This window comes from the organism of the source record quoted next, unplaced genomic scaffold (assembly GCF_019419815.1).
Source record: "Pyrus x bretschneideri cultivar Hongxiangsu unplaced genomic scaffold, Pyrus_bretschneideri_v1 Contig23, whole genome shotgun sequence".
Classification (NCBI taxonomy): Eukaryota; Viridiplantae; Streptophyta; class Magnoliopsida; order Rosales; family Rosaceae; genus Pyrus; species Pyrus x bretschneideri.
Genome location: NW_025999535.1, coordinates 4,980,453 through 5,085,466, shown reverse-complemented (window position 1 = coordinate 5,085,466; position 105,014 = coordinate 4,980,453). Strand labels below are relative to the sequence as shown.

The 105,014-nt window shown below is 37.0% G+C and overlaps 10 protein-coding genes, 2 long non-coding RNA genes and 1 pseudogene across 17 annotated transcripts; 3 read left to right on the top strand and 10 right to left on the bottom strand.

The window, feature by feature from the left end:
* The first annotated feature begins 3,769 nt into the window (after positions 1 to 3,769).
* On the top strand, positions 3,770 to 5,824 carry LOC103947673 (F-box/LRR-repeat protein At1g55660-like). Of its 2 annotated transcripts, XM_048585844.1 has the most exons (3): positions 3,770 to 4,998; positions 5,191 to 5,265; positions 5,349 to 5,824. In XM_048585844.1, exons 1-3 carry the CDS (start codon positions 4,246 to 4,248, stop codon positions 5,355 to 5,357), a joined length of 837 nt encoding a protein of 278 aa, XP_048441801.1. In that variant the 5' UTR covers positions 3,770 to 4,245; the 3' UTR covers positions 5,358 to 5,824. The 2 variants fall into 2 exon arrangements, with proteins under 2 accessions (XP_048441801.1, XP_048441800.1); XM_048585843.1 differs by having other exon boundaries at positions 5,191 to 5,824.
* Positions 5,825 to 5,953: 129 nt separating this feature from the next.
* Positions 5,954 to 9,435, bottom strand: LOC103935546 (annotated as a pseudogene).
* Positions 9,436 to 20,394: 10,959 nt separating this feature from the next.
* Positions 20,395 to 21,653, bottom strand: LOC125478087. Its single transcript, XR_007258901.1, has 2 exons — positions 21,421 to 21,653; positions 20,395 to 20,683 (listed from the first exon to the last, which is right to left on the bottom strand). It is a non-coding gene; the product is annotated as an uncharacterized LOC125478087 (long non-coding RNA).
* Positions 21,654 to 27,110: 5,457 nt separating this feature from the next.
* Positions 27,111 to 29,054, bottom strand: LOC103947672 (expansin-A12). The gene is made up of 3 exons (XM_009358599.2): positions 28,919 to 29,054; positions 27,904 to 28,213; positions 27,111 to 27,426 (listed from the first exon to the last, which is right to left on the bottom strand). The coding sequence occupies exons 1-3, from the start codon at positions 29,052 to 29,054 to the stop codon at positions 27,111 to 27,113; spliced, it is 762 nt and encodes a 253-aa protein (XP_009356874.1).
* A 12,695-nt stretch (positions 29,055 to 41,749) lies between these two features.
* LOC125467882 (E3 ubiquitin-protein ligase RMA1H1-like) lies at positions 41,750 to 44,318 on the bottom strand. The gene is made up of 2 exons (XM_048585466.1): positions 44,157 to 44,318; positions 41,750 to 42,682 (listed from the first exon to the last, which is right to left on the bottom strand). The coding sequence occupies exon 2, from the start codon at positions 42,669 to 42,671 to the stop codon at positions 41,901 to 41,903; it is 771 nt and encodes a 256-aa protein (XP_048441423.1). The 5' UTR covers positions 42,672 to 42,682; positions 44,157 to 44,318; the 3' UTR covers positions 41,750 to 41,900.
* Positions 44,319 to 52,435: 8,117 nt separating this feature from the next.
* On the bottom strand, positions 52,436 to 54,514 carry LOC125468151 (thioredoxin 1-like). Its single transcript, XM_048585467.1, has 2 exons — positions 54,171 to 54,514; positions 52,436 to 52,999 (listed from the first exon to the last, which is right to left on the bottom strand). Exons 1-2 carry the CDS (start codon positions 54,427 to 54,429, stop codon positions 52,686 to 52,688), a joined length of 573 nt encoding a protein of 190 aa, XP_048441424.1. The 5' UTR covers positions 54,430 to 54,514; the 3' UTR covers positions 52,436 to 52,685.
* Positions 54,515 to 59,622: 5,108 nt separating this feature from the next.
* Positions 59,623 to 60,611, top strand: LOC103947624 (dynein light chain, cytoplasmic). Its single transcript, XM_009358548.3, has 2 exons — positions 59,623 to 59,993; positions 60,234 to 60,611. Exons 1-2 carry the CDS (start codon positions 59,736 to 59,738, stop codon positions 60,435 to 60,437), a joined length of 462 nt encoding a protein of 153 aa, XP_009356823.1. The 5' UTR covers positions 59,623 to 59,735; the 3' UTR covers positions 60,438 to 60,611.
* A 1,581-nt stretch (positions 60,612 to 62,192) lies between these two features.
* On the bottom strand, positions 62,193 to 65,498 carry LOC103947625 (3-deoxy-manno-octulosonate cytidylyltransferase, mitochondrial). 3 transcript variants are annotated; one of them, XM_048585465.1, is made up of 9 exons: positions 65,023 to 65,498; positions 64,711 to 64,756; positions 64,017 to 64,103; positions 63,810 to 63,934; positions 63,591 to 63,730; positions 63,379 to 63,430; positions 63,138 to 63,248; positions 62,533 to 62,667; positions 62,193 to 62,387 (listed from the first exon to the last, which is right to left on the bottom strand). In XM_048585465.1, the coding sequence occupies exons 1-8, from the start codon at positions 65,257 to 65,259 to the stop codon at positions 62,575 to 62,577; spliced, it is 891 nt and encodes a 296-aa protein (XP_048441422.1). In that variant the 5' UTR covers positions 65,260 to 65,498; the 3' UTR covers positions 62,193 to 62,387; positions 62,533 to 62,574. The 3 variants fall into 3 exon arrangements, with proteins under 3 accessions (XP_048441422.1, XP_048441421.1, XP_009356824.2); XM_048585464.1 differs by having other exon boundaries at positions 62,193 to 62,383; XM_009358549.3 differs by having other exon boundaries at positions 62,193 to 62,667.
* A 595-nt stretch (positions 65,499 to 66,093) lies between these two features.
* LOC103947626 (terminal nucleotidyltransferase 4A) lies at positions 66,094 to 71,098 on the bottom strand. The gene is made up of 13 exons (XM_048585718.1): positions 70,613 to 71,098; positions 70,292 to 70,404; positions 70,135 to 70,191; positions 69,900 to 69,995; positions 69,752 to 69,822; positions 69,573 to 69,615; positions 69,045 to 69,125; positions 68,893 to 68,952; positions 68,510 to 68,557; positions 68,163 to 68,260; positions 67,961 to 68,009; positions 67,510 to 67,554; positions 66,094 to 67,051 (listed from the first exon to the last, which is right to left on the bottom strand). The coding sequence occupies exons 1-13, from the start codon at positions 70,980 to 70,982 to the stop codon at positions 66,527 to 66,529; spliced, it is 1,656 nt and encodes a 551-aa protein (XP_048441675.1). The 5' UTR covers positions 70,983 to 71,098; the 3' UTR covers positions 66,094 to 66,526.
* A 4,646-nt stretch (positions 71,099 to 75,744) lies between these two features.
* LOC125478003 (putative RING-H2 finger protein ATL19) lies at positions 75,745 to 76,341 on the top strand. The gene has a single exon (XM_048585624.1). It carries the CDS (start codon positions 75,745 to 75,747, stop codon positions 76,339 to 76,341), a length of 597 nt encoding a protein of 198 aa, XP_048441581.1.
* Positions 76,342 to 77,920: 1,579 nt separating this feature from the next.
* Positions 77,921 to 80,482, bottom strand: LOC108867259. Of its 3 annotated transcripts, none has more exons than XR_007258906.1 (8): positions 80,138 to 80,482; positions 79,890 to 79,952; positions 79,706 to 79,764; positions 79,242 to 79,328; positions 79,005 to 79,110; positions 78,735 to 78,800; positions 78,524 to 78,647; positions 77,921 to 78,434 (listed from the first exon to the last, which is right to left on the bottom strand). It is a non-coding gene; the product is annotated as an uncharacterized LOC108867259 (long non-coding RNA). The 3 variants fall into 3 exon arrangements; XR_007258905.1 differs by having other exon boundaries at positions 78,580 to 78,647; XR_007258907.1 differs by lacking the exon at positions 79,890 to 79,952 and having other exon boundaries at positions 78,580 to 78,647.
* A 15,415-nt stretch (positions 80,483 to 95,897) lies between these two features.
* LOC103947620 (translation initiation factor IF-1, chloroplastic) lies at positions 95,898 to 96,716 on the bottom strand. Its single transcript, XM_009358543.3, has one exon. It carries the CDS (start codon positions 96,600 to 96,602, stop codon positions 96,057 to 96,059), a length of 546 nt encoding a protein of 181 aa, XP_009356818.2. The 5' UTR covers positions 96,603 to 96,716; the 3' UTR covers positions 95,898 to 96,056.
* A 2,716-nt stretch (positions 96,717 to 99,432) lies between these two features.
* LOC125478002 (receptor-like protein 3) lies at positions 99,433 to 100,365 on the bottom strand. The gene has a single exon (XM_048585622.1). The coding sequence runs from the start codon at positions 100,363 to 100,365 to the stop codon at positions 99,433 to 99,435; it is 933 nt and encodes a 310-aa protein (XP_048441579.1).
* Between the last annotated feature and the right edge of the window lie 4,649 nt (positions 100,366 to 105,014).

Below are 105,014 nucleotides of genomic sequence, written 5' to 3'. Positions count from 1 at the left end.
TCTTGACACTTTGCGAAGTGTTTCTCTTTTTCACTCTGCGGGTGTGGCACTGTTTTGACAAATGTTGACCACCTTGGGTAAATACCATCTGCAAGGTAGTATGGTCCCTCGTATTTAGTACCATTAACCCAATATGTGCATCTCGGCCCACGCCCTTGTAGCAGTTCGTCAAACACTGGAGATTGGGCAAGGACATTTAGGTCATTCTGAGCTCCTGGAACACCAAAAAAAGCATGCCAAATCCATGTATCAAAAGAAGCCACCGCTTCCAGAATGATGCTTTTGGCTCCTTTTCTGTCGCCATAAGCTCCTTGCCACGCACTTGGACAGTTTTTCCATGTCCAGTGCATGCAGTCGATGCTTCCAATCATGCCAGGGAAGCCTTGCATCTCAGCCTTCCTAAGAAGCCTTTGCATGTCCCTTGGCGTGGGTTGCCGAAGGTACTCATTGGTGTAGAGGGCTTCAATTGCAGAGCAAAACCGCATCAGGGACTCCAAAACTGTTGTTTTTCCCATCCTTGCGATCTCATCCACTTGATCTGCGGATGCTCCATATGCAAGCATTCGCAAGGCAGCCGTAATTTTTTGCTCAGGAAGAAGACCTAGAACATGAAAAGCATCCTCTTTTTGCACAAAATATGGATCATGGTTGCAAACATCACTCATGATTTTAGCGAACAAACTTCGTTGCATTCTAAAATGACGTCTAAAAACATGATCAGGGTAAACGCTGTTGGGAATAAAATAATCTTCCAAGAGATCTTTACCTCGTCTTTCCCTTCTTCTATCGATGTTTGCCGCACGTCCGGGTTTGGCTATCTGACCCATAGCTTGCATGATACGGCGGGAATGTGAGGCCCTCCGCCTTCTATGGTGATCATCGTCATCCTCCTCCATTGCGAAGGCCTCATCTCCACCTCCACCTTGGTCAAGATTGACCAATTCTTCCTGTTGTGCCAACAACCTTTTCTGCTGCTCTTGCAACTGTTTATACCTTCTCCTTGAAGAAGACATTGTAAGAACTCAAGATTTGAAAATGATAAAGAAGAATTCTGAGCTAAAAAAATGGATTGAGTTTAGTGTGAGGATGGATGTAGGGATGTAGGGTTTATATGGACAAAAAAAAAAGAAGATGAGGTTCTGGACAATGCCACGTGGCACTACGTGATTGGTTGAAAATCTTAGCGGAAATCTATTCAAAAAATAGTACGTTCGGATAATGACACGTGGCGTGACGAGATTGGTTAAAAATCTTATCGAAATCTTGCCTAAATTATTGTAAACAGGAAGTGACACGTGGGTTGTCGGGATTGGTTGAAAATCTTAGCGGAAATCTATTAAAAAAATAGTACGTTCGGATAATGACACGTGGCGTGACGAGATTGGTTAAAAATCATATCCGAAATTAAAACTATTTTTTTTATTATTTTATAAAAAAATTATTTAATATTTTAAATGGACTGGGCGCCAGCGCATTTTGTAGGGGTGGAGATCGTTTGTGCCAGCGCATTTTTAGACTAGGTGCCAGCACATTTTTTTTTGGGGTGGAGATGCTTTGGCCTATTACTGTTCATTGAGTCTGTTACTGTTCAATTAAGTGGATAAATGGGCTGGGTGCTGACGCAAAGTGGATAGGGGTGGAGTTGCTCTTATACTATGGCTCATTGGCTACTAAATTACTGTTGTCTTTTTCTTTTCTTCTATTTAGACATGTCAAATGAGAGGCAATGAAATTTAGAATTTCGGTGCAGATGTGAATGCTGTATATAAATAAGTTTGTACTGTGATAATAATAAGTTTTTATTCTATTATATATGGTTGTATTGTAGTAAAATATAATTTGGGAAAATAATTTTCACACATCTTTTTTCTCTTGCACACCTATATTTATTTAGTTTTGCTGATTCTCTTTTGATTAATTTAATCTAACGATTACAAATAAATTAGGGTGTGTACATGAAAATAAAAATGTGTGTGTAAATTACTTCCTTAATTTTCTTATATTTTGTGTATATTACAAAAAGAATTTAATGAAGACAATATTCTCTGACTGTTCATATGCGACATTAGACTAATCGGGTTAGGTTATTGTTTTTTTTTTTTTTTTTTTTTGTAATATGTCAATTGTCTTCTATATAAGGAAAACTTCATTGATCCAGAAAACAAAAAAGCAAAACAAGAAAAGGAATTGTTATTAGCATTTCAAAAATTTCATTCTACACTCCTCATAAGTGTATTTTTCTTTCTAATTATATAAAGTTTAGAATGTTAAATGAGATTTTTTGAGTACTAATAATAATTATCATAAGAAAAAATTGCATAATAAATTAGTGTGTGAAAGGACCAAATGAGCCATTAAAAGTAAAGCAACTCAGAGTCCTAGCCGCTGCACAAAACAAGCCAGCATGGGTGTCTACATTAATATATTATTAATTAAGTACTAACATTTGCTTATACTGTATATCTATGAACACATTTTTTTAGAAAATAAGAAAGAGAGAGAGAAAGAGAGAGAGAGAGGTTTTTGTTTTTTTTTTTTTTTTAAATTTTAAATATTAAAGATATTTTAACATCACCTATAGGTGAGACTTCAATAAAAAATAGTAAAATTTAGACCTATGAAATTACGTTATTGTCCATTATTTTTTGTGTGTGATAGAAGACTAAGTTATCATTTTACCTTCTTTTAATTGATAAAGAATGTTTCATTAATTAACAGAGGTTAATAAAGAATCTAATTAGAATTTTGATTATATTTAAATCCAGTAATTCTGCCGCTTAGCGGATAATAAAGACACACTCTGTGACAGAGACACTGACAAGGACATGTTAGTGTGCGATTGCAGTGCTCAGCTATGTTCTTGTTCTCACTCTGCCAGCCGTTGGATTTGGTCCCTGTCTCATATCCATATCCAAATGAGCATGGAGCCTTTACTTTAACCCTATCTTCTCTTTCCAGCTTTCAACATTCCCCAATACGATTTTTTTTTTGTTTTAACAAATAATATTATCTACACTAAAGGTGAGGAGGTGACATTACTCTCACAATAGACGTACTGAGTGGTAATTAAATTATTTTATTTGAAATGAAATACTTTTATGTTTGTGAGTCTCTATTTATCAATAATGAGTCATTATTTATCAATAAGATAGTAATCGTAACGAGCTTGTAATTTAAATGATTAAGAGAATTTAATTTTGGCATCAGTAAATTTGTTTACCTTTCTCAATATCATTTAGATAAAAAGAAAATAAAAATTTGAAGAGGTGAAACTTTTTCCGTTCTTCAATAAACGACGTCAATTTCTTTCAATTGATAAATTATTCATTCGCACGATAACATGCAAATGTTATGTATACGAATCTCACATTACAATCTATAACCTATGCCATAATATTGTCAGCCCTCGAACACCCTTTTCCTATTAAGTAAGACGCCATAATATTAACTTGGATGGAGAGAAGTCACGAAACTGGATATTCGTGAATATGAGAGAGATAATAAGTACGAGACGAGCTACCCTTGACTTAATCAAATCTTAATTTTTATTTTTAATGTAATGGGTTACAGATTGTAATGTAAGTCTCTTAAAATAATGTGGAATATTCTGAGTTCCTTGATACGCAAGAAACGAATTGCACCAGAAAGTCTCTTAAAAGGTAATTACTTGCTATTTAAGTTTCAACTCCGCGGTTCCTACTGGGAAAGGAACTCCCCCCTCCACTATAAATAGGCCGGAATTTAGTTTCCATAGGCACGCCGCCCGCAAGCCTCTGGTTTTCTTTTCTCCATCTGTTTTGTAGGGTTTTGGCGCGGCGGCGGCGCTGTAAAGAGCACTGATCAGTTTCAAGCCTAGGGGGATTCTCCAGAAATTCTGGCATAAAAAAACGTCGAAGATAAGTTATCAGCTTGCTTCGAATTTCCGTTGATTTTCGAGTTTTAGTTGGATTTGTTCCCCAATATCCTCAAACTTCCAATTCTCGACCAAACCCTATAACTATTTTCCATGATTCGTCGGAGAACAACCCCAAGAACTCAAATTTCTGAGCCACTGAAAAAGAAAGCGAGACGAGAAGAAAAAGGAGGAGAAGAAGACATGATCACCAGATTACCGGAGGATATTTGCTGCCATATTCTCACATTCTTGCCAATTACACATGCCGGAAAAACCTATGGACTTCTGCTTCCTTCACAAACCTAGAGCTTGATGACCGGTTACTGCTTCTCCGCGAAAGCTCCAAAACCATGTCCGACTACGCTTCCCTATTCGCCACCTTCGTTATCAACGTGCTCCGCCTCATCAATTTGCCATGCTTACGAAAACTCGCATTCTTTTGCTCCGACCATAAGAATTTGAATTGTATAAATTCTTGGTTGCTTCGTGCATGCACATCCAATACAGTTGAGGTCGAGATCAGGATTTCTTACACGGAAAACCCGATTGAACTGCCTCAAATTTTGTCTGTCAGCACTTCACTTCTCGTACTAAAACTAAATGGGAACATACGGCTGGATTTTCCTCCGGATTGCGTGTGTTTTCCGAGCCTCAAGGTTCTCTGGATAAGGTTTTATAGCGAAGATGGTATTAGTTTTACGGAGAAGCTTCTCCACATCTGCCGTGTGCTTGAAGATTTGTTCATAGAGGGTGACATACTGAACAAGAAAAGGGAATTGGTTTTAAAGGTGAAATCGAATACCCTCAAGTGGTTGAAGATTGAATGTCTGGTGCATAATTTCAATGCTGATATCGACTATAGCTTTGCGGTTGATTGCCCGAACCTCAAGAACCTTGAGCTCTGCGATGACTTCTTGGCCAAGTATAGAATCACTGTGGGTTTGAAGGTTCTCGATTATGCGAAGATTTGTGTAGGAGACCCTTCAGCAGATTACGGTAAACTTGAGCTTTATTTCGAGGTCAACCACTCAAATCGTGCATTCGAGCTTCTTGAAGCACTCTCAAACGTCAAGTCCTTATCGTTGTCCGGAGGTACTACAGGGGTAAGTTTCTATGGTTTCCGTTAACTTTATATTATTCACATTCAATTAGATTGATTCTTGGCTGAATATGAGGTCCAAATTACCAGAACTAAGTCATAACTACGTTTCATTCACCATTTGAGTTAAAGTACTACATATGCAGCGTATAGAAACTAACCATGTTTTTTGCCTGTGAATGTTTTGCATGTCAAGGCCGTCGGCTATTCCTACGAGACTCGGGACAACGTAGAAGAAATTGCACTGCAGATCCGGTTGAGAAATTTCGCGGTAAGGTTTCCTTTCCTTGCGTGTTTGGAACTCGTTTTCTGTACTTGTGAGAGCTGGAACTTATTGGCGTTGCTTCTACATAGCTCTCCTAAACTGCAGTACCTTATCTTGAGAATCGACTGGAGATTAAAGAGAGACTTTGCCTTCAGAAGATTGTTGTACAAAATGCCAGAAGGATCCACGCCGGAATGCTTGGGGCTCTGCCTTCAAGAAATTGAGATTTTAGGGTTCGAAGGGGCGTTGTACGAGTTGACAGTGGTAGAGTTCCTTTTAGCTCATGCCGAAGTTTTGCAAAAAATGAGAATCCATGTCCAAGAAGTAACACCAGATGCCGAGATGAGGTTCAGAAATCAAGTGTTGGAATATCCGAGAGCTTCAGAAGCATGTCAGGTGGAGATGATCTCAACTACAAAAACGGAAAATTGAAAGATTAAATTATCTTTCAAATTCATGCTCATCTGTCGACTCTGCAATTTCCGAGTATGTTTCCTCTCATTTTAGCCTTACATGTAGGGTGTAAATCGGTCCGAAACAGCTCGAGCTTGCACCGAGTTTGGCTCTAAGTCTTTTACAGCCTAATATTTTGAGGCATCTGAAATTTAACATTTGTTCCTTTCTGAGAGAGTCGTTATTATTCATTCAGTAATGCTACCTAGACACACGAAACCACCTCTCACATACACATGGATCCCGCATACAAGGTCTCTTAATAATATCTGTGTTTCTCAAAAGCACAAAGGAGATGGGTGACTTTCATGATGATCAATGTGCTAAGAAAAACAGTAAACAACATACATCCTTTACTATGCATCTTCAAAAATGGCTAAACCGCTGAGGAGAACGACGGTCACCAAATATTACATCCTAGAATGTATGACAACCAGGCTAAAGTGGGCACCAGATACAGAGGGTACCTTAACAGTTCAGTCTAGCTATGAATCTATGCATGTAAGTTTCTTTTTTATGGTAGAAACCTGACGGAATTAAACTCTTGAAATCACAGTGAACCTTTTTCACACAGCAGCATCAGGGTCCAACCTTCTCTGAATAGCAGCGGCAGCCTGAAAATAAGAGGTAATACCATAAACAAAAAGCGAGAAATGACTTTAAGAATTACATCAAGACCGCTCAGTTACTTATCCTCACCTCCATGTTTCCAATCTTGTACTGGTAAGCCATCTCTTCCCTTAGTTGAGCTTGCTCTTTCATTGCTTGTGCCTGAAAATTGAAATACTTGAAGAGTGACAAAGTGTCCTTCGACTTGGGATGGATTTTAGGTACAATAAACAAGTTGAACGTTATAAGAGTGATGAAACAGAAACATACCAGTCCACTCTGCATTGAGCGCTTCAGAGCCTCTACTTCTTCTTCCTTTTGCTTTTCACGCACTCGCATCATTTCTTGCCTGAATAGCAATGAATAATATAATATTATTAACCAAACCCAAGAATGTAAATTTGGTCCTACAGATCCAAAACGGTATATTATGTTTCTCCCATCCTGTATCGATAAACAGTTGCCTGAACATTTTTTTCTTTGCATGCAAATCCCAAAATAAACTTTCTAACACAAATTTACTTACAAGTACCTTTTGCTATCCCTTTACATTGTCTATAATAAAGGCTGTAAAGTTCCTTTTGTTTTTGCTTTTTTTGCCAAAATATTATTATGGTGGTGCTATTCACACACCTCTTTTTACCTTCCGCACACCCCTTGTTAATTTACGTCCTTTGATCATCTTTAATTCATTCAATTTGACGGCCGGAAATTAAGAGGGTGTGTGGATAGCACCACCCTATTATTAAGTACAGCTACGTGAATTATTAATTGTCCTATAGTACAAAATAAAGTTACTAGACAAAATGTGAAAGCCACAGTATAAGTGAGTGATTGAAACCTTTGCTATTCTAACGAAAACTATATGAATGTATTGAAATTGAAGGTTGCTAAAACTAGTCTTACAATGAAATAGCAATAAAACATACCGTTTCTGTTCTTCGTCATTGAATACAATACGTTCTGTTGGCGTAGCCTTCTTAAAACCTCTTTTAATTTCCTTCTCCATTTTATGCCTGTAGTAATTATCGAGGCTGTAGTACCTGCAACCACAAAGGTTAAAGTAATTACTTTTCATTCTGTGGTATTACATTGTACACAATTTTGTATACGGGCATGCACCTTCACAGAATTTCTAGCAAAGATGACTAACAAGTAAAGGAAAAAGAAAGGTGAGCACATACATCCAATCTCCTCCTTACAAAACCATTCCCACCACCACCACCAACAATGCCTTATCCCACTAAGTTAGACAAGTAAAATTAAAAGCACACAACCCATTTTAATTCAAATCTTATCTCTCCATTTTTTCATCTCGATTTAACTGAAGTCTGGAACATTCTGTTGTCAAATTGTGAACCAAAATCATACATTGAGACACGAGGTCAACTAATCACTGATTCCAATCTGGCACCACAACATGTTAGATTGTTTGGTTTGGTTATCGACAATGAGGGGTCACACATAGTTATGATAACAACAATTGAAAGAATAAAGCAAATCAAGAAGTATATTTCACTAAATAGACCAAACACAGATTTCATTCACCTCTAAATCCTCAATACCTAAAGGAAAAGTGTGAACACCACAACCTCAGGTTCAAAAATAGATCGCGACCAATCGACATAAAGTAGTGTCTCATTTTATTAGGCCCAGCCTAATTTAGGTGCTTATGTATATTAAGATACAAAATCTACAAAAAGAAAAATGCAAATCTAACTTTCCCCCTAAAAGGTGAGCACCGCAACCTCTTACATTACAATGACAAGGACAAAGGTTTATAACTTTTTCTTTTCGGACAAGTAAATTGAAGTGCACCAAGATAATAGAGTAGAAGCTTACTTTTTCGAAGGGAAGGTAGCTGTATTGTGATCTTCCATGAACCTATTACAGGAAAACAAATTTCTACTGAGATTGTACAATTCGAAAATTAAAAGAAAAATGCTAACAAGTTCTTGTGATCTTCATCATATAGATGGTGTCAGTGAAAATAAACCAAACGTGATGCCAAAATAAGATAGAAAATAAATGCAAACTCAAAACACACACACACACACACTTACTGTTTGAACATCTGCTTCTCTTCCCAATTTGCCAGATGTTCCAGGTTCACCTAATGAAAGATAAAACAATTACCATTAAAACTATACTATCAACGAAGGCAACTCGGAAATGGATCAACACATGGCTTCGAAACACATACAAATCAAAAGGAAAACTCTACAATCTTTGAAACTTTACGAATGAAATAAAACATCCTGCAAACGAATGGTTTCATGGGGTGGTAAAATAGTTGGAAACAATGAATTACCTGTTTTACTTCCTGTAACCATGCTGTGAACTCTGGTCGTTTGCTCCTACACACAACAGTAATCATCAAATTCGAAAGGGAAAAGTAAATTTCTTTTTCCTACATTTTCTCAGCAGCCAAACAGAAAGTTAAGACCCTATAACCGTAGAATATTCAGCAAACATACCACATATCAGTTTCTCTGATGATCCCATACTTTCCCCACGAATTCGTCACCGCTCCTACCTTTCCTTCTCCTTCTTCTCCTTCCTCTTCTTCTTTCTCTTCTCCTTCTTCTTCTTCTCTTCCTCCCTCTCTCTCCTCCTCCTCTTCCTTCCCTTCTCTCTCTTCCTCCTCTTCCTTTCTCTGTCCTCGTCTTTCTCTCTCCTCTTCCTCCTTTTCCTCCTCCCGTCACTCTCGCTCTCACTCTCCGACTCCGAATCCGACCCGCTCTCCTCCGATTCCGACTCGGACTCCGAATCCGTATCCTCCTCGCTACGGTACCGCCTTCGGGATCTCCTCCGTCGTCTATCCCTTTTCACGTGCTTTTCATCGCCGGAATCGGAGATTTCCCGCTCTTTTCTTCTAGATTTACTGCATTTCCTGTCTTCTTCTTCGGACTCAGAATCCAAAATTTCGCTCGTTTTCTCGGATTTTCTCTTGTTTTCTTCCTCTTTCTCGGAACTTCTGCTTCGTCTATCCTCTTTCTCCGCGCTTCTGCTTCGTCTATCTGAAACGTTGCCGTTTCGATCTTTACCCATTTTTCTGTTCGGAGAGGGAGGGAGGGAGGGAAAGAGAGTCGAATTTACAGACGACGGAGGTGGTGAGCTAATAGAGTACTTTTTGTTTCTGTGTTTTCTTCTGATGAAGCGATGAGGTTAATATGGGCTTACAGGCCCAATATTGATACTGATCTGCAGCCCACTCTAAGTGAAAATCCAATGGGTTAAGGTGAAATGGGCTAAAACGGAGGCCCTATATCGCATAAAAGAAAATAGAAATTACTAACAAACAAAAGTTGCCGCTGTTCAAACTGAATTCTTATTATAAAAGAATGAGGGTTTGATGCAAGGGTGTGATTGAATCCGAATTGGATTGCTTACATATCTCAAGAAAATGAGACAACACGTTTTTATATTGGGGTTCATCTTTGACGAAGATGCCACAGGCAGGTTTTTGAGATATTTCTCCTAGTCTACGCGTAGCAAACAACGTTGACATTAATTGTGGTTGGATCCGTGATGGACGACCTATATATCTTCTCATTGTCGAGGAAGAATCAAACCACTTGTAGTTCGTTAGAGGGCCTTCAGTGATATTGGTTATGCTTGAGGATGTTCCACCTCATAGTGATTGGAGTTTCCTTCCTATCCTTTTTGTGTTCATGCGCCTCATGTCCTCCTTAGATGCAATTTATGCTAAGGATGGGCTTCTTTGCCGTCGATCTTCCTCATCATCTGTGAGCTCATACTGATCAAACTTACCTTGATTCTTCTTCTCAACGGGCTCCTCTTTCTTGGATTTGCTCTTGACAAACTCCCAGTAATGCCTCTGATCGAATAGATCCTCGATATGATCCCTGAGCGTATGACAGTTCCAAGTGGTGTGACTAATGCACTAGTGGAAGTAGCAGTACTCGTTTGGCTTTTTCTTGGCTAGATGGTCAGGAAGAGGGTTTAGGCCTTTTAAGGAGAGGTTTGTCCTTGATGCTATGAAGGACATTGTTGATTGTATTGTTCAAGGTCGTGTTCCGAGTTCTATAATCCCAATCAGTGATTTCATCAGCGATATCAAACACCAAAGTGGCATAGTCGTACTTATTTTTATTCAATTTATGGACGAAAGGTAAATAAACATAGAGTCCTTGTTTGAATGCCATTGTGGCGAGCTTAGTATTTGGCTTTTCAATCTTTGCCAATTTTACATGGAATCTCTACAAGTAAGCTCTAAAGACTCTCGTTCTTAGTTTGAGCAGTCATGCAAAAAATAGCTTCGCGACGTTTGCGAACATCACGAAACACATAGTGGGTGCTGTAAAAATGTCAGCAAGGTATTCAAAATTGTTAAATGGAATGGGCTGGCAATTCAGAGGACCATCTCATAGCAAGTCCTTCGAAGGTAGGGGAGAATATCTTGCACATCCACACGTCGTTTCTGCTATATAAGGCCATTACATTTTGATAATGCAAGATGTGATATTATGGATCAGAATCTCTGCAGAAGTACTTAAACCTGGGTTGAGAGAACTTCTTTGGAGGTGGTGCAAATTGGATTATTGAGGAAAGATGATCCCTAACTTTAGCAACAACCTTGCTGGAAAGGCAATTTCCAAGTGTCTCTCAGAGTGTCCCTCTAGTCATTGTAGTTCAGTGGTCTGTGTCATTCTTGTTCTTCATACTATTTTGGAACATTAAAGTCCAGGTGTTGGGTTTCCATGCAGAGCGCTAGTGTAGTATCCAAGGGATAAGAGTCTGACTCGGAGTCTGCAAAGGCATGGTTGACAATATGGCCTTCGTGTTTCCGTGTGCATGCATTCAGATTAGCAACCTCATCTGAAGTCGAAAAGTATGTAGACACGATTGGTTGTCCTACTGGAATTATTATACTTAAGTTCCTATAACCAAAGACAGGAACTTGGGTTTACGGGGTAGCCTTGTTGGAGTTTTCCAAGGCCTTTATTTGACTTTTGATATCCACAAAATTATGTGGTGGAAAGCCATGTAGGTTTTCTACAATTCGCCGACATAAGTGTTGATATTTTGTAAGGTCTTCCATATGTGATCCATGGTAGGAGGGGTTCTAGTCCTAGGTACATCATTGTTCCATAGGAAGGTTGAAGCATCGAGGACCTGATTGCTTGCGCCTGGGATGTTTAGGCATTAGGAAGTGGATTGTTTCTCATTGAGGCGTTAACGTTGGTATTAACTGAACTTTCTTTGATAGACATGATTGAGGTAGAGTGATTTTTGGTGGGGGGAATATGAATTGTCTTTTAATAAAAGCAACAATTGTTGAAACCAAATTCATGCACCATTGTGTGTGAATGAGATGCACATACTCGACTACCTGTAAAATAGCAAATAATTGTAAGATCACCTTGGCACTGGTGGGATATCGATCCAAGACTCTCCAATGGTCAAGCTAGTAAGCAATTTTATACTTAAGCAATAGGCAAGAGATTAAGTATGCGATAATTGCATTACTCGAGATGAACCTAGAAGGGTGTATTTATACTAGTCGAGAGAGAGTCTTTTCAGGATATAGAATCTGTATTAAACCGAAAGAATCCAAGAAGATATCTAGGAGTAGATATTGCATCTTCTTAGAAGTGTGATTACTTGCGACACACGACAATCACTAGATTGTAGAAATCTCTAAGAATATAGGAAACTTATTTGATTCCTAATCGAATTAGGTTTCCATATCTTGCGGAATAAGAATGGTCAATCAAGGCATATATCATTTGATTTGGTGAATGGAGGACCTTTTTCTTCTCTTCTCCATCAGTTGGATATGGATCCGGCGACAAAAAACTACATTCCTTGCTTTTGATTGCTGTTTATGGCATTTTCGTGTTGCTTATCTTTTTTCATGGGTGAGATAAGTTTCCTGGTATAGGCTTGCTTCTTCTCTTGCAACCAAAAAAAAAAATTCATGCATCATGTGTTTATTAATAGAAGACTAATCAAAGTTTAACTTTGGACCTCAATTGCTAACGGGCTTACCACGAGAGTTTAATTAATAACCTTTTCACCATGAGGGTCACATAGAGAGTACAGTATCACAACAGGGACTACAAAAAGGTTTAGCCTATTTTTAATTCCCAATCACATACCTTGGGTTAGTTTTTATTTTTATTTTTTTAATTTATTTTGTTGAACTAATGATATTATCTATACTAAGAGGGAGAGAGTGTCCTTACCCTCACAATGAGCTAGCAATAATGTGGTTCAAATTCACCTTTGATAAGAATTGAACCTAAGACCTCTCACGTACAAGTGAAAAGGAATACCATTAGACCATAGTACCAAGTGGCTACCTAGGTTAGTTTTAGTTGCAATGCCAACACTTTCGCTTTTCTTGGGGTGTCATTCAAGCGCATGACGTGGCCCAACGTGGGCCCAAACGGATGAGTTTCTCACCATAACTTGAGAGAAATGGTCCTTGCCATATCCTCTTTGTGAGTTTTCCGGGGATCCTCCAATCACATTCATTCATTGTACATCGTGTGACTAGTTTTCGTCAGGTACTGTTTATATTCAATTTTAAATAAAAAAATTCACAATGATTTGTGACTGCTTGATTTATGATGAACATATGTGATTTGAGAATCCTCGGGATCCTCACAAAGATGATCTGGTGAGGATTCTCTCGCATAACTTGACACATTAATTTGGATTTCTACCAAAATTTGATACTTCGACGCCATATGTATTATAAAATAATTAGAAAAAAATAATAATAATAAGGGGGTTGTCTTGGCTAACGCTACTTAAACAAGGGGGTAATGATAAGGAGACCAAGTGATGTGGTGGTTGATGATTGGATTATTACTTAAGTGCTAATTGATGTGCTTATTTCCTACTAGTGATATATCATTTGATTTGCAAATTTGGTTTAAAATTTAGCCTTCCTAGCATTATCCTAAATGAAAACTAGCTATAATGTGAAATTCCAAAATATAACATAACAAATATTCGATCCCCAAATATTTTTTTAACAAACGATATTATCTGCACTAAAGAGATGGCGAATTGAGGGCTAAGCTTCATAATGGGCTAGCAATAATGTGGTTTAAATTCACCTTTGGTGAGAATCGAACTTAAGACTGTTCACTTACAAATGAAGAGGAATACCACTAAACTGTAGTACCAAAACGCCAAATCAAAAACAACCATTTAGCGAACAAATAGATCCATAATCCACAAAAACCTTAACTAGAAGTCAAGTGAGTAGCATGTTGGATTGAACTTTCAAGTGTGGAGTCGTCAAGGCTGGAATTATGCGACGACCAATGAATTGTATGCAATTTCTACCATAATTTGATGGTGGTGAACTAATTTGGTACTTCTTTTCCAAGCCTTAATTGCAGACAACTCCACTGCGTTATCCCTACAATAATACATTGTACATGTAAAAGAAATTTGATATTCAATAATTTAGGGTTTTTCTCTTACCTTATATACTTAAGAGAGTTTTAAAACGTGCGTGCCCTAATCAGCATATTTGGCAATATATACCAAAAATGAATTTATTTCTTCTTTCCATAAAAAAGAATGTGAAATTCTCGTACATGCATTTGGGCTGTGCCACCCAAAGCTATTTCCTTTGGGATAAAAATTACCTTAAGCCATTAAGATGTATCATAGTTTCCTTTCATGCATTTTTGTTCTTAGACTATATAAGTCTTACAAAGCATATGGAATTTCCCACAACACTCTCATACTCACATAGAGCTAGTGGCTAGTACTCTTCACCTTGTTTTCTATACTTTCTATTATACTTTCCAAATCCTATTCCTCGGAGACTCATGGCTTTCCCTAGGAACAACAATGGTAGCAGCAACGTCACTACTAGTTCCCAAAACCCTAATCTCATCCCCACTCTTCAGAGGTCAAACGTTTATACCAATCTCCAATTGCCTATTTCCAACCGATACTCATATGTCAATAGCCCTCTCGTTCATACTCAGAGGGCTCAATACCAACAACCACTAGCTGGTGTGGCTAACTGGCCTGGAGTGAGACCATTTCAGCAAAACATGCATGTATTGCAAACCTCATCATCAATCAATGCAAATGCATATCGGGGTGTATCGGTGCTCTGCACGGTAACATTTCAACCACATCAATTAACTCACTTTCAAACAATATTATAGTGAATAACACTTTCATTTTTCCTGGAATATTCAATGCTCGGAGGCTGCCTCAACAGTTGGCAAGGGGAACTCAAGTTCCATTTAATCCATTTCATCAAGTACCATCAACCCGCCCATCCCTAATAACCAATCTTCTGAATATTAGTCCTAACCCCATCATGTCTAGGGCTAGTACTGGACCTAGACTTCCATCATTCTCTTCCAATATTAATATTGGAAGACCAACCTTTATGAGCATCCAAGCTCAAGTCCAACTCACTACTACTCGGGCTACTAGCCCTACAACACCTAATTTTGTCCCAACCCCAGTCTTTCCAAGGATTCCCCCGAATCCACAGGCGCCGTCTGTCTCAAGCAATAATTCTGGCCCTAGTCATGTTGTTAGGGAGGAGAATACTATTACTGTTGCTACTGCTGCTGTACCTACAACAACGACAACGACGATAGCATCTCAGCCTCAGCCTCGACCCCAGACCCAAGCCCAACCTCAGAGGGAGCATAAGTGCTCTCAGTGTGACAAATGTTTTTTGACTGGAAGTGCCTTGGGAGGGCATATGAGTTTCCACTCAAGAAAAAGGAAACTGGAAGAAGAAAAAAGAAGTCGTGGGAAAAGATTCCAGCCTTTAGGCTACAGTTCTTTCTTTCATTTGGTTAATGACCTAGCCTTTGAAAGCGGCTCATCTTCTTGCTTTAGAGCCAATCCCACCACCGTGAGTGCTAGTGGTCCAAGTGATCCAAGTACCTCAATTCGGAGTGAGAATGCTGGTGCCGAAGGAACCGAAGCACCTTCAATAAAACGAGAAGAGGATGAAGATGAAAAGGGGCCTAGCTAGTGGAGATCATTGTTGTAGAAGCCTAGAAGGCATTCTTTCTGAAGGGTTTTGATATTTGTATCACCTTTGTTTCTTATCTCTCTCATTATGTATTTTTCCCTTTTAATTAATAATTAAGTCTGAAATTTCAAGTTCTCAATATACATGTTTCATAAGATTTTTTTGATGATTGAGAGTGAAAAGTAAATCTGATAGGCTCAGTGTCTGTGTATGACATGAATTCTGAAGGAAACTGTTTAATCTTCTTCAGAACATCATATTACAATTTTATTTGTAGAAATGTTAATTTTAGTCAGTTTTTTTTTTTTTTTTTTTTGGAGGATCGGGTAAAACATAGAAGTGTAATATGGGTAAATATGGAAGACTAATTTATTGTCACCTTTCAAGAATTCGTCGAGACGTGATGTATATAATAAATGCGATTCAGTGCACTTTCTCTTGAAGGGCTATGCAATTTATATATCCAGCGTAGATCATTAATCATTTTTTGTATAGATTATTTGAAACAAATGATGGTCAATTTGCTAATACATATTTATTAGTCTAATATAGTTTTAAGATGGACTATAAATCCAAAGCACATAAGTAGCCCTTAATCCCCTAAATAATGACGTTGCATGTTTTCATATAATCACAAGACCAACACCAAAAAGGTTATATTGTCACCTGCTTGTTGGAATGATAAAACAAATCTCTTCCCTTGTTTCTTTAATGTTTTTCTGACAATTTGACAAAGAAAATGGTTTAAAAAAAATTAATTAGCAACATCTGCATGCGCAAACTATACGTATACTATATATTCATAATCCATGCAGTATGATGCTAATCAAATAGACAGTTAATTGGTATTACTTCGTTGAGTAGCACTATTTTTAAAACTTTTTGTTGCGCCCCTATCTCTAGAGGGCGAGGGTGACGGCCTTGATTTGGTGCCCTCCAAGATCCTCCCGGTAAACTCGGGCTTTAACTAGAGTAGCCCTAGCCTTAATCCGTCTTTAGGGAGTGAAGTGAATCGGGTGTGATATAATAAATTGTGAAGAATCAGTTTAGAACGTATATGCTATTTTAGCCATATTCATAGCGCTCGTTCTTTCTGCTTTGAATATCTATGTACCACTGATTGCCTTTATTGCCCATGGTCATATCATCAATAGATAAAAATAGGAGATTTCCCCTATATGGAGTGCGTGTGGGCCTCGAGAGGGATGAGATGTTGAGGCGGACAAACATTTAAAGTGCTTTCTGGAAGAACATATTTAATTCAATTTTTGTTAATAACAATTTTGCATATGCATCTGGGCTTTTTAGTAAAAATGGTTCCTGACTCGGTATTACTCCTCACTTTGATCATTGAGATTGAAAATCGATAGAAGTGGTCCCTATGTTTGTCTACCGTCAATCATTTGGTTATTTCATAAAAAATCTCTGTGAAATTGAGGGTACTTTTTTCCAATCAACCCGTACCCTTGCTTTTCCATTTAACTGAGATTTTTCAAGAAATGACCAAAGTGAGGAGTTATGCGAATTTCAGGGACCACTTCTATCGATTTTCAATGTTAGGAACCAAAGTGAGGAGTTATGTCAATCTCAATGACCATTTTGGCTAAAAAGCCTATATGGTGAGTTTTTATTTTTATTTTTAATTTAGAAAAACATGGCCAAAGTGAGGAGTTATCACTGTTCTAAAAATTCTCGTCTGCTGGCCACCGTTTCAATTAATCCTTAGGCGTTTGAAGATTAAGAAATTGTGTCTAAAGGAAATTGTTTAATCTTCTTCATAACATCATATTACATTTTTATTTGTAGAAATGTTAATTTTAGTCATTAGTTTTTTCGTTTTTGTTTTTTTTTTTTTTTCGGAGGATGGGGCAAAACATAGAAGTGTAATATTGGTAAGGGGCGTTTTGATATAGACCCCTCACTTTTAGGCTTTTTAGATTAAACATCTATTCAATTTAACAATTTGATTAAACATTCTCCTACAATTTTGGTGCGATGTGTACTTTAATTAACCCATTGTAATATACCTGAATTACATATTTTTCCATAGCCTTTAACATATCTCTTTGTCGTATCCAGTTTCTTCACCCCAAAATGCACACAAGTGTCCTAGATTCTTGCTAACTAATGTCTCAGAGTTTTAATCCGAGAAGAATACTTGTTGAATATTAGAAGGATTTGAATTTAAGGATATTAATAATGTTATTTTTCTAGTGAATTTTATTTTCCAGCGTTACTTCCTTCCTATGAACGTACCATAAGTTTCAGAAGCCTTCTTTTTGTACCGAGGCCAACGTTGGTATTCAGGTTCCAGTTACTGATTTTTATTCAATTATCAGTTGGGTGCGTTGATTTTGATTGTCTTTTGAAGTCAAAGGTTTTGATTAAACGAAAAAAAATAAAAGATGAAAACTTGATTAATCTAGGTATAGCTGAAGCTGTTATCGAGTTAAAAAAATAATTCACGCATTAGGGTCGATGCATGTTGTGTATTGGCCAAATTCTTAACTAGGGTTTTAGTATTAATTGAATTAAGAATCCCATATGGAGCTTCGGTTGGATCTCAGATCCATCCAACTTGCTAGGAGTCACACCGCAATGTACGTAGCTAGTACAAGAAGTTAAGGGTCCTGAGCAAGGCTATGATTGGTACATTCGTTAGCGTACTGCTACATCTCTTCTTGTAGTGTGCTTGAACATGAATATTATATGCTATTTGGTTTTGATAGTCTTTTGGCTTCTAAGATTTTGATCGCAATTTTTAATTGGCAAACATGTTCGTAGTTTGACACCTAGCTTTTGGTACATTTGTAGCCTAGAATTTATGATTCGTGTAGTGTGCTATATATATGATTCGTGTGGACATCTTGCAGCCTAGAATATATATATATATATATATATATGTGTATGTATATACATATATATATATTGGTACAAATTATTTGACTAAAAGTGTTTCAGGTACATTATGACGCTACCAATGGCTAAGAATAGTAAACATCATGGAGAGCATGGCTTCTGGCATACCCGTTTTTGAACATTTTGAAGACGATGACATGAAGGAAATGAGAGCTACAATAGTAAGTAGTCTTTTAAATGATGAATTTAATTGGAGCCAACAGTAGGCAAAATGCTACTATATTAGTACTAGTCGAATAAGGCATCATTGCGGTGACTGCTATCTTTTCAATTGCGTTCTAAGATTGCACTTTGCTGGACCTTCATTAGGATAATATTTTGTATTTATTTTGGTTTAGTAGAAACGTACTTGCAAGTAATTTTCATTGCTCTGTTGAGAATATAAATTGACTTTGTGCCATATTATTCATGTTTGTACGTTGGCTTAAATGTACCAGTTAACATTTTTAATTTGGTACATTATTGGACTGCAACTTTGTAATGTACCAAGAGTTTGGTATGTCATTTAATGTTATGCTGACTCATATTGATCGTTTGGTACATAAAGTTTTTATCTTTGCAACATATCCGTCTGGAAAAACGTTATACAATGTGTGTTTGTAATGTACCAGGAGTTTGGTACGTTACTTAATGTTACACTGACTCATATTGATTATTTGGTTCATGAAATAATATTAAATTAGATCATTCACGGAGTTTGGTACGTAAAGTTTTTTTTATTTTTGAAACGTATTTGTTTAGAAAAACGTTATACAATGTGTTTGTAATGTAATAGGAGTTTGGTACATTACTTAATGTTACACTGAATCATAATGATCATTTGGTTCATGATATAATATTAAATTAGATCATTCCAGACGTGTGGTACGTAAAGTTTTATTATTTTTTAAATGTATTTCTCTGCAAAAACGTTATACAATGTGTTTGTAATGTACTAGGAGTTTGGTACGTTACTTAATGTTGCATTGACTCATAATGGTCGTTTGGTTCATGATATAATATTAAATTAGATCATTCAAGGCATTTGGTATGTAAAGTTTTTTTATTTTTGAAACATAAGGGTTTGGCGAAGTGTTGGTGTGTTAATCCAAATGTATCAATTATTTGGTTTGTCTTTTGTCATTAGTTTGACGATTCATGATTAATTGGTATTAAACTATCAACTAATAGGTACGTTAATTAGCGATATATTGACACAATAATGCGATAGGTTTGAACTATTGTAAATTACCGTGTAAATTAATGTGCGCTATTTATACTATTTGATTATCTAATGGTTCTCCGATAGGTTGGTTTTTGAGGTATTGAGAATATTTTGAAGATGAGCCATGTCTTTCAAAAGTATATGATAACTTAGCGTATACAACATTGAGTGTAAAAGAGAAGCGTTTATAATGGTAAGATAAAAAAACATAATGATTTATTACCAAAAACATAATATTGAGCAAAATCAAAAGGGTGCTAGCAAATTTAAAAAAAAATGATCGATATGACTAATAATCAAAGGGGTTCTGAGCAAGTGTTCTTATTGTGGTGTCCAAGCTTCTTGCACCTCCCACTTCATTGGTCTTGATTCTTCCCCATTAGACTTAATCCTCTTAACCCTTGGTCTGCCATCTTTTTTCCGTACCATGCATTGTAATAGGAATTATCCAAACCATAATTCTTTTTTAAATCATCAACTATCTGAATTAGTTTAATGTAAAGATTGGACCGAATTTGCTCAACCATTATGGAACACACAATGTTTGAGGTTATTATCCCACTTTAACGTTCTCGAATGCGACCGGTGCATGTGTGCTAATTATTTGATGTCCGGATACCAAAATGGCCATTAGCACTGCATATAGACGCATGAACACGCCACAAACAACCCTAGATATATTTCTTAATGCAAGAAGCTGTTATCCTTTTATGCTCATTTGCGACATACTCAAATTCAAAACCCATCTCAACAGCATGCTTGCATAGTTTAAGCCTGAACTCATCCACTCCACCCTCATAATCCTGACCAACATGACTAATATAGCTTTTCCAAGGATGCGATAAATACATCTTAGCATTAGGTGTTTTAAATTTCCCTAAAAACTCATTCCCATCAGTGTGCATTATACCTTCAGCCAAAAATGGTTCTGTAATACAAATATCTTGACTAGCATTGCCAATTTCATTTTATTCTTTTAAGCTCACCAATATAACAACAAAATATGTGTTCTCCTTTGTTACAGATGTGCAATACATACACATCCATGTCACATTCCAAAAGACAACATGCACATTCATTCATAGCATATGTAAGGTTAAATGAATCAACTACCAAACCATTGAACCTTGAGCTAACCTGGTTGCACAATTCGGAAAATGAAGTGTGCTAAAAAATGGGAATAGAAGCAGTAATATCATTATGGATGCATCTCCAACAATAGCTCCTTCCATGAAGTCCTACATAAAAACATAAATTGGAAAACTGAGCTATACATGAGATTACCAATGCAAAATGTAAAATTATATCAATCAATACTGAAAAACTAAATGGACCAGGGAATTCTTATTTAGCAAAGTAGCAGAGAAGAAAGCAAAAAACAACATATTCTACAACAACTTATTTATACCAAAGAAGATATATTAGTTTATTAGTTGCTTAATTTTTCTCTCATTTATTTTTTAAAAAATTGGTGTAAAACATGACTTTCATGAGCTTTACACACCCAAGCAAAATGCACGTAGCACCAATGCTTATTGGGGCATTTCATCGAATATGTGTAGGGCAACTTTCAAATCTTCAAAAACTCAATCCAACTTTTTCAGTGTGCATCTTTCAGTGTTATATCTTATCAATATAAATGAGCATTAATAAGAGAAGGAATAAAAATGAGGAAAATGAATTAGTCGTAGGACGGCAAGTCTTAAACCAAATCATGTACACAAGCACCGCTCCATTAAAACCCAACATAACAATTGTACATGGCACCTAAAAAGAATGCATCTGAATGGTTATCTGAAACCCACAACAAAATAACCAATTCTAATCCTTTTTCGAACCCAGATTAAAATCGACAAAACTACAAAAAGCATTAACTTTATGATAATGATCTGAAACCCCATTAAGCACATCTATGTCTAAACAACAATATATCACAATCACTATAAATGAGGTATAAGTATTTATCCAAACGTACCACAGATAGCAAGGTAGATGTTGTAGAGAATCTCGATAAAACCTTCTGAACGTACCAGCCTCAAGCCTTCGAAAATAAGGAATACATCTAATTATCTCACATGATATCAATATCAAATAGTGAAAATAACCACTAACTGAAATGGATAAGTCCATTCAGAATTCAAAATTGAGGATCACAGAATTCAAACGTGGGAGAAGAACCATACGGCTCAAACGTGGAGAAGAAACCATACGACTTCCTACAAAATAGGCCACGTACAAAAATATATCAACCTAAAAGGATATATACGGAATTTAATAATTAACATTTTAAATTAAAAAAAAACACAATAATGACATGTAATCTAAATAAATATAAAAATGCTGACATGGCTATTGTTTAGGCGTCCTAATCAAATTTCAAAATAGAACCAATGTTTGATCTAGAGACTATTAGAAAAGTGCATGGGATTCTAATTTTCCCTATTGGTAAGGTAAATATGGAAGACTAATTTATTGTCACCTTTCAAGAATTCAGTGAGACATGATGTATATAATTAATGTGATCCAGTGCACTTTCTCTTGGAAGGCTATGGAATATATGTCACACCTCGACCCGAGCTCCACCACATCCCAGGCTCGATTCTGCCGTAGCTCGATATTGTCTGCTTTGGGCCCCGACCACGCCCTCACAGTTTTGTTTCTGGGAACTCATGAGCAACTTCCCAATGGTCACCCATCCTGGGATTGCTCAAGCTCAATCTCGCTTAACTTCGGAGTTCCTATGGAATCCGAAGCCAGTGAGCTTCCAAAATGTCTCGTGCTATATGGTAGCTAAGGTTATGCTTTCCAATCCAGTTATCTCATACTCTAGATTTGATGGATTTGATTTGATCCTCAAATTCTTGAGTATTTTTCTAGCCTTCTCAGCGTAGTTACTTTTCACTAAGTTCGAGAGAACTTCACCATGAATTTGCTTGCTAAGGGATTGCGGACTACGTTAACTCAATTACATGGCAAGTGTGCCACTATTGTATCTTTGCGTGATGCGAGTGTTACTACTAAGTTTTGGAGAAGTCTTCTTGAGGACCACATGTAGTAAGTTTTATCACCGGCTACATTTCACCCTCAGACTAACGGCTAGTTTGAACGATTTACCCGGACCTAGATAGCTAATTTCTTCGTGGCACTCAAGGAACCTTTGGCAGTTATGACATTATCTTCAGTTTAGATGTATTAACTTATCACTGTTGTTTAATAAGTGTACTTTAGCTGCTTTGACTACTTTTTGGTGGTCGTACTATCTTTTATGCTCTGAATAATTGTAGTGGGTTACTCCCACGATTGTGTACTCTTTCATTGTTTAGTATAATTAGTTTTGATTAGTTTTAAATTTATTCACTTTTTCACATCACTTACTCTTATGGTTACGTCACCTTACAGTGATGGCTAGCACGCTTTGACCTTCCTAGGTCTGGGTCTGTCAATATATCCAGCGCATTTGTTAATAATTTTTTGATAGATTATTTGAAACAAATAATGGTCAACTTGCTATACATATTTAACAGTCTAATACAGTTTAAGATAGGCTATAACTCCAAAGCACTTAAGTAGTCCTTAATCCCCTAAATGACGTTGCATTTTGTTGGGGTCCAAAAATGTGACATATCAATCCAACCATGTCTCAATGCCCAATTGTCATGCAAAGCCTACATTCAAGCCCAAACACATGCCAATGCGCGGGATTTATGAGGAATATATTTACAAACATGTCATGCCACGGTGATTAAGCCAAATATTCACGCCATGCTTCCTTGGTCACTATTCATGCTAAGTCCAAGGCACATATTCGAGGCTTATCAAGTGGGTTGTGGTGTGGATAGGTTACGGAAGGTTATTGGGCTTACGTGGAATTGGGGTCATGGAAGACTTTAGGCTGCTTGGGGACTCAAAGATCTAAGCACATACCTTTTGTATTTCACCCAGGCAATATTGAAAGAGAACTAGCATAGTTTACCCCTTTCCCTAGCAAGCCAACCCTCTTAGTTAAAACTAAACTAGATTCATGCATTAAATGCATGCTAAGCCGAGTAAGTCAGGCATTTAATGCTGACTTTCCCTTCCCAATTTGCACAGACAACCAACGCTCGAAAGTCGTGAGGCACGCTACCAAAAGTAGTGCTTGCGGAAAACAGCCATGGGAAAGCCGCATCTCGGGAAAAAGAAAACTGCAGGTCTTAACAGTGTATCTATCTTACACCAAAAAATGAATAATAGAAGGCCTAAGAAGAAATGAGGGGAAGACTAAGCCACAAATGAAGATTCTCTTAAAACCTAAAAAAGAACCATTCACTTACATAAGGAGGGAGAAACCATTACAGAAGGGGGAGAAGAACACGCAGAGTAATAGATAGAGAGGGATAAGAAACACAAGAAGAGAGAACCACCTAGGAAATAAGCCTAGAAAGTTCCAGTTAGCCCATAAGTATACTCCAAGCCTTAAACATTATCATCCATGCAACCTTAGTAATTCCCACAGCCTTCCATTAAACATCTCAACCATTAGAAGCCTTGCTATCACCCTAGGAAAGCCCAAATTATGCAGCTAAGAATGCTATGCAACCATGCAAACCCTTTCTCTCTCATATTAAACCGAATCTTCTAGTTTCCACACGACGCTTCACTTGAGCAAGTCATTATCTTGATCAATCATGCTATCTTTGAGTTGTTAATGTTACCGGGGTATTTCTTAAGACAATCTAACTCTTTCGAGATATCCTGAGACTTGTTACGAATCCGGACCAAATGAGACAAGATGATGTTCTTAAAGCCCAAGTCCATCTCGACCTAAAAGTCCCCTAACATAAATTGGCGACTTTACTGGGGACAGGTTGCAATCTTCATTCAATGGCTCCAAGATCCGAGAGAAACACTACCAGGAGTGGCAACGCCTCAGACATAGGCAAGGCTGCTTCTCAACTTGATGAGTCTCAATGCGAAAGCCAGCATTAGGAAAGCCAGGGAAACCTGGACAAATATGACATGCCGGACATCATCGCAGTCATCTATGCCTTGGGTGAGGCCCAAAAAGAAATTGATGCGTTTGTGAAAAAGTTGAAGAACTCAATCCTGAAACCAAGCGAGAAAGCCAGTGACAAGGACTACGCGCCTAAAGAAAAGGTTTCTCATGAGGAATCAACTGGTGCTGCTGGTAAGGGTCCTAAGAAAGCATCATTCTTTGTCACTCATAAAGACATCATAGCAATGCTCGAAAAGGAAATAAATTCGGAGGATTGGAAATATGTTCTTGAGCCACCATATCCAACCAGCGTTCTCCACATGCCATATCCCAAGGAATACAAGATTCCCAATCTTGTTATCTTTGACGTAAAATATGGTAGCCTTAAGGAACATATAAGTCATTTCATTGATGATTTGGTCCTCATGCCAACGACTGTAACCTCCGTCTCAATGAGTTTTCATAAAGACTAACGGATCGTGCCTATACTTGGTACACCACCCTCGCACCAGGTTCTATCTGGACCTAGGAAGAGCTAGCAGGCAAGTTCTGTAAAAAGTACTTCCAGCATGAGGAAAGGGTCACGACAACTCAGCTCAACAATACGTGTCAAAAGCACAGGGAAGATCCGGTGACTTTTGTCAAACATTTCCGAGACCTCGCCCTTGACTGCTATGACAAAAAGAATGAGAAAGCCCTTGTAGAGATCTGTATTAGTAACATTATCGCTGACTATAAGGTGTACTTGGAGAACATCAGTATCAGCTAATTCTTGAGGCTCCTAGAAGTAGTGAGGAATACTAGCTTGTCAGTAAAGCCTTCCACAAGGAAACCCTGGAAAACTGACAAGAAGAAAGCTCATCATGCCCTAGCCGTGGATGATAGATCTGACTCCAACCCACGGAAAATGAAGGAAAGAGATAGCGATAGGGAAACTTATTTTCCACTAGCGTGCAACGACGAGGAATTCCAAACCATCCTCGACACCATGCTCGCATATGAAGCCATCAAGCTGCCCCAACCGTAGAAAACCCATTCTAGTGAAGATAGAAGGGATCCCAGGTACTGTTGCTACCATCAGTATGTGGGGCATCCTTCTATTGTATGCCAAACTTTGCAAAAAATTCTCCATGCAAAAATCTGCAAAGGGACGCTAGAGCTACCATGCAAGACGCAAGCCATAAACATTGACCCTCTGCCGAAACGCCGAGAGAAAGAGGTAGTATCTATCATCACATGCTCCAGATACGACGATGCCTATCACCCATGGATCATCGACCCCAAGCCACCGGGAACCATCTGGGAACCTTCTGGAAGCATGGATGAGACTTTCTGGTGCAAATACTCAAAGCCACAAAGATGTGATACGCCATGGTCCCAAGCTGAAGGATGGGGAGAGAAGAGTGAAGACATCATGGATTTTTGCCCAAGCTATGATGACGAGGTCTTCACCTTCGAGATGTCGGAAGAATACAGCTCGGGAACACCAGAAAGACAACAAAACAACCAGGAAATGACGGCTGTGACTTCGCACAACCTTTCTAACATGGAAACTAATGTAGTAGAGTACTACCTTTCCTAAGGGCAATGACCTATTGCAACACAGACCCTCCAGGGAAATACAAAATTCAAATCTCCCTTCGATCAACTTGGATGTAGGTTTCAAAACCTCATCTTAGGCCTTGGTTAAGCCTTGTACCTTTGAGAGGAAATGATCTCTCTTCGAAGTAGGCCTTACTATAAGAAAAAAAATTCCATTGTGCAAAAAGGTATTTAGAAAACTTTTTAATTAATTATTAAACCCACTTCTGCACATAACAAAAAATTTTACAAAATTGTGGCAGAATGATTATATTGATTTGCGACACTTATTTTCAAGGACTACATTCATCAACTTTCAATTTTAGGGACCATCTTGATGGTGTGGGTCAATTTTAGGGACCATCTTGATGGTGTGTGTTAATTTTAGGAACCATTTGTGATTAAAAAAAAAGACCCGTAAATCTTGTGGGGTCTATTTATGTGCCACCACATCAGCACTTAATGGAATTTTTTTAACATAATTGTGACGAAAGGACTACATTGATTTGCGACACCTATTTTTAGAGACTATATTGATTGATTTTCAATTTTATGGATTATCTTGATGATAAGGGTCAACTTCAAGAACTATTTGTGATAAAAACCCTTCTTTTTATCTCTGATCAATGAACTACTGCCGTTGCTTTCAATAAATAAAAAAATATAAAAAATAATAAAAAAAGAAAGAAATTGACTCTGAAGAAACTTTGACCATTATATTTCATACTAAAGATTGATGGATAATCTAAATAAGTAACTGGATCTTACGTTCTATAGTTTATGTGTTGAATGATTTTGGAGTAATGTCTTAGCTGGGGAATAATGCTTACAAATTATTGGCAGATAATAATTATACATGCAGATGTTAAATTGTTCATTTCCTTGTTCCCTTTATAAATTTAGATGGGCAAGGAGGAGGACTATGAAAATAAGTATAAACATTGCTGCTGCAACTTTATACATAAACTAAGAAATAAAAATTCAAAAGATGAAATGTCGTAATTGTATAATATATTTATTAATTTCTATATATAGTTGAATAAACATACATACAATAATGATTCCCAACTTGTTTTGATGAATTAGTTAAGAATGAATGGTACGTAAGATCAGAACTGGTTGCGGGATGAAAATGTTTGCCCAAACCCCCAAGTGGAAGGAACAACATTAGAAAATAAAAGTGCTCTTCCATCAATCAATGTGAGCTTAAACGAGAGTCTCTGGTTTCGAAGGTCGATGCTGCTTTGCCAATTTGCACCCCAGTTCCTGTGCATGGGCAGCCACGTTCCTCTTCTCATCCTCGACCCTCTAATCCATGCAGCCTTCACGTCACCGCTTCCGCCAACGTTGGAGATCATCACCATGTTGAAACTTGACTGTCCCTTCAAGGTGAATCGGACTCCGCCTCTTCTTTTACACGACACCCTTTAGTTCATACACACATTGCAAAGTGGATGCTCGAGGTTATTAATTGCAATATTCGACAATTAAAAGTGTTGTTAGTTATAATATGGAGTTGCTATTGACAGTCTAAATATGTAATCATGTATTAATTCATTATTTTTTTTTATAAATAAAAAGTGCCGGATGACATTTTTGAAGTGTTCATTAACATTTCTCATAATATATCAAATCAACACCACGATCAATTAATAATGTATATTTGAATTATAATGCAACAATCAATATAAGGTCCAGACTATACTCAAGTTCGAATCTTCTTTAAAGGGGTGGGTTTAGCCTCATAATGGGCTAGCAATAATGTGGTTCAAATTCGCCTTTGGCGAGAATCGAACCTAAAACCTCTCACTTACAAGTGAAGAGGAATACCACTAGACTGTAGTACTAAGTGACCTTGTGAATTATTATGTAATAAATATATATTGACCACATTGTTGGTACCTTCTATAAACGACAGGAACTATGCCTTCATTGCCTTGTCGGGCAATGCGAAGAAAAGCAGGCGTGGACATGTCAAAGTGTTGGTGGGGAAAATTGCACCACCCTCCGTTGTTGTTTGGGGGGCAGAAATTGGTGGCGGAAACTGTCACAGAACGACCTCTAAGGCACCACTTTGGATCTGTGTTGTAGTTGCACATTAATTGGTAACAAGCCCCACACGCCTCGCCTCCTCTGAAAAGTGTGCTACTCACGGCCGCCGTGTTCACTCCAAAACCCGCGTGGATGGTATTGTCATAACCACAAGCACCACCTGCGTACACATATGATCAACAATATTGTCATTAAGATTTTGTTTCGTTAAAACCAAGAACTATTGCATGAGATTTGATCCAAAATTTTCTATAACAAAGTAAAGACTGCATGCCATTAAACCAGCCGATCATTGGCAATAATGTTATTAAGTTTCAATTTTTATTGACATTATTAAATGATGGCCGCCGAGTACTGCACAAACTCATTTATATATAATCCAATTCGAGCATGTTACGTCCGCACAAGTTAATAAAAAAATTAGTATGATTAAAACAATTTTTAAAACATAAAATACGTTGTTATTGACACTTCTGAAATATATTTGATATATTAAAAAAATGTGAGGCAGCGGGAGGACATTTTTTTTAAAAACATAATAAAAAATTAATAAGAAAACATATTATCAGCACTCTAGAAAACAACTCTAAAATAATAATAAGAAATTAACTAGTAAAGTTACACAAATGAAACAATATATTTTCTCATCTAGTAAGCTAGGTAGACCAACTTTTAGACCAAATTTGCAAATTGAGTGATGTGTTCGCCAATAACAAATAAACATGTTAATCAACATTTAAGTAATAATCCAATCATCAATAACCATGTTACATAGTTTACAAATTAAATTTGGTCTAAATAGTTGGTCTCTCTAACAATAAGATTTTTTTTTATCAACCTAACATTAAGAATTCAAGTGACTTACCAAGGGTAGCTGGGTCCTGGTTGGTCCCATAGAAAGTTGCATGACCACTAAGCCATCCATTGGCTTCAACATTGGTGATAGCAAACAAGAAAATATTCCAGAAAAGAGCACAAGAAACTGCAAGACTACGCCCCATTTTAACACTCTCTCTATACACACACAAATGTAATTTGCCAAATTTGTTCTCAGACAAACTCTCAAGTACTTTAAATATATCTTGAAGAAGCAGCTTCCATTTAGTATTTATAGACTAGTGAAAAAAGGATTGTCGGTGACTAAAATAAAATAAAATGCAAATTATCATTAATGCATGCATGATATCGTATTTTACAAAAATCAGTATTTGCAAAGGATAGGCGTTTTCCTACGTCTTATGAAGTACGGAAAGACATGTACGGTAGAGGGACTGACATTTTTTAAACATGAGAGAGCAAGTGCATGTGATGGCAGCTAAGTACTTTGCGATCTGCTGTTTCTTCAGAGTAACATGTCGGTGATTTTGTTGGGCATTGGAAAATCAATGAACTGATACGATGATGACCAAATTCAAGTGCTCTGAACATGCACGAAGCTACCAATCTGAGTTTCCGATTACTTAGTACAAACTCAAATATGGACACGATCGAAATACTGCTAAACCGAACAATGAACATATTTTGGTGGTGACTTCAAATGAGTTGGATTAATTTAAACTAGTCTCTATGCACGAGCGATTTAGAGTTTGAATTAATTTAAACTAGCCTTCATACACGTGCGTGAGCGAGTGCAGAAGGCATTTTCTGAATTGCAATATGTTACGTGTGACTTACAGGTTGTAAATGTATTTATAAGCGTGAATTGCTTCAATAAATCTTTTTTTATGACAAAAAGAAAGTCAAATTTTTTTTTTTGGATAACATCTTTTGTTAAAAAAAAAAAAAAAAACCGACCATTTGAGAACTAATTGAATCACATTATTGTGCGCGTGCGAAATGCTTTTTTTATCACCGGCAGTACGCGTCTCTTAAGATGTTTGAACGTGTTTAAAAATAGAGAAAATAATATTTAATAAATAACTTATTGAATCATATTATTGCTAACTTATTGTGAGGCTAAGCCCACCCCCATTCTCTCTTAGTATAGATAATATTGTTTGTTAGGAAAAAAAGAAAAAAGAAAAGGAAACAATCATTTGACAACTAATTGAATCACATTATGCGTGTGCGAAAGACTTTTTTATAACCGGCACTACGTACCTCTTAAGATGTTTTGAAGGTGTTTAAAAATAGAGAAAATAATATTTAATAAACAATTGATTGAATCTCATTATTGTTAGCCCACTGTGAGGCTAATCCCACACCCTCCCCCTTAGAGCACTTCCAACGTGCTTTTTAGCCTCGTGGACAAGCTCCATTTGCAATCCAATCCCTTCCCAAAGTGGCGCCAACCCATGTGGGCAATTGGGCTAAGGGGGAGCTCGTTGGAGAGCTCAGGCACAAGTCCAAGGCCAGAGCGCCTGAAGGGGAGTGATGCAAGGTTGACGTCAGCATGAAGTAAGCCACGTTATAAAAACTTATGCGCTAGGCACGTGCATAACATGCATGACGGTGGGGCACATTACAGACAAGATTTTAGGTGGTGGGACCCATGCTTTATAGGCTGTCTTAGCCGTTACTAGGTGTAACGTGGCACCCTCTCGGCCGTTAGATTTCAATGACCTTTTTTTTTTGGACTATTCGATTTCCAACAGTAAAAAAAAATTTCAAAACTCCCCGAACGGCTAGATGACGAGGCACAATCTGAGCCGTTCGATTCCAAATCAATGGTCCACATTTTTCAACTTTAAAATTTTTTTTAAAAAAATCTGATATGTTACCGTTATGCCACATGTCACAATTTGGAGGGTTGGATTTCAAATTTTATGTAATCCAACAATAGAAATTAATTAAGTTAATAAAAATTTTAAAAATGTTAAAAATTAATTAAAAAATCCAATTTTTTTTAAATTAAAAAAAAATTTATTTTTCTATAAATACCTTATCATTATCTTCCACCTTACACCACACTTTCATATTTTCTCAAATACTTTCAATCACTTTCCAATCTTTCTCTCAATGTTTCTATATACTTTTGTTTCCAAAAAATATGGCTAATGATGCAGGTATGAATTAGACGCTTATTGAAGATGTTACGTTGTGTTCTATTTAGGTTGAAGTTACTTATGATCCGATTTACAGGTAATGAGATGCAGTTGCAAGAAATGTGGAGCAATATTCATTCCCTTTTTTTTTTGAGAAAATTGGTGGTAAAAGAACAGAACAATCGCTCTCAAGTCGTTGGAGAATACTCAGCCAATATCGTTTATTCATTGGAGAAACGTCTTGGCACAAGCTAGTACTAATATTCGAAGTGGGGAAAATTACGCAGATCAGATAACAATATATTATTTATTTGTTTGTACTATACCCAAATTTACATTAGTTACTTTGATTATAATTTTTTCTTCTCCTACATTTTGTAGACACTTCAAGCACAAGCTTCGTATAATGCCAAAAACAAAAACAAATCATTCAACCGGTGAGAATGTTGGAATATTGTCAAAGATTGTCCCAAATTCAAAGTTGTGCATGTCGGTCCAGAAGTTGTCATGAACAACACCCTTCTACACTCTACGCTAGATCACAACTCACATGTTCATGAAAGTGACACAGAAGAAGTGCCAGAAACGACCCTTGAACAAGTGTCGGGGTCAATCCGTTATCCATTTAGGCCTTAAGGTAAGAAGGCTTCAAAGAGAAAAAGGGAGTTCTTCCAAGAATGATTATGCAAAATATATGGTAGAACTTGCTCGCCAAGGTGAATTGATTTTGGTGCGGGAAATGGCTAAATTTGAGGCTGAAAAGGCTAGAGATGAGGCAAAAGCTACAACTACTGAGAGACTATTTCAAGCTAATGAGAGAGAAGAGCTACTTAGGCAAGAAAGGGAAGTGCTTAAAAAAGAAAGAATGGCTCAATAAGATCATGACATTATGAACATGCCTGTAGATGGGATGTCTCCGAATTCTAAATATTTTTGGAATTCGGAGAAAGTAGACGTGGTGCGAAGGAAGTGTGAAGGAGACGAGCGAGCAAGTGGAGATGGTCCCAGCACCACAAATTGGTTAGGTGATGATTTTCCATTCACGAGGGACTAGGGAATTTGTTGTATAATCGGAGCCCATAATTTTCCAATCACTTTGGGTTGTAATTTCGTATGTATTTAATTTGGTGCTCTATGGGTTGTAATTTCGTATTTATTTAATTTGGTACTCTATGTAATTTCGTATTTATTGAATTGAGTACTTTATTTAAACTAAGAGTACGTTTATTTAATTTGGAACTTTATCTAAACTAAGAGTATCTTTATTTAATTTGGTATTTTATTTAAACTAAGAGAATCTTTATTCAAAGAACATAAACACACCAAATAATAAAAAAAAAACCACACTAAATGAACTTAAAAAACATACCAAATAAAAAAGCCACACTAAATGAACTTAAAAAACACACCAAACAAACTAAGAGCATTCTTCTTCCACCACAAGCTTGTTTTTAAGTTTTTTGAGCTTGTTTCAATCCCCACAAGTGCTCTATCAAGTCACTTTGCCGGGCTTTGTCATAGTATGAGGATTGTAGTGAAGTATATCGTTGAATGAGCCTTTCTTTGTAACGTTCATCCCTTTCTAATGGCTCATATTGAACGGGTTCTTTGGTGGCGTCATATGCATAATATATTTGTGTTTTGGAATTGTTCATTGTGCCTGGCTCAAATTCATCAATGGCATCATAATCATACTCATCTTCCACAATCATGTTGTGAAGAATGATACACGTCATCATGATGGATTGAAGTAATTCTAAATCAAACAATCTGGCAGCACCCTTGACAATCGCCTAACAAGCTTGGAGGATACCAAAACAATACTCCACATCCTTCCTACACCCCTCTTGACAACTTGCGAAGTGTTTTTCCTTTTCACTTTGCGGACGTGGCACTATTTTGACAAATGATGTCCACCTTGGGTAAATGTCATCTGCTAGATAGTGTGCTTCGTCATACTTATGTCCATTTACCCAATATGTGACTTTCGGTGCTTTTCCTTGTAGCACCTCGTCGAACACTGAGATTGGGCAAGGACATTGAAGTCATTTTGAGCTCCTGGAACACCAAAAAAAACATGTCAAATCCATGTATCAAATGATGCCACGACCTCCAAAATGATACTTTTTGCTCCTTTTTTGTCCCCATAAGCTCCTTGTCATGCACTTGGATAGTTTTTCCAGGTTCAGTGCATCCAGTCGATGGTTCCAATCATGCCAGGAAAACCTCGAATCTCACATTTCTTCATAAGCCTTTACAAGTCCATTGTTGTAGGTCTCTGGAGATACTCTTTGGTGTATATAGATTCGATTGCAAAGCAAAACCTCATTAGGGACTCAAGAATGGTTGATTTCCCCGTCCTCGTTATCTCATCCACTTGGTCTGCAGATGCTCCATATGCAAGCATTCGCAAGGCAACAGTAATTTTTTACTCAGGAAGAAGACTTTTGACACCAAAAGCATCATTCTTTTGCACAAAGTAAGAATCATGGTTGCAAATAGCAATCATGATTTTGTTGAACAAATGTCGTTGTATTCTAAAATGATGCCTAAAGTACGTATCAAGGAATACACTGTTATGGACAAAATAATCGTCCAAGAGATCCTTACCTCGTCGTTGCCTACTTCTATCAATGTTTGCTGAACGCCTAGGCCTAGAGGTCTCAGCCACAGCTTAGATGACTCGACGGGAATGTGATGCCCTTTGGCTTCTTGTTTTGTCATCTCTCCTTCTACTTTCCTCATCCTCATCCTCTTCCATCTCATTTTTTCCTTCCTGGAGATTGAACATTTCTTCCCCTTACTTAAACAATTCTTTCTCTTGCCCATCGATTTCCCACAACATCCTTGAAGAAGACATTGTAAGAAGGAAGGAGAAACTATGAATAAGGATAGAGATTTTGAGAGATTTTGATTTTGATGTGTGAATTCTTAGGATGGATGGTGGGATATATGGAGAAAAAAGAAAGGATTATGTTGTAGATAATGCCACGTGGCACGCCTTGATTTGTTAAAAATCTTATCAAAATTTATCCTCAAAGATTCTAAACAGATTATGACATGTGGCGCGACGAGATTGATTAAAAATTGTATCGGAAATCTATCCTTAACAATTCTAAAAAGGTAACGACATGTGGTGCGGCGGAATTGGATACAAATCTTATCGAAATCTATCATAAAAAATTGTACTTTTGGATAATGACACGTGATGTCACGAGACTGGTTAAAAATCATATCCGAAATTACAAATAAAATTATTTTTTATTATTTTATAAAATAAAAAATACTAATATTTTATTGCCTATTGTCATGGCTATTCAGTTTAGGGGTGAAGATGCAAAAGGTAATTATTGTTCATTAAAGGCAGTTACTATTCAATGAAGGGGATTCAATTGCCAATTGCCATCGGGGGCCTTCCTACACTAGAAGTGCTTTTAGTGTAGATAATACCGTTTGTTCAAAAAAAAAATTTGATAATTAATTGAATCACATTATTATGCGTGTGCGAAAGACTTTTTTTATAACCGGCACTACACACCTCATAAGATGTTTTGAATGTGTTTTAAAAAAATATATATATTTAATAAACACTGATTGAATCATATTATTGCTAGCCTATTGTTATGTACTAATTATAAAATAAAATAAAATAAAATAAAAAAAATGTACAAAAAGAATTAATTATTGAAAAAACCGTTTACATGATGAAAATACCCCTGTATTATTTTGGGTTGCTTTTGAATTTTTTTGTTTGGGGGGTATTTTTGTTCAAAAACTTTTTGTGAAACTCGTGACCCCTAAAAAGACTGTTGGCTTTACATATAGAGATGTGTTTAATATTTTGCTTATTTTTTCTTCGTGATACGTGTTATTTGATATGTAATTGCCGGAACTCTCTTTCTAATAACCATGTGGCAGAATCTTAAATAACTATAAGAATGAAAGCATAATTAATAAGAAAAACTCATAAAATTACAAATAAATAATATTTCATAAAGCAATATAATATCGTTACAATTATTCTCGACAAGTTTTCATAGTCAATTCTTTTACAATTCAAAGAAGAATTTCAAAGATGGAGTCTTGATGTCATGGAGGCACCAACGGCATTTGCGAAATGGGGGCCGGAATAGTCTGAATAGGAGAGGGCTTAAAAGCTAATTTACTAATTGAACTATTTAGCTTTTAGGTTTGATAATAATATTAAATATTGTAATAGTGTTTACGGATGTTATTACAAATAGTCCTTTATGTTTTGACAACTCAATAATTTGAATTTTTATGTTTCAAACTCATCAATTGTATCTCTAATTTCTTACTTTAGTCATCAATGTTGTCATTGTCGTCTAATTCCATTAGAAAATTCATTCGTGTGTTGATGTAGCACCCATTTGAGTCCCACAAAGCCAATTAGTGATGCCATGTGTATATGTGTGTGTGTTAGAGATATTTGATAGATATCTTTTAATACCAATATGTCAATATAAAGTTGATATTAAGTACCAATACCATCCTTGGAGTCATTCTGAGTACTCTCATGGGTCATTTCGACCCACTTGTAACACAACAGGAACCTTAATCATACGATAAAGTTGGATGACTCTTAAAACGGCTTGCACATAAGTCCCTTATTACCAACCACTTAGGTCTCGTCTGGCAGCTCACATTTTACTAACTATTTCAATCGGATAAGATAATATGTGCATCGAATAGTACTGATTTAATCAGTCAGGCATTTGGTGCAGTAGTAGTTACAAAGTCAAAATACAAGGCATTTAGTGCAGTAGTAGTTACAAAGTCAAAATGCATTAGTAGTAGTTACTAATTCAGCAACGGCCCAGATGCAATTGGGTGTGTAAGTCGGCGGGAATAAAGGGTATGGGCTGGATTTGGGTTAGAGAGAGAAAATGGAGGGAGAAAGAGCAGTTGCTTGGAAGAAGATGAAAATCAGAAAACGCACAAGCCTCTCCATCTTTCTAATTCAGCGTGTTGAAGATCCGACTAATTATCCTTAGCTTTTGGATGGTATTAGTTAGCGGGCGTGAGCCGTATTAAACTAGTAGGGCGGGGTTACCTAAGCAAGTGATTATTTAATACATAAGTAAACCAAACACCCGGCTTTGTATTATTAATCCTATTTAGTGTTATATACGGTTTCCCAAATGAGACCTTAGTATAGAAGCTTAACCGACTGTTAACCCTAAAAATTACAAAGCCTACGTGGTGCGCAGGCCGAGTAACTAATAAGCTAACTACGTCCTTCGGTTGAATACAGGGCGTGCCAACTCGTCGGCTGAGCTCGGTCGAGGAGTAAAATTTGTTGATGTTGCATTGAGCGCGTTACTGACTTCTTTATCTTGCGACTACGACCGAGGAAGGAACAAATCTCGGCCTTTGGATTCTTGAGCCTGAAGACAAGGCTGCTAGTTCTGTGAAGTTCACAAATCGTCGGCACTGGATTCGGTCATACTGAGTAAATTCGTGAGAGTAAAAGCACGTCGAATCAACACCAGATTGTACAAACAAAAGTATACAAAGGTGATGTATATCTTGATGGTAAATGTGGTTCGGCCGTCAAAATGCCGAACTCTGAAACTCACTTGTGAGTATCCAATCATAAAATCACTCGGCGTTCAATATGTCGAATGTCGTGACTCATAACACCTTACTTCGCCGAGACAGCTAATAAGATGACCTCTGCCAATAAGGATTCGAAAACCCTTCTCGACCAAGACTTGGATAGGTAACCAGTCGGCCCCGTCGCAGTGCTGTTTATCCAAACTGAAGGTGCTCATCGGTCGGCTGATTCTACGGCAACAGTGCTATTTATCCAAATTAAAGGTGTTCGCCGGTTGCCTTCACAATGCTGTTTATCCAAACTGAAGATGTGTCGGCGGGAAAAAGAAAATAAAAAATCTCAAGCTGTTTGAGAGGTTTTGCGCATAGCAATTGTGTGTTGAATTGGCGGTCGCTCAATTGTTGAATGATGTCTTGTATTTATAGGGACAAGTACGCGCTGGTTGATAAGTTGATAAAGACTCCCGAGCTATTAAAACTCTTCCACTGACTTGATCCTCGGATAAGCCTTACTACACCTAGGACTCTAAACTTAGTCAAAAATGCAACCAAATTCGATCCTTGTGTTTAGTCTTATCACATCGAATCCCAAAATAATATGCAGGCTTGGATTTGAACAAATAACGTTCATCTAAACAACCACCAATTATATATATATATACACACACACACACATATATATACATATACATATATATATATATATAATTGATAGCCTTTCACACGGCATGCAGGCCAAGTCCATCATCAATCCAATTCATCTGACAACATCCATAAACAACCAGCCTACGTAGGTCTCCTATCTCACCATTATCCAAGCCTTGCAAATCCCATGCTATGTCACGTGATTAGAATCCAAGCCGAGTTGCTCTAATCCACACGGTACACTGCTAACAAATCCAAATTAAATTGGATTGTTCTGCCTGCTTCATTATCTGACGCCGTGCATATCCCAATAGTCCACCATCATTCAAATTAATTGGGATTTGGACAAATATGAGGTTTAAATAATTTCATATATTACTAAGAGATAATATCATGATTAAAATCACAATATTATTTCTCAATAATAATTAAAAATTATTTCAACCATTTTGTCTTTCAATGGTCTAAAATTCTGCTCATTCAACGGCATCAATTGCTCGAGCCGATAGTGTAAAATCGGGTCCAAACATTGCCACCCAGTTTCCTTGAGCTTCGGCTTGTAAGCCAAATGGTTAAGGAAATTAGTCATCAAATATCCTTCATCGGCAAGGCTTAAAAATAAACAGGCCTCATGCGTAGCTCGGCAATTTGCTGAGTATCCGCCATTAACCAACCACCTTGGCTAGCATGTGTACGAACACAACTAATAAAAGTGGCTGAGGAACAACATCGTGGCCGAGGACATCAGGGGGTCTTATAGTGGCCGAGGAACATGTAGTCAGCTATATATGTTTGATGGGCATATATATTACTTGGAAAGTATACCTCGACGAGTTGGCCAAGCTCGGCCTTTAATAAAAACTTTTGTCTCTTCCCCAATGGCATTCTGACATAACTTGGAAGCAAATCATGATTCCCCTCCTGCAACCGTATGGCCATAGGGTGAAGCCTACTGCCATTCTTGTCCAGAAATCACATCACACTCTGAAGCAAGCTATATATAAAACCCCATGGAAATATTGGAACCACATGAAGGCCTACCGTCTAATAAAGGTGGCCCTTCCCAAATGGCTTTGTTAAAACCAAGACTTATATATATATGGGTCATGATAGTACCATATTTGAGTCACATCAAATCTTTTTGCTTCACCAAACCAATGCCTACCTTTCAACTATTATAAAATAAAGAGAAAGTGAAACCATGTCAGGGAAAATGGAATCATGACATCCACTTTTTAAAAATTTCTCAGCCTTCTCGACCTACCCTTGACTTCGGCCTAATGGTTTATCTTGGCCAAATCCTTATGCATAATCACATGCATCGGCCTGCGACCGACTGCACACTGCATCAAGGTTTTTTTTTTTTTTTTTTTTTTTTTCTTGCCAAAAGCTTCTATCTTCCATTCCTTTGGCAATGATATTTTTGTACGAGGTACGAAATATGGATTGATCGTTGCCCCCTATTTTCTTATGCACCATTGGCTCAAATAGCCAGATGGTTAAAAAAATAATTTATTCATTATATATATATATATATTTTAGCAAATGAAAATAAAAGTGGCCGAGCCATAAAGTGGAGGAGGGCAATGATGTTTTATTCCGAGCCGAGATCTTTTTACATCAAAATTCTCAAATTGTTTTCGCTCTAGGCCGAGAAAAGAATTTTCTCCAAATATTTTTGACTCGGCGGAATATTTTTCATTTTTGGCCGCCAAACGTGTTGGACAATTATTATGCCCCCCAGGCATAATAATTTCGCCAATTTCGGCTTTTAACCCGAACAACTGAGCCAAACGGGATTGCTCCATATCTGCTTTATCACCAATAATCATATCGATTGGCGTGGTTTGTTCAATTGAAACCATGAATTGGTCTTGTTCGTCATTGGAACACTTTTCTGACGAATTATTTTCTGATTTAATTTTTGGCTTAGAAACTTGAACATTTTCTTCTAAACCTACCACACTTTCAGCCTTGACCGAAAAAATAGGTGGCCTAGGTTTTTCTTCTTGGCCGACCATATTTTCAGTCTCGACCGAAAAAATTAGGTGGCCTTTGTTCTTTGGCCAAAGTAACAATTTTCTTAGGCCGATATCTGATTACGGCCGGAGCGGAAAATTGCCCCCCGGTCTTTTCAACCAACCATTCCTCAAATGGAATCGATTTGTAGTCGAAAACAAGGAAAATATTTTCCATCTAGCCAGGTATTAAATCGAGCGCTATCTTCATTTACCCATTGCTCTTGCAGGGTAACAAGAGCTTTTATTCTCAACATGTAAGCGAATGACTTTTGCATCTCTGTATGGCCAAGAAGAATTTTTTCCACTTCCAAAGATCTTTTTCGTTCCCATTGTCTTTTTCAATTCCTCTAAGAGCTCGTACGATCGGCTACGTGCAGCCGGATTGGAATCTTGATATATCATATGAACTTCGTAGTTTTAGCACTGAGTCTTACTGGACGTGCCAAAATGTTGACCCTAAAAATTACAAAGCCTACGTGGCACGCAGGCCGAGTAACTAATAAGCTAACTACATCCTTCGGTTGAATGCGGGGCGTGCCAACTCGTCGGCCGAGCTCGGTCGAGGAGTAAAATTTGTTGATGTTGCGTTGTGCGCGTTACTGACTTCTTTATCTTGCGACTATGGCTAAGGAAGGAACAAATCTCGGCCTTTGGATTCTTGAGCCTGAAGACAAGGCTGCTAGTTCTGCGAAGTTCACAAATCATTAGGGCCAGATTCGGTCACAGTGATTATATTCGTGAGAGTATAAGCACGTCAAATCGACACCAGACTGTACGGACTCAAGTATTCAAAGGTGATGTATGTCTTGATGGTAAATGTGGTTCGGCCGTCAGAATGCCGAACTCTGAAACTTACTTATGAGTATCCAATCATAAAATCACTCGGCGTTCAATACGCCGAATGTCATGACTCGTAACACTTTACTTCGCCGAAACGGCTAATAAAATGACCTCTGCCAATAAGGATTTGGAAACCCTTCTCGACCAAGACTTGGATAGGTAACCAGTCGGCCTCGACGCAGTGCTGTTTATCCAAACTGAAGGTGCTCATCGGTCAGCTGATTCTACGGCGACAGTGTTGTTTATCTAAACTGAAGGTGTTCGCCAGTTGCCTTCACAGTGCTGTTTATCCAAACTGAAGATGTGTCGGCGGGAAAAAGAAAATAAAAAATCTCAAGATGTTTGAGAGGTTTTGCGCAGAGCAATTGTGTGTTGAATTGGCGGTCGCTCAATTATTGCATGATGTCTCGTATTTATAGGGACGAGTACACGCTGGTTGATAAACTGATAAAGACTCCCAAGCTATTAAAACTCTTCCACTGACTTGATCCTCGGATAAGCCTTACTACACCCAGGACTCTGAACTTAGTCAAAAATGCAACCAAATTCGATCCTTGTGTTTAGTCTTATCACATCGAATCCCAAAATAATCTACAAGCTTGGATTTGAACAAATAACGTTCATCTAAACAACCACCAATTATATATATATATGTGTGTGTGTGTGTGTGTGTGTGTGAATCCCAAAATAATATGCAGGCTTGGATTTGAACAAATAACTGTTCATCTAAACAACCACCAATTATATATATATATATAGTTTGCCTTTCATTATTTCTCATGGCATGCAGACTTATACGGCAACCACCAATTATCTATATATATATATATATATATTTGATAGCCTTTCACACGACATGCAGGCCAAGTCCATCATCAATCCAATTCATCTGACAACATCCATAAACAACCTAGCCTACTTAGGTCTCCTATCTCACCATTATCCAAGCCTTGCAAATCCCATGCTATGCCACGTGATCAAAATCCAAGCCGAGTTGCTCTAATCCACACGTTATACTGCTAACAAATCCAAATTAAATTGGACTGTTCTGCCTGCTTCATTATCTGACGCCGTGCATATCCTAATAGTCCACCATCATTCAAATTAATTGGAATTTAGACAAATATGAGGTTTAAATAATTTAATATATTACTAAGAGATAATATCATGATTAAAATCACAATATTATTTCTCAATAATAATTAAAAATTATTTCAACCATTTTGTCCTTCAATGGTCTAAAATTCTGTTCATTCAACGACCTCGATTGCTCGGGCCGATTGTGTAAAATCGGGTTCAAACACCGACTCATCATGTTCTTTTGATTTCTTGGCCCGGTTTGTTTTAGCTAAGAAGTTTGTCTGAAAAGGGCTTTTAGAATAATACACTTTTAACTATTTTTAGCAAAAAGAGTTAAAAGTGCTTATAAATTCGAAAATAACACTTCCAGCGCTTAGAAGACATGCTATGTGCTTCCAACAAAAACACACTTATTGAAAGGGCTTTTGAGCAAAAAGCATTTTAAGGGCTTCCCAAATGCCCATAGTATTGCTTCTCCCCTTGTTGGCTTACCCCTAAATGCGCCCAAAGAAAGAAGTAATATCCTGCATAATACTAGTAAAACACCAATTTTAACATAAAATAAAATTATATGAACAGATAAATATACATGTCACAAGAGTTGTTTCTGCAAAATCTCTACCAGCATATTGTGTATATATTCTGTATGACGGTCATTTCTTACAACTGTACAAAGAGTGAAGCTATATAAAGAATGTGTTCAGAACAAGAGAAGGCACAACATAAAACAGCAGAAAAGAAAGAATGTTACTCTATTGAGAGATTTGTCAAGCTCTACTTCCTGCCTTCTCATCCTAGGACTGCTTGGGGTGTACGAATTCAGATACGGGTAAGTAAACAAACTGGTGTTTGAGCTCCCAAACATCCTTGCAAACACAAACTCTCCAACCATTCCAATCGTTGGATTGGATAAATTTGTCATCGTTGTACCCCCGAGATAAGCTGATTCTGAGTTTGTGGCATAACCTCCATAAGCAGGGTAGTACTGATCGTGAACGGACTGTGAATGCCTTTGCAAAAAATCTGGATGAAGTTGCTGTCTTGGCGTTGATGTGGCAGTAGTAGCAGTTATCGAAGTGTTGGACATAGGTGGGGGTCTACGTGGTACAACCATATCCAACTGAGGTTTCTTTCCGTCAGAATCTGAAGAGGAAATGCCTCGGCCATAGAGGGGAACAACTGAAGAAGGGGAGATGTTAGCCTTGCAGACAGGACAAGTTTGCGGCAGGTTGGATTGTTCATCAGAGGTGGATGGGACCTGAAGCCACTTGTAAATGCACGGCCAGCAGTACAGGTGACCACAGAGAGTCACCACAGGTTCATGTGCTGAATCTAAGCATATATTGCAGTCAAAGGAACCAGTGTCATTGTCCGAGACTGTAGTTGGGGATGATATTGAATTCCACTTCTTGACCGAAACATCTCCAACTGAAACAAAGTGTGTCTCAGGCTCATAGAAGTTCTGTTCCATAGCGAGGTGTTCTGTTACAAAGAAAGGTCGCATTCATTAGTAAGCACAAATTCTCATTATAAACAAGAAGACGAAACAATTCAAGTGTGTGTGATTGTGTTTTTGCGCATGTCTGACAAAGAAGAAGAGATTTCATTAACTAATACTACAAGAAAGGAATTTAAATACTGCAAAAGAAGTTGTCCCTAAATATTATGACCTCTACAAAAAGCTTTTATAATCAACCTCAACAACGCCACAGACGGCCAGCTCAACCAGAGTTCTATCTCTAAACAGACACTAAGCATCTAGAAAAAACACAAATGAATAAAACAAAAAATAGTGTTTCATTCCAGTCTCCCAACCAGAGTTCTATCTACGGCTGTAACACAGGTGATAGGAATATATTATAAAAAAATTGGAGAAGAGAAGCAAGAACTTGTTTACTAGTCTAAAAGATAAATAAAACAACTCTCAAGACGGGATCTCAAGATCCCAGAGGATATCAAGATCTCAGTAATCCAGGTTTCAAAATCTATGGATCCTGATTGAAGACTTCAAATCAAGCCACAAGTATCCACGAAAAATGTTTTGGAAGAAGAAATTGATAAAACAAGCTTCATATCCAAGATCAAAGCAAAACAGCAAAACCCTTTTTTTATTACAAACGATATTGGTGAATGACCGTAACAAACAAAGTTACAATCCCTTGCAAGGATTGCAAAAGTCAAAAGCTTACTCTCCAAAAAAAAAAGTTCACAGATATTCGAATGGAATTCCGGAGGAAAATCTAAGTTCAAGTGAACTACTTAGTAACACGAAGATGATCATGTAGGATGATTAATGCCCTTGACATAAACTATAGCTTAAGATACTCAATTTTTCAGAATCTGAGTAGCTAAAGTAAGCCTAACAAAACATTTGCTTATTCCTCAAGGAAAATTTCCAGTTCATTGATATATATGAGTCAAACAACCTGCTAGCAGCTAAAATTTAGCAGTTAAGACATGTTAATTTAAAGTATGTATATAACAGTTGAAACTGAAAAATCACAATTGGGAGAAGTATAAAAACAAGGTTTTTGTTAGATGTACAGAAACAATGGCAGAAATTATCAACATAAGAATTCCACTATGAAAAATCTTGATACCAAAATCCATGTTAACAGAAATCACATTAAAAGATACACACTTTCCGTTCCAAACACAAATTTTCCCAAGCCAATTAAACGCAGAAGAAGGATTAAGGAAATACAGGAAACGGTTCTATTTTATAGGAATCAGAAATTGCAGATAAATAAGATAAAATTAAAACATGGCAACTGAAAACCCAACAAAAAGAAAAAAAAGAAAAAGGAAACCAACCCATCATTGTTCTAAACGTGAAATCAAAATGCAAGAGAAACCCATCACAACCAATAAATTCGAGAACTTTCCCACACAAATTCCAGAAATAAATTAAACGAAAAAGGACATTAAGAGAGAGAGAGGGAGGAATAGTGCATACCAAGGAAGATAAAATGCTGGAACGGATCGAGGTGGCAATCAAAAGCGAGTTGCGAATCTTACAGGTTACGAGAGAAAGAGGAAGGAGATACAGAGAGAGAGAGAGAGAGAGAGGTGGTGGGTTTGATTGTTGGCGACAGAGAGGAGAGGTGGAATGGTTGAGAGCGAAAGTAGGAGGGTGAAGGTGTTATAAATACAAAAAGAAGAAAAAGATCTTATCTTTCGAGATCGAGTTTTGTATTTTTGGTATTCTTGTCTTTGGTCTCGAGTATGTCTAAGATATATATAAAACTAATTTTCTTTCCCATCCCTCTACAACAATTCAACGTCTAGGACACCCTTCGTTATTTTTTCCCTTTGTTTTTTTTTTTTTTTTTAACAAATAACATTATCTAAATTAAAAGAGTAGAAGAGTAAACTAAGTCTCACAATGAACTAGCAATAATATGATTTAAATTCGTCTTTGGCGAAAATTGAACTTAAAACCTCTCACTTACAAGTGTAGAGAAATATCATTAAACCGTAATACTAAATAGTTGTTCCTTTTCCCTCTTTAAATTTCTTTGTTTGCTTCGCCACTTAATACTACGGTCTAGTGACATTCATCTTCACTTGTAAGTGTTCGATTATCACAAAATGCGGATTTGAACCGCATTATTGCTAAATCATTGTGAGACTTAGCTTACTCTCCCACATTTAACGTATATAATATCGTTTGATCAAAAAAAAATATCTTGATTTGCTTCGAAATCTTTTTATGTGTACCGTCACACTTTTTAATATAAATGGATTATACAATTGAGATGTATTATTTTAAGAGTATATTCTTTGGGAATATTTTTGCTTTGTCATCTTATTATTACCGTTAAATGAGTTTATATTTCGAGATAGATTTAAATCTCAAAATTTAAATGCATCAAACGATAATAAATAGGGTGGTGAGTATTACCACAACTTGAGAATGGTAAACAAAAATGCACTCATATTCTTTATTGTTCATCCACTTATCTTATGCATGTAATGTGTCACTTTGTGTTCTGCATATACGGAAAATCTATTGGTGTAAAGAGAAAACTACTTATATTTTGGTAAGCCTTATAAAATCAGTTTCTTAGCTCAATTTTATTGTTTGGTAGATATATTAGCTCAGTTTTAATTGGTCTTGTGACCTCTAATTTTTGTGTATTTGATTAAGGTTACGTACTTAATGGTCTTTTTGTTGTGGATTATATGATTTGTCATGAATATAGTCTATATAAATACCTAACATTAATTTTAAGGTTGAAAAATCCTCCTTCGACACTAACAAGACAATATTTTACTACTCTAATTTACGAGAAAAAAAGTTTTGAATTTGAGTGTAAAGGAGACCGCTTTTTCTTAAACTGATTCCACGGTTATGGATCGGATCATTATATTGGTTCGGCTCCCAATTTGAATTCTCACAAGGCCGACATAATCAAACTCATAGTTTTTTTTTTTTTTTTTAATTATTATTATTATAAAGAGCGGTCCGTGCTTAACGGAAAATCACAATTTAACACATACAATCTTAATACAGAATAAAGTATAAAAAGAAAAATAATATATATCCATAAATTTTCTTTTTATGAACATAGTATGAATTATTTGCAGAACTAAGCTGGAGTAGGCCCCTAATAAAATAATATATCTATAAATTTTCTTTTTTTTTATGAATATAGTGTGAATTATTTGCAGAACTGAGCTGGAGGGCACATGAGTCACAAAGTCTTGTCTATCAAGTAACCTCATCATTTTTCTTAAGAAGAAAAGAGTGCCTCTTTGATTAGAGCAAAATATGATCCACGTCCTTGCACAAGGTTATAAAATACGATAGCCGCTAGTCGGGCGGCGAACTAGGACCTGGCGGTTAGGTGGGGTTTAGGCGGGCGCCCCGCAGACTAGGCGAATTTAATTAAATCTATTATATTTCGTGTAAATAAGTATCTACTTATACTTAAAATATATATATATAATTTCATCATAAACTACAAAATAGAATGACATATATATTATGAGCTATTGAAACATAATGAAAACATGGGAAACAAGCATATAATGTGTATTCATCTAAGTATTCAACAAGACTCTTACAATTTATTGAAAAATAAAATAAAATACAAAATGAAAGTTATCTATTTTCTGTCTAAGTGAGTCACAACCTAGGTAGATCTTGGCCGGCTAGGCGGGTGCCTAGACGGTCTAGAAGGGTGCCTCAGTAGCTTTAGGTGCCCTTTCTTAATTTTCAAACGTCTAGGCATTAATCGGGACAGTGACCAATAGCCTAGGGCCTAGGCGGTGCTAGGCGGGGATTTTTAGAATTACATCACATGCACCAAAACGTCACCGTTTGGGTCACAAATCTGTGCAGCCTAGCTATATGGTGTTTGGCAAAGGGCCGGCAACAACAGAGGAATCTTCCTACCCATGAATTAGAAGAGAAGAAGCAACTAGAAACTACGACTAAATCAGTAAAAATGACATCTCATTCTCTTCACCAAGGTGTGAAGAAAAAAAAAAATATATATATATATATATATTGTCAAATCAAGAAAAATATTTGGCTGGTAAGTAAGCAAAGCTGATTAGGGTTTTCATTGGTTTAAATTTTTAAAGTGCGGAAAATTGTAACTTAATTAAGCAAGTAAAAAACTAAAGTTAATGAAGATTAAGGACCAGTTTGGTATTGTTTTTTTTTTCCCCACCAAAAACTACTTCACTTTAAAGTTAAGCAGTAGAAAAATATTTGGTAAAATTAAAATATACTACTTTTTAAAAAGTAATAACCTCCCGACAGTAGCTTTTAAAAACAGTCTATAGTAAGCTCATTAATTCTAAACAATGATATTATTTATCCTTCTAAACACTACTTTTACGCTGTTTTTCATACTCACAATACTTTTAAAAATACAGTTTATTAAACACTCAATTACTTTATTTTACAACTAATTATTCTTAAAATATAGCAGAAATAATTTATTAAAAAAGCATAGCAATCCTAAATTGGCTAGTAGATGGAGATTTTATTTTCGCGAAACATTGACCATCCAGAAGAATGTAACTAGCTAATCAATTATATTTTAATAAAAAAATATAGGGTTGGATGTTGGGGCATATGCTGACTAGGCCATTATCTACAAACCGTATTTATATCTAATTAGTGATTTTAATAATTAAAATAACCTAATTAGTCTTAGTTCTATACGTACCAGGTGGATTTAGCTGCTAATTAATTATAATCAGCAGCCTGATTACCTTGAGAAGCAAGAAATGAGAAGTTGCTCTAGCAGACTATCAGTAGCAAGAGAAATTTTTAAAAGAAAACTAATAAAAATAGCTTGAAAACTTTGAGTTTTAATAATAATAACAAAATAAAGGGTAAAGTGAATAGTACCAGGATTGACTTTTTAGTGTAAAAATGTGGTTTTTTGTTAAAGTGAACGGGTTTTTTGTTAAAACTCCCAATTTTTAATTGTGACGGGAATACAAGTGGTACACCACGTGTTTTAATATAAGTAATGAAAAATTTTATTTTTTAAGTTATTAAATTTTTAGTACATATATTTCACCATTTGTATAATAACACGTGATGTACCATCTCGTATACCGGTTATCTTGAAAAATCTCTTCCGAAGCAGATCAGTGTGTATTGAATCGATAAGCTAACTGCTTGTGTCCGGCGCATATTAAATGTTCATGTACTATTCCCATGCACGTGGATTGCTTTTCGGACACCGTTTTCTTGGCCAAACCCTAAATCTTTGGCTGTGGGTCGTATTATTTTCTAGTAGTTTCTTGTGGTTGTGAGACGAAAGATTTGTTCATATTTCAAGGCTTTGCCTAACGGTGCGATTAGGTTAATGTTTTTTTTGTCTAAACGTGTTATTCAGTCTAACAATGTAAACATCTTATATATTGTCAAACTATTTGATTATACAACAACGTTCTTCTATTTATTTACTTGTTTGTGACAATGCAACCGCCATCTTTTTTTAATATATGCCGGTACAGTAGTAAAATAAAGATCCTATATAATATAAGAAGAAAGATAGCATCACGCACTATCCCACATGCAAATGTAGTGGGACACTGATTGAATGTAGAGTTGACAATTACAGATCAACTAAATAACTTACGACAAGTAAATAATTGATATATAATAATTAGTATGCAAGTTCTAAGCGTAAATCACGTGACATTGGTCTTGCGTGGAGTTGTGCACGAAATTTGGGATATATTTTGTCATGCCCATGTGATGTGGAGTTATCGCATTTTATATTGATGACAGATTAATCTTCTTTTTTATATAGTTTTGGTATCATATGAGACGGCATCCGAATCAAATGGTACGTTAAAGCTAGTAATCCCAAAAAATGCATCATTACAGTTCAAATTTGGATTAGAAGTTTGAAACCTTTACTCGTTTTTCACTAAACCAACCATTGGGATTAGCTCAAATATTGATCCAGCATTTCAACGAAGATGCTAGTTTATCCGTTTGGTCACTTGCGAATTCATGCATATCTAAACTCATATGGAGCTTTCATGCACGTAACTGTGAGCATTCGTACTATGCCAAATCCGAAATAATTAAGGACTCTTCCCATATAATGGACATGACAGATCTTTTTCTTTGCAATCTTCTTGACTATCTGAGATGGATTTAATCAAACGCAAATCAGTCGAAGTTGGAAGTTTCTAATCATGTTGACTAGACTCATTCCCTACGTTGTAAGAAATTATAAATCAAACGATAGGCGGGTTGATTACGTATCTTATAATTTTTATTTGATTATCTAATAAAATATTGAATATAGTCATTTACTTTTCAGCAAGAGTCCTATTTGCAATATGTTGATACAATACAATATTGACAAAGTAATAGTAATACAGGTAATATAAATACACGTTAATGATGTGGTCTGATATGTCTGGTCCTTCTAATCCCTGTAAAGATAGTCATGTGGACTTCTACTTTTACAAAATAAAAAAGAATAGGATTAGTGGGTGCCAATAATCGAAATTGGCACGTATCGTTTGAAATAAGGGTTTAGAATTTGTCTCCAATTCTTGGATCACCTCATAGTAGAGGTAGATTGTTTGCCCTCCTATTTGGGTGTACTTTTTATCATTTTCTATTTATGTGATCACGGTTAAACCATGTCAATATTTTATATTTCTATTATTTTTTATCTTATTATTTCTATAAAAAAAATTAATATAAAATGTTAACATGATTTAACTATAACCGTACAAAATAGAAAAGGATGAGAAAAGCATTCAAACATGAAGGCAGAAAATCTGCATTCCCCTATAGATGTTACTCATGTACGGTTCAATGAAAATATAATAAACCAAAGGAGTTTTACACAGAGCCACGTATTACTTTCATCACAATCAACAGTAATGTGACACTTGGTGACACCGTGGGAGGCCTATGGTCAGTCGGATATTTGTAAAGCGGTGGTCCATTGTCTGCTCTCATATATTTTCATACTTTTCGTACTTTTTTGTGATGTATGGTCACGGTTAAATATATCAATATTTTATATTAATTTTTTATAGAAATATTAAAACAAAAAGTAATAGAAAAATAAAATATTGACATGGTTTAACCGTGACCACATAAACAAAAAGGCATAAAGAGAGTATGGAAATGGAAAGGCAGACAATCCATCTCCTTGTAAAGGAATTATTTGTGCTTCTGAAGTCTGAGATAATCGGGAGCTAATTTCAATAGACAAAATCTAGACATGGAAGAAATTTCTACGGTTGAATATGAATAGTCTAATAAGACTTCCTTTACCCTATAGACTCCTTTTTCCTGTATTATCTTTCAATTGGGAAGAGTGCAGAGTGTCAATTGCAACTCTTATAATGCGTATCAAATTTGTTTATTTTTATGCACAGACTTAGTATCTTGCAAACCAATAAAGAAGTTGAGAATGTGACTCAAACTCGGAATCTCTTACAAAGAAATATTTGATATTATGTTTTTGAGGTCCACTAAACATAAAAGCTTAACCTATTGATGAGCTGACAATGTATGTTAAACTTACGATTATACATCATTATAACGTGTCGGGAGATATACCGTTAGATCAAACTAAGAAATAAGATGCTGATTTATTCGTATACATATTGTGCAATATGAATCCAACTAATATACCAGGACCATGTGAAGTATTTGACGCTACTTCTTCTTATGCTAGCCTTTTCGAAATCATCACTCTATGTCTTTTGAATTTTATCTGGCTATATTTTAGCAATATAATTCATAATCTGATGGAGGATGAGGAAAACTATCCATCCTGTAAATTTAGGAGACTAACTTTTATAGTACGAGACGTTACAGTGACGATATTTCTGTGGCATACAAGTCATTCTCGAAGTTTAAGGTAATGTTAATAAAGACAGTAAATCGAGACAAAATTAAAAAGGATAAGATTCAACACGTTCGTATGAGGATCATCATCCAAATCGGAGTCCATTTGGACTTTTGGGAGATTGTAGTTGAAATTAAACATAAAGCTCCCCATATCTGTCAGAGCCTCAAAGCTAGCTCTTGCGGCATTATACATGTTCACATAGGATAGGACTTGAACAAAGAGGTTTGTTTTGTTCGATAAGGACGACTTTTGCGTTTAATCCCCACCCTCATCCCTTTGGGGCACTTCAGAACGCTCACTTGGACTCGTCCTAATCTTTCATTTGCAGTTGACTTCGTGCGCCAGTTTATGCATTCTCATAGAGAATCACACTTGCAGGCGGTTAAACGTATCTTTCGATATCTTAAAAGCACTCTTGGACATGGCTTATAGTTTCCCAAAACTGCTTCACCTCTCATACTTAAAGTCTTCACGGTATCAGAACATGTTGTTCCACGTGTAAAGTCAAACGGTCACATGAGCTCCACCTCATCCTGTTGTGTTGTTCACTTGTTAGGCTCGAAAATTCGCCACACGTGAGGGTGCATGTTGAGAATGAGTCCCACATTGATAGAAGAAGAGACCTTGTATGAGTTTATAAGAAGTTGGGCTACACCCCATATTGCCAATTAATGTTATAGTGGAATCTCAACCCCTTCAAGGACTACATTGCAGATATGCTGAATTCCTTCAGCGGCTGCTAAAAAATGACACGAAATACACGGATTTGAGTTGGCCATAACCGCATGACAAGGTTTATATAGAGTTAGGTTTATTATAGAGTTCATGTTTCTGGTCAACCTGTTTAACGCAAAAATGACACATTTTAACACATTTATATGATTGTGTAATCCTTGACTTGTATACGACCCAACACGAGATAAACTATTCAATTGTGTTGGATATTTTGTGGGCTATGGTTTAGAAGAACATGAAAGATAATGTTGCTTCAAGGTACGTTTTGAGGTTATTTTTTCATACAATATCTTGCTCCCCCTTAGTTCAATGGGGAACTACAAATATGCCTTGTGCATGTACATGAAGTCCGAATTCAATCCACGTTGAACATTGTTACGCACTACAACTTGAACCAAACACCAAAAGATGAACGTCTATATAAACTAAAGCTGCGTAAGTCATCTCTATACATAGAGGAACAAAGTTTCCTCTCTAAATTGGCATTCAAACCATTCAAACAACGAGCATCTTCAGCTGGTTAAGGCCTCAAAACATTTTTCCTTGCACTCGAGGTCCCGAGATCAAATCCTCCATTCCACAATATCAAAATCTAGCTAGTCCTATTTTTCCCCAAGCCATTGCTACATCCAACGCAGGAGAGTTTTATGGTGTAGGGCATTTCCTTTTTTCGGTTTTGTTGTTGTAGCCTATGGTAGAGAATGATATTGAATTGGCGACGTCTAACGTGCGGATAATAGACAAAATGAACTCAAAAGTATAAGTACATGAACTGTGAGCCAATTTTTCCTACTTAATGCAGCCTCAAACGGCCAAACGGCCCCCTGGCCATTTGAAAGAAGAATGCACACATCTAGATCGACGAGGAGTTCGGCATTAGAAAACTTTTAAACCTAAGGACAACCCCACAAGGTAATTTGAAAGAAAATTACCTAAAATGCAAAGGTAAACCCAAGGAGTTGACACGAATTTCAGGACTGTTTCCTTCCGAAAGAATGCTTTTATCCATTGCACCAGCTCTGAAAGAACCTCCTAACGTATATTTCTAGGCAATTCTACATGCATAGGTACTTACTGGGATCTTCAATCACAAGATAAGAAAACATAATTGTAGTATGTAACAAGGAAAAGTATGTCAAAGATAATCCACACGTACGATTAACATTATAAAAGAGGCACTAAGTTAATAATTTACTGAGTAACTAACATTCTCGTAAAGGAAAGAAATAGTTACAGCGTCATCCAGATAACTAACTATACAGGAGCAGACATGAGTTTATTTTGGGAGAGATGTATCTCAACCCCGAGACATAAGAACCTCGAAAGAGAAGAAACAGATACAAGTTGCAGCTTAGACCCAGCAAGGCAACTATTACTTACCACCTCTACAAGAACTTCTCTATGCTGGTGGATAATGTAGATTTGGGAACAGCACCAATAACGGCATCCTTTTTCTCACCACCTTTGAATATGATGACAGTTGGGATACTTCGAATCCCATACCGGGTTGCAATTGAAGCGCTCTCATCAGTGTTAACTTTGTAGCATTTGAGCTTCCCAACATATTGCTTTGCCAGTTCATTAATTATAGGGTGGATCATACGGCAAGGCCCGCACCACGGAGCCCAGAATTCAACCAAAACAGGGGTTTCAGAATCAAGGACAAGTGACTGCCATGTTGCATCACTAACAGCCGGCACTGCATTTTTTCACAAAACATACTGTCAAAAATAAAACTTCTTAACAACCAAAAGTAATAGACAAATATGTGAAAGCAGAACGGCAACAATCAGTCCAATGCTTTGGACATTGATTGTAAAGCAAGCAACAATCAGTCCAAAAACACCGCGTTGTACATCAAAACTCAATTTCGCTCATAAAATTTTTGATATTTTCAGTCACAAAAATTTCAACCGCTTTTATACTTCATCTATTGCCTAATAAACAGGTTTCTTCTTTGTATACTCTCACAAGTAGAACACTGAAAAGTAAGCATGTATGCATACATAAATTTGCTCCATATCTACACGTTGGTTTAGTTCCAAATCTGAATTACTAAGATTCATGCCCGAGTCCCTAGATTGATTATTCACTTCTGTGTTTATGATCAGTCATCATGCATTCCATCAACATTCCACCTGAAATCAAACATTTAATTTTGGAAGATTTTGGTCAGTCACCATGAACTATGTCCCTTGACAGTCTCACCTGTGGCTTGTCTTTAGCTACCCGGTGGTCATTTCAGCCCAACCAGCCTAACCAAACAATCACAAGTACCCACAACTTGAAATCACCAGATTAAGCTTGCCTACGAATCCAAACTTCATCTTCAGAACCATTTGATTACGCTTCTAAGGCGAGCTCATCCTTGGTTCCTACTAGCTTCCTTTTACGAGTCCATCCCAAGTTTTCAAATGTTTCAAAAACCAATACATTTCTTCAGTATCATATCATCCATTTCCCATTTCTTTGCGATCGGTAACTTTCATTTTTTAACTTTCTAAAAACAATACCACTAATCACATCAACTTACGCAATACTCGGAAATTGAGTATAAAACTTAAACCCTATCTTCTCAGCTAATGCAGAAATTAGAGAGTAAAGGTCATTTCTTGGCTGCAAGTTCTAAAATTCCACCTTTACCAAATAAACAATCTCAATCTATCACCTTTCAACAATATCTACACAAAAATTAAATCGACTATGAAACTTAAATCATCTGCTGATTACTAAGAAACTGAAGGAGAATTAAACAGAAAATTTTCCAGACAACCAAACACGTATGAAACTTGAAATAAAATTAAAAAACTTTGAAATAAACAAAAGATAATTGAAATCATGACTGAAGATGGCGAAATTACAAGACTAACCTTCCACGGCGGTGTCCTGAGCCTCACAGACGACGAGTCCACCACGGCGGCTCGCTCGTCCGGAAGCAGGACCGTAACTCAGCGATCCGCCGGAGCGAGTTCGGAGAGCCGATCCCACCTTGAGGCCTCTGTAGCGAGGCAACCGAGCGCCGGCGGACAAGGACGAGGGCGAGGAGGGAGCCGCGATCGGAGAGAGCGCGGCTGAAGAAGGGAGAGCGGAGGATCGGGGAGCGACGACGGAGTCGAGGACTGTAGCCATGACCGCAGAGGGTCGGAGCTCTATAGAGAGAGATGATGGAGACGGAGCAGTTGATGGGGACGGAAAAAGCAGCAGCGAGTGGACTGGGGAGAGGAGGAGAGTGTGGGCAGCAAAGGTCAATGGATGAGAGTCTGAGACGATAACTGAGGACGAGTGCGGAGATATCCTGCTTTGATTCTTTGCAATTTGCGTTGTGTTAAAGTCACCAATCATACTATGACACCTCAGTACTAACGACATTTTTTATTTTTTATACTCTATAATATGGTTATTTATTTTTTACATTTGCCAATGTAAAGTAAGAATATGTTAGGAAAATTAAAATTTTAAATTAAATTTGTAAGTGCTATTAATAAAAAATAAGAACGTTAATCGATATTTAATTATTATTAATTTAATTATCTACAATCACATCATTTGGTTTGTAAATTTAATTTAAAATTTTAATCTTCCTAGCATTTCTCGTAAAGTAATACTCTTTATTAATTTACGAGGGAGAAATATTTGAATCATGTGGTGAATTGAAGATGAATGGTCTAATCATCAAGGTTATCCATGTGTTTATTTGGAAACAATAACACTTGGTGAGCAGTGCGTCACATGAACAAGAAATATATTTTTTTTTAAAACAACAATTAATTTAATACTTTGACAAAAATAATAAAAGTGTAACAATTTAAAATTTTACATGTTATTTTTCCTAAATCTAAAAAGGAAAAAAAAAGAAGAACATGAACCAAAATACCCCCACCCAAAAGTTACGAAGGTGCAAAATGTGACATAAACAAATGTAAGGCGTTTTGGCAAAATGGTCTTAAGATTGACATAACTCTTCATTTTGATCATTGAGATTTGAAATCAATAGAACTGGTTCTTAAGTTTGTCCGCCGTCAATCACATTGGTCATTCTTGAAAAATCTCTATTAAATAAATATCAAAATGACAAAAATACCCTCAATGATGGAAAGTTTTGATTTTTATTTTTTTCTTATTTGACGGAAATTTTTTATAGAATGACTAAAGTAATTAACGGTGGACAAACTCAGGGACAAATTATATCAATTTTAAATCTCAGAAATCAAAGTGAAGAGTTATGTTAATCTTAAAGACCATTTTGACAAAAAAAAATCTAAATGTAAGGATAACTATCTTTTGCAAGTTTGTTTTTGTTGGAAGAGGATCCGGTTTGGATCTCTCCCATCAAAGGCCTAGGATCAAGTAATTCGGACCGTTGAAATTTGATCTAATAGTTACAAACAAGAGATCTCTCTAAAAGTTATAATAATTGTAGACGTTGGATCAAATTTCAACGGCTCGGATCACTTGATCCTGGGCCTTTGTTGGGAAAGATTTGGACCGGATCCTCTTCTATTTCTTAGGGATCCTAAGGATCCAGCAATCATTTCATCGTACATCGTACGATCAGTTTTCGTTAAGTACTATTTATATACGATGAACGAGTACGATTGCATAATCTCTAGAATCTCTAATATTTTCCTATTTGTGGAAAGCAGGCTGAGGAAACTGTGGCAGCAATTTATTACTTGAAAAAGACGTCGGAAATTGCTCCTTGTCTCTGCTTGATGCCTTTCACATCATTCTTGTGTTGTTACCTTCAAACATATTTATTGTTAATTCTCATATTTCAAAAACTTAGATTTCTTAAAAAAATGTGTCATTTCCAATGTCTATTAATTTTTCTTGGTGTTCTATATACAACGGCATGTCTTTTTCTTGACCTATGTCATCTACTGTTGCACGTTTAAGATTTAAGAGGTATGCAATAGGAGAAGAGCAACTTACATGAAATAAATTTATTACAATTATAACTTTCGAATCATCATACATTGTCATATAGAATAAAAGTTAAATCTTACAATAAATTATTAAATTAAAAGGCTACGTGATGGTGAACTCTTTTCTCCTCCTAATCTCCATCTCATCGGATCATGCATCACGAAGTTTATAAAAGACTGCTAAAAGTAATGGTAACTCCCGGTGTGCATGCGAACATATCACGAAGATGGGAAATAGTGGTGCTGTCCTTCTTGACCTAATAAAAGTAGTAGCTGCCCTTTTTTTAATGATGGTTATTCTTGCTATAAACAAAAGTTTTTTTATTAATTTATAATATTGGGAAAAGCTTTTAACTTCAATTTCCATGAAAAAAAGAAAGAAAGAGAAGAATGGATTATAGAAGAGGACAATCGGGTCAACAAGAAAAATGCAGACCCTTATAAATTATTTCCATGCTCTTATCGTGTTATATTTTGCACACGGACTCTCAGATTGCAGATAGATACACCATCACCAATAGTCCATGACTTGTCAAAATAAACACAATTAATAATTTAACCAATTAAAAAAAGTTCAAATTACTCATGCATTTGTGTGTTTGACATCGATGTGGATTGCCTCATGAAATAGCAATAGAGCTTTTCCAAATATTTCTAACTAGTGGTTTAATTAGACAACAATTTACTTTGAATATAAGAGTTGCTAAGAGTAAAATTTGAAGAAAAAAAAAAAAGCCAATTGTATGGAAAATATTTCTTGAAGGCATATTTGTCAATCTTATTTAGTGGTTTAGTAGGTGTGGGAGAAATTTTTCGCCTCGGCTTGAATTGACAAAAATCTACGCACAAAGAAGAGACAAACGGAGTAGACTAACATCAATGTGGTGTTAGCCAGAGTGCCTATGATGCAGCCTAAGTAGTGTAAGAAGTAATAAGAGTGTGTTGAGAGTTTTTTATTACCATAATAAGCGGTTGACCTTGGCTATTTATAGAGAACTGATCAGTTAACTCTAGCACCCATTTCATTGAACCTGATAGCAGATTGTTACCTAGTCTACACATTGATGGGAGAATATTCCTCTGAGATTCCTGGATTATGCTTTCAGAGAATCTTGACATGCTAGGAGATTAACAGGCAAACCCATTACACACTCTTATTGGACCTTTTGGGATGATTGGGCTCGGAGGACTATTGATTGTAGGTTTTTAGGACCTTTGTAGAGAACTGTGGCCCGTTAGCCCGTTGGGATTTAACTAATGGTTTGCATATTTTGTCAAGGGCAGAATAGTTATATTTGATAAGTTCTACACGTGGCGTGTTCCTATTGGTCAGATATTTTAGGTTCTCATGGTAAGTACGAATGATCAAGATCAACCTCCGAGACTTATTCTAAAGTTTCTTTCTTATTCCGCAATTCGAACCAAATAAATTTATTGTTTTTTTTTTCCGCACTCCATTTGCATTAGAAATACAAGAAGACTTTATGAGCAAAAAATGGGTCTTCTTCATTCACAAAAACTTGGTTTAAGGTTTATCAATGTTGAGCGTGATTCGAAGCTCTTATTAATTGCATTCTGCATCGCAGTCTAATTTCTTGAGTCTATTAGTTTTAGTCATGTTTGGTGGAAGACTAATTTTATCGCACTCTATCCCTTCTGGTGTAAATTGGACATCCCCTCCGGCTAGACATGTGTTGTTGTATGATGCTTTATGTACAGGAAGCCCTCATGGCTATCGTGTTTAGTTTAAGAAAAGGACTGTACACACCTGTTTTTTACCTCAAACGCTTAATAATTTTTGTTCATTCATCTTCTTCAATTATTTAAAAAAAATGACACTTTGTATCCGGTCCTTAGTTAGTATAATTATTTGAGTGAAATTCAGTTTTTAATCAAGATCCCTAGGCTTTGTACACATCAGCATTTTATTATTCACATATTTCCATGTCAGCTTTTTGTTTTATTTATTAATTTTTTTAATTTATAAATTATACTTCATATCACTCATTATCACAGCAAAATAATGGGAGAGCATTGTAGCAGAAATTCCCAAATTTCAGTCCCCCAATTCAAGCTATTATGTTTTCGATTATGGTTTGTATCCAAGACAGACTTCATGAAGTCTGTCATTGAAAAGCTGATGTGAAGTCTCCATGTATGCTAACAGAAAAGGTACCCAATGCATTAAGATTGTACCCACGCCTGGCCTCTTAAGGCTCATAAAGTTAAAAAAAAAACTTATTCAAACATTTTTACAAACACTTGTTGTGCATACCAGAAATTTGCAGTAAACAAAAATACAAGCTAAAACGAAATGCTCGCATATTCAAATACAAGTCGTTAATTGAAGATACAAAAACACCTTGTTAAAAAAGAAAGTAAAAAAATAACCCCCTTGAACTGGTCGGAGGATCTCCAAGTTCCTCTGCAAATGCAATGCAGTTCTTCTCCGCTTGAAATACCTCTGATTGGGTAGAACTATGGTACAAAGATTACCCATTTAAAAGACTTACAAGGTCTCTCTGATGTAAGAAAAAGCGGACGTGGTATCTTCAAACATTCTGCAAAAATCTGCGTTTGTTTGAATGCTCGTGGAGAACATATGGGTACGGCTCAAATTTTGGCGAAATTTGAATTGATGAATTTGAATGCAAACGTAAAAACCAAAAACGGAATAGCCTGAATTGGGCAACTGAAATCTAGGAGTTTCAGTTACAATGCTATTTAATTATTTTGAGAGTGCTAATGAATGATATGAGAGATAATTTATAAATTTTTAATAAATTGAATAAAAAGCTGACATGGAAATATGTGTAAATACTGATGTGTACAAAGTCTAGGGACTTTGATCAGAAATTAAAATTCAACAAGGTTTTAATCATAGCATATTGGCAACTAGGGCTTGGATTCTAATTTCTTCACCAAAAAAAAAAAAAAAAAACACAAGTTGAAAATAAGAGTAGAAATCATTACTTTTCTTGCGTTGACATACAAATCCTATCGGAGCTTGTGAAAGCCAATCTAGGAATTGGATCCGCTCCGAAGCTTAGAGATCAAATCATCTAGACTGCACAAATTCAATCTAATGGTCCCTATTAACTTATTTTCCTAGTTCACCACACAAAATCAACGGTTTTGATTTCTTTTACACACCAATCAGTGGTCCATATAATTTGATCCCTAAGCTCTGGATACTAAGGTCCGAAGCAGATATAATTCCGCCAATATAAACCCTGGCACTGTTGTTTCATTTAACCCTACATATAGTTTTTCCTTTTCATTTATTTTCTATAGTTTGTACCTCATGGTACTTAAAATCTCATTTGTACCCAATAATAATATTGTCAGTCAAAATTCAAACCCCCACCAACTCCCTCTTTCTCTCTCTCTCTCTCTCTCTCTCTCTCTCTCTCTCTCTCTCTCTCTCTTTTTCTGAGTCCTTCCCTTTCCCTTTTTGTCCTATTTTCTTCTTCCATTTTGGTTTAGACTCCATTACTTTGATCACAAGACATGGAAAAAGCTCTGAAACTCAAAGAGAAGCAACACCAGGGCCAAGCCATGCAAATATCGAAGCAACAACGACAAGAACCACAAGACCAGATCAAGCTTGCTGTCACTGCCATCACCCTCAATGCACGGTTGAGATCATCTGACATGCCTGCCCACATGCAAAACCACGCTCTCCGCCACACCCGATCACTCCTCGACTCACCACCAAACCCCAAAACTCGTCTCAACCCAACACACCTCGCTCGAGCTCTCAAAAAGGTACATGATACTTTCAATCTCTTTGTTTCTGGAGAACAGCAACGGTTCATTATCACACGTGGAGTTCTGGTCCAATAATGTAACGTTATGTAAGAGAAACTTACAGCATATCATTATATTATTTGAGCAGAAAGCCACAAGAGCGATGAGCATGTTCCATGTAAGTCTTCTCTGTAGTTAGATTGGTCTGTGTTTGTTTAATTAATCTGGGTTACTTAACTAAATTTAATGAAAACGTAGGAGTTTGACTCGGTGTATGGACCGGCGTGGCACTGCGTGGTGGGGACGAGTTTTGGATCGTTCGTGACTCACTCAGCCGGCGGGTTCGTGTATTTCTCTGTCGATGAATCGCTGTCGGTGCTTCTCTTCAAAACGGAGGTCCAGTTGGTGACGGAACAACGACCACCACAACCATCTAAGCCTTCAACTTTGAGTCCTTGTTGAGAATTTTGTGTTGACTCGTGACAGACGTGTTAGTTGTGATTACTCTCCTTCTTTGACTAGCATGCCCCATAAAATTTTCCATTTCTTTTTTTTTCTTCTCTTTTTCTTTAAAACAAACAAACATGTTTGTGGTGATGACCTTTGAGCTTTATATACAACTAGCCTCTTGTCACACGTGTGTGGCAATTGGCCTTTTTATATTTATTTTATTTAAATAATTAATTTACATATTTTAAAAAAATTATTTTAAAAAAAAAATAGAAGAAGAAATGATCTAAAGACGTGAAGCCATTCATTAGTGTGGGAGGTTTTGTTTTTTGTTTTTCTATAATTTTTAAAATGGTTAAATACTTTAGCTTCTTTTGGTTCAATTGTAATTTTCAAAGGGCAATTTATGGTATTTTGAATGTTTCACTATTCTAGGATGCTCACTTTATACGTATATATATATATATATATATATTACAAGTAAAGAACAGTGGTTTAGTGTTGGCTGTCCTTTATTTCAACTTTAATTGCTCATTTTGGGGTTTTTCTTGGGATAAAAGTTCTTATTTTTTGGCAAGGGGCTTGTAAGTCAGTTGTTTCGATTTTGAATTCGTTATTCCCAATATCGCTTGTATATAATAACAAAAAAAAAAAAGTTTTGACTTTTTGTCACATCTCAGCCTGGGCCCGCACCACATTCAGGCTCGACTCCGTCATAGCACGATATTGTTCACTTTGGGTTCGGACCACGCCCTCACGGTTTTGTTTCTGGGAACTCACATGAGAACTTCTCAACGAGTCATCCATCCTAGGATTGCTCTCACATGAACTCGTTTAACTTCGGAGTTCCGATGGAACCCGAAGTCAATGAGCTCCCAAAATGCCTCGTGCTAGGTAGAGATGAGAATATACATATAAGGTTTACAGGATTCACTCCCCTGGACGATGTGGGATGTTACACTTTTGGTCCATGTAGTACAGGGAGAGAATACGCTTACGTAGATATCAATTTTCGCAATTTAAACATGTAGTTTACTCGTCCTTGCATTTTAAGCACGATGGCTTGGCTTTGTCTATTGTTCGACAAAATTAGCACGTGAACGACGCGTAAAATCACAACTTATGCTACTTTCGTTAGAAAATTTTGTTGAAACTGGGTCATGGTTGAAAGTTGAAACAATGAGTAACACGTAGGGCCAAAACCCATGAGTACCTAATTTGTCTATTTGATCTTAGTAGTGAACGATCAGGTATTTCCATTGAATGGCAACAACCCAACCAAGAATAAGAAAGCTAGATTCTTTTTCTTTTAAATTTCAGTATAATCAATCAACAAATAAAAGCAAAATCCCCCACCATAAAAATGATGGATGAATTGGTATAAAAAAGGTAATTTATTGGTACTAAAATATTGATTTTCACAACACCACATCAAATTAAAATTTTACCAATACATTTAGTGAACATTTATCAGGAAAATCATTTTTGGACTAAATTTGCTAACGAACTGCACTACAGGAGTTTAAATACAAATTTTTTTACCACGTGACCTATCTTCCAAATATCTTGTAACCACATGGACTATTTATCCGATTTGACCAAAAGTGAAACCACTGAGACTCGAATGAAATTGCAGTCGTGATGAATGTTGTGAAAAACTTAGCCTCGCTACTTTTGGATGCTTGGCCGTGAAAAATGTAGGGAAATGATGACTTCCGGCAAGGTTGGTAAACAAAGTCAGAGAGAGAGAGAGAGATTTGGTGTTCATTGAGAAGCCAAATCAAGGTCTTTTCCATTACATTTTGTACATAAAGATTCATGAGTGACAATTTCAGTCTGCAAATTCCAAAACTACACGCAAACACGAAATTTAAACCTCACAAATCCATCCCAGTGGTCCTCTCTCTCCCCCTCCTGTGTGTCATGTTCATCTTCCCAAAATTCATATCTCTATCCTTCTGGCTTTTTTGTACATATAAGAAAGATATTTTATATTAATATTTTAATTATTATTTAATTGTTATTTTGGTCAATTTCTTCTGTTTGTTTGACTAGACCTCAACCGTCTTGTATTATCACAATAATTACGAGTCTACGGAAGACATACTCTTTTTTCCATGGTCTGATATACTGCTGCAAACTACAACTCCTAAGACAGGTTCCTTTCGCGCATCAGAGATTCAATCTTTTCAACATCTTCTGGGGTGTCAACACCGTGAGCCTCATGGTCGACCTTAATCACCTGCAAACGTAGAACCATGTCAAGTTTTGGACATCTACATTTAAGCAAAAGAAACCGTCCACGTAATCACATCCTCGTACGTTGGATTTTTCACGTCAAATTTGACGAGATCCACTACCTCAGGCAAAAGATCTGAAATTTTCAATTCTTTTTCCTATTGGATTGAGGGTAGTAGCGTTTGAGAGTGCCATGATAGTGACTGATAGCATTTTGACGAACTAACTTATTTAATCATCGTACGGTATTGAATATTCATGCCACCGACATAAAGGACTTCATACCCATGAAGCATAGTTATATTTATTATATCAAGTTTTATGACTGCATCAATGTCAAATATGACTTGAATAAAATTAGAATTTAACATACCACAAAACAAGAAGAAGAAAACACGGGTAAGATCAACAAAATGGAACAAGAAAGCAACGCAATGTCATGAAAGTAGGGAAGAAGAACGGATCTTTTTATACCTTCATCTTATACCCATTTTCAAGGACCTTAAGCTGCTCCAGATCCTCTTCTAGTTGCAAAGGAGTAGGTTGAAGTTCTGGATATATCTTTAGAAACTTTGTATCATAGCTCTGAAAATACAGGAGCGGAGAGTAATAAGCTCACAAGTTAAAAACCAGTACAAATGGTATAAAATAATATACGATCATGAACAATGCAGCCATGCACAATTTGTCACAAAGTAAAATGTCAATCTAATACCTGAATTCCAAGATGAAGCAAATAGGGAAACTGTGGATTGGCCTTTCCTGACCTGTATCAGAGGACAATTAGTCAAGTCTAGCTAAATAATTTCATGAAAAAGCTTACTCGCCATAATATAAATAATTTCATGAAAAAGGAAAATCTCTTACCCGAACCACTATGATTAAAGATAGAACACAAGAAACAGAAACAGATAAGCAAAAGCTTACTTGTTAAATGGAATCAACCCCCTTGAAAAGTAGATGGCATAACCACTATTATTCACCACACATTTCACTCGATTTGGATCCATTGCATCTTCAAGTTTTAATGACGTGACGGCAGTGCTAAACACTGCATCTGGAGCTGCCTGACAAGATCTTAAAAAAACCCAGTAAATAACGAAGAATGTCATCACATTCGAAATCAAGAAAGGAGAAATTACTTACCTGCAAAGCTTTAACAATTCCATCTATTATCTCAGGTTCAATAAGAGGCTCATCCCCCTGAATGTTGACAACTATATCATACTTCATCTCGAGCTTCTCAATTGCTTCAGAACAACGCTCGGTACCTTTAAGTTCAGAAAACAGAACATAAACTACCCTAAAATGTAATTATTTATGTTATCCGAAAACAAAAACCAAGGTGCATACCGTTCTGGCAGGATTCCGAGGTCATTATGACATCAGCTCCAAAACTGCGACAACATTCTCGAATCTTCTCGTCATCTGTTGCCACAACTACACAAAGGAAGGTAATAATAAAGTTTCGCACATATAAATATAGAGAGTTCACTTCACAAAATTTCATGAAGCCTTCTTATTGCTCTTGTAGGCATTAAGCAAAACTTAATGCCATCACGAGTATGCAAGCGTTAAGGCCTAGAACGGAAGGTCACTTAGGTATTAAGAGAATTGAAGATTGGACCAAAGCCTACATCACATCTGGTCTATTTAAACCAACCTAAGTCCTTGGGGTTGCTTCGTTTATCGAAGATCTCCACAAAGGTGAGTGTTGTTCAGAGTTTAAAAATGCCTCAGCTGGAACAAGCTCTTGAAGCTACGAAAAAAGCCAGACGAATGGTTTCCGACTCTGGTCTTCCTCTTTCAACCAAAATCAAGGATGTTACTTGTACTGGATACGGGAATTGGACAAGCACCACATCGAATCAGCTGGCAGAAGTTCAGATAGGGTGCTTAAAGTTCAAATGACGACGCGGGGTTTTGGATGCCTCAAAAAACTTGCTAGATCTAACGAAATGCCTCAACAATGTAGCTACTGTCTAACAATGAAATCCGACAATAAATACGAAACTAAATAGCATGGAAATCAAATGAGTAGACATACCAACATGATCCAATGTACTTGCTAGTTTTGCCCTTTCCCATGTTCTCTGTTAAATAACATAAAAAATAGTTACATGTCAAATGTTTCCCAATCACAATACCAAATTCCCAATTTTTTATTTTATTAGGAAAAAAAAACACGACGCTTTAGATCCAAGATGCTTAAGAATCCCAATTTTTCATTGAAATTGATAACAAAATTCAAATTTAGACAGTTGCCATTTGACATTAGATATCAAAAATTTCTTACAAACAAAGATTTTCAAGAAAAAAAAATCATTAAATTACATGTTTTTAAGGTAAAACGAGGTACCTGAATCATGGGTTTTCCGAGGATCTGAACGAGGGGCTTGCCCTGGAAACGAGAAGAAGCGTAGCGAGCGGGTATAATGCCGACTACCCGGCTCCGGAACTTCCTAGTCGGACCCAGGTAGGCCCGGGCCCCAATTGCCGCCGCAACCGCAACTCCGGCGACGATTCCGTGAACGATCCATGCCTTGGTGCTGTTCCAAGATCCAGACGACGACGACGACGACAGGCACGACGACATTGGGATGATGTTGATCTCACTGAACAGAGTGAACGCAGCCGTCGTTCAGTTTGGTAAGATTTCTGGTTTTCTTGGGGTATTTATACTTTTCACCTGTTTGAAACGGGTCGTTTTGGGTAATTGGAAGTTGGATCAACCGACTTGCACTTGATTCTATAGGGCGTTTGATCTTATATGTCTATCGAGAAACGAATTTGGTTGCTAACGCTTTGGCTCGCTTGAATTTATCTTGCAATTTGACTCTAGTATTTTTTCAGCAAGTTCCTCCATTCTGTTCATATTTTCTAGTTGTTAATATAGCATGGATCACGTGTTCTCGTGACATTGATTTTTAGTTGGAATGTCATGTTTATTATTTAGAGTTTGTTTGATGACTTATTTTAGTTTTTAATTTTAATTCTCAGTTTTAAGTTTTCATTTTTTTAACAAAGCTGAAAATCTGAAACCCAACTTTTGAAAACTAAAAAAATTAACTCTCCATTTTTTATTTCAAGTTTTTAACTGAGAATAGTTACCAAATAAGTTTTCAGATTAGAAAGAAGGTATAAATAAAAAGCAAAAAGTTAAAACAAAATTATTATCAAATAACCGCTTGAATTTTCAATCTGAATCCCAGCCCTTACCCGAATATAGATCTCGAGCCTAGGCCCTAGGTTACTAATGCCCAAGTGTAAAGTTCCAAGTCTCCAAGACAGGGGTTAAAGTCTAAGGTCCAAAATTTGGGAGTCGATGCATAGAACAAGTTAGCAAGTAGAAAATTTCCTCACACCATTCTCCCACCCAGTGGGATTGGTAATTTGGTACCCAAGATGAGATCATGTTCGGCAAGAGAAGTAACGGCGTTAAATTTATCTTTCCATTGAGTAAGAATTAACAACATAATATTAAGTTTCTGTTACATTTCCGAGCGAAAAGAAAAGGCAACTCAACGGGCTACATGTTACACTCGGATCACTGCACCATGTCGAAAAATGAATAGTCTCCCCTGCAGAACATATTTCAATGTTCTGCATTGCGGGTATGGTAAGTAACTCATCGGAAGCTCAACACACGCCGGTTATGCATGTAAATGCTGTAAATGAGCAGTCAATGTCAGCACAGATAACAGAAGCCTAACTCAGTACTGCATTTCCATTCTGAGTGAACGGCAGCATGTTGCGTAGCGTCTTTCGTCAATGAATGGCAAAGCTCATCGGACCTCCACTAGCAGTGGAAAAGAAAATCAGCCACCTCAAGAACATGGCAACTTACAGGCACGAGAAGGATTCTACCGAGTCCATGCACCACCATAAGGACCAAAACTATTGGCACCATCTTGGGAATGTCTCCGTCTCCTCATCTTCTTTTTTCCCTTGTCTTTCCTTGATCCATTTTCCTCATGCCTGCTCCTCTCTCTCCTAGAGCCATTTTCTTCATATCTGATCTTCTTCCCCACCTCCCCATATTCCTTGCCCTTCTTACCGGAATTTTCTTTAAAAGAAGCTTTTCTCTTTTTTCCTGATGATTGCCCACTGTCACCTGCAGCAGAATCATGTCCCCGTGGCAGGGGATCATCTCCATCATCAAATTGCCAATTGCCCAGTAACTCCTGTGGATCATGTTCTAGCTGAACTGGCTCCCCTGCTCCAGGAAGCAAGCTATTGAAAGTTACCATTCCAGGCCCCCCTTTGCGTTCCACCAATGCCGAATCAGGCCTAATTATAGTACCGAGAATGCTCCTGTTTGGCCCTAGGCCCATAATGACCTTAGGGTTTGTCAATGTAGTGTAAGCCATTGAAAAAGCTGATCTAATCTGAAACATATATAAAAAATGACGTGAGGGAGGAAATGATGGGAGGTGGAGTAAGTAAATGAGAGATCAGTAAATTATAAGATTTGGATTTGCAAGTGTTGCAAGCTAACTGTCTAACTGCTTGAAGCCAATGAAAATGCACTAGTGCAAGTGTGCGACCATAAACATATGGCACTCAGGCACCTCAGACATGTATTAACTATAAACTGACATGTCTGCTCCAGAACCTTTGAGGCCTTATGGGCAACAAAGAGCAATGTATGCGAACTTTTGTGTAACTGCATGAGCACATGCACACACAAAAGATCTGTTTGACAAGTACTACTGAACAACAATCGCTTAACCCGCAGCTGGTCATCAATCAAATCGACACTTTACATCATTAAACTTTATAAAATGTATATTAAGGTACCCAGCGGAAAAGTGGAGGGTGAGAGATCATAAATCATTCAAGCAACCTGAAAATAGTTGAAGGAGTTCTTCCCGACGTCATTCTCCGGTGCCTATATAATAAAACATAAAAAATGGTCAATTATATCTGAAGAAAGAAACAAGGATCATCACCCCTATTGATTTAAGTTCTTTCTGATCCCTGACACTGTTCTGCAACAGGGCCCAGAGAAGTGAAAGACTGTAATTTACTAAAACAGCAGGTTCACATAAAATTCATTATTTTTGACCATGTCAATCAACTTCCTTGCAAGCAAATAGTTAACTAGAGTAGGGATTAATCCAATTATTCGGAGGCCACCCTGGGAATGTCAAACTAGCATTACTTATACACATGCTAACTGGAAATAGAAAAAACCAAGCAGCACTTCAAAGAAAGAAGATAGCATAATTAATTAAGTGCTTTGATTTTTCCAGTCTCCTACAAAATAATCATTCAGAATGAAATCACGAACTGACCTGGGGGTCCTCAATGGCAAGAAGAAAAGGTCGTCCATTGGATAAGAACCTGAGAAAGGACCAATCAATTGCATCAGTCAGCTATAACTTTGATCAAAAGAAATAATCAAATTGTACATTAAAAAAAAAAGCGAGAGAGAGAGAGAGAAGAATCTGAGAGAAAAATATCATCACTTTCTCAAGAAGGTTGTTTATTTTATACCCTTTTACACTCTTTTTGAAAAAGGTGCCTGCGCCATTGCACGATACACCAACATCTGAAGTGTTCAATTTGCGTCCATAAAAATCAAAGAAGTTTACCTATTTCAGAAACAAACAGATAAACGAAAACATAAGCAACAGACTCACTGACTTTTCATATCCCTTAGACAAATCCTATACTGTGATATGAGGTTAAGAACTAGAACAATGAAGTGAATTCTATGGTCCACCAAATTCTGGTTACAGTTTACTACAAACCCTGGGATAGAGTGCAAGTTATTTGACTTGTGATTTTAAGCAATAATAAAGGTCCAAAGTTTTCTTTCTACTTGATCTAGAAATACTTACCAAAAGAACTCCCAAGTTTTGTTCCGGAGGTCGACATTCCCTGAGGCTCTGTAGCATAAATTAATATATAAATCAGGGATGAAAAATTTACTAATCATGAGGAAGTTGATCTATTTATCTGAATTTCACAATTACAGAAGTTGTTGGTTGCTTATCTATCATCCAAACACAAGATCATATTTTGTGTAGCACTATTTCATTCAATTTTCAATAATTTCTCTTTGGATCTCATTTGCAATCTTAGGTTGATCCATTGTCTTCCACTGCAATACTCAATGAAGCAGCATGTTTACAGATCCAAACAAGAGCCATGCATTACAGATATATACAATGCAAGAAAGAATCGCATCAAATCTTAATATGCATATTTAAGAATCACTCACATGCAACATTGCCATGATCATTGTAAGGAGAGCGTAGGAACCTAATCCACCAGAGTATACCTGCATGTGTTATCAGAATCTTGAATTAGCTCGCTGGAAAAAGAATAAAGAAAAAGAAAGACAACTTAATCTGTTAGACTGGAAAGTCATACCTCATTTAGCTCTCTCTGTTGTAAAAATACTTTCAAAATCAAACATAAAGGCCGCAAAGGAGGCCACTTAGATACTGCATCCTGAAAAGGGACCACAGGATAGTGTCAAAGGAGACTGGAGATAGTTAAGGTCTCTTGCTTTATATGTAACCTATATACTATAACTGATTCCTCACGTAGCTTTTCTGTTTTTCTTTTACTAGGTGAAAGATATTGTTTGATATTCTCTGACTTTCCAACGTTTAACTTAGCAAATTAATAAAAAATTTAATTGCACAGCTTACCAAGTTATCATTTACTACTGCTTGCCACTCTTCTGTAATATTCTTTCACTACAAACATTCTTATATAACTATTGTTCAAAATACCATAACTACATATGAAACCATATTAAACAGTGATCAAAGCACAAAGTTGCAAACGACAAGGTTAACATTGTCTAAAGGCACATAGCCAGGCTTTGATCTATATTAAAGAAACTACAATATTCTTTCCAATACATAGTAGATGACAGAATATGCAACAAACCTGAATAAATTCAGCAGCTTTTGGTCCACCTTCTATGTCAAAACTGTGAAGGAAGATATAAAATTATCAATTTACTTATTTGAACATGTCAATTAAGCTGAACCTATCACAGGCACTGCTTATCAATACATTGTAGTATTATTAAACCAAACCATATTGCCAAAGATAGAAGAGTAAACCTTATGTCGAATGCAATGCCACTTGTTTTCTCTACAAACTTAATAATGGGTACACGAGCCTTTCCAATCACCTGCGGAATCCACATAGAACAAATACAGAAGCTGAAGTTTGTCCGCAATAATATTTCAAATAAAACTTGAGGCACACCTGTATCCTTTTTGCCAATCCCATCTGTGACAATGCCCTAGAAAGGGCCTTCAATCCTTCCTGTGGTGTTTTGACGCCTGACCCCATAATGACAGCCTACGAGCAATACCAATCAACCAAATGTGTCACTTATATGGACACTTGAGCATGCATTATAGACAAGAATAACAAAATTCAAATGCAAATTCAAACTTCAGTTCCTAACTTATACTAGCATAAAGATCAACATACTTACATCAATATCACTAGCGGGAAGATATAACCCCGTCTTGAAGGACCCAAAAACTTCAACCTATAAAGCAACATTCATTGAACAACATTCACTGAACTTTGTCGTGCTTAAAATCACACACACCCGCACTTCTGCACCCAAACAAGAAAAAAGAAAGTACCTTGGACCGAGGAAATATATATTTGATAAGGTCCGAGACCCGTTTTACTGCTGCACTGCGTGCCTCTTGTTCTTCTGGAGTTGGAGACAGAAAATCACAGAAATCCACAATCTCTGCAATATCCAAAACAGATACACAAATCTGAAGTTACATATATACACCAGATTACAATTACACAATTTTCTCCTTAGAAATACATTGAATTTCTATACAAGTAAAAGAACCAAACAAAAAATATGAGCTTTCTTCTCCGTGTATAAGTACATATATGTATGTATGTATGTATGTATGTATCCATGCAGTTAAAATTGCAGAAAGTACCTTTATGAAGCTGAAGCATAGGGCTCCTGAATTTACAATGGCCGCGAAACCACCCGCTCTCGAGCTTCGGCTCTTGAGGAGCCGGCGTCGTGGGCTCGGATTGGTGAAGCGGCGGCCATGGCTCGGCTAGGCGGACAGAAGACAAGGAGGCACGAATTGGGTCTGGTTCATCGGCGGCAACGTCGAGGGAGAAGAAATCGGGGGCGGCAGTGTCGACAGGAGCGCATTGGGGAGTGGAGAGAGTAATTTCGTTGCGGAAAACGGAGTAGGGTTCGAGGTCCTCGGGCGGCGGCGGAGATTGGTTGGGGGTGGGAAGAGAGAGGGCGGGTAGGGTTTCGTAGAGAAAGCTTTGGGTCGGCGGCTCCTCCATGTTACAGTGGTGGATACGGCCGTACGGGAATTGGGGTTTGCGAATCTTGTGACTTGTGAGGGTTTATACTTTGTAAGCTGTAACCATGTTTCTTCTAACAACACAAAGAAACTTGAATATTAGTCAAATAATGATTCTGTTACGTACGGGAAATATGAAAAATAATCTCGACAGCACAAAATAAATTTATTGATATACATATGAATTTTTTTTGTCTATTAGACCCAATGTATTAAAAGACGGAGGTGTGGACAAGCCGTTCCATGAATAACCCCGTCTAGAAGCGAGACGAAGCCTTACGAGACCTTAAATAATAATGGACTACGAAGAAAAACAGGGGAAACATGAGACTCTTGAGGTTTTAAAAATAAAAGAAAAACAGACTTGGCTAAAACGATGTCGTTTTGAGTCAAGTCGTTAAAAAAAAAAAATTAAAGACTTGGCCAAGACGACATCGTTTGGACCAAGTCTTTAAAAAAATAAAATTCCCTCCTCTTCTTCTTCGCTGTCGTCTTCCTCGTAAAGACGTCGCACACCTTGCAACCCTAAACCCAAATGATAGAGCCTTCGACTTCGATTTACCCAGACAACAGAGCATTTGACTTCGATTTGGATCGCGGATGGATCTGGGAACGATTGCCAACCATCTAGGCTCGCCTCAACCATGCCTCGGCGAGTTTTCACCCACTCCCATTGGGCAGAGGTGTTGTCACTCCTGCCCTGCCTCTAAAGCTGCTTAGGCGAGCCTTGGGGTGTGTCTTTTAAAACACTGATTAGACCTTTTTTTTTTTTTTTTTTTTTTTTTTTTTTTTGTCTAGTTCTCTTTGCTTCATACCCTTTAAAATCTACTCGAGTTCATCTCTTTACTTCTCCAGAAATAGGGAACCAAGTAAAATACACACAAGATAAACAAGATGGCTCACCAATCACTCGAGATGGGCGGCTTCAGTTGTTATTGAAGAGAAGATATTCTTACTTTTGTTGTTTCGACCACTTCGACCATACGGCCCATAAACAAAAAAATACGCCTAACGCACCCCTCCCCGCCGGCCCCATTTTTAGTCCCACCAAACTCCACTCTCTCTAGGTCCCGCCCTCCTCTTTCTTTGCCGTAATCCGAGTTCCGGACATAAAAATGTCTCCTCCATGTAGCCTGAATTTACTTTTATTTCCAATTAAAAAAAAAAGGTCTTGTACATAAAGTTAAATACGAAAATGGATTCTTAATTTATTTTTGATGTTCTTGTTTAATTTTCAAATCAATTGTATAACATAAGACAAGTAAAAATAAGAAATTTATTGTTACCTCATCTTGAGATCAAATTAAGCACGCCATAAGTTTTTGGTTGTTGAATTAGTAGGGCATAGCACACAACCATTCCTCACATGTCAAAAAATAAGATCATTAAAAAAACAATTTTTTTTAATCAACATGTGTCAAATAATAATATCAAGGAATACCTATATATTAAAAAGGATTTTAATGATAGATTTACTAAGCAGTGATGGTATAATCTTTCTAGTTTTTGGTTTTTACAAATTGTTCACCATTTCCAACAGCAGAACTTGAACCTAGACTTTGATTTTGCAAAAAAAATGATCATTACCAACTCAATCAACCCTTGTTGGTGGTATAATCGTTATATTGCTTCAACCATTGTGGCACTTAGAGGGGGGAATTATGAACTTATCAATCAAGTAAAATTACCTGCCTTTAGTTCTTCAAGTACGATTAATTACGTAATTTAACTACTTCATCCCCAAAATTCTTACTCACAACGTCTCTAACTTCTACTGTTTGTTGTGTGCAACAATTTTTTCATAAAGTGACTTTCAAGTAGTTGCCTAACTTCAATTCTTCTAAAAATTACCAAAGTTTTTGTTACCAAAATAATTATGTACAGTGCCAGCCCCTGCCAGGTTATTCCTAAGAAGCAAGGACTATTTTACATAGGCAAGTTATTTTCTAAAATTAGAATCCAAAACAAATGTAGGTGCAACTCCTCTTGCTGCACCATGTATATAATTTTTGCTGCTACAAATTTAAAAAAAATGTGTTTAACCACAACATTAATCAAGTCGGGCGGCGACGGATTATACTGTAGCTTCAGTGACGGAAAGTATTTACCCCTAAATCTGAAGCCGGAATTTGAACTTCTACGATGTCCTCCCCACTTGACCTCCCAATCGACAATCAAAGTTTGTTCACACAACCAATAGTCCTCGTGTACAACATGTTTTATGAAGCCTTCGTTTCGGAACCCGGTCCTCCTCTATTTTCAGAGCTTCCAACTAAGATCATTGCATGCATCTCAATAGTCGTTTTGTTATTCTTGATTTTCAATCACATTCTCAATGTGTCCCTTGCCTGGCTCCTAGAAATGATCCCAGAACATGACCTTGAGGGAGGATACATCATTTACGGGCCTCGAATAAACACCATCGGTTCAAGTCCCCTTCAGATAGCTATAGCGCAAAATATGCAGCGGCTGGGAGTGATAAAGAGACTCATGCCGGATTTCGATGAAGGAAGAGGGCCGAGGCTTAGGGCTTTGAAGAAACTGCCACCATTAGTGAATTATGGAAGCTGTGAAATAAGATCATCAAGGTGTACTGCTTGTGCAATTTGTTTGGAGGATTTTGCAGATGGTGATTCATGTCAATTTTTTTCACTTTGTAACCACATTTTCCATTCGAATTGCATTGATAATTGGTTGATGAACAAGCCAACTTGCCCAGTTTGTCGAAACTGTATCATCGATGCATGACAAATTTATTTATTTTTTGAATTTTGAATTTTTGAAAATTGTATGTTGTGAATCTGTCAAACAACTGTAAATACCAACATTCTTTCTAAGGCATGTTAACAGTTTGCAACCACTTCAGCAAACACTTTAAGTCAAGCAATTACCCTAGTTTTGGGTTTTAAATGGAGCTTTGTTCATATATTCGATTCTTGGTTTGCAATCATATAACGAATTTAAATTAAGGGAAATTTTATTGGCACTCCAAAAATCTCATTTTGCACGTCAAACTTTCTATAATTAGAAATAAAAATACATTTGTGAGGAGTGAGATTTTTTGAGTACTAATAACAGTTCTCTAAATTATTTAGATTAGTAATCAAGGCCTCCAATAAGGAAATGCGACAACTCTTTTCTGAACTATAACTTTCACAACAAACTATAAACCTTTTGATCTTAAAGTAGAAATACCAACATGTTATTTATACGAAATATGAAATACAGAAAATCTCAATATAGTGTTGAAAAATAAGAAAAATAAAGAGTTTATATTATGAAAAAAGGTATATCCTTTAGGAGGAAATAGTATACAGGTTTTCTTGTACTTGTGTATTTAGGTTTACTTATTCAACTACGACTTATTTATTTCCCTGGTGTATAAAAGGAAATTTCTAAATAACTTTTTAGTAATACTTGGCTACTTAATTAGTAATGAGCAGGAGCTCCTGCTTAAAACTGTTCATTGTCGATTTATAAAACTTCGTGTTTATGATTAGAATCGTTCATATTATAAATCACTCTATAAAAATGGCATTTGCTAAAAAATAATTAAAACTAAGGTAGTTTAGTCATCGAACTGTTTAAAGACAGATCAACGAAATTAATAAAAGCATTACGAACCATTTATGTATTTGCTACAATAGATTGACTAAATGACCTTATTTTTATTTTTTTTGCAGAGATGATCTTTACATAGTTATTCATAATATGAACAGTTCTAAACACAAGCACAAAATCTTGTGATTCGACATGAAAAGTTTTGAGTAGAAGTTCCTACTTATCTTTGAATAGCCAAGCATTGTTCATAATTTTTTAGCACATAACTAGAGGTCAAGGGTCATGGAATAGAGCTCATTACAGGAAAATTCAAACAACCTAATCTATTATCATAGCAAGATTTCAGAGAAACGGGTAAGCGAGTGACTACTAAACACACTAATGCTATTTTCTAACTTGCATCTTACCACATCAACAATAAAGCAGGTGTGAGATTTTTATAAAAAAAAATCCCCGATGGTAGAACCAGTCAGTATAAGACATATTTAATGGTTTTTTTTTTTTTTTTTTTCACAATTTAGGATTATTGTATTCCTTTAGATCGTTAATACAAGTATATGCATGGTGTGTTAGTTTCTAACACGAGTAAATTGAATTTTGACATGATAAACCAGTTTAATTAGTATTATATGAAGAAAAAAAATTAAAGAGTAATTAAATGTGTGATAGGTGAATGGGAATGATAAATATCACTAGCTAGAGTGGCCCTAATCCTACCAATTTGGGGTAAATAAAATTGTTAAGTTTCTAAACTCAAGTTTGCATCATCCTTCCTATAACTTAGACTTTAGTAATTTAGAATACCGTCCTTTAATAAAATAAAATAAGCTCCCAAAACGCGGTTTTTTTTTCTTTCTCTTAGTTAACATAGAAATTAACCGTACCTGAACAACGAATTTAACGATCTCCAACGTCTATACCTGTAACAAAGAGAAAATAACTAACCACTCCAGAAAAGGGGTAGAAACAGAGTTTCATGTTTATGTCATCAAAACAACTTGCTACTTTCTCTACTTGAAAATGTTTGTTTAAACCGCAAAATCTGGAATATGGGTCTAGCGGTTTTGCCGTTCAACAACTTCATAGACAAATACCAAGCAAAGCAAAGCATCCATGTTAGATTCCCAATCCTTCTTTGATCATAGATCGAGCAAACACTAGCAATCTCATTCTTCATCACCATGAACATGTTTGAAGCCATGAAGGTCGTCACCCCACCTCCTGTTTTTTCTCTTCTTTCTTTCATCAGCATGATAGTTTTCGTATATGTCTGCATCATAGCATTCTCCATCATGCTTTTGTTGATCGTCATTGCCCTCCTTTACGTCATCTGTGAGTTTGTTTGGACGCCCTTTTACGAGAGGAGAAGTAATCCTGATCCCGAAGCCGAGGATCAACAACAATTATCTCGTCCAAACAACGGTGCAGCATGGAATGACCAAGCTACATTTTATCAAGCAGCCGTCCTTCATAATTTAAGGGTTTTGGAAATTTTGGACTCGATTGTTGAGGTTTTGGAGGAAAGAAGAGACGAAAGGCAGCAGCGAGTAAGGGAACAAGTTTTGGAGAGCAAAATGCCACCACCTATAGCTTATGGAAGCCAAGAAACTGAAATTAATTGCAAGGATTGTGTTATTTGCATGGAGGATTTTGAGAACGACCAATTGTGTCAAGTTTTTCCCTCATGCAATCATACGTTCCATGCCAATTGTATGAACACTTGGTTGAAGAAGAGCCTAACTTGCCCGATTTGTCGTAATTCTGTATTGGATTTATGAGGCAGCATAAATCTAGGTCAAAAAAATTGTAGATATACAAGAAGTTTAATCATTTATTGGTTCTCTTGTCGTCTTCAGCAAGATCCTACCATGGTGCCGGGCCGTTTCTTCCATATGTCGGTAACTTTGAGGTGATGAAGTTGTGAAAGTAAAATGCGATGAAGGTTTTGGTTCTCCGGCGAGGTAAAGTGGACAGGATGGATGGTTGTTTGAAACAAAATAGGTTGTTTGGGGAAAGTTTTCAATGCCACTTAGGTACGAAGGTGGGGTTCGAATAAGAATTTTCAAGGGGTTGTGTCTCAAAATGATGCATTTGGCTGCATCTCATGACTTACATGAAATGGAGAAACAGGCACCCTAGAATCGCAAATCAATCATGGGACGACAAGCGGAAAATTAAAACTTATGGCGATGTGTAATTGGTTTGCAGCACTAAAGTGGCAGTGCCCCCTTTTATTTATGCAAGTCTCTATCCTAGAAGTGAGCCGCTACGTGTGATTGAGTTTTGATTTCGCTAGATTTTTCTTTTATGCCATGATCATGCTTGATTAGTATCTCACTTTTGAAAATGGATGTAAACATTTTCTCTTCAATCCCATATTGTTTGAAGAAAAAAGAAATTTTAAATGCAACACCTTTTGTTATTTGTTAATTTACTTGATACTTATGAGAATTCGTCCAACTGACGTGTAGGTTTTTGTGTTCAATTCCCAAAACAAAAATTAACACAAAACATCCGTGTTTACCGAGATAAATTATTTGATTACTCCTTACTCATAGTGGATCATGATTTCTTTAAGGAAAATAATTTTTCTTTTTCCATCCACATCCATGCATGTTTTTGGCATTTGAATAAAATAAAAAAAAAATTAAGAGACAAAATTCAAAAAGTGTGCAAAAAAAAAAAAAAAAAAAAAAACCTATAGTGTATAGATATTACTAGAAAGTTTGCCCGCGTGTTGCTGCGAGATTGTCAAATATATTGCAAGTATTGTATATAAATGTTACATAAGGGAACAAATATGTTGCAAGAATTGTGTGTAGAATTTATAAAACATGTACCAAGTATTTGCATAAAATATATAGTTGTTACTTGTTCAAATTATAACAGCTTGTACAAACATGAGTTGGAAATTCACCTGCCTTAACTTCTCCACACTTTACACACATAGACCCTTATCTTTTTTGGTGGTTTAAAAGCTTGCAAATCACGGGAGGTTGTCCATTTTGTTACAAAGATGTAGAACCAAAAGATATATTTTATCAATTTTCAAGAGCATAGATGGACATATTAAATTGTATGTAAAGAATGTATAGCAAAATATCAAATAGCAAAAGAAATCTCAACATAACTCTACCACAACAATAAGAAATCTCAAATAGAAAAAATCTACCAACTACCATACGGATGATTTTTAAAATGAATAAAAGACTATCCTATTATGGAGAGCTTATACCTTTCACTTGTTCACTATTCTTATGAGTTGCAAAACACAACCAACAAAAGAAAATCAAACAAACATCAAAAGAAAGGTCATGCCTAATAAGAAGGTTTCATTTATAATTATTTCTATTTCTACATAAATACGAATAAATTAAGCTCCCAATGATCTGCATAAACATTTGCAGGGCCCTCTTTTCTATTGATGGAAATGACTAAAACAGATTCTACCCATGTCTTAATAACATCAATTATGTGTTGAACCACCTAAATCGACTCAAATCACGGAAGAAAGGCAGTCATCAGCGTTCAAGCAAGTGAAGCAAAAAAGAAAAGGTAGGACATATGAACATTGTGATTTTGTACCATCACCTGGACAGTCTTGCCAACATAAAGGCAGAAGACAGAAATGAATGAACTCAATTCTAATACGCTAAATGTTTAAGGTATATACATCATGAAAGTCTTATGAATAACCAAATTATCTGAAGTTCAAGATATTGGATTAGCTACATACAAATTTGGAGACAAAACCAACAGATCTAGGCTTGTATAGCTTGTAGTGAATAATGTTATCAATTGTTCCAGCAGTGTCACCAATCTTAAAAGCTCCAGCTTAAATTCCTCCAACAATAGCTGGGCCAATGACAACCTGTAAAAGATACGATAATTAAAGTTAGTATCGCCAGTTCATTTTCCCAGGTTAGTGAAATTAAGATGACTTTGCATCAATCGTGTAACCTTGTTGTTTGCCAATGCATATGCAATCAATTGCTTAGTGTCTGACTCAGGTATACCTTCAGCAATGATTGCCACAACTCTAATGGTTGGTTGCTTGAGAGTAGCTATGGAAGAAGCAGCAGCACTGCAGATATGTCAACATACATTCATCGTTAGGTACAACCATATAAGTTTTGCACTCCAAAACGCTACTCATAGAATAATCACCGACCTTCTATATGAAGCAAAGTTGATTAAGACATCAGTAGTAGGATGTGCGGCGCATGATGCTTCAATGCTGCAACAGTTATCAATCCAAAGGTCAGACAATCTCGAAACAATAGATCAAGAATGGTAATCTGACGAATAACATGATTTGAATATATTGGATATGGAAAAGTAAGATTAACCAAGCATACATGCATATACATAACTATACAAAAGGTGGCTTGCAGCCACGAAAGACGAAATCTAGGAAGAGGATGAGAGAATGATGACTTACTTTGAGTGCACTGGCCACTATGGCGATTTCCTCTTGACCGAAAAATAGCTTCTGAAATCCCTCTGAACCGGGGTTAATGATTCCAGCAACTGATGATGTCTCCCTCCTTATTACAAACCTCAGTTATTGCAATTACATCTTTTTCAAAAACTTAAAACTATAAGTAAGATCAAGTTCGAAGTCAAAATTAGGAAATGAAACACACCGCAAAGGAAGTCAAAATCGAGTTAGAAGCACCTGATATATCTTGTCAGTGGTAATGTTGTTATCCCTCTTAAGAGTCACATCTAGGAAGCATTCATAGTTGCCCAGGTCCAAATTAACCTACAATTACAATTAAAGTTTAAACAAACTCAGCAGCATAAAGTTTAAAGATAAGACTAACACTCAACATGATACCAAGATATAATCCAGAAATAATTAAAGATATGATTAAAATTATTTGTTCTAATCGAACATATTTTTCTAGTTTTCTTATCCAATTAGACAATTGCAGTTCCTAAAACAAAAAATAATTTGTAGAAAGAAAATTAGAAAATTCGAACTTGATAACAGTCTACCTTAAAAAACTCCATGACCGAGTAACAACAACAACAACATTGAGACATAATTTGGTAAATATATATGGTGGACAAATTTAACAACTTTAGTACTGTTAACAAAGCTTCAACCAATACAACATAAATCAAATCAATATATACCTGCATATCCTGAGTCCGAATTGTAACCTCGTGCCCTACAATGTCTTGGTGAGTGACTCCTGCTTAAAATCCAAACAAAACAAAGTCTGTAATTTCAGTTTCCAACACATTTAACTTTTACAACACACAAAAAATCAAAACTCTCATCATTAGAAAACAAAAAGGAAAACTTGAAATTATATACCTGAAGCACAAATGGTTTGCAAACGCATATACAAAATTTCCAAAAAACAAAGACAAACATTTCCTGAAATGAAAAGAAAAGCAAATCATAGAGCCAAACCGAGAATCCGAACATAGAAATAAAACCCCCAAAGTTATGAAAACAAAATTTAAATGCAAGACACATTTGCAAACAGAAGACCACCCCAAAAAAATTTAAATATTGTTTGACAAAAAGCCCAAAAGAAAAAGTAGATTTTATATACAAACCTTGAACACAAAGGGCTTGCAAAGTTGCACATGAAATCCCCAAAATTGGGACATGAGCGTTTCCTGAAACTAAATAAGCGCATATATCAAACCCCCAAAATGAAAAAGAAAAGAAAATTTAAGACAAAATCCATTAAATCAGATACATTGGAAAAAACGCAAAACTCACTGGAAGAACACTACCGTGGAAGAGAAAAAAAGATAGGTTCGAAAATAAGCAGAAAGTGAGAATGGAGAGAAAGAAGCGAACGAAAAGAAAAAGCTAAGAAGAGGTTGGAGACGGAACAATAGAAAAGTAGAAATGGGTATGGTAAACAGAACAAAAAGCAAACCTCACGATGACCAACACGTGGTAAGAAAGGCCCTGGTTCCCCTAACTTTTCCAGCCTCCTTCCGTTAAATTCACAAAGGCAGATTGTCTGCCCTCCTGTTTGAGTGCTATTCTCATAACCTCCTATTTTGTGCAGTCAAAATTAAGCCACGTCAACATTTTATATTGATTTTTTTTTATAAAGATAATAAGACAAAAAACAATAGAAATATAAAATGTTGATGTTGCTTAACCGTGATCACACAAATAGAAGGGGATGGGAAGGGCACCCAAATAGGATGGCAGACAATATGCCTCCTAAATTCATTGTGTTTCACATTTTTTAAATATTTTTCTGGTCTTCTCACCAGCTATACATGGGTTTAAAAAATTAAGAAGGTATAAATTTTTATTGTTTGTTGTGCCACAAACCATGCGGCCCGGTTTTAATCACATTTTTTTTGTCTTCCCACCAGCTATACATAGGTTTTAAAAATTAAGAAGTTATAAATTTTTATTGTTTGTTGTGCCACAAACCACGTGGCCCGGTTTTAATCACAATTTTTTTGTCTGCCTACCAGCTATACATGGGTTTAAAGAATTAAGAAAAGACTAAAAGAAAGACTCCACAAATGGAGGAACGGGTGAATAGAAAGGGCAAATTCGGGATTTTACTGTACAAAAAAGACAAAACGTAATGGTTGAAGACTAACTTTAGGGGCATTTTGGTCCGCACACTACCCTATAACAGTGCCACCCGAGCCATGCTAGGTAAACAATTAGGAAAGTTTCCAGGCAGTCGGTTCCTAACTAGAAATTTGATTTCAAGTTCTGACTGATTGCTTTCTTTCTTCTTAGTCCTCCAGGTGAGAATAATGACAAAGAAAATGACAAGGAGATTGCATGATATGAGATACTTTTGCTCCCATCCTTGATGATATGAGATATTCTTGATCTAAAGTGACTTATTTGAAGAGGTATTCTCGGAGAGGAAGAAAACTGAGTATTTCGAGATGCTTTGTTGAAGATGCATTCTCGGAGAGGAAGAAGAGTTAGATATTTTTGTAAGTTTGCCTTGTTATGGAAGATAGAGGTCGACATATATAGGGATTTCCCAGTAACAGGTAGTGGTGATGTGCCTTTACTCTTGTCAGCAACTGTGGTGTAATTAGAATAGTAAGATTCACGCGTTTTCAACTTTATCAGAGATCTTTGACAAATTTGCATGTGATATCCAAAAGCTGAGATTGTGTCTAAGAAATGTTGACGAACTTTATCCTGAAAATCTGGCTTTTGAAATTCGGAGAGCTGTTCTTTTCGATTTTTAAACAAGTGGTCATGTTGCTTCTTCTTTTATAGAGGCATTAATTGTGCTCAAAATGTATGCTCGAAAAACTGCTGCATGTAGAATTTTTCCTTTCTTGCACTTTTGAGATTTTATCTGACCTCATTTTTCCTTCATCATTTCTGAAAAATGGCTTGTCCATCTAACATTTGCTTAGATTTGAGTCTTAAGAGTGGTTCAGACGAGCCACGTCAGGATAATATATGGCGTCCGCCCTTCTTATCTTCTAATGGTCCTCTTATGGTTAGGGATTTTGTGATGAAGAATGACCTAACCGCTAGAGTGGTAGCTAGGAATCTTCTCACTCCTAAGGATAACACAATCCTTTCAAACCGGTTTGATGAGTCGGCCAGTTCAAGACTCATTGGCTCTCAGTATTCAATGTGCGCGCTCTGTTTCTAATATGGGCCAACACCTACTTGCTCGAACTCACCAAGTTGAATCATTGATGGCTGAGATGGCAAGTCTTAAACAAGAGATTAAAGGGCTCAAGCATGAAAATAGAGTGTTACACATGATCGTAAATAATTACTCGACGAGCATGAAAAGAAAGCTCGACCAGCTATTGGAATCTGAAGGTCGGACTCAAAATGACAATCAGGGGTTCGAGTCTTTATTCCAAAGACACCCATTGTCTTAGTTGTTTGAAGTTTCACCAAGTACTATGGCTCCAAATAATCAACCTCTGGTGCCTTCCCCTTCTGGGGTACTTCCGAGTATTGAGACTTCACATGAGCAACCTTTGTGAAGGTTCCCTTCTGTTTTTTTGTTTTAACTCATGTGTATGTAATTTCTCGGAGATATTAATAGATAAGCTTTATTTTATTCAATGTATTGTGTCAAATACAATAAAGCATATACTTCGCTAAGATGTGGTACTTCTGGACCAAATATCAATTTATCTTTACCTTCACAAAGATAAATGATCATTCTTAGTGTCTAAATAATTTGAGTATTCAACTCATAATCTTCAATCCATATGATTCTTTATAAACATCATGGATAAGATTCATGTTGACATATTGTTTGATTCTGCAATTTGAGACAATATCTCTCTCAGCACTTTATAAACTTTCTAAACTCTTCAGGAGTCTAAATCTAATATTGTTGACTCTTGCAAGAGATTTTAGTATGTTACAACAATATCATAATGATAGTACTCACTAATGCAATTTATACCATATGCTTTACCCTTCCACGGTTTTCTTCAAGCAATCTAAATTTTTCAAGGATTTTCTACACTTCATGACACATTTTCCTTTGGAATTTATACAGAGCAACTTGCTTCCATGTATATTTGAGGGATTTACTTATGGAGATATGATGTGGGAGACTCATAACCCTTCGTAGATAATTCTCCATTCATATGAACTTGTTTATAAGAGCATAATTTCAAGTTTCAAGTTTCAATTAGTAACCTTGTGTCATATCATGTAAGTGTAATTCACTGTATTACAAATGCTCATATGTAACCTCATTTGGTTCAACATCTTTTGGCTATTTGTATTACATACATGCAACAGTTATGCTTTGGGAATGCCATAGTTCAGCAGTGTCATATTCTTCTTCTTTCAAAGTACTGAACCTTTTGAATTTTTAGGCATGTAACAAATTTGTTACCACATTATTTTGTCCAACAAGAACATCAATTCATGTAGGCACATTTGCAACAAGTATATGTGATTTTATTACTTTCGTTGCATCATTAAATGCATCTGGCATTTGATTTGCATATCGTTGCATCATTCAATTATTCTCACTTCGTTTTTATATTGATTGCTTCATGAATCAAAATAAGACAATTTCTCTTTGTTCTTCTGGAATGATATTTTCTCATCATTCTTCTGGAACAATGTTATTTTCTTCTCCTAATGGCAGGAAAACTGTCTTATCAAAATCCTAGTCTGCAAGCCGCGTGGTAAACATATTCCCAGTCAAGGATTCCAAATATTGAATGATAGATGGTGTTCAACATCAATGCTTAATCGGCGATGATGCCTCATTTTAGTATGTTGTGCCAGTGCAATAGACACATAGATAACACAACCAAAAACACATAAATGTATAATGTTTGGCTGATTCCTAAACACGAGTTGTACTGAGAAATATTAAAGGTTGTTAATAGGTCTCAATCGAACTAATAATGCATCATGCAAAATAGCATGTACCCATGTAAAAACTGGTAATTTTGTTTTCATGAGCAAAGAGCGGGTAATCAATTTCATTCGCTTAATAAAGGCTTCTGCTAAACCATTTTGAGTATAGACATAAGGAACTTCTGGTCCTTATTTAATGGTCTATAGACTAAAACTCTTATGGCCTTTGTTATAATTAAGTTGAGGCACTGCGGCACTTCAAACTTAAGTACTCATCAAGGAACTTTATGTCTTAATCTTGAGGATCAAGGGACTTTATGCCCGATCTTTTTGTATGATAGAACTTCAGGTCCAATCATTTTTATATGATGAGGATCAAGAAACTGCAGGTTCTGATCTAATCAAGAGCTTCGGGGCCTTGTTATACTCATCATAACAAAAGAGAAGTACAATAAGTAAATTAAAGATATAGGCGGTAATTCTAGCCATAGTGAATAAATTGCATTCAAGTAAATAAAGTTTGTGACAAGGGCTTTAATTCAGCACCATTCACATAAATCAAAACTTAAAGCGGTAGGCGGTAAAACTGTCCGTGATAAATAAATTGCTTTAAAGTAAATAGAACTTGTGATAGGGCTTTTAAACCAACACTATTTACATAAATAAATATATATTTTTTTCCTTCTTTCTTTTCAGATGGTACAACACCATCCAAAAAGCCTTTACTTTTTATTATTATTCTTATTCATTCACATGCTGCACCATTCCAAAACAAACCTTTGGTTTTATTCCTTTTATTTTATTTATTTTATTATCTAGATGGTGTAGATGCACTAGGAACCAAAACCTTTTGTTTCTTTCTTTTTCAAATGGTGTCGTGCACTATTGACTTTTTTAGATGGTGCCATACATATTCCATAAACTTCAACCCTTCCCCCCCTTTTTTTTTTCTTTATCTGTCTCTACCAGTCTCGAAACCCAGGGCCAGCTGGGTTGTTGTAGAGGTTACACAAAATCAATTCAATCCAAAAAAACTACTAGAGACTGGCGTTGTTCTTGCATGGCCCAAAGAACATGACATCGTGAAGCAAGAACCTCCTTATAGGGACATAGATGACAGCAGAGTTAATGGAGGCACAAGAGAGGGAGGCCTGTGTGGAGTCAGTCATGCCACCACCATCTCAGATAACCGAGTATTCATAAGAGTTCTCGAGATCTGTCGAAAACGACGTGAACTGGGTTTCTAAGTCTGATGAGATTCTTCTGGATCTCTGGAAACTAGTTGTCAAGTACGAGTTTTCTTATCTCATGACGACTACAGGTCGTTGTAAATTTCAATTCTAACAAGAATTCGGTGGAGCGCTTCTGGCGTGGTGGGAAAGATGAAAAATAGGCATACCTTTGCTTGTTTTGCTGCACCTTTGTTTGTCTGTAAGATCTCTCCATCTCTTTTGTCCACGAGAGAAAGACGAGATTGCAGGTCTAGCAGGGATAAAGATCATCACATCAATAGTTAAAGTAATAAAAGAAAGGTTGATGGATTTTTGTGACAAAATGTTCTTCCCTGTTTGCCGTGTCTGGCTTGCCATCTCTACTCTAATTTTTTTTTTTTTTTTTTTTTGTGCTACTTCTTAAAGCTAAACTGTTCCTAGTACCACAAGTTCAACTTGTGTTTATCCGAATTTATGGCGTTATTCTTTCCACTGACATGAGAACTTCTCGTGCTGATAACGTGTTGTAAAACTGACGGTGTGTGCAGTGGAATAAATAAACAAGACACAAAATTTACGAGGTTCCTCTACAGTCAGTGTGACTGGAGTACGTCTTCGGGACAGCAGTGGTGCTTTCATTATAATATGGAATAATAAGATTACAAAGATAACTCTTTCTATTATCTCCTCTCTTCTTCCTCTCTTCTTTCTTCCTCTACCAGCCATATGTCTATCTATGTATATTTGCTTTCCTTATTCTTATCCATTTTATATACAAGGCTTTAGACAAAGTTGTGGTGGGATGAACAGTGGATTGGTAATGGGATAGGTGGCCATCCACAATGAATGGCCTGTGAATTACAACAAAACCATATATATATATATATATATATTATGTACAAATCTCAAACTTTTGACGACTTTTGAAAAGACAAAAAGTAGTGGGTGGTTTCATAATTCAAAACCGTGTGCCACTTCACCTCTTTCACATTCTCAAAGGTGGAGTCGCAGATCATCACACCTTTTTGACCCTTTGAAAATTGAAAAACCCCTTTATATTACACCTTTTCGCTTCTTCTTCTTCCTTAGCCCTTTCAGAGTCCCTTCCAGGACCTTTTCAGAGCTTCAAACTGAATCAATGGATCTGCAACTCGTGCCATTTTAGATTAAATATCAAATACCTTCTCTCTCTCTCTCTCTCTCTCTCTCATTTATTCATAGACGGCAAGCTGTAGAAGATCGTCGAGGCTTTGTTGCTATGTAAGTTTCAGATTTGTTGCGAGAGTTGCAGCAAGTTTGTGATTTGCAGCCTCCTAGACTACCACCTAGTGCCGCCTAGAGCGCCTAGAGCGCCTAGGCGGCCGCCTAAATCCTCGCCGCCTTAAGTAACCACTTTGGCCTAAATCGAGTCAGGGCCCGCCACCCAGCGCCTAGGTGGCTGCCTAGGCCGATTTTTAGAACACTGTCTCTCACTGATGCAACCAACCTGCTCTCATATCATGAAGAAGTTGGAGTTTGACCATAAAACCAAATGGCAATATGGGGAGTAGCCCAACCTCTTATAAGCTCTTGCAAGGTTTATCCTTTCACCAATGTGATGCTTTTTTACCTTCACATCCTCACAAATGCCAAGTATCCTTATACAATTGGCGGAAGAATATATTTTTCAGTGTCTGCTTAACTTATGTCTATGACAAGTAAATACCAACTTGTTTGTAATACATGGAAAAATCTGTCGTTAGTAACATGTTGTTTCCTGATTGGAGATGACTCAATTTCAGTTCTCCATTATCTTCCTTACTTGAGGTTATAAGTTCCTGTCCCAACCTTGACTAATTATTGTACCTACCAATGCCATGATTCTTAATTTCGTATTAGGTGAATTTCTAGTTAGCAAATTCGTACAAGTACTTATATAATTTTTCGTAACACTTTTTTTACACGTTTTAATGATTTATTAAATTATATGTTTATTAAAACTTTAAAGTACATACATATATTATACACATACATATGTACTTTTCACATTTATAAAACACGTTATTTTGACATATTTTTTAATAATACATATAAAATTCAAATATTCTATATGCATTTTTAACATATTATTTAAAAAAATATTAAAATTAAAAAACAAAACCGAAATTTTTCATAGTATTTTTCTGCAAAGTTGTCGAATAATGCATTTGCACATACTGGTTGAGGTCATTTAATTTTCTGCCTGAACACTCAATTTCTACTCATTATCACTTTTCGCCAATTAGATACGGAATTCAAAGTAACCAATTAGATTTACGATAAAACTAATAAATTGACATACGGATAAAACTCAACAAGAAACTGAATGGTAAAAGTGTTGGTTATAACATAACTTCTTCTCACAACATGCAGGTAGGCACCCGCGGACACCCAACTGCAAAGCCATTACCGGCAGTAATAAAATAAATTTCACCTCCACCGTTACCTTGTTGGTTAAAAAAAAAAAAAAAAAAACAGGTAAAAAAAGAAATGCACCACCATTTTTGGAATGCATCCAGAACAAAGAAGAGTTGGGTTTGGAGTGTCCTGCTCTACCTTGACGTTAATTAGTTGCATAACAAAAACAATAATTCCTAGAAGGGTTCGGCAGCTCTGGCACAACAACTTCATGGAAGAACTAAAACCAAACAAGAAACCAAAAATTCTGCAGGGCAACGAGGCCCCCATTTTTTCACAAAAAGTACCGTGTTCGTCATCATGAATACTATGATTTCTAATCCCAATATTCTTCATCAATCTTCTCACAATCATCTCAGTTTTTTGTTGTGCATTTTTGCGCTCGGAATAGTAGTAGGTTTCTTGTTTCTTCTAGGCCAAGCAAGATTCACGAATCTCAGCCGCCTTGTAGTTTGGATCGGCAACCTAGCGCTCTGCACTGCGGCTTTGTTTCTCATTGCCTTGATGCATCCCATTATTGGAATCATATTTTCTTGGCTTCCAAACAGAAGCCATAGCAATCACGAATTTGAAGGAGCAGACGAGTCTCACCACCATCATGATCAAGACACATTACCACAAGCACCTGCGCAAGATATTGCAACGTTGTGCCACATGGTGTTAATAGAAGTGCTCGATAGAGTTTGGGAGGACTTGGTGATGGAGGAGGGGCCAGAACAAATGCCTCAAGCTCTCCAAGTTCAAGCCCTAGAGGCCCTCCCACCGCCTTTGACGTACTGCAAAGGCAGCAGGGACATAACATCGAGTTGCTGCAGTGACCGGTGTACCATTTGCTTGGAGGATTATATGGACGGCGAGTCTTGTCGTATCTTCGCGTGCAAACACATGTTTCATTCCAATTGTATTGATCATTGGTTAAAGAATCATCTAACTTGCCCAGTTTGTCGAAACTCTGTTGTAGATATCTGACATTGTAATTCACTTTCTTGTATAAATTACACAGAATTGCAAACGTAGTTGCCTTATGAACAAGTTTCCAACTATTTTCCAGAGGAAAACTTCTTTTATGCCATCAAATAATAGCATGCCTGCGTTTGGTTTTTGAGATTGGATAGTTATATTCAAGGTAGGGTGAAGGAAGAAATGCAAAGAAATTTTGTTGAGTTAAAAGGTAGAAGACAAATTACTAGTAAATGAAACTTATCTCTTGCAATTCTTATTAAAAAATGAAAGGTATTGAATTTTTCTGATTTGAATTGTAATATATTTCATCATAAGAAAGCTTTATGGGAAGGCATACTTATACACAATTGGAAGAAAGCTTCGGATGCAACAGCACACATCCAGCAACCTCCCTGCTGTCCATGAGTCAGCAATCACATGCACACCCTTGCTGTCTTGCTGTGTGTTGTCTTGCTGTCTGTAACAGCACATGCTTGCCGTGCTGTCTGTAACAGCACCCATGCTTCTTCCAAGCTGTCTTGCTGTGTGCTGTCTGTAACAGCACATGCTTGCCATGCTGTCTGTAACAGCACCCATGCTTCTTCCAATACTCCCCCTCAAGCTGGATCCAGTAGGTTGATGGATCCAAGCTTGGAGAGGAGTCTTTGAAACTGATGAGAAGCCAGAGGTTTGGTGAATATATCAGCCAGTTGATCGAAGCTTTTTACATAATGTGTCTGAATCACCTGCGACTGTACTTGTTCACGGACATAGTGACAGTCGACTTCAATATGCTTCGTCCTCTCGTGAAAGACGGGGTTTGATGCTATGTGCATGGCAGCCTGGTTGTCACAAAATAAGGTCATTGGTTGAGCTGTGAACACACCTAAGTCACATAAAAATCCTTTTAGCCATATCAGCTCACACGCGGTTGAGGCCATTGCACGATATTCAGCTTCGGCACTTGATCTTGCGATGACAGTTTGTTTCTTGCTCTTCCACGTGACCAGGTTTCCACCAACAAAGGTACAATAACCAGTGGTGGACTTGCGATCGATTGCGTTTCCTGCCCAATCAGCATCACAGTACCCCATGATTTGAGTGTTGTCATTCTTTGCCATGAGAATGCCACGACCAACAGACCCTTTTAAGTAACGTAAGATTCTTTTGACAAGGTTCAGATGCTCGATGGTGGGAGAGTGCATGAACTGACTGGCAATACTTACTGAATGTGAGATGTCTGGTCTGGTGATCGTTAGGTAGATCAGCTTGCCGACAAGCCTCTGATATAAGCTGATATCCGAGAGTGGCGTGCCTCCCAAGTCAAGCTTGAGCTTGCTATCAAGAGGGGTAAGTGCAGGCTTGGCATCACTCATATTGGCATCTTTAAGTAGGTCCATGACGTACTTTCGTTGATTAAGAAATAGTCCCTTGTAAGAAGATGCCATTTCGATTCCAAGAAAATACTTCAACACCCCAAGATCTTTAACCGCAAATTGTTGTTGAAGTGACTGTTTGAGTGTGGTGATTTCAGCAGCATAATCACCTGTAATTATTAAGTCATCCACATATATCAACACAACTAATTTGCTTGCAGCTCTTGTGCGAACAAATAATGATGAATCTGCATTACTCCTTTTGAAACCAATGCTATGAAGAACGGTACTTAGTTTTGCATACCAAGCACGTGGTGATTGCTTCAGTCCATAAATTGACTTATGTAACTTACACACCAAATTAGGCTCTTGGCTTTGAGGGTGTCCTGGTGGCAATCTCATATAGACTTCTTCTTCAAGATCACCATGTAGAAAGGCGTTCTTCACGTCCATTTGATACATAGACCAACCTTTATTGACGGCAACAGACAATAAAACCCTTACTGAGTTCATTTTTGCAACAGGAGCAAATGTTTCCTTGTAATCCACCTCAAATGTTTGAGTGAATCCTCGAGCCACTAGCCTGGCTTTATGCCTCTCAATCGAACCATCAGAATTAAACTTGATCTTATAGATCCACTTACAGCTCACTGCCTTTTTTCCTTGTGGAAGTTTGGTGATGCTCCAGGTTTTGTGTTGGTCTAGTGCTTTAAGTTCATCTCTCATTGCTTCTTTCCACACAACTTGATTATTAGCCTCATAAAAGTTTTGAGGCTCACTGTGACTTGAAATGTTGTTAAGAAAGGCAGCATGAGATGGAGTTACCTTTTGATACGACACGCAATTTGAAATTGGATGCCTCGGTTTATATGTGACAAAATCTTGAAACCTTGTGGGAAGTTGTCTATCACGCCGAGGATTGCGTCGAGGTACTAGGAGGTTTGTCTCATCCTCGTTCAAATTGTCATCCACATCTTGAGGATTTTCTATGTTGCCGTTGTCATCATCATGCACCGAGTCATCATCATGCACAGAATTATCAGGATGAGTACCTTCATTATTGACTTCAATGGGAGGTGTAGAAGTACAGATTCTTGGTAGAGGAATTAGGTCTAAGATGCACTCCCCCTGACTTGTGACTTCATGTGATTTGCTGAAAAAAGGGTTAGCTTCATGGAATCGTACATCTTTAGATACAATTATTTTTCTTAGTTGAGGATCATAGCACTTATATCCTTTTTGTGTTGATGAATAACCAAGAAAAATACATTTGAGAGCTCTAGGGTCCAACTTATCTCGATGGTGTGACTGTATATGAACAAAACAGACACAGCCAAAGACTCTAAGATGTGAAAGGTCGATTTTTCTTCCTTTCATGACTTCAAGTGGAGATTTAAACCCCAAGACTCGGCTAGGAAGTCTATTGATGGTGTACACAGCCGCCATGACTCCTTGTGACCAAAATCTCTTTGGTACGTTCATTTGTAACATTAATGCTCTCGTTTTTTCCAGAATGTCACGATTTTTCCTTTCAGCTACACCATTTTGTTGAGGTGTGCCGACACAACTTGTTTGATGCATGATACCATGCTTGCTCAAATATAATGACATGATATGGGACATATATTCGGTGCCATTGTCAGATTTTAAGGTTTGAATTTGAGAGGAAAAATGGTTCTTAACAAGATTGTGAAAATCCTTAAAAACTTCAATCACTTCACTCTTAGACTTTAAAAGGTACAACCATGTGGCTCTAGAGAAATCATCGACAAAAGTTACATAATACTTATAACCATCAAAAGATTCAAACGTTGGTCCCTATACATCTGAGTGAACTAGTTCGAAAACTTTACTAGTCCTAGATAAGGATGAGGTAAAAGACAATCTGGTGGCTTTAGACAAATGACATGTTTCACACGAAATTAAATCATTACCTAAGTTTGGAAACAAGGAAGACAAAACAGGTTGGGAAGGATGAGCTAAACGTTGATGCCACAATTGACTATCTTGGGATGGACTGGACTTGGCTTGAAATCCTCTGGGACTGTTTTTTGATATGTAATAGAGGCCATCTAGGTAAAACCCTTCACCAATCGTCTTCTTGGTGAGGCAATCCTGAAAAATGACATTGTGAGGAGAGAAAATGGCCAAACAATTTAAGGTATTGGTGATTTTTCCCACAGATAGAAGTTGAAATGGAAAAGAAGGAACAAATAAGGCTACTGACTCAATTTGTCCGATATTAAGTTGATATTTCTCTTCCCTAAAACCTTAGAACTCTCACCATTGGCAGTTGAGACTTGAGACGGTTTTGAAAATTTTTCAAACTTGTGAAACTTAGAAACATGGTTGGTCATATGATATGTGGCACCCGAATCAACAATCCACAAATCATGCATCATATTTACATTAAGAGCAGTTTTAAAAGCAGTCATGATACCTTGCATGTCATCTTGGGCCATGTGTTGTGTTTCTGTCAGAAATCCAGCAAACTTGCCTAGCAAAGCTATTGAATTTCCATCTTCAAAGCCGACCGTTTGGTCACTCTTAATCCTTTCTTTCTAGCTTTGAAGATACACTGCAAACTCATTTATGAGTGCAGCTGGATTTGCAGTAAAGCTCTTGAGTGCATCAGACCTATGAGAGGTTGAGGTAGTTGCATTGTTGGCTCTATGTGGTGCACGGTTCAGTCTTTGTGAGCCCTTGTTATCCTTCATGAACTCTGGCTTTAATTCTGGATGTAAAATCCAGCATGTCTCCTTAACGTGACCAGTATAGTTGCAGTGTTGGCACTTTAAGTGTGGATTCTTCACTTTGTATTTTCTTTCGTTGGCTAGATAAGCCCTTGCTTCAGTTACACTGGTCTTTGTGCCAGTGTTCATGACTTTCCTTCGTACTTCTTCACGTTGGATTGTTGCACATACGCTGGTGAAGGAAGGTAGTTCGGGGTTCATAAGCATGTGGCTTCGTAGGTCTTCGTATCCTGGATCGAGACTTGACAAGAGTTGGAATATCTTGTCTTCTTCTGCCCTTTTCAGTAGTAAAGACGCCTCAGTTGTGTGAGGCCGATACATTTCCAGCTCATTCCACATGCTCTTCATGCTGCCTAGAAGTTGAACAAAGGGCTTTCCTTCTTGTTGTATGTTGGAAATGTTCTTCTTCAATTGAAACACACGTGCAACATTGTTCTGACTGCCATACATCTCCTTGACTGTCTCCCATAGTTTGAATGATGATTCAGAATAACTGAATATTTCAGCTAGTTTACGTTCCATGGAATTTAGGAGCCATGACATAACTAGCTGATCCTTGCAAAGCCAGATTTCATAAGTTGGTGAAGAAACATCAGGAACTTTGATGCTTCCATTTATGAACCCTAGCTTGGACCTTCCACCTAAGGCAAGACTCACTGCTCTCGACCAAGGTAAGTAATTAAACTCATTTAACAAGACCGAGCTTAATCTTTGATTTGGATTGACATCCACCTCAGACACGGTTGAGGAGGAAGGTATCTGGGAATCTCCAAACGAATAAGAATTCTCTTCCGCCATATGAAGACGATTGAGCAGTGGAGATGGTCCGAAATGCAAGGTCTTGAGCTGCTGTCTGATGCTGTCGATCCTTTTAAAAACAATCCACCAGCAAACCCATCAAACCCAACGGCAACAACATCAACTCCCCAGAAGGCAACAACATCAACTCCCCAGAAGGCAACAACATCAACTCCCCAAAGGGCAGACAGAATATTAGGGCTTTTCTGAAATTTCCTCTCAGTCCACCTTCCTTCTCTCTCTAGAAAACCAGCTTATGCAATTCAGATCAAACCCATTTTTCCGATTTTGCAATTGGAGAAGCTGCTGATCTTCCCCAACAGTGTTCAATTTCTGCTGCTCCTTAGATCCAACTCAGGACCCAGAAGAATCTCGGTGGGGTTTGGGGGAGCTCAGGAGTGGTGGCTCTTTCTCTGTGCACGTATCGCTAGGGCTGGATCTAAGCAGCCATGGCGTTGTCAGGCATGCGAGGCCTCTCTTTTTTCATCAGCGACGTTCGGAATTGCCAGAACAAAGAGCAGGAGAGGCTCCGGGTCGATAAGGAGCTTGGAGTTTTGAGGTTGGTGAGGATCCGAGAGAGGGACGAGCTTGAAACGGCGCGTTTTGGTGAGCTCGGCTGATGGGTGAAAGAGTCTGAGGATTTTCAACCCGAACGGGCAGACAGAATGGAGAGCTCCGAGCCCAAAAAGGACTCCACCGGCGGCGGCGACGGTGGAGAAAAGCCGGAGTCTTTACCTGCAGTTCAGTTCAAGGAACTCTTCATATTCGCTGATGGGTTGGATTACGTTCTGATGGTAATTGGGTCAGTCGGAGCTGTCGTGCATGGCAGCTCTCTCCCCATTTTTCTCCGGTTCTTCGCCGATCTTGTTAATTCTTTCGGCACGAATGCGAACAATATGGATAAGATGATGCAGAAGCAGGTTATTTTTCCTGCTCTGATACCATATTGAATTTTTCTGATTTGAATTGTAATATATTTCATCATAAGAAAGCCTTATGGGACGGCATACTTATACACAATTGGAAGAAAGCTTCGGATGCAACAACACACATCCAGCAACCTCCCTGCTGTCCATGAGTCAGCAATCACATGCACACCCTTGCTGTCTTGCTGTGTGCTGTCTTGCTGTCTGTAACAGCACATGCTTGCCGTGCTGTCTGTAATAGCACCCATGCTTCTTCCAAGCTGTCTTGCTGTGTGCTGTCTGTAACAGCACATGCTTGCCATGCTGTCTGTAATAGCACCCATGCTTCTTCCAATAAAAGGATTAGAAGAGATCCTCACCAGATCCTTTTCATGGGGATCCTAGGGATCAAATAATTTTAGCCGTTCACGTAAAATCGTGCGGTTGAGATTACTCTACCTTTCAACTTTCTCCCCATTCTCTCTCCGCAGGACCGTAACATTCTTGCCTTCTCTCTGGCAGGTGATCGAGATTCTCTATCAGCATCAAAGGACCAAATCCACGTCCCATAAAAATTTCCACAACTCACTCGAAAGCGCAACCTTAGCCATCCAGTCGAAACTCTCGATTTAGTCTCCATTGGAGCGGAACTCAGGAGTTTTTGGAGAAATAAAATTTCTAATTATTTGGTTATGTTCTCAATCATAGATATACCTCCCCCCCTCTTGCTGTTGAATCTTGACTTTAGGGGGTGTGGCGTTTGCCACTTGGATTTGTAAGCAGAGGACTCTGAAAATGGTGGATTTGGGTGGACTAAGAAAAAGGTGAAGTTGAAGCTTCATAACAAATCCATGGTCGTGTTCACCATAAAGATGCAGCGTGAGGGAGAGAGTTCTCAGCAGTGGAAGAATATTGACTAGAAGGCTGATAGAAAATCTCGATTGCCACCGACGAAGAAGGCAAGAATGTTGAAGAGAAAGAGAGAGCGATAAAGTTGAGAGGAAGACTCATCTCAGCCGCACATTTTACATAAACACTAAGATGATTTAATCCCAAGGATCCCCAAGGAATGGATCCGAAGAGGATCCTAATGTGGACAATGGAAGTGTTGACATAATTTCGTAGAGTCACAAGATTGTCTTGCTGCTTGAGACTTTCTTTTCAACTTAATGTGTTTCGGGTTTAAACTCTTCTCCCTCTTCTTAATGTAATGTAGAACATGATTTGTACTCGAAAAAACTTCATATAGAGTCATATTACGGGAGTGAGAGGTGTAATGACTAATTTTTAGTAATAATAACAATTGTCTAAAACTATCATAAACTCTAATGACATTAAGCATGTAATTCTTTTTGGTGTTTTTTTTTTTTTTTGGGGATAAAAAGTGATATATCTATTTCTTTTTGTTGCTAATGTGTTTTACCATAAAATTAGCTATTCTTTTTCTTCCGAAATCAAACTTTATTCTTTAAAATATGATCATATGGCAATAATCATTTAGTCTAATGACGTTCGTTCTCTCCTTTTGTTGAAAAAGGTTATTAGCTCAAAATTCATTAACGACAATTGTTAACTAATACAAAACAGGGAATCCGAATCACAGATTTCACTGACCAACCTCAAATTACATAACACAACACAATTTCTAAACGTTCACATTGCTTAACACAAATGTTTCAGTGTCGCTTGCAACAAAAATTATAAAAAATAAAAAATAAAAAGAAAAAGGAAAAAAAAATCAAATAAATTAGTTTAGGGAGGAAGAGTCCATAGGATCCTTCCTGGATTGATTTTTCTTTTCGGAGTTCTTCATCTTTCTTTTGCTTGAGTCGTCATCCTGTTTATATCTGAAAACAATACGACCTCTCGTGGTGTCGTACCGACTGACTTCAACCTTAACTCTGTCGCCGATCAAAATTCGAATGAATTTCTTTCGGATTTTCCCAGAAATGTAGCCGATAATGGTGTCCCCGTTGTCTAATCGAATTCGAAACATACCGTTGGGGAGTGACTCCGTCACCATCCCTTCTTGGCTGAACTTCTGTTCGTCCACTCCCGGCGATTTGCTCGCGGCGACAACGTTCGAAAACCGTCTGGTGCTGAAGAGGAGGTGGTTTCCGACCGGACAGTGCCTGCTGCTGTTGATGTTGATGTGGAGATGGAACTGGGGTTTTTGGACTGGTTGGAAATTGAGAGTTGATGGGGTGAGGGTGAGGGTTAGGGTTTTGGAGTGGGGAGGGGGAGTGTGGTGGAGGATTGGGTGGCGGAGGGAGGATGATGGCGAGGTTAACATGGCTTTTGGTGGTGGTGGTGTTCTCTTTTGGTGTCTGTTATGTGGGTGGAGACAGAGAAGGGGAGGAGGTAAAGGGATTGGCTTCGGGCTTTTTGAGGATTGTATTGAGTAAATATTGTTTACGAGCGTAAATATGTAATTCATAATTTTGGGTCCCATATGCTGATCTTGCTGACCACCTTGGCAATAACATTTTGTTTCAGATAATGTTAGGAAGATCAAATTTGTAAAGAAAATAATATCATTAATAGAAAATAAACACGTTAATCAACATTTAAGTAATAAATCCAATCATCAACATCCACATCATTTGATTTACAAAATTTGATTTAGAAATTTGGTCTCCCTAGTACTATTCGTACGTTTCTTCCACTAAACTTGAGATTTGCTTTCAAGGAGATTTAGGGTGAAACTGTTTGATGAAATGCCTCATGCATGAAAGCATACACGTCTCAATTTATGCCTTTTGCATGTTTGACTATTTGGTCCTTACTTAAATTGATAACATAACACACATGTGAATCATTTTTCAGTTAGCACTACATGGAAAAAAACTAGTCATAATAGAGTTTCTCCTCAACAAATCGCACGTTGTGGTCTTGGCGCAGCTTAGAAACGGGTCACATATTTACTACATCATTAGTTTTACGGAGTTGTCATATTGTCAAATAAATGAGAGACATCCAAACCAACAAGAAGAAAGAAAAATGAATAGAAGACATAAATTGGTACGATATCAAAATTTTGTGAGAAATTAAAACCCCACGATCCATTTTGAAAATCACTTAAAACGTGGAGGGTTTAAAAATGTAATTAGTAATGCACAACTTTGGACGTATTAAGTCTGTTTTGATAAAAAGTAACAAAGCACTACAAGGAGTTAAGATCATTTATTCTCCGCTCGAGGGCTTGTAGCTCAAAAAATCTTTCAATGCAGAAGAATTGTGACCAAAATTAAAAAGTCTAGTGAGGAGAGATAACACCATTTCAAATTTTCAAGATTCGACAAGCAACAACACCTAGCTGATTGTTCGTTGCATACTCTGATATTCAACTGTATTGGGATTAAAGGGCCTCCGATACCAGGGATTGCTAATGTCTCCCAATTCCACTTGAACTCTCATAAGTTGTGTGTTCTCCGAACACTCAATAGCCTTCAACGGCAAAATGCGAGGCAAATCAGAACCAGCAAATGGAGTGCAGTTCTTTGCAGAAAGGCAATGGCTAGAATATTTGATCTCCAATTCAATGTCTTCTTACTGTTGAAAGTACTGAACAAACTTTCGCTATTGGCAAAGAAATTGGGTGAATATTTCTTCCACCAGAACAACTGTTACCAGATTTATTTGACACCAAAGAGTACTCGTAATTTATACGAGGAATCATCAAATTGAGACGGGTCCAAAATACTTTGGATTGCTCTCAGAACTCATCGAGCTCTCTAAGGTTCCAGTAATCAAACTAGTAACACTGGTGGAATTCATGACATTATAAAGCTTAAGAACAGCGGGATAATAAAGCCCACGACCATGTCCCAAGTAATTAGAACCTAATCCATCCATGCAAATCTTCCCAGAAGATTCTGACCAGAACCCACTTAGTTCAAAGCTTACCGAACTAGGTCGAAGACTTTTTGAGACATTTCCCACATAGTCAAACAAACTGCTTCTTTGAAATCGAAGACTTCCTTCAATCATGAACAAGCCTGGTACATAAGTTGTTTGAACACTCGAGGGGGTGAACTCAATTGAATTTTCGGGCTCGTGATAAGGCTGAATGATGATCTTTGACTAAGAATTCCACTTCCACCGGTGTAGTAACCTGTATGGCTCTTGAGAATTTGAGAACCTACATATCCACTTGGCGTTGCCCGGGGAACATTTGAATCACAATGATCAGAATAAGATATGTGATTGTAAGGTGGAGAAGGCAATGAAACTGGATTATAGAAGTAATCAGAATGTGGTGGAAAGACGATGAAACGGAGGGCAAAGAAAATACGGCAAAAACAGAGAAGAACATGAGAAGTTTTGGCAATGAGTACCACATCTTCAAGATACGGTAGCAGAAGACTGGTGTTTCTTCATGTATATTGGGAGAAAGATGAACAAGAAGAAGAGCAAAAAGAAATTCAATGTGAAAGTATTGCAATGTTTCGATTGTTTTATGTACTTTCCATAGTCTGTATTACTGCAAATACGGATTATGTATCACAGTCGTTGTCGTGACAATACGAAGAGAACAAAGCTAGCTGATGACTCGGTTTTCATAGACAACTAGAACAAATAAAACCCAGGACAGTGAAACCCAAGCTGCATTTTGTTTTCTCATTTGTGAATGCTAAAAGGATAAAAATAAGAGGACAAAGGAAAAGGAAAATATACGAAATGCTAATTGCTGTCCAAAAACAAGCTTCTCACTTCTTGCACTCCTGAATGGCGCCCGAGAAGTTCTTGTCATCAAGATACAACTCGCAAAGAAGCTGCAATTGACCGATCTCAGTAGGTATAATATCACTAATGTTATTGGACGTTATGTGTATTGTTCCCGGAAAGTTAGCCAGTCTACGTGGCATAAAAATTCGATTTTTTCTTACGACACCAAAGAGAGGAATTTCAAATTCATAATTGTCTGCTTGAGAAGCATTCATCATTAGCATTGGTAATCTACAAAGTTGTTTTGAAAATTCACCTGAAATTTGGTTGTATGCTAGATTCACATAAAAGAGTTTTGGAAGAGTCCCCAACCAACTTGGAATTGTACCTGTGATTTGATTATAACCCAGATCCAACACCTCGAGATTCTGTAGGTTTGATAACCACCCAGGTATCTAACCATTGAGCCCACAACCAGCCAAACTCAAGACACGGAGATTCTGAAATCCATGAAAATCAATCATGTCATCAACAGTTGGCATTGTCTCGCGATCAAATGAACCGGTAAGGAGGAGTGTATGAAGACTTTTGCAACACATTAATATCTTCATTGCCACTGTGATATTGGTCAGCCGTACATAAACAAGCGAAAGAAAGGACAAGGATTTCAACAAAAGAATCTCAGGTTGTGTTTGTCCTTCTAGATAAGGATTTTCACTCAACCGAATTGCTTTTAGGGACCTGCATGAGTAAAGGCTTATTGGAAAGATACCAGTGAAGTTATTCCAAGATAGGTCAAGTTTACTAAGGCGACTGAGTTTGGAGAAATTAAGCTTGGTGAGGTCGCCTTCCAAATAATTGGATTCCAAATGTAGTTCTACAAGGTTTGTGCAATTCATCAAAGATGGGGGCATATTACCTTGTAAGCTGTTAAAATCAAAATTCATGAATTTTAACTTGAATAGCTTCCCAAAATTGAGAGGGAGCACACCATTCAAATGATTTGAGTTGAGGTCAAGGATTGTCAGGTGGGCGAGGTTGGCGATTCTTTCACTAATGGCTCCATTTAGTGAATTGAGAGGTAAAGAAAGTTCCTCAAGTTTGGTAGCATTATAGATATCTTTTGGAAGTGATTTTGACAAATTATTGTGACCGGCACGAAGAATCTGTAGTTTGAAACACCCACCGAACCCAGGGGAAATGTTGCCACTAAATTCATTGGAGGAAAAATCCAATACTCTTATGGAAGGATGCAATCGGAGACAGACAGATGATGGGATATGCCCAGAGAAGGTGTTGTTGCTGACATTGAAACTAGTCAAATTCCAAGCTTGTTGGAAGAAAGAAGATGGAATTGGACCATGAAAGTGATTGCTTGACAAATCCATTGTCTAAATATTTTTGGGTGGTAGAGAAAATGATATCTCTCCAGAAAGAAGGTTATAGCTCAAATCAAGGATCTCGAGGCATTTCAAGGACGCGAAAAATTTAGTTTCAAGTGTGCCATAAAGTGAATTGTGCGGAAGGTTCAAGTGGGTGAGATGTGTGAGATTCCCAAGTGATGAGACAAATATACCTCCTTTGAGCCCTTTGGAGGGTAAGAGCAAATGGGTGACCCAACCCTCTTGATTACAAGTGATGCCATTCCAATGACAACAATCAACAGAACTACTCCAATTTACGGAAAGAGAAGATAGAGTGTGAGCTAAGGCCAGAAATAAGGTGTGTTCAGCTTGGTTGCATGCATGAATATTTCTTGTAGATATAATGCAAGAGAATAAAAAGAGGAGGATGAAGCCATGAGCCATTGTTTTAACTTAGATATCGCTTAAGAAGAGGAAGAGGAGGAGGTCTGCATATATACAAGCAATACCAATTTATTATAATTGGTTGTTTTTTTTTAATTATTATTATTTTCATTTTTTAGCTTTGAATTATCCAAACCCCAATATACGTTTGAAGAGAATTTGCACGGCATGAAAGAAATCAAAAAGCAAAGACGTTAGTAGGTCATGGAATTGAGAGGGGGCCGCACATGAAAACAACTAAACAAAACTAAAGGGTAAAAAGTTGTTTTGTCACTGATATTTCTTGTTACTTATAAGTAGGACGTTTTAAATTTGACTCGTGTAAATACAATTCATTATAATCGCATTGCAAACAGCCAAACTATGATAATTGGCAAACAACACCGTATGAGTCAAGTCAGTTGATTAGGTCAATGTGCTCATTACTTTTAACCCAAATTTATATATGTTCATTAACTAAAGTAGATTAGAATATCGCTTAGAAGAGATGCAAATAACTTTGTGAAATGTTGTTGGTTCTGCAACAATTCTGCAGATGTCTCGCATTCAAAATTTATTTTTGTACTTGTGCTTCTCTCTTTGTCCTCCTTTTTTACACTGTCCTAACTAGGTTTTCTTTTTATTTTCTATTCGAAAATCTCTAGAAAGTTTCTATGCCAACTCAAGTTTTTTATTAAATCTTCTCAGAATCTAGGGGAATTGTCTATCAGTGCAGAAAGATGATCGAAAATACATCGAGTACTAGGTTTCATTGTGTCCTCGAGACATATTTGCATTAACTCCGTCTCCGTCACGCACCTTTTTCACTCTCGTGATGAAGCAAATATTGTTTTCTTGTCTTATAGAAAAGAAAAATGAAAGTGCACGTTACAAACAGAAAAAAATAAATAAAAATAAAAGATAAAAATAAAAAAAGCAAAACTTATTACATCCTCAAATAACAAGAGAGAGATTAAAATACGCTTCAGTAACAGTTGGGACGTTCTCCTATCACCCAACTCTCTCAACTTTGGGGGGAGAATGCAACGACCCCAAACTTCTGCTGCAAGAAAATGACGCCAGCAAACAGCAGACCCCCAAAAGGAATAATCACGTCCCAAGCAGTGGAGTCAAAATCTACTGCAGGACTTGCATACAGGTATGACTCGTTGAGTTGGCGACGAACAGAGTTGTGAGCCCTGTAAAGATCGTATGCATGTGGCTGTGCTCGAACAAAAGTTGTTCCAACGTAGAACGAACTGGATAGATCATTTTCCTTGATTTGCAGAACATGTTGAGCCCAATTTGAGGCAGCAAAAAACCGTCCAAAACCAAACCGGCGTAACGTTTGAAGGCAATGCTTAAAATTGAGTGCTCGGCATAGTAGCTCTCCTTACTAAGGCGAGATCAACTGGCTTTTGGATTTCAGTAATTTTAGTTGCCCGAAGTTCTTCCCTTCGTAATTTTTCCTGCAAAAATCTGGATCAACGTTGAGGTGTCACGCTAATTCCTGAAACCATTTAACAAAGGAAACCCAAATACCAAGAAGCTTAGACAAAGTGACGAAGAAATGGGTCATAAAAAGTCAGATAAGAAGGATTAGAAATGCATTTACATGAGCGTTATAATTGCATGTAAGAGAAATTTGCATATGACTATTTGGAATGTGTCATTTACAAATTTCTTTCACAAACCATTGCAATGTTCATGCGGTGCATTTCTAAATCTTCCTCTTTAATTTTTTTGTGATCTATTTCTTCCTCATTATCTTAAATCGCGTGAAATTCAAAAGTTCCTCATCCAAACATATCTTTAACTTTCCGACTCATATCCTCTTTATGCAGTTGGTTATAACATTCTAGCATACAAAACACTTGTCATAAAAAGAATAATAAAAAATGATGACCATAACCATATCAATGTACGATCAAAATTGTGCTTTTACATTTAGTTATGTTTATCATTTCTTATTCAATCATTTTGTTTATCATTTTTTATCCAATCAATTGTGAATAGTCTTCACTGACTTGGAAAATCTAGCATTACAAGACTACCAAGTCGGTCTCATGAGTCATGACGATAAGACGATGTTGCCATTTAGCTTTTAATTGGAAGGGAGGGACCAATTAAAAGGCAGGACTTGATAAGCAGACAAAATCTTTATTTCACTCAGTCAACGTCAACCTTCGCTCGAAAAAATCAACGGTCATAGCGGATTAAGGAACACGATAAAAGAATAATAAAGCAAAAATTATGTACGAGCTTGTCTAATGATACTTCTTTTCTTTATAATGAAGGAGATTCTGAATTCGTAACTCATTTTTCTAATCAATTAGAAAAAGAAAACTTGTTGAGATTAGTCTTCATTGACTTGGAAAATCTAGTCTTGTAAACTTTTTGAGGTTAGCTCAAGTGACGGAGATAATTGAAAAACTTGATAGCCACTTCCATAATTTACATTTCTTTGAATTCCAACTGCAAAACGTCATCCATATGCAGTTACAAATCCAGTCACCAAGAATCAGATAGTATATTTAATTAGGATGCTGGATTCAACCGAACCAATTATTAATTAGGGTTAATTAGGACTAAATTTAGATTCGAGTCCACAGCTAAAACACTATCCCAAATTATCATTGTGATAAGTCGAAATTGGACTTCCATTCAATTTAATTACTTATAAATAATAATCAAACCCAACCGTATGGTTCACTACATCCTACGAAAAAGTGACACTCTTTATTTTTTCTTTTTTTTCTGAACAACTGATATTATCTACACTAAAAGGGAGGGGATTGGCTTATCCTCACAATGGGCTAGCAATAATTAGTTCAAATTTGCTTTTGGTAAGAATCAAACCTAAGACCTCTCACTTACAAGTAAAGAAAAATACTACTAGACCGTAGTACTAAGTGGCGAGTGACACTTCTCTTTTAGCTTCGGACAAAATTGATGCTCGCGATGATTGTCTAAAACTAGTATCCACAATTCTACTTTCATGGATTCCGGCGAGTGGTGGTCTCTGCGGCTGGATCATGTAGGTGCAACCCCCCTCCACTCACTTTTGTGCCTCTATTCGTACGTCAATTGTTCGTGTACATTAGGGACCAAAATGAGAAGGGAGTTCAATTTTAAGGGCAACATTGATTAAAGTTGGAATTGAGGGACCAAACCGTCTTCGTACTGTCACGCCCCGGATCCGGGGTCGGTAATAAAAACTCGAACCCAAATCCGAAACGTGAGTTAAAAGCTCAATAAATAAAAGAAAATTGACACATGTTGGAAAATGAACTCCTCTTATTAAAATAATTCATGATTCTTAAATAAATCAAGAATTCTTTACAACCTACAGTAAATAAATGAATAAACTTTCTCTACTTTGATCTCATCCTGCCTACCCTCTTAAATGTCTAGTTCGTAAACCTACATAACAATAGAGGGATGAGCTTCAATAGCTCAGTAGGGACATAACCTTATCACAGTAAATTGACAATATTAAATTAAGTGTCATGAAATCATATAGCCAAATATATAATCATAAATGACAACAATGCATGAATGCAATGCAACCTCTTCAGCTACCCTCATTAATTTATATAATAAAACACGTGGACCTGCACGTCCCATACCATGCATTTTACCCCTGCAAAGATGGTTCGAATGTTTTATTATAGAAACTAACCCCCATATGATATCCCAAGTTCATAAACCCCTTTTGCTAGTCATCTTATCTAATTCATTAATCTCCAACTCAAATCACCCACATCGACAATTCTCGTCGATCTTATTCTAATGTGCACACCAGGGCTTGCCTAGAACTAGTTTCACAATAAATAGATTCAACTACACAAAAGATCATTTCCAACTACCCTCATTTCCATACTTCCAATCTAAACATTGAAATTCCAACCACATCAACATGAATGATGCACAAATAACATCATTTTATCTTTCACATGTATCACAGTATATTCTCAACGAATAACATTTCAGCAATAATTCCATGACCAATAACAAGTAAACATTTAACTAAAGCAATTAGCCAATTAATATCCAACCACATTAATCAACCAAAAAGATCAAGAATATTATAACACTTCACAAATTTTAATAAAATCAATTTCCGTAAAGGTTTGCTGTATTTCCCCTACCTAGATTCCAAAGATAAAATAAAGATCCACGTCACTACCGGCATAGCTAAGCTTCACATACTCATCCACGTCACTACCGAAATAGTTAAGTTCCACGTA

What these genes read in the sequence shown, in the direction of transcription:
- LOC103947624 (XM_009358548.3), top strand. Translation starts at nt 59,736, where the DNA reads ATGGAAAAAGCTCTGAAACTCAAAGAGAAGCAACACCAGGGCCAAGCC. An exon ending in TCGCTCGAGCTCTCAAAAAG is followed by an intron (nt 59,994 to 60,233) that starts GTACATGATACT and finishes ATGAAAACGTAG; the next exon opens with GAGTTTGACTCGGTGTATGG.
- LOC103947625 (XM_009358549.3), bottom strand. Translation starts at nt 65,259, where the DNA reads ATGTCGTCGTGCCTGTCGTCGTCGTCGTCGTCTGGATCTTGGAACAGC. An exon ending in GGGTTGATTCCATTTAACAA is followed by an intron (nt 63,431 to 63,590) that starts GTAAGCTTTTGC and finishes CCTCTGATACAG; the next exon opens with GTCAGGAAAGGCCAATCCAC. An exon ending in AAAATGGGTATAAGATGAAG is followed by an intron (nt 62,668 to 63,137) that starts GTATAAAAAGAT and finishes CTACGTTTGCAG; the next exon opens with GTGATTAAGGTCGACCATGA.
- LOC125478002 (XM_048585622.1), bottom strand. Translation starts at nt 100,365, where the DNA reads ATGGATTTGTCAAGCAATCACTTTCATGGTCCAATTCCATCTTCTTTC.
- LOC125467882 (XM_048585466.1), bottom strand. Translation starts at nt 42,671, where the DNA reads ATGGAACAGAACTTCTATGAGCCTGAGACACACTTTGTTTCAGTTGGA.
- LOC125478003 (XM_048585624.1), top strand. Translation starts at nt 75,745, where the DNA reads ATGAACATGTTTGAAGCCATGAAGGTCGTCACCCCACCTCCTGTTTTT.
- LOC103947620 (XM_009358543.3), bottom strand. Translation starts at nt 96,602, where the DNA reads ATGTTAACCTCGCCATCATCCTCCCTCCGCCACCCAATCCTCCACCAC.
- LOC103947673 (XM_048585843.1), top strand. Translation starts at nt 4,246, where the DNA reads ATGTCCGACTACGCTTCCCTATTCGCCACCTTCGTTATCAACGTGCTC. An exon ending in TGTCCGGAGGTACTACAGGG is followed by an intron (nt 4,999 to 5,190) that starts GTAAGTTTCTAT and finishes TTGCATGTCAAG; the next exon opens with GCCGTCGGCTATTCCTACGA.
- LOC103947626 (XM_048585718.1), bottom strand. Translation starts at nt 70,982, where the DNA reads ATGGAGGAGCCGCCGACCCAAAGCTTTCTCTACGAAACCCTACCCGCC. An exon ending in TTGCCATTGAGGACCCCCAG is followed by an intron (nt 67,555 to 67,960) that starts GTCAGTTCGTGA and finishes TTTATTATATAG; the next exon opens with GCACCGGAGAATGACGTCGG. An exon ending in ACTCCTTCAACTATTTTCAG is followed by an intron (nt 67,052 to 67,509) that starts GTTGCTTGAATG and finishes TATATGTTTCAG; the next exon opens with ATTAGATCAGCTTTTTCAAT.
- LOC103947672 (XM_009358599.2), bottom strand. Translation starts at nt 29,054, where the DNA reads ATGGGGCGTAGTCTTGCAGTTTCTTGTGCTCTTTTCTGGAATATTTTC. An exon ending in CCAGGACCCAGCTACCCTTG is followed by an intron (nt 28,214 to 28,918) that starts GTAAGTCACTTG and finishes ATGTGTACGCAG; the next exon opens with GTGGTGCTTGTGGTTATGAC. An exon ending in GTTCCTGTCGTTTATAGAAG is followed by an intron (nt 27,427 to 27,903) that starts GTACCAACAATG and finishes TATGAACTAAAG; the next exon opens with GGTGTCGTGTAAAAGAAGAG.
- LOC125468151 (XM_048585467.1), bottom strand. Translation starts at nt 54,429, where the DNA reads ATGGCTACAGTCCTCGACTCCGTCGTCGCTCCCCGATCCTCCGCTCTC. An exon ending in TCAGGACACCGCCGTGGAAG is followed by an intron (nt 53,000 to 54,170) that starts GTTAGTCTTGTA and finishes GAAAAAATGCAG; the next exon opens with TGCCGGCTGTTAGTGATGCA.